This window comes from Fistularia commersonii, chromosome 15 (assembly GCF_037954325.1).
Source record: "Fistularia commersonii isolate RoL2024-O1a breed Wild chromosome 15, RoL_Fcom_v1.0, whole genome shotgun sequence".
NCBI lineage: Eukaryota > Metazoa > Chordata > Actinopteri > Syngnathiformes > Fistulariidae > Fistularia > Fistularia commersonii.
Window position 1 is genome coordinate 4,666,191 of NC_141298.1, and position 144,179 is coordinate 4,810,369.

General features: G+C 38.4%; 4 protein-coding genes across 6 annotated transcripts; 1 reads left to right on the plus strand and 3 right to left on the minus strand.

Moving 5' to 3' along the window:
- Window positions 1–3,502: 3,502 nt before the first annotated feature.
- vrk1 (VRK serine/threonine kinase 1) lies at window positions 3,503–17,718 on the minus strand. Of its 2 annotated transcripts, XR_015107182.1 has the most exons (14): window positions 17,610–17,718; window positions 16,955–17,111; window positions 16,726–16,781; window positions 16,345–16,414; window positions 15,575–15,662; window positions 14,584–14,692; window positions 14,074–14,166; window positions 12,776–12,908; window positions 12,398–12,518; window positions 12,241–12,299; window positions 9,345–9,511; window positions 7,274–7,350; window positions 4,627–4,723; window positions 4,047–4,085 (listed from the first exon to the last, which is right to left on the minus strand). XR_015107182.1 is itself a non-coding variant. In XM_086160305.1 (13 exons), the coding sequence occupies exons 2-13, from the start codon at window positions 17,109–17,111 to the stop codon at window positions 3,922–3,924; spliced, it is 1,314 nt and encodes a 437-aa protein (XP_086016431.1). In that variant the 5' UTR covers window positions 17,610–17,718; the 3' UTR covers window positions 3,503–3,921. The 2 variants fall into 2 exon arrangements, 1 of the variants encoding a protein (XP_086016431.1); XM_086160305.1 differs by lacking the exon at window positions 7,274–7,350 and having other exon boundaries at window positions 3,503–4,085.
- A 1,672-nt stretch (window positions 17,719–19,390) lies between these two features.
- On the plus strand, window positions 19,391–71,264 carry LOC147226268 (protein phosphatase 1 regulatory subunit 37). Its single transcript, XM_086161098.1, has 13 exons — window positions 19,391–19,553; window positions 21,583–21,683; window positions 24,586–24,690; window positions 25,131–25,223; window positions 34,154–34,199; window positions 37,665–37,765; window positions 37,945–38,064; window positions 39,105–39,252; window positions 42,216–42,371; window positions 43,240–43,352; window positions 47,921–48,062; window positions 48,207–48,373; window positions 70,804–71,264. The coding sequence occupies exons 1-13, from the start codon at window positions 19,391–19,393 to the stop codon at window positions 70,948–70,950; spliced, it is 1,602 nt and encodes a 533-aa protein (XP_086017224.1). The 3' UTR covers window positions 70,951–71,264.
- A 9,327-nt stretch (window positions 71,265–80,591) lies between these two features.
- On the minus strand, window positions 80,592–92,581 carry ak7b (adenylate kinase 7b). Its single transcript, XM_086160304.1, has 17 exons — window positions 92,194–92,581; window positions 91,447–91,555; window positions 90,378–90,472; window positions 90,081–90,191; window positions 89,915–89,998; window positions 89,417–89,505; window positions 89,016–89,106; window positions 88,750–88,827; window positions 87,295–87,444; window positions 87,031–87,159; window positions 86,352–86,457; window positions 85,733–85,861; window positions 84,293–84,358; window positions 83,957–84,154; window positions 82,997–83,217; window positions 82,303–82,461; window positions 80,592–82,227 (listed from the first exon to the last, which is right to left on the minus strand). Exons 1-17 carry the CDS (start codon window positions 92,206–92,208, stop codon window positions 82,189–82,191), a joined length of 1,869 nt encoding a protein of 622 aa, XP_086016430.1. The 5' UTR covers window positions 92,209–92,581; the 3' UTR covers window positions 80,592–82,188.
- Window positions 92,582–95,164: 2,583 nt separating this feature from the next.
- On the minus strand, window positions 95,165–104,698 carry galcb (galactosylceramidase b). Of its 2 annotated transcripts, none has more exons than XM_086160302.1 (17): window positions 104,498–104,698; window positions 104,305–104,373; window positions 104,159–104,222; window positions 103,344–103,457; window positions 103,090–103,229; window positions 102,466–102,504; window positions 101,125–101,255; window positions 100,138–100,293; window positions 99,892–100,016; window positions 99,028–99,155; window positions 98,739–98,828; window positions 98,556–98,645; window positions 98,302–98,446; window positions 97,126–97,306; window positions 96,870–97,033; window positions 96,692–96,768; window positions 95,165–95,845 (listed from the first exon to the last, which is right to left on the minus strand). In XM_086160302.1, exons 1-17 carry the CDS (start codon window positions 104,636–104,638, stop codon window positions 95,699–95,701), a joined length of 2,001 nt encoding a protein of 666 aa, XP_086016428.1. In that variant the 5' UTR covers window positions 104,639–104,698; the 3' UTR covers window positions 95,165–95,698. The 2 variants fall into 2 exon arrangements, with proteins under 2 accessions (XP_086016428.1, XP_086016429.1); XM_086160303.1 differs by lacking the exon at window positions 101,125–101,255 and adding an exon at window positions 102,168–102,295 and having other exon boundaries at window positions 95,166–95,845.
- Window positions 104,699–144,179: the final 39,481 nt, after the last annotated feature.

The window sequence follows — 144,179 nt, forward strand, 5'->3', positions numbered from 1 at the left end:
TCATTAAAAAAATAAATAAATAAATAAATCCCTCAATTAATTTGAACTAGTATCGTGAATAAAAAAAACAAGTCATAAAATCCCTGGGATCACAGAAAATTTTGATTTTATTTAACAAAGAGAATATAACAAATATATATAGTAAAGATGAAAAGAAAAAATGAGAGATTCTGTGCTCTTTTTTTTTGTGAGACAAGTTTTTTTCACTAAATATATCTCAAGTCTGGTGTGTAATTTTCTAAATATAAAGTTAACTCAGTTAGGTTCTAGTAAGCAAAGTTTTAGTGTCCATACCATTTGACCCTGGTTTTGGCCAGTCAGAGTAGTCTGACTTATAAAGAGAAAATGCTGTATGAGATCATGTCTCCCTCATTACATTTAATCAGATATCAACTTAAGAATAGCCTTTCAAATAGAACATTTACATCTGTAGACTACAAGCCATAGGATAAAGTAAGATGTATTTAAAATAAAAAATTAAAATAACAGTTGGATCAAGTTATGTCTTTACAAGTTAAATAAACATATTATCACCTGTATATGTAGCAATCCTTGGGAAGACACACAATATTTAAGAGTGGTACGTGCTTCCCCCTCACATCAATAAGGTTCCTGGTTCGAGTTCGACAGTGGTCCTTTCTCTATGGAGTTTGCACGAAAGTCTTGTGTCTGCGTCGGTTTCCGCCAGGTTATCCCCCCCCACACACACACACACACACATCCTAAAACAGGCCGGAGGTTGATTTGAGACACTAAGGTAAATTGCCCAGAGGTGTGAATGAGAGTGAATGGTTTAATATCCACATGACTTGTAAATGACAGAGTGAATAGTTTTATGTCCATGCAACATATGAATGAAATGATTTTGTCTGTCTGTGTGGAGCACTGAGAACAAACAGCAAACGGACCAGAGTAAGCCCCACCTCCCATCCAATGACAGCTGGGAAATGAAAATACATGAACGCTGAACACGTTGCAACCTTGCAAGTGAACTTACAACTAAGGATACATCACATATTTTGATATTCACTATGCAAGCCGGACTTTATTTTGTTTGCACTATAGACCATTGGTTCTATGGAGTACGAATGTGTGTTTGTGTGTGTGTGTGTGTGTGTATCTATGACCATGCTTCAAGTTAGTTTTAGCCAATGTTTAAGAGACGGAAGGAAATGCTTTTGTTCTTGTTTCCAGTGCACCAGATGGCCCAAAATGTAGTGAAACACCAATATCAAAAGTAATCTGATCTCTTCATCAGGGCACGCAAACACGCACACATTAATGTTATGTTATGAAACAAAGACGTGTTTTCTGCAATAAATGTGAGACAACAGGTCAATTCAAAGAGCAAATTTGTAACGATTCGGGTTCAATGTGATTTGGGCATTTATAAATATATAAATGTTTAAATTCTATTCTGGTTTTCTCAAGACTATGCAGTATATGTGAGCATGCTGGAACAGTCAAAGCTAAATATAAATTCATTCATTCTTTTATTCACTGTCCAAACCCCTTATCCTATACTCTGGGTTCAAGCGAGACTGGAGTCTATCCCAGCTGTTATTGGGGAAGAGGCTGAACATCATGTCAGCTGCACGTCTGACACAAAACTACAGCACCATACACATTCAAAGCATGTGAAGTTGTCCTGTTTTAAGTGACTTTTGATCTTTCTTCCTACTTTTTTCTGTTCAACAGAAAAAATGCACAAATAGGATCAACTTTTTATAGTGTATTTATTTAGTGAAGTTAAAGCTGTTGACTTTGCCTTTGTCCATGGAGTTAATACTTGCATTTCATAAATAGCAAACTTAACACCAGTAATTCACATGTTGAATGCATTATTATTCAAAATACTTACCATTATAGGTTTACCTTGTAAATGTTTTAGGGCACCCTTACAACCTTGACCTGCAGATATAGGTTATTTACAAAACTGAAAATTTCCACATTTTTGAGAGTTTCAAGTCTAAATGTATAAAGTGAACAAGAACCTACACCTTGCTTTATCTTTTATTGGAGTTTGTGTGCTTTAGATGCCCCACCCCATTGCACTCATTCCACAAAATACTGAAAATTGTCACAAACACAGGAGATCTACTGGCCACGGAGACTGTTATTGAGTTATTGGCGCTTGGGCCTGGGGAGGCTTGGCATCCGTATCATGAGAGCGGTGTTTAGGCCACTGCTGCGAAGCGTTCATGCTCCAGCAGCTTGCCGACCAGAGACTGAATGCAGCAAACACGCAGGCAACAACCGCCTGGCAGGACAGCCAGTGGATAACACGTCCACACACGGCTCTGCAAGCAGAGAGCATGGAGGTGTTGTGTTTAAGTGCTCTCCCATCCCATCGCCTCTGTCCCCCTGACCCTGCACCCCCACCCACCTACATCCATTTGCTATCATTATGTACTACTGCCCCCTACTGTGAGACCCAGACTGAGTTGCCCCTAATGTCATGGGCAGGGAAGGAGGGGAGAAGAGGAAAGCTGGGCAGGGGGGCTCTTTACTTCTGAAGAGGCTGCAACAATCGATGGCAAGATACCAGCCGCCACAGGGCCCCCCGAGGGTACTCCCAAATTCAAATTAGTGGAGATGTCTTCCTCTGTGGGGTAGAAGGGAAGGGGGAGGAACCCGTTGGGAGTTTATGAGGCTGGGGTGGGGTGGGGGTGGGGGGGTGGGGGGGTCTATGATGGAGGACAGGGCAGGGTTGGATGGCACAGAAAAGGCAGTAGCTTTTTTATAGGTTGCATGTTGTCATCAAAGATGTTGGAAACGAATGGAAAGTTCAATAAAAATTTCTATCTTCCCTTTCGGGGTGGTGTGGGCGCCTGAGGTGGAGCGACCGTCCTTGGAACTGAACATTGCTGGTTCAATTCTCGCCTTCTCCAAGTGTGTTCAAAGTGTTGTTGACCAAGACATTGAACCCCTAACTGCTCCCCTGGTGCTGATGGATGGCAGCCAACTGCTCATGGTTCGTCCATGATGGGTAAAATGCAGAGAAGGAATTCCCCCACGAGGGATCAAGTATAAATTATCTTGTAAACATCTTTGTGTCGGCCAGAGCTGGACAAGAGGAAGAGTGTTGGGGACCACAGGGCACAATGCAACTTTCTTCCAAGTATAATATATTATTCCTTATAAACCAATTCCATTATCTCAGTCTTTCGAAACTTAACGTTGAAGTAGCTGATGCTGAACCTATGAACTGCTTGTATATGAATATGCCCGTGACCCGCAGACTAAGAAAAAAAAAAAAAAAAAGTCTACGTAAACACAGAAATAAAACTCAAAGATGTAGTTGTAGAGGGTTTCCAGAATAGCAGGTAACACCAGGCCAGCAGTTAGCGTTGACTGAATTACAATAATAGCTTTTTTTTTCTAGCTACTGCTTCAACGTAAATTAGCTCAATTACTTTTAAGTCATTATCCATTACATTTTACACTGGTATCATTTGATTAGGCACATTTCACAGTGAATAAAATCAGATTTAATTAATAATTGTTATTTGAAAGTCCATACAGCCATAAAAGCAGTGCTCACTCTTAGAACGATGCCACTTAGGTAGTCCTTGACAAAGACAGAATAACGCGATTTTATTAAGGAAAAGGGTGGAGGAAATCCCCAAACTAACATTAAAGCCATCTACATGGTAGCTATCGGGCAGTGGCGTGTAGTGCACCTTTAAGAAGCAGGTATAAATTTTAAAGTTTTCCTAATTTTGTTTTCCTAATTTCAACATATGTTGTAAACATATTTCCAATATATTTCATAAGCAGCAATGCAAAAAAACATGGGAAATATGGATAGATGTTTTGTTTTGTTTAGTTTTGTTTATTAAATTTTATATACAATCCATCCAGCTTCAAAAGAAGAAGAAAAAATGGACAGTTGGATATTATGAAAGAATGAGGGTTCGTTTAGGGGCTTCTTTTTTTTGGTCTGCCTCTTGTTTTGCGGGCCGTGCCTGATGAATTCTTGGCAGCTCTGCCTACCCCTCTGGATTTAGGTGTATTCCGCTTCCTTGCAATGGAAACCTTTGACCGTTCAGGCGTCTTTTTAGCACTCTTCCCCCCACCGTTTACTATTTGGGAAGGAAGAAAAAAACAAGTAGAAGTAAAGAAAAATTCTCTGAAGAAGTTAAACTAAGACAACTGCAGCATTCTTTTAGCTTGTTCTCTAACCAATATAACTCATGGCAATAATTAAAAAAAGAATAGTAGATGTTAAATCAGCCAGTTAAATGTATTGCTGACAGCTATGAAGTCTCAATGACGAGAACCTCTGCATTCCATTACAAAGCCAATACTGAAAATGCCAGTCACAACAAAACACCACCATGTAGGGATCATGCTGCTATGAGGAGACCCGAGGAGGATGGATTTCAGACCCTCTGGTCTGAAATTCTAAACAATACCTAAAGATGCTGCTAAAAAACAATGTTGACATCCAAGAGTTTTGAAAAAATAATTGAAGTTATAAGCTTTTGTCTAACAATTTGTTATGATAAATGTCATTCTTGTTGTGGTCGCATCATAACAATAATGATTTTACTTGTGAATAAACTAAATTTGATTTTTTTTAGCAAGACTGAGAAGGGTCTGGTAAAGGAAGTGTAAATTTACCTCTGTCCGTGCTGGTCTTCTTTTTCTTGGCTGGACTTTCATCAGTGTCTTCAGTGTCTGCTGGCTTCTCTGCCACTCTCTTTCTCTTTGTCATCACCTGGACATAGAAGGAAATATGAGCTTTTTCTCTTCCATAGACTGGCCTTACAATCTTTAGTTGTAACATTTAGTTTCAATGTCTTTCTATCAAACTCCTGCAGATAAACAGGAAATATATGGATGGATGGACATCCGTCTTCTCTCAAAACATAATAAAACTGCCGCAAAGAGCAAAAAAGGTAAAATGCAGAGCAAGATATAATATTTTGAATTCTAAGGAGATTTTTTTTAATTCAAATGGAGATAAAGAGAGTCTGAAGAGGCTTTGTAGGCCTGGAGCATTTGAGGGCGAGCAGAATGAAAACACATCTGTCGAGGCGAGGCCTTGACTTGGCGATGACATGACCCGACTTCTCTGAGCCCCCGGCCTTGTGTATGTGAAGTGTGAGTAAATGCAATTATCTCTCTGCCATCTCACCAGCCACTGACTGCTCACACACATAAATACATTATAAATGTCACACTCATATTTTGACTATACAGCAACAAATTGAAAAACCTTTAACTTCCTTTACGCTTACCTTAATTTCTGGACTATAAGCCACTCCTTTTTTCACACGCTTTAAGCACTGCAACTTAATCAATGATGCAGCTAATTTATGGATTTTTGGGGGCTAACGAGCTTCATGCTGCCAAAACATTTAGCCTCGTCACATCGGACCAATGAAATTACCATGAAATTCTGAGGCTGATCAATTCCGACACTGAAGAAGACCATTTTAATGGTTTAAGTGTGCAGGAGAAAGTGATCGGCAGGAGTGGGACGAAGCGGGGATAGAAAATGGATAGATAGATGGACTTTTCCTTGTGTTATTCATTATTACTTTTTCATCAGCCGTGTTACAGCCACTGTTCAGAAGAAAGCGTTACTAGCACATATTTACGGATGTTACCAGTATGTATTTAATTGAAAGTAAAAAAAAGGCTTCGGTGCAAATAGCTCACGTTACAAAATGGACAACTGCGGCTTATAGACCAGTGCGGCCAATATATGTACACATACATTCATTTGTTTATTTTTAGCTGGTCCGACTTATATTTGGGTGTGCACAATGGTCTGGAAAATACAGTATTCATAAGGAATGTCAAAATGGAGGGTCTGCCCACCTTCAGCAACAGAATAGGAGCACAGACTGATGAAGAATGAATGAAAGAAAGTGTGGTCTTTCAACAAGGGGACTTCTCAATTCACCATTCTCCAACCTGGTTCTCTGCATTAACGTTAAACTCACAACCTCCACTGAAGCTCCACCCTCATTCCTATTTTTGCCTCTACTTCAACGATTGCTACCTCGCAATCATCATGCAGCGCCTGCTGAGGTGAACAGATTGTCAGGATAATTACATAAAATAACCAGCGCCAGGGCACGGTAACCCCTCGGCTGGCAATGCCAGGTCCCCAGTGGCATCATCCATATGCACAGAGAGCAAGAGAGCAGGAGCTGGAGCATGGGAGTGATAGACTGAAGAAAAAAAAGTGTTATTCACTATGCGGTGACGATCTTGTCTTAAATGTTGCCACTTCACCAGAACTACATTTCAACCAAGTCTGGTCCAACACACCTGGTTATTGTCTTTGTAATCCTGATAAGCACTTAAGAAGAACAGACTACCAGTCAGAATCAGAATCTGAGAAAAATTTTATTAGTCCCTGAGGGCCAATTGGGGGGCACATGGGGTAGCAGCATCAAATTATGAACAAGAATAGGAAGTTAAGAAAATTACTGTCACATTTAATTATACATAGCAAAATTTGACCACTGCATTTAACCCTTCATGGATGAACCATGAGCAAAAGGCAGCTACTTAATGCAACGGGAGCAGTTAGGGGTTCAGTGTCTTGCCCAACAACACTTCAACAGGCTAGAAGGAGCTAGGAATCAAACCAGGGAAGGTTCGGTTCCAAGGACGACCACACTCACCCTCTGCCCCTTGAACCATGCTCAACTCCTCTATAAAGTGTTAATATATAGGTCGATATATATACACAATCACTAGGACAAAACATCACTGATTATATTTTTCAATTACTACAAAGCAGACCTCTAATAGTGGCAACATCAGCAATGCCAAATCAGGATTGATGTACACTGTGTGCACAATTATTAGCCAAGCGATTATGTTGACCATGGCATAATTTTATCCATAATTTCCAACTCCAAGCTGTATATACTTGAATGCTTATTGGATTTAACGGTGATGTGTATTTGTGTAACAAGGGACAGTGTGGCCCAAGGAGGTGTGCCTAATTATTAGGCAGATTCTTCTCCTCAGGAAAAATGGGCCAAAAAAAGAGATTTAACTGACTGTGAAAAGTTAAAAATTGTAAAAAGTCTTTCAGAAAAATACAGCACTCTTAAAATATCCAAGATATTGGAGTGTGAATACAGAACCATCAAACGTTTTGTTGCAAATAGTCAACAGGGTTGCAAGAAAAGTGTCAAGTAGAAAAGACACAAATTAACTGCCAAAGATTTAAGAATCAAACATGAAGCTACCAGGAACCCATTATCCTCCAGTGCTGCCTTATTCAACAACTGCAACCTACCTGGAGTGTTAAGAAGAACGAAGTGTTCAGTTCTCAGAGGCACGGCCAAGGTAAGAAAGGTTGAAACCCGACCACCTCTGAACAAGACACATAAGTTGAAACATCAAGAATGTGCCAAGAAATATCTGAAGACAGAGGTTCTGTGGGTTAATGAGGTGAGAGTGACTATTGACGGACCGGATTGCTGGGCCCATGGTTGGATCAGTAACAGACCCAGAGCTCCACTTTGACTCCAGCAAGGTGGAGGTGGGGTACTGGTATGGGCAAGCATTCTTAGAGATGAACTAGTTGGAAAATGTACTCAAAATCAACTCTCAGACCTACTGCCAATTTTTAGAAGACACTATCTTCAGCAAAGGTATAGCAAAAAAGTCTGCGTCTTTCAAAAGGACTTTTTCATGCAAGACAACATTTCATCACATGCATCAAAGTACTCCACTGCGTGGCTGTCCAGTAATGTCCTTCAGGATGAAAAACTCATGACATGGCCCCCTTCTTCACCTGACTTAAACCCTATTGAGAACTTTTGGGCCCTCCTCCGGCAGGAAATTTACAGTGAAGGTAAACCGTACACCTACTTGAACAGTGTCAAGGAGGCTGTGGTTGCAGCTGCACAAAACATTGATTCTGACCAGATCAAGAAATTGACTGACTCCATGAATGGAAGGCTTGTGACTGTTATCCAAAAGAAGGCTGGCTAGATTCACTGAGGTTTTTTTTTCTTCTTTTTTTTTGGGGGGGGGGGGGTCCAGAAATTTTTATTTGTAAATTTTGAGTTTGTTATTCATCTCTTTAAAAGATGAAAATAAACAAGTGAGATGGTAAAATCTCTGTTTTTGATTTAGTGGCATAATAATTCTGCACACTAATTATTGCCCAATAATGGTGTTCCAGTACATATAAATATTAAGAAAGCCAATTGAGGGTTGGTTAACATTTTGGACTGTCCAAAAACACTGTACTTGTACAATCACAAAATTAATCCACAAAAATACAACTTGCTTAATAATTGTGCATTCAGTGTCTAACGCCCTTGAAATCTCATTTGTATACACTGAAAATGCCAATGTTGAATTGCTTCATTCCAGTACAGTCAAACAGTTTATTTTATAGTTCAAATACAAAATTAATAGTACAGTATCAAAGAAAATAAGCTGACATACCCAGCTGGCTGTTTATGTGAAGAACAATAAATCATCATTATTAAATTGTAGCGCAATCGAAAATATTGTCAAGATTTTGGAGAAAGACGTCTACAATATATCTTACAATGAAAATTTCACCAACATGGCCAAATCATCTGAGTAAAAATCTTAATCATTACAGGGCCAGATAATCAATAAAAATGAGTTCTATGAGAGAACAAAGCTACAGTAACAGTGAATTGATGTCTGTGCGCTGGTTGATGTCAGTCCAAACATAAACAAAAACTGTTTTTGGCTTTCTACTTTTACCTCTCTACAAAGACTGTTTGATGTGAGAATGTCAGTGAGCTAGTGTGCTAGAAAAAGCAACACATTACAGGTACGTTGTCGATTCAACCAAACAGTCTGTATCAAAACCAAAATTACGACTTGAAAACTGCTAAAACACTCTGTAGAGCTGCGTAGTCACACAAGTCAGTTTAAACATCTGATAGGTGAATTCAACTCTAAAATTCGAAACAAAGAAATGCATGATGCTAAAATGCAATTCATTGTCGCATCTAGGGGTCTTCCCATTTAATATAAATTCATAAATAAATATAAAAACAACACTGAATGATATTGAAGAATGTATTTTGTGCATGATAATACTGGATCTTACATTTAACATGGCATAAATCAAACATCAGGGCACCAGACTGTGCTTTTGAGAAAAAAAATGGTGAGATTGTAACCAGTGTAACTGCACCTGTAAATTGGCCCTGACCTCATCAACCTTCTTTGCTGCACACACGGAGGAATTGTTTAACCTACCAGCTAATACACAAACAAATAAACAACTAATGGCTTATTGCTGTTTGCAATATATGCACTAAATTGATTAGATACTAATCTATATTACCTTTTCACTCTAGTTGGACACTAACCTGAGAAGATGGTCCTGCTTCATTAACAGCAAAAAAGTCCAGCTTCCCATCATCTTTCAAGCTGGCACTATTGAGTCCAGCCTGCAGAATTTCGCGAAGCTTTGGGTATGGTGGATCGTCTTGGTAGTCCAGAGCTTTCACTTCCTCCATGAACTTCTGGATTTCATCTGCGACACAGACCAACACAAGAACAAGAACAATTTCACACCCTCTGCAGGCATCTTGTATCGGTGATCTTATTTACAAAGTTCACAAAAACAGGCCAGGAAACATAACCCAGAAAAGCTGTGAATCTGAAGAATAATAAATATTAATAATAACAACTTTAACAGCACAATGTGTATATAAAGATTTTGGTAACAGTGGAAACTGTCACGTATGTCACATTAACTGCAAATCTACAATAGCTTAGGCATCAAAATAACCAAAGGTGCAAGTAAAATTTCCTTTGCAACAGTTCTCTTTGAATTGAAGGAAACAAAAATTGTGGGCAATTATGTCTGATCATTAGTTCATCAGCATTTTTTCACTGTTGACACAACCTCAACATTCTGCAGTCATCTGACACTGCTTTGGCACTTAAGGTCTGGAAGGTCAGTAACATCGCTCATCCAATCCAACTAGCTATCAAATACAATCAAAAATGTCCATGCTCACCGATTAAAATCACAAGAAGAAATGATGCCCAGGTGACATTCATTGTTCCGGTCACATTTTCAAAGGGATAGACCCACAGTTTGATTGTTCTTACACCATAGATAGCACAATGTATAACCCTCCGTGACAAATTAATTTTTTTGTCGTACCCCCCCATTGTTGCCAGGCATGGCAGATAATTATTGATCTGTGGACAGCGTTGATACATCAACAGTCTTAAGTGCTCGCGATTGATCATCTATGGAAGAATGCAGGCACAATGATGGTGATATATGAGCTTGATATACAGTTCCTGTTGGAGTGCCATTTTAAAGGGAAAATGGCTTGCAGGTGACTATACGCATTATTTCATAGAATTTTGGTTGGTGTGTCATGCTCTGGCTTAATGCTGACAAACACATCTATAATGCATGCAACATTTTATGCTGATGACCTAAAATATAAACGATACTTTAAAGTATTCACATTTGTTTTGTTTTTTTTATGAATATAAATAATACAGTAGCCAGACCTGTCCTTGTGAAGAGTTCAGACTATCTCTATTTCAACCGTCAATGGCACAATATTGAACTTATCCTGATTCAGTCTGTTTGCTGTGACTCATTTCAGACATGACACACACACACACACACACACACACACACACACACACACACACACACACACACACACACACACACACACACACACGTTTGATTGTGCTCAGCAGGGCAGAAGAAAGAGGATGTGATGCTTCCTGTTCATCCTCTGCCTAAGCTGATACACTGCCTGCAGGTCAGTGTGCAGACATTAAAAGACAAAGTTAACATAAGTAACCATTTTCAGCCGGCACTTTGAATGTTTACTGCATGTCTTCTCACGTCATTCCAAACAAGAACCAAATGTATAGGGATAGACCATTTCATTCACAGAAGGAACTGCGCTCGACAGTTTTGTGGTTTTGGACTTCATGGCATCTAAAATGTCCAAACATCAACATATTGCAACAATATGCATAATCATTTTTTTAATTTAATCTATACAAATTATGAAGTGATTCGGTTTATATTTACATTTATATTTCTTTATTTGGTTTATATTTCTTTATATTTAGAGAGCATGCTAGCCTATATGTTTACGTATCATCAACAGGTTGGAAGACTTCAGACATTGTTAAGCACTTCAGTGTTTCACAGTTTGATTCTCTTTAATTCATTCTTATTCTCTTAAAACGACTGTTCAACCTAAATCCTGTTTGGATTGGAATTTCAACTGGAGAAAGTTTGAGCACGTTTTTATTTGGAGATGAAAAATATATTTCTTGGCTGTCAACAAATATATTTGTTATTATGCTACCTGATAAACAGTTTTTGCCCCTTTAATTTTCCTTTTTACCTGTACAACAATGTCCATCAGTAAAAGTTTGAAATAACTGAAATCAGCCTCTTAGATGTTTTAGGTAAGAAGAAATACATTAATTTAAAAAATCCCTAGGAAAGCTACAGACGCCCATAGTTACACTGCTGTGCCTAGGATGTAAACGTACACAACTCTAATGTTGAGACACACAAATGATTTGTGCTGTGGAGGGGGGCCAATAGGTATTTAATAAATCCACAAATGCATTGAATACATAATAGGAGATGAGCAGACAATCTACATGAGCAACAGGAATGTAGCACTGCCACATGGGGTGCAGCAGCTGTGATGTACACAATAATTATCTTTACAATTTTTTTTTTCTGTGATTATTTTACTTGTTTGCCACAAGGAGAACATCTGATGATGGTGTTGGGCACATTTAGTATGTACATCTAAACTTGAAAAATAAAAAAAAATAAAAAAATTAAATGACTTTAGACCAGGTTATATGGTCATAAGTAAATTTTAATTGCTTGAATGTAGGACATTCACATAAACCCATACAAATAGAATTAAAATTAGAACAACCACAATAATGCTAATATATTACATGTATGCAGAAAGGATCAAATTTGACAATTTAAAGGTCCAAACTTTGGGAAAGATTGAAAGAAGTGTCATTACGATCAAAAGGGGTTGTAAGATTTTCACTGTGTTTAGGTTTTGACGAATCTGTTTAGTGTTTTGTTAAAGAACATAACAAGAGACTGCTTTCCCACACACTTTGTTGTCTTTCCATTACCCATACATGACAAAAAACAATAGTTCTAAATGTCCCACAATAGATCTGGGTTTTTATGCCAAAATATATTAATTTGGATGCATAGCTCTATCTTACCTGGCCTGTCTTGAGAGGAAAAACACGTCTTCATAAACTCTGAGATGTTTTCTCGACACCTAAATGTGAGATTGAAAAAGGACATGTAGCAGACTTGGTGTTTGGTGACAGTACTCATAAATTGTATGTGTGATAACTGCAAGTGTAGTTCTCTCACCTAATTTTTGAGTCTCTAACATAGCTGGGATCATGTAACTTATCCTCCCAGGGTAGACGACCGCAAAGCCACTGGACCATGCAGTAGCTCAGGATCTCCAGGTCACCCCGCCTACAAGCAGCTGGAGCCAAATTATCAAATTTTTAACTTCAAGCAATGACGCCAAGCAAGCATAAGTTGTGAATAAACATCTCAAATATTTTAAGACTCTTGTTAAGTGTTAAGTAAAATGATGGACTGCAACCATGAACCCATAGAACTCATATAGAAATTAATTCATTGAATATAAAAGTAAATCTGTTCTGTTACAATAACAAATTTCAATAATGTTAAGGTACAGAGAACATGAGGTCACATGGCTGAACTTGTTATACCTACCTGCTCCCATGTGAGCATCAATGCTTGTGAATTCAATAGTGCCATCATGACATCTCTTGGGGTCTTCCTTGTAAATTTTCGGGGTACCATCAGGTGCATACCTATATGCCAGCCCATAATCTACCAAGTAGACCTATATTTCACAAAGACAGCAATTCAGGTATGCTTACACATGTGAACAGATGTTCATGTTAAATGGCTTTTAGAGCACAGTGAATATCGCATCACATCCAGCCACAACCAAAAGTATTAAAATAGATCTTTTAATAAATATTGTAATCCTGAAGCTAACTATCATGCATGCACTCGCTCGTGTGTACACACATGTTCACACAAGCGCATACACGAACGCAACTAAACTTGAATGAAATAACAGATCAGTTCTGTTGCATTAGTAATAGGTCAATCCATGTGTCAAAAGAAGAATAAATACCTTTATTATCACATTCAGTCATAAATAGAGCGAATTTAGACCACTGCATTTAACCCATCATGGCTGAACCATGAGCAGAAGGCAGCGAAGGAGCAGCGCTAGGGTAGCAGTTAGGAGAGGGGTGGGCAAACTACGGCCCGCGGGCCACATCTGGCCCGGCCCGTTGGTCTTTTTAATCCGGCCTGCCACAGAGTAGTACAGAATTCATACTTGATGTGAATTATTGGATCAATGAATGAGGGCGCTCCAACGGGAGATATTTCATTTTTGGAACTACTTGAGAACACTAGAGAATTGTCTAGAGCTGAATGACACAGATTGGCTACGTGATTTAGTCTTTATTGTGGACATACTGACACACATGAATGAGCTGGGCGTGAAGCTACAAGCGAAAAACTGGTTTGTGCATGAAATGCTTTCAACACCAAGCTGGTTTTATTTTCGAAGCAAATGTCAGACAATGTTCATACGAATGTCAGACGAGTCTGATATGTACTGTTAAAAATGTGTTTTTTTTTTTTTTTTGTTATATGTATCGAATCTTGTGCTGACCTGCCCTGTCTGTCAAATTTTAAAAGTCAATGCAGCCCCTGAGCCAAAAAGTTTGCCCACCCCTGAGTTAGGGGTTCAGCGTCTTGCTCAACAACACTTCGACTGGCTAAGAGGATCGCGGGAGTTCAACCAGGAGTCTTCAATTCCAAGGACGACCACTCTAATCCCCCTGAGTCACACTGCTCTGTTATTCAGCATGGGTCACAACATCTACTACTTGAGGTTTCCCTCACATCAAAAATGGAAAATTAAAACAAAAATTATAGCTTAATTTTTAGATTTAGAATGTGAGGACTGTAAATAAGACACTAACCTGGTTAGGATCACTGTGGCTCAACATGATGTTTGATGCTTTTATGTCAGCATGTACATACTCATGATGGTGGATGTATTCAAGGGTATCAAGCTTCACAAGAAGAAACAATGTTAGATCTACTGTAAAATAGCGATTGATGCATTTAAATAATAAACATTCCAGAAAATAAAATCCTTTTGATCATCAGCTCGTCAATTACAGCAGAAACCTGATTGATGTTGCAATTTCAATATTATTTGCAATATGAGTAAGGATATGTAAGTTTTCGGGGATCTGCACAAGACAAATATATATTAAAAATATATTTTTCAGCTTCTTACAATCTCAAAATTGCAGTACAGCACACTGCATTTTAGCAACTCTAAAAACCTGTGACTCATAGATGAGTATGAAGTCAAAGTTACAAGTGTGTCTCACCACATTTCAGTCCACAGTCTCTTTGCCAAAAGGCATAACAGAAAACTAGAAAGGTGGACAAGTGGGTGAGTAAAACATGAAATAACTTACCAATCGAAGACCAAGTTGGAGTACAAGTTTTCTGGAGAACCTTCTGCCGCAACTTTCAAACTTCTTCTGCAGGTCTGTGCCAAGCCTGTCCATGACCATGAACCGATAACTATGAGAAGTACATGTTAATGTTACACAACACACTGTTAAATTTACTAAATTATTGAATTTCTGCATAATCAGAAAAAAAACGAATGAAATTCATAAAATATTACATTAACAACACAGCTTAAGCAGTATGAATGGCTTATAACAGGTCTTGTGTTACTCCCATTTGAATCAAAAGCAATGCTATTCTGATTCAGTTTAATGTAATGTTTCATTACGACAGATTCACTCCACACCTGCTTTTCTCACTGCTCTTTATCAAAACCTTCGTATTTGGGGACAGATATGACAGAGGAAGCAAGACCTGCATGTGTTACTGAGAGATTAAAAATCCATTCATTCTTGTTTGTCACTTGGCTGCAATCATTTTATTCTCGTATTATTTTGTGTTGGGCTGCTGGACGTGAACTTGTACAAGTCATTTTTTCCTCAATTACTATTTCCTTTTGTTTTTTTTTTGTGTTTATCAAATTCATTCAGAACTCTACTATTCCTATGAAATGGAATCAAACAGGCTGTGTAACTGAAGAGATTTTACGACGCAAAGTAAAACTGAGTTTGCGATTTAAGGAAATAATGCTATGCAATCTAAATTTCTCAATGCTATTTTTCTACCTCAGATTTTTCCTCTTTTTGTGAAAAGATTAAATTGGGAAATACTCCACTAGTCATACATACCATTACATGAAAATGTATAAAAAGTTCAAACAACGGTTTCAGAATCACAATCATCAAGATCATGCTGACACAATTCGATCCCTACAATATTATTTTTCACAGAAAATCTCTATCAGACACCATGAGTAGAAGCCTGATATGTACTGCTGTTTCTCCTTTAGTTGTGAGTGAGGTCCCTGCCAAAACCAATGAATGAAAAGTGTACCTTTTACCCCCTCTCTCATGAACACCTGAGCCCCAGTACCTGGGAACACCCAGACTTTTCAGTTGATGTGACTTCACCCAGCTCTGGACTGCAGGACAAAACAATGTACATTAGTAAATTTTCAATACATCTTGCATTTTTAAAATGTGTATATATTAATGAAATAAACTATTTGGTATCTCGAAACTTCTAGTAAACACACTGCTAACTGGTACAGGTAAGAGTAATTGCTGTGATGTTCATAGTAATAAGAGTGTAATTCCATTGGGAGGGGGCAACACAAGGTGGCCACAAGCTAATCTGCTGCTGGGACAAATATTTACCAACAACGTGAGATCCCACCATGAATAAAATATGAGCCCCTGGTTCCTTAGTAATATAACAGTTAATTGTCAGGGGAGATTGACATTTGGATTGTTATTATATAAAATGCAAAGCTGTGGCCTGGGGGCCAACGGAGCTGCCACCAAAAGCCCCCCTTCCTCTGCAGGGGCCCCTTTTGCGCCTGTGCTACAAGATTGTCTTTTTTTAATTAAGAAAGTTGCTTTTTCTCTAACTTGTTTTTACTTCACAAAGTTGTATGTATTATGATCATAAGGCTAATATTTCCATTGTGACCTACATTGAGGTGCCTACATTGAAGTTTGTGTGTGTGTTGTGTTGTGTTGTGTTGTGTTGTGTTGTGTTGTGTTGTGTTGTGTTGTGTTGTGTTGTGCGCTTGTGCCCGCGCACTTATACTCATTAAAATAATCAGGTAATACCAGACTAACTTAGTTCCGGTTTAGCAGCTCTCATGTAGAACTTCTGCTCAGAGAACAGGGGTCCATTGTCTCTTGGTTCCTACAGAGAAATCCACAAGTAACAATTTATGTAGATTTTTTTCCTGTTTTTGCTCCAATGCATGACCTTAAATTTTAAAACTCCTTAAAACTCTTTCAACCAGTCTTTTATACAATATGACGTAGGCATCATAAGTTATTGTGGATATGAAGACCATGGTCATTAAAGTAAAGCCCAAAGAAGAAAAGATGAAAAGATACCAACCTTATAACATATAATTAAGCAAAACAACATACTATCTATGAATGATGTATTTTTGGAAATGTATTAGAATTGTAAAAAATCAGTATTAGAGTACTTGAAAATCTTACCACTTTGATGACAAAAGGAGCGTTGGCACCAACACATTTAGTTGAATTCTCATCAGCTGGTAAGGTAAAAAAAAAAAAAAAATTGTGAAGCACATTAGAAATCCTGGAGACCAGGCTTCATGACACGATTAAATTAAAACACATGCAGATAGAATGATTCCCTACAGCAGCAATTTGAATTGCATCTTACATCACATGAACAATTTTTAAACCACTCTCCTCCTCTTACCCAAATAAATGAGGCCGAAGCCTCCCCGTCCGACTGGATCCCCCAGCTTCCATGCTTTCTTCCCAGTGTCTGTGAGCACTTCCCCCGGCGGAAACTCCTCTGCCAACTTTCTCTTCGCTGGAGCTCTGCCTTTCCCTGCCTTTGCTTTAGGAGGCATCTGAAACGCGTAGATCGAAACAGCTGACGTTATAATGCGATCTAGCTACAATTAGCGGACAGTGACAAGCGTACAATGCCCCAATGCATGGCCTGAAATGTACTTATAGCGAACATTTGGAGCTGCTGCAATCGCTTATTTGATTCTATTCACAGAAAGAAGATAATAAAAACGTCAAAACAAACCATGACATACCCGTCTGGGAACTAACGTCGTATGTTAGGCTCAGAAGTATAGCGAACATAGATTCGACTCATGATAAACATCGGGTAATGAAAGCACGCTAGAGCTTCTAGGTGTTAAATGCGGGGGAGTTTTGGCAGCAATTTTGTCATTAGACACAAAAATGCTCGGTAGAGAGTCCAACATCTTCGAAATAATGTAGTTTCACTTAGCCTTCCATGCTAGCCAACTCATCAAAGAACTAGCCGAAACACGAACATCCGATAGGACGGGCTTACGGTGATTTATAATAATATCCAGATAAACAATACTTACACCTGGAATAACTGGAGTAACTTTACGCCTTGACTTTGTTATTGACGTTTACTGTACGCTAACAGAAAGGACCGAACTTCCTGCAAAACTCCGCGCCAGGAAGTGATAATACAAAATGCGGAACTGCGCCTCGCTATTGGCTGACTATACGGAATGCGGAATACGGACTATGCGGAAGTGAAACACGTCATTTAACCGAATCTTAAACTAAAAAGAACAACGTAATCGTAATTCTGGCCGCTATTACTCCCCGAGAGAAATTTTATATTCGCTACCTCTATGTTTTGGCTTTGACTGGATTTTCTTTATGACGAATGGACCAAAATAAATCAATGCAATGATCAGTGGTTATCAATATTAAAACAATTATTTAAAGAGGTTGTTATATTGCTTCCATGTGCAATTTGTGGTCAGTATATTCTATCATGGAAATAGGTAGATCGATACGATATAGATGATTGTGTGGTGCTGTGAGGATGGATGGTGGTGCCGTAGGCGAGTACAAACTATTTTCCAAACACCAGAAACAACTGACCGTTACCTTTCATGGCCCACAATCCCCCTCGACCTAAACCACGCCCCCGGACCCGGGACCTGTGGGATGAGAGGACACGCCCATCTGTGTCCACCACAATGGCTGATTTTCTACTTTTCGACTAAAGCTCTCACATCGAGACACACAGGCACACATATATAGTGAATATGTAATACATACATATACATAATAGATACATTATATCATTCTGCAGCATTGAAAACTTAGGCAATCCACATCTTTGTCTAATTATTCCAAGTGAAATATAATGACTCGTCTTTGAGGTCTAGTTTTCCCTTCCTTTCAGAGAACCCCTTATATTACATTATTATGTTGTCGACCATTTTGGAATGGGCATTGTGGAATTAAGTTTCACACTGGCAATGAAATAAAAAACAAACAGAGTCGGAGGTCATGTAAAAGGCCCTTGAAAGATTCTAACATTTTATGCAATGACTGAATATTCAGAAAACTGCATATATACACAATGTGAATTATGTGTTCTTACTACAAAGTGCTCTTCATCAAATTATTCATCTGCATACCCTTTTCAGAGTGCTTTGTTGTAGCTCTCATTAAGCTACAGAGGCATCCCAGCAGTGATTCCGTTGCATAATAGTGCACATGTCTAATATTTTAATGCTGGTGGTATGTAAATATAACAAAAATGTAAATAAAAATATATATATGACATCCATGGTGACCTGTACTTATCAAAACATGTATGTTAAGAGATACATTGATTTCCCTTCAGATTAGTGAGTTGGCAGTAGTAACAGAAGAAGCACCGACATTTTCAGAAAACTAGGATATCCACGAAAATCTTCATTTTAGTGTATATTATTTGAAATGTTGCTGTAAATGTTGAAATAGCTATGCAAATGTTCAGGGGCCTCCCTTACTTTCCATGTGTCATTTGATTCAAACATATTAGGTTTCAGTTGCTTCCCCACGCACAACTCATGAATAAGATATTGTTTCTCCAGTGTCTTGTCTTTCCAAGTGCCACAGAGTGGAAAGAACAGCACCCTTTCATGAAATAGAGTCATCCAAATGACTATTTGTATATAATGTTGTTGTGCACACATTTCTCCTCCCTCTTTAAACTAGCATTGCTTCTATAACAGTCACCATAACTCAATGGAAGACAGGTATATCATTGGCATTTTGAGTGTTTTCTGTTCGAGGTGAACTGGATTTTTTTAAATTCCGATGAAAACGCAAGTGATGGGCTCTTAAAACAGGAATGATCCACTGCAGTGAGATGCAGACAGGAAAAGAGATTGAAGACCAAGCAGGAAAGCTCAGAAAGAATCAGAAGAGAAGCCAAGGAATAAAGCATGTGTCTTTCCCTCCTGATGAGCAAATTGTATCTGGATTCGCTGAACACAGGGATTCAGGTAACAAGGGTAAGCTTGTTCAGTTGTGTATTACACTTCTGTGGTGATTTGATTTAATAAAAAAGAAAAAAATTATAATTACTGTCAAAATTTAACTTTTGACAGTAATTCAGAGCAGTATTGAGTTTATACAGAGAAGTTCAAATTCAAGCTCGCTATCTAACTTTCAAAACGATCTTAATTTTGTCGGTAAACAAGAGCTGTGACAGTTCAGGGTGAGCTCTGCCTTGTGCCAAATAAAACAGTGTAGAGAATGAATGAATGACTTGCAAACAAGCTACTTTTGGTTATGTTATGAGTGGCATCATTAAATATAACACTTTCTTAATAACTCACCACTGTCAGCAAGAGTGAAGATAAAGCTAGTAAGTTAATTATCTGTGGGGCATGTCTCGGGGAAAAGGTTAATGTATAGAATTATCTCACAAATGGGAAAGAAACCATTTGGCATGCCCGGCATCGAAAGTTGTATAATTTCACCGTTCAGTAGTGTTTGTTTATTTATGTATTTATTCATTTATTTATATCTTAACCTTTTGTTTTCCCATTCATTTATTTGCATTAACTTTATTTGTGTGATAATCTCCCCATCTGTTCAATGGTCTGTGGTTTCTAGAATAAAATTAGCTTATGTGTGGTCAACAGGACATATCTCTGCCAAGTAAAGTGGCTTGATATCTTTTGCAAGTACCAATACAAGAAACAACGATGGAACAACATAGTTTGGATAATTGCTTTTCAGCACCTTTCTTGAAAACCTGTAATATATGGTGTGTTTTCTGTTTATTCAACATTTATTTGGTCAGATTTCAGTGATTTGTTTTGAATATTATCTGATACATAAAACCAAATGGTTTACTCTGGTGACAGGGGTAACTTCAGAAGAGAACAGCCCTTAGCCCTCAAGATTGAAATCTTTGTGCAAAAGTGCCTGATTTAGGACAACTACAGAGTAGAGAAAACGATACAGAGAATAGGGTAAGTTGGAGGAGGTTTATGTGCTGTGCCAACCCCTGAAGGGAAAAGCCAAAAGGAAAAGAACAAGAAAGTAGAGAAAACAGGTTACTGCCCCTTTGGGTGCACCACAGCTAAAAATATCTATACAAGTGTGGCCTTTTCTGGTTGGCAAACTTCATAAAATGATGTTTGAGATGCTCTTCCGGTGAACGAATTGCAATAAAGTACCATCAATTGTAATATTGAGAACTATGGGGGCGGCGTGGCCCGGCGCAGGAGGCAGAGGAATCCTCTTTGAAACCGAACATTCCTGGTTTGATTCCCAGCTCCTCCTTGTGTGTCAAAGTGTTATTGAGCAAGACCCACAATGGGTTAATTTCAGAGAACAAATTACCCCATAAGAGTTAATAAAGGATAAATTATTATGTCCAAAAACTAACATCATAATACTTTTGTTTTAAAATCAGAGGAAATTCCCAATATTCACCCAAAAATAGTAACAGGGCCAAATCATTGGTCATAGCATGTCTGGCCCTGAGACATTAATCTAGATATCCCTCAGCATATGCCAATGGAGTATAAACAGAATGAACTACCATACTGTGCTTTTTTATGATTTCTTTTTTTATTAAGGACAAAAATAATTTGAATACCTATCACTGAAAGTCTGATTTGATCTTTGATTTGATTGTATCTCATATAATGTTTGAAAAATGAGACAATCCAGCTTTTGAAAGATAAATGTGTATATAAACATGTACCATTACATCAAGAATTCAGTCAATCAGGCTGTGTTTGACCAATCAACATGGTTAAACATCTGTTTTATTTCTCAGACAGACATTCATGTCCTTCTTAGTTCTCAATGACTGCACTCTTCTCTGAGGATCATTTTTCCATAGACACATGCATACACACAGAAACAAGGCGAGCGACAGAGAGAGAGAGAAAATGACAGACAGAGAAAACAAAGATTACCGTATGGCATTTGTCACACCCTTAACACTTTGAATGGTTTCTAGTGGTTCACTGGAATACAGAGACATTAAAGCAGTAAATCAGTCATTTTTTTCTGTTTTAGCTGACAGCTGCCTGAACATGACAGAGGTAAGAACGGCTTACCAGCAGAGCTGCAGCAAACACCAAGTTCAGCCCAGACCTCACATCCTGCACCAGCTCCAGGTATGATGTCTCACATTTCAATTCAGCTCCTCCTGTATGGCTGTCAAACAAAGAAGGAATGAGTGCTTTTGTATTTACTGTCCAATTCTGGTACTCTGCGCACCCAATGTGTGTGTGTGTGCCTGTGTGTGTGAATGTGTGTATCTAATCAGTTTTTGAGCCGGTGAGCAGAACAGTATTTGGTTCCACTTCACTATTTCAGATAGGTAGATATGTATAGCTACATTTTTCACACAGCCACATTATCAGTTTTTTTAACTGAGCTTTTAGTAGGCAGGAGTGTCTCAAGAAGTAGCAAAACATGAAATGCAAACAGGCTTTCAGCATCTTCCTCAATGATACCTCGACATGATCTCTGGAGGAGTCAAAAAATGTTAGTTTTCCATCTGGAAGATTGCAACTACACCACCTAAATCATGGCCTTTAAATCCAGTTATAAAATTTTTGAAGACTTTTTTCATCCACACAAGGATGTAATTTGTAAAGCTAAAGGTATATTCTTGACAGCAAGATAGATTTACTGAGGACTTTAAATCAATTTAAATGATTTTCTCATGTCAAATTTCAATCAATTGCTCTTTATAATGAAGTCTGAATCAAGGGCAGTGACAATTCTAGAAAATCTAAGGAAGTTTTCCAAACTATTGGTTCAAAATTAAATTTGAATGGCTTCAAAGTGATTTTAGTAAAATACCAACAACATCAAATTTAACAGTGCATGTGATACCCAACTATATAGAATTAATACCTGTATAAATAAACACACACATTCTCGCTCTCGCTCCCGCTATCTCTCTCTCTCTCTCTCCTTCGCTCTCTCTCTCTCACACACACACACACACACACACACACACATGCACGCATAAATGCTTTTCCTTTTAGCTTTGGCTTTTTTTAAACTTACCCATACTCTCGCTCTACTCCTTTCCTCCAATAAATAATCCATTTATAATTCATTTTATGTACACACTTACTTTACTTGCACCATCCGTGTTAAAGCACATTGCTCTCTACGCCCCCATGCATAAATTTTACTTGAGATCAAGGGGAATTATTTGTGGAAAATTAGAGACTTAGAAGTGCTTACATTAAGCGTACAGCCGCTGTATTATCTCTGAGGTGCTAATGAACCCAGTTGCATTCAAAACGAATGTAGGTGGTCCTCCTGAAAGAGTAAAATATGTATGGTTAAGCATTAGTTAAGAGGGGCAATATTTAGACCAAAAGGGTTTCATGCGAATGAATCCATAATAAGACGATTCAAAACCAAAAGACGAATGCCTAAAGAGCAAATTTATTAAATTAGGTCTTTTCAGGCGAGTGGCGATTCCCCTGAGGATAGGCAATGAAGACTATTTAAAGCTATTTTCATTGCACCCTTGGGCCCCTTTGCACTCCTTTGAAATGTTGTAAGTGGATAAAACACCATTGCTGTTGGTGACATCTTCATAGGAGTGGTAAACAATAATAGGCTGGAGCCAGCGGGTTCATGGCCACCATGCTTAAACACTCTGATTTTAATGTGCAAACTGTGAAGCCTCTATGTTTCTGTTTGGCTCCACGATTAGAGAACTAATTCAGATGATCAAGCTCTGTCTCTACATGAATGCTTTGGCACAAGGGAAGAGCTATACTGCAGTGATTTCTGTTCAGATAGATAAAATAGCTGAAAGACACTGGTTGCTAAAGCAGGTGGTCCTGTTTGGTCCATGTCTCAGTTCAGCTTTCCTTGGGGAGTAAAGGTTTGTTTGTACGAATCAGGGCATATTCACATTTACTGTGTTTAGGTGACACTCATGTTGTTTTAAGATAGGCTCTTAAACATTGCTTACAGGACACACCCAAAAGCAATAGGCAACCAAATAACTGCTGGAGAACAACAGGCCTCGAACAACCTAAAGAATCCAGGAGATTGTTTGGAATTCAAAGTATTTCTAGATAATAACAATGACATTTCTGTTTTTCTATGATTCACAGGGAAAAACATTTACGTATAATATAAGACAGAAAAAGCTCTGTGTAATTAAAACCTGAACAAAAATGCAAACACATTGTAATCATGAGTAAGTAGGTTGAACGCACCAACACAATGACACACAAACAAATCTATATGCTTTCATACATATGCCTATATGACTAAATGCCCACACAAATTTCTACCATAAATGAGTCTCAAATTGGTCATGTCAGGGGGTCACTGGAAGTAACATGATGAAAGATGATGTTCTTGAGTACCAACATGAATTATTGGGTAAATGACCAGCAGGGGCAACAAGTATTTGATACACTGCTGATTTTTCAGCTTTTCCATCTCGCAAAGAATGTAGAGGTCTGTAATTTTTATCAGAAATACTCTTCAACAGTGAGTGACTGAATCTAAAACAAAAAATCAGAAAATCACATTGTATGATTTTTGAATAATTAATTTGCTTTTAATGCATGACATAAGTATCTGATCACCTACCAACCAGTAAGAATAGCAGCTCTCACAGACCTATTAGGCCTTCTTTAAGAGCGCTCCTGCTCTACCTGTATTAACTGCACAAGTTTGCAACCGTTACCTGTATACAAGACACCTGTCGACACACTCAAACAACCTCCGACCCCTCCACAATGGCTAAGACCAGAGAGCTATGTAAGGACATCAGGGATAAAATTGTAGACTTGGAGAAAGCTGGGATGGGCTACAGGACAAGAGGCAACAATTGTTGGCACAATTATTAGAAAATGGACGAAGTTCAAGATGATGGTCAATCTCCCTCGGTCTGGGGCTCCATGCAAGATCTCACCTCGCGGGGCATCAAAGATCATGAGGAAGGTGAGGGATCAGTCCAGAACTACACGGCTGGACCACAGTTCAAAGAAAACCTTTAGTAACACACTACACTGTCATGGATTAAAGTCCCGCAGTGCACGCAAGATGCCCCTGCTCAAGCCAGCACATGCCCAGGCCTGTCAGAAGTTTGCCAGTGACCACCTGGATGATCCAGAGCAGGAATGGAAGAAGGTCATGTTGTCTGATGAGACAAAAATAGAGCTTTTTGGTCTAAACTCCACTCGCCATTTTTGGAGGAAGAAGAAGGACGATTAAAACCCCAAGAACACCATCCCAACTGTGAAGCGGTGGAAATCTCATTCTTTTGGGATGCTTTTCTGCAAAGGGGACAGAACGACTGCACCGTATTAAGGGGAGGATGGATGGGGTCATGGATCGCACGATCTTGGCCAACAGTCTCCTTCCCATAAGAGCCTTGAAGATGGGTCGTGGCTGGGTCTTCCAGCATGACAACGACCCGAAACACAGCCAGGGGAACTAAGGAGAGGCTCTATAACACGCATCTCAAGGTCCTGGAGTGGCCTAGCTAGTCTCCAGACATGAACCAAATAGAAAATCTTTGAAGGGAGCTGAAAGTTCAGATTGCCCTGTGACTGCCCCGAAACCTGAAGGATCTGGAGAAGATCTGTTTGGAGGAGAGTGACAAAATTCCTTATGAAGTGTGTCCAAACCTGATCAAGAACTGCAAGAAATGTCTGATCTCTGTAATTGCCTACAAAGTTCTCGTTACCAAATATTAAGTTCTGTTTTTCTGATGTATCGAATACTTATGCCATGCCTTAAAATCATACTGTGTGTTTTTCTGGAGTTTTGTTTTAGATTCTGTCACTCATAGTTGAAGAGTACCTATGATAAAAATGACAGACCTCTACATGCTTTGTAAGAGGGAAAAGCAGAAAAATCAGCAGTGTATCAAATACTTGTTCTCCTCACCATAAGTTAATAGGATGAAATGCGAGAAATTGAAAAATATTTTTTTCATATACAATCCTCAAAGCGGAATTCATACAGATGCTAAATCATAATTTTTGAAATTCTGTGTGGTTTATCTTCATACATAAATATTGTATTATCACAGCTTAGAGTATATTTGGCCATTTTAATTTAATATGCTTTTTATTGTATTAGATTTTATTTAGATTTATTTCCTTTCACCTCTTGTCACATATCCCTTAAAGGCAACCCTGGAAAAACTTAACCCTGATTCTCAGATGGTTGAACTAAGAAGTTTCTTGTTTTAATTTTTGTACATCAGTCTGCAAAACTTAATTTTTGACCATGAACAGTTCCTCTCAAAAAAGCTGTTCTCCCCTTTACAGGACTTTTTTTCTTTATAACCTGAAAGAAAAATACATTTTTTGCCTGGCTCTGGTACAACTTATCTTACTTATCACAATATGCTTCCCCTTCACAAACAAAGAGAAATTAATGATCTCACCACAATGCAGCTCGTTGTTGAATAGATAAACAGATTGGCTCACTCTTCCTTGTTCCCTAATGTGCTGTGGTTTAGTGATTGATTTATTTCCATTTCTGGAGGAAAAAAAAAATAATATATTGCTTCTCAACTCAGAGTGAAGTCTCTACCGGCCCTTCAAACACAAAAGAAATCTAAATGGAGAAAAAGCTTAAACTGTTGGGTTTGTATTCTTTCCATGACATTTGAAGCATAAGCTGGGAATGACTTGCATGTTGGCAGTTCTTCTAATGAACAGCTTAGCGCTTGTTTCCCTTGCAGATTTTTCAGTTGACTGGACTGAAGAGAAATCAATTACGGCAACTTAACTTTCATTATTTATCCTTCAGCTGTGGAAATGAAGAAAGAAAGGAAAAAAATACATCTCCCACTCTTCATAGGGTCAGATATAGATTCCCAGAGATGTTTTCCTGGGACGAATCCCTGGGAGGGAGGAGGAGGAGGGGGAAGGAGGGTGAGGCGGAGGAGGAGGAGGAGGAGGAGGAGGAGGAGGAGAGATGCTCGGGGTAGGAAAGACAGAATCCCACCAGAAATGAGAAGACAAGAGAGAATCTGTTTTCACAGACCACCGCTGCTTTCTCAGCTCTTTTGATTAGCATTAATGTTGCACTGCGGAGGAGCGGTTATAGCTCCTTGCACACACACACATACACACACACACACACATACACACACACACACACACACACACACACCCATACATATATACACGCATAGAGAGAGAAGGAGATCTGTCTGTGTAATTCTGAGGGGAGCATTTTTTTTTCGTCTCTCTTTTAAATTAAATGCATGCTGATTGTTATTGCAGCCCCCCTTCCCCTCCTCCCCCTTGTCTGTAGAGCTGTCGGCAGCAAGGTAAATTTCTCCAAGTACGGCACTACTTTCCTCGGTGGTTGTTGGCGGCTCTTGCATGCAAAATAAAAGGAAACACAGGAGAGGAGAGAGGGGGCGGCAGAGTGCTCCTGTGTGCATCTGAATACGGGGGCTTATCGGGGACCAGCAGGGGGACCGGACATATGTCGCTCCTCTCATTACAGGCCCAGACAGTGATAACGGGAGGTTTAGTGGCGCATTTGAAATGCTGTAAAGCAGCAATCACATGCAAAGAGAGAGAGAGAGAAAGAGAGAGGGAGAGAGAGTGTGTAAGGGTCGGGGTTAGGATCATTGAGGGGCCTGCAGCGAACACGTCCTGACCCCAATCACACACTCGACACTTGCCGCCCCATGCTTTATTTAAAACCATCCTGACTCCAGAGCTGCTCCATTGTAGTTTTACACAATTTTACCTTAATGCTGTTCGGGAAGCACAACGCATAACTGAAACAGGATAAAACAGCATCTTTGGTGTAAAAGACTCTATTTAACATTCTCAGACGCTAATTGAATTCAGGGCTGTTGCCGTTAAGCTGAATGGCACGTGTGATGCACTATTAGGGTGAATTGAATTTGCATGGTCGGGTAGTCCCACATGTAATATGAGTGCTTTGTAAGAGGGATAATATTACAGGTTCACACGGGGGAGACGAACTGTCACCAAAATGACCACATTTGGTGTAAAAAGGCCGTTTTAATCCCAGTGAACACATAAAGAATCGTTAAAGCTCTCACGCTCGTGTTTATGTAAATGATATGCTAATCACCCCGTTTCCTCCACATTACATTGTTTGCAGACACAAATTTACCCTCCTCACTTCAGATTTACCCCACGACTGCGTTGGAGGTACAATTCATTTAAGAGGTCGAACGACCCAAATATGATACAACATCCTGATATGCCAGGAATCACGATATGAGGAGTATCTCCCTGCATGCCATTATTCTGCACATTTTAATTTAATTTCAATTACGTCTTTTTAAGGATAACCATTGGCCTTTGAAGGGAAGTCACTCATTTAGTAGAAAACCAAGGGGCTACTGTGGGTGATAACATGACCCAAGAGAAAAAGATTCATTGAGCTTTACCTTTGAGAAAATTAAAATAAAACATCAAATATCATTGAATTTAATATTCAGGCGCGATCAGAGTTATTGGCGGAACCAGTCATTTATAAAAATGTTTAAGACATTCGTTTTTTTTCTTTCCCCACTGGTGTGGCTTGATACAATAACCCTGTTTTAAAACCTGACTATATCTGCTGTATTACCTCACGGCTGAATCCTATGAAGCACCGTGGCTGCCGGCTCTGCATGGTGGGGGGATTATGAGGCACAATTATAAATGGCATAACTACCTGACTTACAACTAATGGAGTAGCAGACGGCATTCACAACACATCATTGGAGATTCACTTTCAATATATGATAAAACACACCAAAGGGGACATTTGTATGACCACAAAATTAATTTTCCATATGTTGGTCGGTTATTGATTTCAGTTGTGAATGGCATACATTTGGCTTCTATACATGAAAATAATTGAATAGGGAATTATTAAAAGATAAAATACTTAGAGCTTGCAAAATATAATACATATTTCATCGTTTTAAATATAAATGAAATATCATTTAAGAAAATAATCTAAACAGATTTACTAATTTACGTGAAATTGCTTCTCTGAATGTCTCCCTGAAATAATCAAAGGAACAGTGAATTACCAGTTTGAGGGCATATCTAAACATTTTACACATGGGAAGCATTTGTTATTTGTACGATAAGACTGATAAAATTTATAAGTTAAAAAGTAAACTGATATTTCTTGTTTATTGGCATGAAGCACTGTGGCATCATTGAAAAGTGACTACTATGAAATCCCATTTAAGTGTTTGACTGACTAATTACTATATCAATAGTATTAGTCCCTATGGATGAACCTTTAATTGAGGAATGTCATGGCTTTACAGTTGTTCAGCAGAAAGGTAATTTAAATTGATGTTTCCCTCGTGACCCGTATTATTTTTTTGTATTATGTAATTTTCACTATGGATGATTATATGTATACATAACGGATTAATATGTGGCCTTTGTTTTGTCTCTGTATAAAATTCCTTTTAATATGCACTATTTGTCCAACTAATAGATTTCTTTTACATAAAGAATTTGATTTAAAAACATGGTCATTACTCTTCACCTTTATAACCCTCCTATATATTTTTTATATAAAAATAATTATTTACAATTAGTTTATTAAAAATGCAAGAGATCCATGTGCAAAAACTTCAGTGATACAGCAATTTGAGAATCCCTTAGCACAGGCTACCCTTTGAGTGCCTAACAAATCCAAATGAGAAATTGTTTAGATGGCATTGTTTTGGAAAAGATGGAAATAATTTTTGCTGCCCTTCGCTAATGATGGTTGTCGAGAAGTTTGTAACAAATTCAGAAATAGTTCTGAGGTCCCTTGCCACTTTGATTCGTACTTCTTGACACACACACACACACACACACACACACACACACACACACACACACACACATCATTACATGTGACTCAAGATACTAAAAGTATGTTTGTGTATGTGTATGTTTTATACAAAGTTGCACTCTCTACATACATGTCTGAAGATTGTCACTGGTCCAAGTCACAGTACTTGTTGATAAATGTTATGGCAACTGGACTTCATTTCTGGAAGAGGTCTCATCTCTCCGGCTTCTTCAGTTTCGTCAGAGCATGCTGTGTATTCCAAACTTAGTGCGGCAAAATTAAAGGGATGTTGGAAATACTTTGAAAGTCAATTAGAAATTTGTGTACATTTTTGGGATTTTCTCCTTTTTATTGAGAAATGAAGTTACTCATTTTGCCCGCGCTCTCTCCAGACATTGCAGCTTTAATTGCTAATTGTTAACAGCGAATGAATACATTTGCATATTAATGAGTTCCCAATTAACATTTTTAATTTGCCGCCTTCAAAGAGTATGAGATAAAAGGTCGTGTTATTTTAAATAATTTATCCTTTATTGCAGAAAAGATGCTGAGAAAGAGCTCAGAGAAATGCACATTTAAAATACATACAAGTATATGTGTGTTTTCTATCTGTTAATTAAATGGGCTAAAAGGAAAAAAAATGGCGCACTCAAACACTTTTTAATACAAAGCCACCGCAGAGACAGATCAGCGGATGGCTGAGTGAAGAATGCACCAGAGATGACTTCTGTGGAGTTTGGAAACCAGATCTCCCCCTCTCCATCTCTTCCTGCTGAGTGTGTGTGTGTGTTGATGTGTGTGTTGGGTAGGGAAAGCTTTTCGTTTTATCACTCCATTTTGTCCCCTCTCCCTCTTGACACATCAATTGCTTTGGCAGCCGGTGCCTTCAGTTTCCGTCTTTCACCATGAGGCAGCAGCGAGTGGCGAGGAAAGGAACAAGTTTAGAAATTCATTAAGATGAAAAACAGCCGCCACTGTATTTCTTCTGTTGGTGGAGGAAGTGCCGTGTGCTGGTGTGTGTGTGTATATGTGTGTGTGTGTGTGTGTGTGGGTGTGTCACATTTCCTGTCTTTCTCTTTATGTGTATATTTAAGAGTGTGATGTAGGCATTCACTTCTTGCAAATCCTTACTGAGCATCATTTATTGGTTCAGCGCCACAAACATAACTGTTTCACAAGGAGCTGCCAGCCATCAGTGAAACAATAAAAACTAGACCCCGAGATTTTTGTTCCCGAGCAACAAATTTATATTGAAAAAAGTGGTACAAAGCACTTTAATCATATCAAGTATTAGTCTTTTATACGTGTAGTTTGTGAGACTTTTACAACCACAGTTAGACTGTCATTGTGGACAATGTGTTACAATTTTAATGTTAAGGCCAATTGGATTTCCCAATTATTAGAATTTTGTTCATTGAAGAATATCATAGTTTAGAATGGCAGTCAGCAAAGATGAAGTCTGACATATTTTTTCGATTGACAATCCATTAGAAAAAAAAGGCTCACTCACCTTTTACTGTCCACTAAATTAACCCTGAATGGCCCACTGGACTGGATTTGTAGGATACCTTTAAACAAACATAATGACAGCGATAGCAGAGGCTAGCATTTATTTTTTGCACATTTAATGTATTTAGCATGAGAAAAAAAAAACTGATGCCCATACATAAGGATACATCCTGCTACACCATTTCCATAGGTGCAGTGGAAATTGCCATGCATAGAAATGTTAGACTAAAAAGCAATAACAAGCAGAAAATTATGTCCATTGACCAATTTCTATTCTGTCATTATCTATGTTAGAAAATGTAAAAAAAATCTTAAAAGAATGTATGAATGTGAAGATTGTAGGACACCTATCATATCCACCCAGAATGGTGACGGACAGCACTAATTGTCAAACTGAAAGATACTGGTAAACAAACTTCTTCAAATTCACTGTATGTAGTACATGTTTTGTGGTATAAATTAAAAGTAAATCAAGAAATAAAACACAAATATCATGTTACAAGTTATGTGCATGTACTGCAGCGTGTGGATTCCCCTGTTGTCACACTGTGTGAGAATGTCTACACACAAGAGTGTTGCAGTTAAGATGATTACGGGGGGGAAATTCAACCACCTCTACCAAGTACACACCAGCCTCTTGTATACATAAACAGTGCAATTTATGTCCTATTGATCCATCTAATTCCTTCAACGGGAGCACATTATGGCCGTCGTCCTTTTTGTCTCTCCTCTCAGCAGCACAAGAGCTGAGCAAGGAGAGCTTTCCAATGCCTTTTGTACTCTCTGTGTCCCTTTGAACATGAATCATATTTAGCAACCAGAGAGGAAACAAGAAGCCATTTGCAAATAAGAAGGCACCGATCCAGCCAGCCAGCCAGCAACGATGAGTCGGAGTACTGAAAGCAGCCTCAACACGGTGCTTTGACTGATGTGAGGTGGTGAAGAAGATGCAAGACTTTTCTGCCCACAGCCTAGTAGTCATATATTTATACATCATTTTTGTTTTTGTTAAAGATGGAAGAAAAATGTTACACTAAACAAATATTTGGCACACAAAAAAGTTCTAAAGGGAGTACATTAAAATTGATGGAACACACAATATAAGAAATATTTCACCACTATGTATGTATGCATGTATTATTTATTGATTTATTTATATCTCTATTTACTTACTATTAATTTCAAATGGATTCTCTACCAGTAAATAGCTCTACAGAAAACTGACGTTAAATAAAATTGAAATTATGAACATATGAGGAAAATGATCCTCAGTCTTACAATGAAAATCCACCTCATTTGGACTGTGTGATGGTACGTGGCAAAATCAGATATGCTAAATCCTGTTTGGGCCGTGGAAATGTTAGATAAGGTTTCTCAAACAGCACCGCTTTAAATGAACGAAAACAAGAAGATGTTGAGTTAAAAAAAGTGAAAAATGCACGTCCATGTCAGACTGACTTGCAGGGAAAAAGACGCTGAGTGAAAACTAGGTTTCTGAGGCCTGGAAGGCAAAGATGAACAGAACGTTTGACTACAAAGTGACAAACCAATATAATGAAATAGGGAGAAAGGGCACAAAGTTATGTTGTTAATTATTTATACGGGGAAACTTTTTTGTTTTGTTTCCCTCCATCATTTTCAAAATATTAAATATGAAAATTAGAATAATAAATATCTGAACATGTTTCCTAAATAACTGATGGATATGGTTCTCTTTGAATGAGGAACTATGCCACATCCAAGTAGGGGGTTAGTGGTGTAAAATTTTAGGTTAAACACACATAAAGATATAGCATGAATAGGATATCATCATTATACTGTATCATTTCCCTTAATCTAGTATCTTACTCAATGAAAATTACATTCAAATTCGCAAGATGTCTGGAGTTTACGTTTATAAATGGAAATTATTGGGGAAATAAGCTTATTAATTTATTATAAAAATCAAGATGAAGTTTAGATTCTGATTGGATATTCATCAATCGAGGAAATTAACTACAATGATGATAATATATATCTGTTTACATATTAGACACTCCAATAAATACAGTGCCATCTAAACACCTCACAGTTCTGAACACCTAAAAACAATTAAAGGTTCAACATGATGGAATGAGCTGTGATTTTACTGCATATAAGAGCCCACCTATAAATCTTATCTTTCATCACAATTCTAGTAATGTTCTTATAGGACTCAAATAATGCATTTTCTACAGTTTGGAAAAAAATAAGATACTAATATAAATTTATAACACAATTTTTGTCAATTAGAATTAGGTTCAACATATATTTGTTGACCAGTGTGATAAAAGAAAAAAAACAAAGGGAGAAGAACACTGGCCAGTCTTTTACAACAATGTTCCTCTTTTCAAAGTTTGCACTTTAAAGCGTATTAATGTATAAAATTATCTACCACAGTGGAGATCATTCAGATACAGCTCAAAAATATTGTAAAACCTAAAAAAGAAGCCCCCGTCCTGCCTTTCAAAACAGACTCAGAAGCAAAGTGAAGCTTCACATCTTTTATTTACTCACTTTGGGGCCCCCTAGTGGCTCCTGATGCACATCCTGCTTGAAGCGCCATGATATTTTACTTTTATTTAATTCAATTTGCTATTAAACAGGCCGTGCCGAACCTTGGTTGATCATATCAAAGCCGATGAACCACATTCTTTACTTTTAAAACATTTTGTCATTTCATAAGAGTACCTGGTTTAACATGCTCCTATTCCGTCGAACCCTCTCCTGATACCTCCCCTCTTGTCTAATCAAATCTCATTTTACATCATCCAGAAAAGGAAGCTTAAGAAATAATAACCTTGTTCCCCTTCTTGTTTTGCTTGTCAATAGGCAAATAAATAAATAAATAAATATAAGTGCTCCACCAACCGCACAAGTTTGCCACCTCCGGTGATTGATGCAGTCAAATTAGATGTATGTGGAACACTGGCTCTGGCAAATGAACACATCAACTGATGACCAGCTGTTTCTAATTATTATACACTGGTTAATTAGGACGCCGTGTCACCATCAACGGCGGCAGTAAACTGTGTGAAATTTATAATTCATGCGCTGGCTCCCAATAAGCCTCCCTGATCAAACTGCTACAGTGCAGTGTGGATGGAGAGGCCGTGCGGAAAGAGACAGGGGAGGGTGGTTGGTGCACTCTCACTGCCAAATATCTGTGTGCGTGCGTGCATGTGTGTGTGTGTGTGTGTGTGTGCGTTTCTCGCATTTCCTTCACACCTCCTGCTTTTGCCCCTCTCTCTTCTTGTCTCTCTCCCAGCAGGGTATGTGTGTAGGTGGCGGTGTGAAATGTCTGGATCTCAAAGGTAAGCTCAACACCTCACTCCATTATTATTAAATATGACTGAGGCTGTTATGTGATGTTCATGATACATATAATTTTCTACATGTAAAACATTGGTAATGTTTTATATATTTGATAAAAGTTTAATCGTGAGATTTATCTAACGAGAGACCAATAAATTTTGCTATATCTGTGTTGTGCGTGTGTGTGATATTTTTGATACTGCACCTTAATATGCCCAAATCAATTTGGATCCAATCCAAACACTAAATGCTAATCATGGTCTCAATCCTGCTGAGACATAAAGCAAACCCTTGAATTTATTTGTAATCATTACAATAAATTAAAGTGGATATCACTTCAAATACTGATCTCAAACCAAAATCCTAAACTAAACTCGACAACAGTTCTTCTAACAAAATTTCACATTAGCAAGGTTTAAATCTTTGCTTGTTAAATCCTTCAATTAAATACAATTGCAAGCCTTTCACAAAATAAACATAGTCTTGATCCAAATTGCAACACATTTTTCTTTTGAATAGTTTATTTCTACAAACTTTAAATTCCTCCAAAAATATCCATGCACAATTCGAAGAAATCGAAACATACGGACTGAAAATAGATTTCCTTGGAAAAAGGAGGAAAAATCATATACTGAATTAGATACCGTCATTATGCACACATTACTCAGAAAAGAATACAGATCTTCAAATCTCTTAAAAATCACAATGTGAATCAATTTGCTTAAATAAAGTAAGTTAGAAGAGAGACTTTGTCACGTGCAGTTTTAAGAACATTTGATTTTGTATTTAAAAAATCAGCAATAAGTATTGCTGGAAAAAAATAGCAGCTTTGGAAAATGCTGTGATTTTGTGCTGGCTTTTAATTTGCACAAGGGTCATCATTTAAGAGATTGGTGTTTATGAGGGCAATCATGTAACTGGATGAAGAGAGGGGACACTACTATGTTGTTAGTTTGAATGCAAAACCATCAAAAAATTGTCCCAGGGACTATAATGTAAAGCAAATTTGTTAATTGACTCATGAGTGTAAACATAGCCAAAAACGAACCTTGGATTTTAATCCCAAAGTAAATTTGATGTAACACTTGGATTAATTTAAACTTAATCCTCTTGTCCTAATCCAAACTCCTATTGCAGGACAAACTGTCTCCACCGGTTCTCACAAGAACAGAAACACAGCAAAAGACATGTGTATCACTGTGGCAGAGTAAAGTTATGTGAGATGCTATGATGGGCGTCACTGTCGTCACGCACTGATGACATCTGACTGCGGGTGTCGCTGCTTTATTATCTTGCCGATGCAGGGCGGATTAGAAAAATGGGATTTCAGATGGCTCTCCCTTCCACCCCACACGCCCTCTGCCATCGCTCAGTTAGGTGATTATTGTTAAAACAGAGGGGGAAAAAATCATTTTGGAAATAATTATGATAGTAATTATCATTTCCCCCTTCTTGGACCTGGGAGATAAGAATGAACCCAGAAGAGAGAGGGAGAGAGAGAGGGAGGCTTAGAAGTGTCTAATCGGTCATAATTTGATCCAGAGTGTGACTCCTGATCAGAGCTGGAGAGCAGCAGTAATCAGATTACCAAGTAGTAACTGTAATTATGTATATTCACAAACAAAGACACATCAAACAACATTGGCGATGGGAAGAGGGAGATCTTTGTAGGGTATCAGGAAACGGCTAAGAGTAATCTGATTACAAAAAAAGTAACTGTGATCCCTGATAACCACTTCTGAAACATCTACAAACAATAGGATTAACGATGGCTCTATAAAATGAAATTTTATAGAGAAGAGAATGTTAAGAAACAAAAAGGCTTTGAACAAGAAATTTGTATGTATCTTTACTTTATGGCTGTATATCGCACTTTGAATAATGAATTGAATTATGAATATTTAAATATTCTGGTGACTGGGGGAGAATTGATTAATCTTGAAAAAAGATGACAAGTCAAAATTTCGATTATTTTAAGCATGGTTGGAGCAGTAGCAGGCTGATCTCACAGCAACATATAATGAAATAAAACAAAAAGCTAAATTGAATCTGTTTTGATGGTGTTGGACATTTCAGGTTTTGATCGAGGCACACCTTGATTTTTTGCCTGCAAGCACAAGATAGATTTGACCAAATTCTTTGTTTAGCGCCAATATCGTAGTTCCGCCTCACGGCTAACAGATAATTAGCTTACTCCATAAAAACTAAACACCCAAACTGTTTGAAAAGCACCACTTCAAGTTTCCCGTACTGATGTCGATAATAATATATGACTGGTGATCACGCTACAGCTGGGATACCATGAAGATGCGGGTGGAGTCCACTTGCTGACATTTGAACACACAAGCTGCTCATACTACCATCAAATTAATGGCTCCTTTGGTATTGTTTAGTAGTCATTGCCGTGCGCGTCGACTAAGTTCCACTTAAGAAACAGATTTTCAAAGTTTGACAAAACAAACATAAGGCAGCCCCGATAAATGTCTGTGCACCATGGTGTGCTTTAATGTTGTGACTTTGGACTAATTTGTTAAACAATAGAAAACACAAGGCAGCAGGGACTTTTAAATTGAGCAGAGCAGAGATCGGCTAAGAAATAGTTTGATTGCTGGATATGACTGGAAAGATTTGGGTTGTCGCTGTGCTATATTTATAATAAAGATATTCACAGCTACAGATAAATGATTTAAATAGGCATGTTCTATCCATTGCATTAAATCTTTCACCATATTCCCTATATTATCTTATTTGGAAAACAACAATATAGAATTGCTAAATAAATTGAAATGCCCTGAATGAAACTCATACTGGAGTGGCTGTGGCTCAGTTGGTGAAGCAGGCAAGCCTCCAATAGGAAGGATGGTGGTTCAATTCCTGGCTCCTCTTGTCTACAGGTCAAAATGTCCTTGGGCAAGACACTGAACCCCCCCAGTTGCTTCCAAATGCCTTGCATGGCAGGACTGATGCCATCGGCAGCACAAATCAAAGCCCCCAAAATCATCACCAAATTTCAATCATCCCCTCTCAGAAAAATCATTTGGAACAATCTGAGGAAAATTCACATGAATAAATCCATGATTTTAACCAAACCAGACACTGCTGACTGGTATACTGCTTAATTTGTCACAATGTGTTACAAACTGGTAAGATGTTTTGCAGGTAGTACATAATCTATGATGATTTCAGTGTTCATATCGATCCAAAAACCTGTGACCTGTTTATCCAGACATGAGATGTCCTTGTTATTTCTTTATTTTTTGCCCTGATTAAGCCTCAAAACTTTATCAAAAGAAAAAACAGCGCGGAAACTTTTTTTATATTGCAAGTTGTTTTGTTGTAGATTTTGCTGAAATGTTCATTTCTGAACAAAAAAAAAAAAGAAAGACAATTTACAGCTGTGTAATTTTGCCTGTTAGAAAACAGCCCCCCACTTATCTTGTGTTTGATTGCCTGCTTCTATCAAGGTGAGCGATTAGACCACCGCTCCTGTGAAGCTCTGGAAGTCGTCTTCAAATCGTTGCACTTTGATTTCATCAATCTGCAGGCAGCCCAACTGGAAGAAAATGTGAGTTTATGAACCAAACTTATTTTGCTCATCTTCGTCTTCCAATCCCAATGCAGTTTCACATTGCTCTGAATCAGATTAGAGGCTATTTTTTTCCGTTCAAAAGAACTTTGACATTCTTGTCAAATTTGTGCCTTGCCTTCTTCATTTTTACCTCCACGCTATTTCCTCTCTTCCAGGGAGCCTCATCCTTGCTGGATATGATTTTGTACTATGAATCTGCGGCCCATCTTGACATTTCTGACAACAGCAGCATGGGAACATGGGGTTGGAGAGCCCTTGCCCATTTGATAAAGCAGGTCGGTTGGCTGATACACGGGAATCGCAATCTTTTCTTTTAGTTTTGCTAAAGTTGATAGTAAACATACAGGGGAAGTCAGTGTTGTGCATTACAGGGACTGAAAATACAGGACAAAGTTGTTGTACACACATGCTACTGCATGATCGCATATAGAATTTTAGGTCATAGAATTGATTAGCTTTGTGGTGACAAAAGAGCAGGCCTTTATGAATGCTTTCACTCGCTGACTTTGTGGAATTACAACAGATCAGGATGAGGGATACAAAATTGGATTTTGGTTGTGGTACATTTTTTCAGAACACTTTTAAGAAACACATGAGATATAACAACACATAGCTGTTTTTGTCATGTCAAGAACCTTGTTTGTATCATTCATATTTACCTCAAAATATAGTACAGTGGTATTTTTTGCACTGGAATCATTTGCATTTGTTGTCAGATATTCATGTGTGTGGTGTCAACCAGTCCTGGCTTATTGTTAGCTGACATCAAGAAGAGGCTTTGGTCTCCTGGGAGGAAAATGAGACGTTTATAACAGTCTGAAAAGAAATAGTGATTTCTTTCTAACTGATATCTTTGGATAAGAAAGACAACGGTGACGACTTATAAATATGTACATATACAAACATTCATTACAAGAAGGACTGTGTATCCATTAGACATATCACCAATGTTTCTTGATCTTATTCAGCATGTTCTCCGTGTCCTTTCAGGGACACCATTGCCCCCCATGGTGGAAATTTCACCTCAGCCATGTGTTAGCATTAGCAGCCCTTCTCTTCATATTTCCTCCATGTCATTTCGGGATGAGCTACCGTCAGTCTGAAAATAGAAAAGAAGAGATTGAGACTCTGTGGTCGGGATGATTGAAAACGTTTGCTTGCCTTCCACTTAATTGTATTAGAAAGGTCTTGACTGCATGGTGTGAAACCATATGCCCGATTATGTGCCAATAACACAAAATATCATTTTGTTCCAACATTGTCTTTGACCTTTTAATTTGTGGCAATGTTTTTATTCTATGTCTGTGCTTTTCAGAGTATCCGCCTGTCAAGACTGGATTTGTCTAACATGGCATTAGTTGACTACCCAGCTCAGTTGCTGTGTAAAGCTCTGCTGACCAGCCAGCTCAAAGTGCTGCACCTTCACAATGCCAAGCTTAGTGGCCTGCCATTGTACACACTGGGTATGACACACTCACACACAAGCACATGCACACACACTTGCCCTCAGTGTGTCCATATTTCTGTTTAACAGGTATGCATAGAATCCCAATGTGTGCTCTGTGTGTGTGTGGCTTTGTTTGTGTGTCCTGCGGCCAGCAGGACCAGATTTTGACCTGTGACCCTCTCTGCGGGCCTGGACCTGGATTAGGGGCATAATCTCTTACCTGTCACTTTCCACTCTAATGCACACATCCATGAGGACTTGCCGCCAGAAAAGACTTGTACACAGATATGCACATTTTTTGACATCGTAAACAATGTCTTAAGCTGAAACATGCATATTTTATCCATGATCTGCACAAATGTTCAGTCAAACATAAATTCTGTCACACTATCATTGATTTCCAAAACACTTACCATGATTGTAACCCGATCCACAAATCATCTTTTGGCCAATTGGGAATAAAGGCTTCTCCAATTGCAAAGGCTATCTACAACCAGCAAGCCCCTTTAAGGTCCCAGGCATGCGCACAATCATAACTAACCCCCCCCCGCCCACACACACACACACACACGCGCACACATACACAAACACCCCCCCTACACACACATACATACATGCATATACAGTCACAGAGATGCATTGGGAAGCATCCTGAAATTAGTAAAAACAATGTGGTACAAACAAAGATTTATTGAATAAACACGGAAGAGTATGCCATTATGAAATGGGCTGTCTTTTATTTTTGATTTCCATTTAGTGAACAAGTATAAATCAAATAATCTGTAGCAATCTCTGCTCTCACAAACATACTATATATTGATTAATAACTGTTGTTTCTCTGCAGCACAGATGACCTACACATGAGTAGTGTGGGCAGGGACACATACACACAACCAATTACTATAGTAACTGAGTGCATACACTTTTACACTTACCACCACCCAAAGCAGTACTCAGAGGGGGGTAGAGTGGTGCACATGGATTGACTGTCACACACATAAACACACAGAGCATCATGGAGAAACAGAAGAGTGACATTCAAAGTGCTGAAGCTGTATACTGTAAAACCTTCAATCCTACAAGGTATTTTAATCACCTACATAATCACCTTTTCATTGGGTCTTTAACAGAGCCCAGTTTAAGTTTAAAATGTTCAGCAGACTTTTTGAAAGTATCAAATATTCTTTCTTAGCTAAACCATAATTCTCCGGCCGGACTCTCATGAAATGCATGAAATAAATGCTGTGTAAAAGCTACTCCTTGTCTGTGCATAACAATTATTTGATTCAAGACACGCACAGGCTAAACACTTCTGATCTATGGTTTGTTGCGATATTACTTTTTTATCAAAAAAAGACAGAGTTCCTTCCCCGTACGAAGAAAAATCATCATCTCTTATAAACATTATACTGTATGGGGTAACAAAACTGAGCTAAAGAAAAGGTAATGCATATCAAAAGAGATGTAAAACTCGCAAAGAAATTGGTTCAGTTAAAGAAATTAGTTTATTAACTCGCTGTGTCTTTGATTTTGTTTTTTATTTTTTTCAGAACTGACAAGTATCCCTGATAATACTTTAGGATTTAGCTGCACAATAACAATTTGACATTTGCAATTTCTTTTGTTGTAGAAAAAGCCCAAAAGTTAGCCTCCAATGTCCTCTCAGCTGGGAGTGGAGGAAGGCCCAAATGAACACAGTATGCTGCCCACTCCGTCTCACAGCAACTTGTTCCTCCAATGTTTTCAGTCACTTCCAGGAACTCTTTGATGTTTTAGGATTTCAAAACTCCCTCTTCCTGTGCTCATCCCTCGACCCCACCCTGTGTTGTCTGCTTTACCGAGCCCACCTACTCGCACATCCCAGCAGGGGGTCCCAGCTGAGGATCATTGCTTTCGATTGGAGGAGGCTCTGATTACAGGGCCGATGCTCGTGGTGGAGTCGGCAAGATCAATCATACCGATTCTCCCATTTTGTTCCCACTGTGCCTGATGACAATGTTGGCATTCCACATGCAGCCCAACAGGCTTGATCAAATCTGCAGTATCGATCTGGACGCAAGGGCAACGAGGATCCAGAAACATGGATACATTGTAAAGCACACAAATACACAGAATAGCACACACATTACTGTTGTAGAAACTGATCAGACAGACAGACGTTTGGAATAAAATGACAAGTTCCTAACAAAAGGCAATGCACTGATTTTTTTTTTTTTTTTTCTTTTTAAGAGGCCCTTGAAGTTCAGGTGTTTTGTAAGGTCACTTGTGTTTGGGAGTCAAAACCGTGTCTTCAATAACAGCTTGTTCATGCTAAAAAGGAAAAGAAGTACCACTTGATCTTTACTAGCGTAATTGCAGGAGGTGGGGATTCCTGCTGCGTTCCCATTTTTCTTGCTCAAGTAACCATCAATCAGTCTATCGTAGTTACAACCTGACGACACTATTCAAGTTCCTTGGTTTATTTCTCAGATATGATTTACAACCATCCAAATATCTCAACTTTTGATGAAGATTTACAGTTAGAATGAAAGTACTCAATGTCTGATTTGGGCACTTTAGAGAATGGGGTAAAAATAGAAAAAAATAATGTTTTGAAGGTTTTCCAAAGAAATAAAGTTTTGTTTTTTAAAATTGTTATCATCATTATTACTGTCTTCTTCTTCTCCTTTTGGCTTTTCCCTACAGGAGTTGCGACAGGGGGACACTGGCCCGTGCCGTCCTGAGGCTTCATTATCATAATTATTACTATAGTGATGATAATAACAATTATTATTATTGTTGTATACAGTAATATTATGATAATAATTATTAGTATCAACCTCTAAGTTTTGGGTTTGACATTGTGATGTAATAATACATAGAAGAGGCCCCAAGATGCTCACAAATCTGCCACCAAACAATTTTGAAGCGTGAGGAGAATAATTTTGCAAATTACATTTGTCTCCATTTTTTTTCCTCCTCTTCTATTATTGCTTGTAGTAGGTGTGTTAAAGTCAAACATGGTGCTGCAAGAGCTCCACCTCACCAACAATCTCCTGAACAGTTACCAGGACACCCTTCACCTGAGAGACTTGCTATATAACAACAGCACTTTACAGTTGTTGGAGCTGAGCAACAACGCTGTAGCTGATGATGGTAAGATTCACCACAATGCACAAATACATACAACTTTAAATGTCTATCTAAATGTACTTCTGTAGATGTTTTAATTATCACTATGAAAATTCATTGCTTAATCATTCAGTACATAATTTTTCATGGCGTCATAGTCAGGTAAGATTAGAAAAAAGGAAGAAACCCTCAGTGAAACCTTGTCAAGTAACGGTTGACTGGAAGAGTTTACATTCCAAAGTTGTCTATAGCTTCACTTGGAGCAGCTGTCACATTTAACATAACACAAAGAACATGTTAATTTTCATGGGGAATTTTCATTTTTAAAGGCACGTTTTAAGACTCCCTTTCATTTTTTTCATTTAAGGCATATAATAGATATTGTGTGTGTTTGTATGTGTCTGCAAATGTGTGAATAAAAATCCTTTTCATACAAAATAGCAATATTGTATGCATGATAATGATGATAATAATAATAATACATTTAAAACTTGCATGTTAGATACTGTATATATATGTATACACAATTAGACACCCAGCAGGATTTATTTAATTCATATTTTTCAGCTTTAATTTTTTAATTTTTCCTTTGTAATAATATGGCTTCAATGACCCTTAGAGTTTTGTATAGCATTTGTTGGCACATCATTGAGGTCAAAAGCAAAAACTACTCATGATACAAATAAATAGATAGCTCAACAAACAAACAAAAGCACTCTTAATATGTAGTTGATATACATACCTGAAAAGGTAAATTGGCATATTACAGCCATGTTGAACTCAAACTCTAAATTGTGACTGCAGCAACACTCCCACTAAACATCTGTAGGTATAATTGTATTTATTTATTTATTTATTTTTATGTTTGTTTATTTTGAAAATTACTTTCCAGGTTTGAAGGACTTGTGTGATGGTCTACAGTGGCAGACTGCAGGTCTCCAAGTACTATTGCTGAGGAACAACCAGATTACTGCGAAAGGCATGGTCCATCTGGCCAAGGCTCTGGTGAGAAAAGTTTTGACCAGATTTTCTGTACTTTTCACATAGAGTAAATCAACAGTCAGTGCAGGGCCATGTTGCTATGATAAAGAATTAAGCTCACTCTTAGGAAGAACATACAAAATAAAAGCGTACTATGGATGATAGCAGATTGCAGGATCAACTCACCAGAAAGATTACCAGTCAATATGCTGGCACATTCTGTTTTATGAGACATCTCTTCATACCAGCAGGGGGCAGTAGTATTTATTTTTTTTCTATTTAAAGGGCAAAGTGGATGACCTTGACCTGCCAATATAAACAACGTAGTGCGTGCTGCTGACCTTTTCTCACAGCACTTTAATGGGATCAATGCAGAACAGTTCATGTTGCATGCAATCATGAAGACTTGGTACTCCATCTTTGCACTGTTAAACAGACAAGGGGTCACATTGTATTAAAATGAACCAACACAAAGCAAACAAAACCTTAAAGACAATATCAATCAGTAATGTGTAGGAATACCATCCTCTCTCTTTCTCTCTCTCTCACACACACAGACCTCTTGCAGTTGCAGACCAACCTGGCAAAGAATCAGTAACTTATTGATGCCTCATCTGTTCATTATTAACTTTGTTTTCTTCTCATACTCAAACAAACTAAGAGGTTGTATCAACAGTAGCTTTAGACTCTATATGTCACTCTATATGACACTAATGATAAACAACTGAAACACTTTGAGACCCCTCATGAAGGGGGACTTGAACTCAGTTCACTGACCTGTGGCTGGTTGCCAGTAGTGAAATAACCAAATAACTACTGACCCCACAAAAGGAGTTATGGAAAGGTTAAATGCATTCTAAAGATATTTTAGGCAACAAAAACTGCCTAGTTTGGCATGGCGTGCTGACTGGTGACAAGGATCATTTTGAATCTGTGGTCAATTACTCTTCATCAGTGACTCACATGTGTAGATGCATGCATGAGTATATTTAGGATTAAATATGATAGTTTGAACTATATAAACTATGCAGTTGAGATACAGTTTGAGTCATGTATCAATTGTTCTCTATTCATAATGAAATTTGGTTATAATGATTAGATCATTTTAAATTGAATTTCAGTTGAGTGCCAAACAACCATGCATCCCAGGCCTATATGTACACATGAAAAGGACCTAAAAGTAAATTTGTTTTATTTGTTGTAGTTTCCCTTTTTATCATAAACTTTATCACTTACATTGGTCCGGTGAGTATATGCTCCTGTTCTCCTCACCTTGGAAGGAAATAAGGATCAGTGGGCATCATTCCCTAAAGAGGAACCTCTTAAACTATTCTGCCTCCACACGTTTTTCTCTGTTTTCCTAATATGCTTTTTTTTTGCCTGAATGGCAGTATAAACCGTACCCTCCTGTGGATGGGGACTGTTAAAGTCAAAAGATGAGAAAATAAAGGCCTGCCTGGCATTGTCACACAAATGCATGCATTTCTCCTGTCTTATCCAGTGATACCAAAACAACAGTTTGAATAATAAATGCGTGTTAAAAGAGGGCACTCATGGTGTTGAAGAATGGTGTTTATGTGGCCTGCCAGTCAGGGGAATAAGTAGATGTCCTTGCAGGCCATAATAATGATAATTAGACCCATAGCCGGTTCTGTCAGATATGATGATAAGAAGAGCTGTTATTAACATTTCTTCTCCTGCATTTGTTTTTCCTTTCAGTCCCCTTGGTTAGTCGCCTTCTTTTTTTAATGTTGTAAAATAGGGGTGGAGGCACATGCTTTTCCTGCTCTACAACCTGGTTGATGTTGTTTCATTGTTTATATTTTTTGAAAATGATTACCCCCTAGGTGAATATGTTACCCATGCTTTATTCCACTTTGCGTCTTTGGATGTATTTTTCTTTCTTTTTTTTTTGTTTTAAGCCAGTATGTCATGTGTGAAAACATACTGTGTTTTTGGTGTGTTCACACTCCAACCCTCCTCAAACTTCTCACTCCAACTCTCCCGTGGTTTACGTTTGACAGGCTTCAACCATGCTTGACTCTCACACACTCTCAGCTACGCAGTCGCCTCTTTAATTGTCTGGTATTATCCCTCGTGCATAACCATTCGTGATGCTCTTCCTCCCTCTCCTCCTCCCTGCTTCACTGGAGAAGCTTCTCGCCGAGCATTGGATGTTGTGGTGCCTCTGTGTGCAGAGACTCAACTAGGAAAAGGGTGTCGGTAGCGGTGGAGGGTGTGTGGGGATGGTGGGTTGGGGGTGGGGGTCTCGAGTGTGTATGTTGTCACCATGGTGCAAATTAACTCAGAAAAAGACACTTTCCAGGTCCGTTGGTTGCTTCCTGGTTTACTTTCCACCCCCGTGCATCCTCTCTTCAGAGCAGTGACCAGAGGAGTTTAACAAGGGTGGCGAGGGGGCAACCAATGGGTGGGTGGCGTGTTTCTTTTCAAGCTGTTGGGCAACATGGGGCCCCTGGTGCCAGACGCCCCCAGTTTCACACACCAGCTAATCAACCTTCAATGGTAGAGTGGCTCTGGAGGGTAGAAACAAAGGTTTTACTTTGAGGAGAAACATTTTAAGAATGATTAATAATTATCATAAGTACAGCTTCATGTAATCTATCGTGTACAATGACAACAATTCTGTACATTTATTAAACCCCTCCCCCCATATCGGTAGAGATACAGTTAGGCTCAGAAATCCTCATGATTTCGGCTCTGCATGACATTAATTGGATATGAAATAAAACAACTACAACAGAACTGAAGTGCAGACTTTAGCGTTTAATTCAATGGGTTGAAAAAAAAATATGAATAAACATGCAGGAATTGTAGCTCTTTTTATACAAATGCTCCTCATTTCAGGGTCTCAAAAGTAATTGGAAAAATAAACATAACCCTAAATAAATGTTACCTTTCAATATTTTGTTGAGAGTCCTTTGCAGGCAATGACTGCCTGAAGTCTGGAACCCATGGACGTCACCAAATGGGGGGTTTCCTCCTTTATGATGCTTTGCCAGGCCCTTACTGTGGCTGTCTTCTGTTGTTATGTGTTTTTGGGTATTTCTGCTTTAAGCTTTGTCAAAACTTGAGCAAAGAAATGCATGCTCGATTGGGTTGAGATCCGGTGATTGACTCGGCCATTGCAGAATATTCCATTTTTTTTGCTTTAAAAAACTTCTGGATTGCTTTTGCAGTATGTTTTGAATCATTGTCCATCCGTACTGTGACGTGCCGTCCAATCAACTTTGCTGTATTTGGCTAAATCTGAAGAAAGAGTATATCCTTATCCGTTTCAGAATTCATCCGGCTGCATCTGTCTTTTGTCACATCATCAATAAACGATAAAAGTGATCAAGTGTCATTGGAAGCCATGCATGCCCTCGCCATCACACTGCCTCCACCATGTTTAAAGAAGATGTGGTTTGGATCATGAGCTGTTCCAATTTTTCTCCAAACTTTCTTCTTCCCATCATTTTGGTACAGGTTGATCTTAGTCTCATCTGTCCAAAGAGTGGTGTTCCAGAACTGGGTCGGCTTCTTCAAGTGTTTTTTGCAAAGTCAATTCTGGCCTTTCTATTTTTTAGGCTGTTATATGGTTTGCACCGTGTGGTGAATCCTTTGCATTTACTCTCATTAAATCTTCTCTTTATGGTAGACTTGGATACAGATACACCTACTTCCTAGATATATTTCTTTCTTTACTTGAGTGGATGTTGTGAAGGGGTTTTTCTTCACCATGGAAACGATTCTAAGATCATCCACTGCTGTTGTCTTCCGTGGACGTCCAGGCCTTTTTGAGTTCCCAAGCTCACAAGTGCCCTCATTTTTTTCTCAGAATGTATCACACTGTTGATTTTGGCGACTCCAAACTGCTATCTCTCTGATGGATTTCTTCTTTTTTTTCAGCCTCAGGACGGTCTGTTTCACCTCCATTGAGACCTCTTTTGACCGCATGTTGTGTGTTCACAGTAACAGCTTCCAAATGCAAATGCCAAACCTGGAATCAACTCCAGAACTTCTAACTTCTTAATTGATGACAAGTTACCGAGGGAAGAGCACATGCGGCCTTCCTATTTTTTTGCAGCCTTCTGAGTCAACTGTCCAATTACTTTTGGTCCCTTGAAAAAGAGGGGACTATGTATCTAAGAGCTGTAATTCCTAAACCCTTGCTCCAATTTGGATGTGAATACTCTCAAATTACAGCTGAGGGTCTGCACTTTAAGACCATTGATTATATAATTGTATCCTGAATATGTCTTCGTAGATGGCTAAAATAACAAAACTTGTGTCACTGTCCAAATATTTCTGGGTCTAACTGTATCTACATCTGGGTTTAGGCAAGAGCTCAGGCTGCTTGAGAGCAGAAATCCACATGAAATTGTATTAAAACTGGCAATGTTAATTATTGCATTAATAAAATTTAATTTTGATAATATTAAGTTGCTTTTGCAACATCTAATTTTCAGAATGCTGATAAGAGTTTTCAGAAGCAGTAGGTTTTCTCATTTTAATCATTCAATATCCCATACATCCTCTAGCAGAGTAAAGGTATGACTGTAAGTGATTTCAAATGAACCATATTTTTGCAGCCTGAATTGAAAGTTCTGCAAGTTCTGGATTTGGGAGAGAACATTTTGGGAAACAAGGGGATCCAGGTGATCAAGGAACCTCTTATGATGAATTGTTCACTGCTGCAGCTAGGACTGGCCCAGGCCAGCATCACATGTGAAGGTATACAACTGTATAGATTTTATTTTTAATTTTTACAAGAAACATAGTCATTAATGGTGACAATATATATATATATGCATATATATATATGTATATACCTTCAGCTTCTGGACATTAACATGTTTAATGTTGTCATTGCTATAGGGGCGGTTGCATTAGCAGAGTTTGTGGCAGAAAGCCATCAAGTTCAGAAGCTGGATGTTCGTCTGAACCAGGTGAAAATTGGAGGACTCATGGCACTATGTCTGGCCCTGAGGATTAACCGTTCTCTCTGTACCCTGTATTTTGACTGCATCGCCCCACAGCAGCAGGTAGGTTCACAAGAGGCTCTTGAGTCTCCTGTTCTTGCCAATTATGGCAGTAGAAACTGCAATTGTCATGGATATTTATAAACTCATCCTCCTTCCGCAGTGATGGAAACACTTCCTAGCATTGGGCTATTAAGCACAAGAGCTATTTTTATACAGCCAACAACCATATACTGTGCAGGGTATCTGAGTGACAAAGGCATAGCAAAATGTTAAATATACAAATTTAAGATCTATATTCTACTTATTTTTCTACTTACTGACAATTAACAGGCGCACTGAGCAACATCTCACTGGCAATGTTAATTCTCCTTAACTATTCCATTGTGTTTTTGACTTAAAATTTTTCCCAAAAAGCATGTAGATCTACTGCTGTTTTGCACATAGGTGTATAGTTAAATTCATTTATTGTTGTTCTAATATTAGTGATCTGTAGGCTACTATTACAAACTGCCTGGTCACATTTTTGTCACTTAGAGAATGACGTAAGTCGTTTGTATCTCAGTTCTTTTTCTTTTTTGTTTATCCTCAGTACCTTCCATAGTTGCAAAGGCCTGAGGAAAAGGATGCCATAACTTTAATATATGCCCCTGCTGGATTCACAAAATAATTACCCACACTTGCCATCTGTTTGTCATGATTTTATCTCTGCTAACTTATTTGCATATTAAAGCATTAATTAAAATCTCCAAGGAACGGAATGCTTACTTTAAAATTAACTCTGAAGGCGATCTGTGCACAGCTTCCAAAGTTGTTTTATTTTTGTTTGCAGTGGTTTTGTGTTTGTCTGCGTGTTGTTTACACGATTAAGTCTGATTTTTATGAAACGTCTCCTCTGGCTAGAGTCAAGCAGCAAGATGTGCCAGATTTTGGAGAAGCAGCTTTAAAGAGCCATGACGTCTCTGTGAATGTGTGTCATTAAAGCTTCTTTCTCCTCACTTTGCACATGCACCAAAACCTCCATATTGGCGGCTCTGTTTTCATGCTCCTCTAAGCCGGAGAGAGACTTGATTAGCATTTCCACCATTGTTGAGAGTTAGTGTGGCTGGATATTTTAAGGGAATGGTAATAAGGGAATTTTTAAGCTCTGTCAGGTTTTGGAGTCACACAGCTGGGATTAGACTTGGCATGGCATATCCAGGTGGGAGGAGTGACGATTGTATTAAAAAGCAAATCTTTCCATCAGAAAACAGCGGGTGGCCAGATCAAGTGTTCTCACTCAGTCATATTTCCCGGGTCGCCAAGGAATATGTGAAAATTTCATTCTTCTAAGGAAGGGAGGTGAAAGTTAGTGAGTGACAGAGGGGATTATAGGAGCACTTTGTGTGTGCGCGACAGAGATGCTGATATGATATTTGTGTGTTTATAAAATTTGCCCTTTGTGTGGTTGTGGTCTGTGATGATGCGAGAGGGGGGGGGGGGGGCTTGAAGACGCACATATTTCAAAGGCAAAGAAGGTGGCAAGAGGGAAGGAATCTGGATCTCGTCTTTGTTTATAAAAGGCAGATTTTTCATGTCTGTTTCCATGCTGCTCCATTTGATCACTGGCCTGTTTGCTGTTAATTATTAATTATTTACCCATCTGAAATATTCATGCACCATGGCCCTAGCGGAAAGCAGGCTTTCAGAGGGGCAAGTTCTCTCTGTAGCCAGTGCAAGGTGGAGCTGTTTATACATCCTTATCGGGGGACTCTGTCAACCCAGCTAATGAACTAAACTTTGCCTGCCCACAACTCTCCCAATCTGGGTTCAGATACAGGAGCATCACCAGAGTGTTTACCTAGTTGACACATTAAATATTTGGATTTGGCCAGTGTGAGTGTCCTCTTAGCTATCCAGCAGGGGAGTTCAGTGATGTGCAGGAAGGTTTACTATTCTGTTGTCTGACTGAGTGATAATTACATGTGTGTGGCATGTTTAAAAGGTAATCATACACATTGCTCTTAGAAGAGTTGTTCCAGAATCAGATGGCATTTCTCTCCAAGTATTGGTTCATTTGGTCCCATTCATGAGCACAGCAACTGAACTCACGTCCAGGAAAAAAAAAAACACAAATGCCAAAAAAAAAACGACTAGATTCCAATCAAAACTGAAAGGGTTCAATAGGAGATATAATCTACTCACATTGAAACAACATTTAAAACGCTCAGAAGTTCTGAGCATGCACTGACACATGATCCCAAGGTAGATCAATTAATTTCTTTATTTTAGATTTTATTTATTGATTGATTTACTTGAGTTTACTATTAGCATTAAAATTATTATTATCATTATTATTGCTGTTGTTATTAGAGCTTGTTTTTCTAGCCAGAACCAAGGTATTTTAAATCCAAAGCTCTGCTTACTATAGACAGTTCTATTATTTTCCTTTTTTAAAAGACTAGTCTTGAAACAAATGTTTGTAAACCATCTGGAAAATTATTGGCTTCCAATTTGCTCTGTATATTTGATGTCAAAAATGACTCACATTAAAAAAAAAAAAATCTTCTAATTATCTTTCCATGACCTGGGGCTGTCATTGATAAATGTCTTTCCATAAATAAAGCCTTAAAATTAACCAAGCAAATCCAAGCAGTATTTGTCTAGATATAAGGGCATCATCTGACCTTCTCCTTTGCTAATAATTGGGCGCAATACGTCTGCTTCTATCTGTTTAATGTAATACTGTACTTGAAGAAAGGTGCTCTTCATAACATTTCTGTTTCATACATGGAAAAGCAATTTTTTAATCGACACAAATGAAGATGGAAATAGGATATTTAAAGGAATATCTGTCAAAACATCAATTGAAAACTAAACTTCTTTTAGCTTGAAATGTCAACTGAGATTACAGGAACGTCATCATTTGAAATGTTTTAAGGAAGGAGGTTACACCATTTTGACATATGGGCTGGCATTAGTCAGTGTATAAATGGTGGGGAATGGCACAGCATGGGGGTACCACTGAAAGAATGGGGAGGATTTTAGAAAAAGCGTGGAACAGAGGTCTCTGGATATTATTTTGGGCACCCTCTGTCACGGTCAGTCCCAGTAGGGTGGATAGGTGACAAGACGGCTTGACCATGCATGTAGTCAGCACTCAGGTTTCAGCTCACATCATGATGACACCATTGCTCTGGGGAATAGAGAACGTAGGCAGACAACAGCAACCAGGCAGAACAAACCTTCCAGCAATGCCTCAGAGGGCAGTGGGGACTGGCTCCCGGCAGCTAGGGAGAGACCTGGGCCCACACTGCTACCAGATCAGCCAGTCACCGAGTGGAACCAGAGCTCATACAGTTCAGAGAGCACAAAGGAATGATTCCTTTTTAAACAACTATTTTATCAATTCTGCAACCGGAGAGCATTGCATTTATAAGGATGTGACATGAAGAAAGTCACCTTTTAGGGCTTTTAGGGGTTTTAAGGCAAACTGTTTCTTCCATTACCAAAGAGATTTCTAGTACTTTCTAAAATGTCATATGTTCATGAAAGTGGTTTTTATTTTTAATTTAATAGCTATTGATTTCTGAAATCTGAAATGCTTATGATACATGTTACCCCGAAAGGACCATGTCTGTGGAACTCCACTAGAAACTTTATCTCATATAATCTCACTAAATATTTTGGGGGGATATGCTGAGTAACTAGTTTGCTGAGCTGATGCTGAATCTCTAAAATATAACAAATGCATGTATTTCAGGTATACTAAACTTTCATCATTGAAACAATTATTACCACATGCTAACTGTATCTGTAAACATGGGTACTCAAACTCATCTAAGAGCCTCACTGAGTCTTCTGAAACTTCACATTTTTTTCATTATAAATGCATTTTCAATCTTGATAAGATGGTTTTTATCAGCCAAATTCTCATCGGGTTTTAAAAGAAAATACTGAATGCCACAAAGATTTTGTGATGTAAAGAGAATGTTTCTTTTTCAATTATTTGAGCAATAATTTGCATCTGTAATATGAGACAAATATGAAAAAGGGGAAAGCAAAGTAACCCCTTTCCACTCCTCATCTTACCTATTTGACAGTGTCAAAAACTAAACAAACAAACCAAAAAAAAAACATGTACAATTTTACCTTAAAAAGTTATAATTGTTTCAAGCTTCTAAATAGTTGCCTTGTCTCGAACTGAAATGTATCCTAACTTCTGTGGAATCAACTTTTCCCTCTTATACCTCTGAAAGGGACAAAGACAGTTGAGTTTCTCCAACAGACGGGGGTTGGGTGTGTGTGTGTGTGTGGGGGGGGGGGGGGGGGGTTGCAGGGTTTGCTGATGGGAGGGTGGTACAATCCCCTGTCTCTCTGCAAACATAACAACAACAACAGCAACACACTCCTCACTGCACTCCTGATGTATTTTCAGGCAAAAACAGGCATATTTGCCAGCTGTGTAATTTAGTGTGGCTTTCATTTGCATATTAAAGCCTTAATTAGCCCCTCTGAGCATGTGTGTGAGCATGTGTGTGTTTGTGCTTGAGTGAGGTATTAGAGGTGGTGTAGTGAAAGTCAGGGTAAGGGGAGATCAGCATTTTGGACCTGAATTAGGGCCGGAGGGGAGTGGGGCCACTGTGGACTGGATGGTTCAAAAACACGGCAACAGTAATACTGAGTAACACTCAACATGCTTCTTTGTCATTTTTCACATTCTGACAGTTTCCTAAGCCAATTAAAAACAGAAGTGTCTTCCCAATGTCTCAACAAGTGGAAATTATTAGAACTGATAGTGAAGAGTTGGTATCTCAATCTTTTACTCGAATTCTATTTCTGTCTATATCTCTTTCTATGTCTATGGAAATCTACATCTATATACATGCCCTGATTTCATAAATCATTATATTTTGGGTCACTTTACCAGTCGATGAGACACAGATGGACCTGGAGGTGTCACACTGGCTTAAAGCAGTGATTGAGACATTTTATGGCACATGGCATGACCTGGCATGACTAAGGTGTCAGAGACAGAGACACTTTACCCCATAACATGGTGGCCTCAAGAACATGGTGAGCATGCACACACAGAAGAAACACACATATTCACACACGCACATGCACAGACACACAAACACACACAAAATTATATTGACTCAAAACACTACATAGATACATGTATATTAACAAATCAATATTGGTGTTTGCTCTCTATATTTGACTGTGAAAGTTACACCCAGGACTTGTAAATATATATTAACTAGTAATACCGCACATATTGCAAGATTATTTTTTTATGATATGGATGTATAGCTATGTTTCTGAATGTCAACAAACACATGGAGACACATATTCTTCACTTTCTTTTATTTTCAGCCGCTCCCTTCGGGTGTCACCACATAGAATCAACTTCCTCAATTAAACAAAATTAAAAAAGAGATGAGATCAAATAAAATTGAAGCTGCTTGATTTTAACAAGAAAAAGGACCACATTTATGCCAGTGGAGTGAGCATAGGCCACACTGTACTGTCATTTTACAGTATGTTGAAACCAAGTTTTTTTCATTAAAACTTTACTCACTTAAGAGCTATGCTGACACATGCTATTCATTGACATTCAACATTTTTTTCTGTAAGAGCCCAAATTCCTTTTATGCAGAGGAAGCTCTTCACAGTGGTCATAGCTCAGTAAGTCCACATTCACCATTCACACATGCAAGATGCTCACTCAAACAACTTGGCATAATGACCAAAACACTGAAAGTTCTGCAATTGATATGGGCCTCCTCTGCATAAGAAGGGGCATATGTATATAAGCCCCGCATAAGTGGGGGTATCGGATCGCATCGCCTTTCAACGGGCATGTCCTGAGGCGCCACGCTCAAACAGTCACCCATCAGCAGCTGGCAGCCTCTCATCTGACTACCATGAAGCCCCATGCGTGTCTATCTTTCTCACTCCCTTCATCCACCAGCCACATCCCTTTCACTTTTGAATGGCGTGCTGACTGTAAAAATTGCCCCTGTCCACTATGCACATTGAATATTTAAGTATGAATACAAAATATCTTGGCAAGACTTCAACCACCCTCAAAACTGAGAGGCCTTCCATCTCTCTTGGCACTCACACATCCTCCTAGTAACCTCTCTGTTTTTGCACTCATGAATCGATCATCCCGTTCTTGTATGAAGGGACGTAAGGAGAAGAGGTGGTGAATGGTCCTCTCCAGTTGGGCACCAAAGTGGGTGACTGAAGATGGGGCCTTCATCGCTAAAGCTCTGTGAATGACAAGGTCTGGCTTGTCCATCACAGAGTGGCGTTTTGATCTGACGGAGTGAAAAACATCTTAAGCGGCAGACCTGCATCCTTAGCATTGCCCTTGGCCCCGGCTGTCAAGCAAATTAACTTAATCAACAAAATATCATATATCACCTGCCACTGTTTACAACACGGTAGTGCTGTTATAGAATAGCTTTTGACACATTTTGATATCACTGTAAAGGGCATGAATGAGAAGACAAAACATGTGCATGAATGTATGAATTGCTGACCCCTTTTGTGTACTTGATCAGTACTATACTGCAGTTATTTACGCCACAGACAGTCCTAATATTGTGACAAAATAACCGATGCATGTCAAAAGTTCTTATTTTCCATCCACTGAATGTTCGGTGACAGCCACAACAACTCTGCTCCACCGTTCAGGGGCCTAACTCAAAATCTTAATATAAGTCTGGACTTCTTGTCCCAGTATCTCTCATCATCTAGCCTAGCAGCAGCATCCAACAGCCAACCCTCTTAAAAGCTGGTCTGGGCACCATGGAGGGGAGGTAATTGGATTTGGTGTCACCTCCATTGGCTGGCAGGTCTGGCCTGTCTGCTCAGCTTAGTGATGAAGACGTCAGTGTGACAGGGACCCTGGGAGAGGATCAGCTGGTGTCTTGGATGGCGCTAATAAAGCTGTGGTCATGTCACGGCCATGGCGCCACGGCTGCAGCCAGCTGTTACCTCTATCACCTCTCTTCCAGTGCCCATACCCCAGTGTGGAGAGTCAGGGGAGAGTGGGATTCAGGAGTGGGCAGCTTTATTAAAGCAGATGCTAGTTCCCCCTTGCTCGGTTGGAAGGGTCAGAGAACCCCCCCTAAACACCCATCTATGGTTCTGGGCGATGCTGGCACAACACTCCAGTGTCCAGGCATTTCCCATGTTGCACTATGTCACTAGGCATCTTATTACGATAAAGCAGTAACAAGGAAGCCAGCCAAAGTCAAAGTCTGTAGTTTAAGCTTCACTGCAGTTGTCCCCTGGTTTACCCCATCAGGGATCAAGTGATTATGTCCTTAGTGTATATGCACCAACTTAAAACATGAGAGTAGATAATGCTTATACTAATACCAGACTTTCAAAGAGTTTTGTATCATATTAAATTATAGTCATACCTGTAAAAAATATTGTACCTTTCTGAGGATTTGTAAGCTAGGCAGTTATTCAGAACTGGTATTTCAGCATTTTTGCTTGGGTATATAGATCAAATAGGTTCAATCCAGATTGAATGAAAGAATATCATCCAATATTCTTTCATTCAATCTTAAAGTCTCAATGGAAATCTCACTGAGGTGATTAGTACTTCCAAACCACATGGTTTTTCTAAACAACTTGGAAACAACCTTGAAGATTATCATTGTTAATAATTAATAGTAAAGTAATAAAAGAATGCCAAAATCAATAGTCTCAAGATGTTGCAGCCATTTAACGTATTTCAATGGGAACAAGTTTGGTATAACATATTTTGATACAGCAGTACATACAGATTATTACTGGCCAGTAAAAAAAAAAAACACACACATACACACACACACACATATATATATATATATATATATATATATATATAAAATTACTATTAAAAATAATAATAATTAAAACTTTAATCTAAAGGTGTTCCATAACATAGTCTAATTATCACCGAATCTGACAAATAGAGCAAATACTTCAAACCAACACTGTGGTAAAAACCCTGCTTTTATAAATCACTGTTTTGGTGCAGATGGAGATGGAATTGGTACACTGGCTTCAAAATGTGTTTAGGATAGTCTCTGATGACCTGGCATAGGTAAGGTGTAAGTGACATGCATTTTTTCAGCACTCTTACCATGGTAACCTCAAGAGTGTGTTAAGGATGATTAGATGATTGACACCTAAATTGCGTCTGTACATTGTGCACACTCATCTCAGACTCTAATTTGCTGTATGTACATCTACATGTATAATTTTGTTTATGTGCACAGTACAGCCCTGGCCTTGTATTCACCACTTACTATCTTACACATGTGAGCCACAAATATCAAATCAATACATTCAATACAAAAATGCTGTGTGCTTATAGAGCAGCTGCTGTCAGTTGAAGTAACAAAATTCCCCGTCTTCTTCTGGCTCTGTTCCATAAAGAGGCAGTATCATTAATGACTATCTATAACATCCAGGTTTAGATTACACTAATACCAGCTGGTAATCAGTTTTGTGTGACATCTATAGTTTTTAAAACAGACTCTAATCAAGCTCTCCTCATAAAAAACAAGTAACTGAAACGTGTATCGAGTTACATAATCGAGTAAAACTCACCCTCAAACTGGACTTCAGGACTCAAGGAATGAAATCCCTAATCATATCTGCAAGCTATTATTTATATGTAACAACAAAAAAAAGCCAGATTCACAGCCATCTATAAAAGCAAGTCTAGTCTCAGAACACACATATTAGTATAGTCACTGGTTCTGAAAATATGAAATTGCTGGCATATGGAAACTTGATCTTATGAATTTTGGATTATCTTGAATGCAGGTAAAGCCAGAGTTGGGATGAGGGGACTCAATATAACAGTATTGATTAATAATAAATAATAATGATAAAACCAAAATTGATCTACTGGGTGAATGAGGGAGTGAATGGTTGTTTGTCTCTCTATATTGCCCTGCGATTGACTGGCGACCAGTCCAGGTTGTCTCCCGCCTCTCGGCCAGTGACAGCTAAGTTAGGCTCCAGCATCCCTGCGACTCAAAGTGTTGGATAAGTAGATAACGGATGGATGGATAGATGGATACCAAAACCAAATATATTCAAAAAATTCCAAAGAATGCATGCATGACAAGGACAATGCTGTTTCCACATTGAAAAAGACATGTTCTTGGACACTGGAATGGGAGATGAATTAATTTGCGATTCTGTGCACATTTCTCTGTCAAGATCATTAGAAGGAAACCAGTACTCTGAAAAGTTTAACAGCGCAGAGTGAAAACACCAAAAAAAAGGGCAAAGAGTTTAATCTCCTGTGACCAGAACAAATAACTCAAATTAAGTTTTACCTGCGTTGTTTTAGGGGGAAATAAGATGTAAAAGTGTGAAGATCAATTAGGGAGAAATTAAAGCAGCACTGGGTTTGGAGAGCAGGGCCGGGGATCTCTGTGGTGGTCTCTCCAGATAATCAGCAGCCCTGGGCCTTTCATAATCACATAGAGGAGTGTTAGCTTTCACACACTGCTGCTAAAGAGGGGGGATTAGAAACTCACACAGCCTGATAAATACATGGCAGGATAGGAAAACTGAGAGGGGAGCCTGTGTACAACACGGTGGGGCAGTGGAAGAGGTACCAAGTACCTGTAAAAATTTGGATGACACAAACTTTAGCATACCAAAGGAGAAATATATAAAACAACTAAACGTGTTTGAAATAAATAAATAAACAAACAAACAAATAAATAAACATATGTATTCTACTCATGACCCTTCTCATTTGCACAGCACTTTGACGGAATGTGCACCATATGCATTCATACTTACATAAAAGTTGGTCAGAGCTTTTACACAGATATTTGGTAAATGCGATGGAGAAAAGTGAAATTAATTAAAGTAATTATTGACTCTGACTTTAGTGTATGCGTCACTAGCACTTGATGAAACACCAGGATTACTTGGCCATCTGCATTATAACAGCGTTGTGATGACACTGTCTTGTAATTGATGTTGCAATAAGAATACAATTTTCTACTATGATATTTGTGGGCTGCTGCACTTTCATGACATCATCTATTTTTGACTTTGGTTCATGTGTTTCATTTACTATCAGAATCACTGGAAATTTTTTTATCCCTAATATCCTGGACATAGACCACACTTTCTTAAATTATTGAACCACAAAGTAGGCATCAATATGAAAAAAATGTAACTCTTTGAAGGTTTACTGTTATGAAAATCTCCAAGTTCTACAAAGCATTTATTTATTTGTTCATTTATTTATCATTCGTTCATTGTTTATTGATTAATTTATTAATTTTGGTATATGCATCGTTCTTCCTCGCACACAGTTTGAAAAGAGCATTAGTGTATGTTGATATTTCATGGAATATTTATTGATTCCCAATGATCAAAACTTGTCATAGTCATGACCAACGACCATTGTCAGTTTTATGTTAAATACTAATGGCTTCATAACTTCAATATTTTATTTCAAATTCTAGGTTTGATGTTGAAGTTGAACTAATTTTTGATAAACAACACATTAACGTTCATCTGATGAGATCATTAACAGACGAACTTTCTCTTTATTTACTTACAGTGTTAGCATCTAATTTTGCTTTACGGTGACTGTATATAGACAATCCTCCAATTAATAATTATTATTTTTTCAAGGCAAGACCCAAGTTAAATCCCTCTAACCTGCGGTGACTGGCCACGGTGGTTTTAAGAATCTTCCAGTAGTAGAGGCCCTTCAGTCTCCTTTCACAGCTGGTCATCCTCTACGTTTAACAAAACACTAGACAGAAGCCATAATCCTGTGCCAAGGTTATGCTTAAGCTTATTAAGATTTTTAACATGGTGACATAATCGGTGCTACAGTGCCAAAAAGCTGGACACATTGATAATCAATCAATCTATCTATCTATCTATCTATCTATCTATCTATCTATCTATCTATCTATCTATCTATCTATCTATCTATCTATCTATATATATATATATATTATTGCAATTTATATTCATACATATATATATGAATGTATCAGTTTTTTTGTATTATATTGCTTAAATATTTATTCTAGGAAAACCTTTAGCGCTTATGTGATGATAAAAAAGAAATATATGCAAGCTTAAATTAGTCCAGATTTAATATGTTTTGTATTGAAATACCAAAGCAAATTGACTTTCTCAAATGTGTGTACCAGTATTTTACAATGGGGTCAACATTAAATGAGAACCCTGTCAAATGATACCATTTTTCTAATGTACCGTATTCCTTTTGCAGACCCTGTTCCAAGATCTCACCAGAATATTGTCTCAGCTTAATCTGAAAACATTTACATTAACATGTTTATCTTATTGATTGCTTCATTCATTCTTAAGACTTGTGATTGCTGGAGATTCAATGAAATGGCTCAGGTGTCACAAGATATGTTAAGTCGACAGTTAAATTTGAGTCTATGGGTGACAAAAAAATAAATAAATAGATGGAAAAAAGAAAAAAAAAACTGCGGGAAACCTCATTGCGTTCAATCTGTGCTTAGTTATCATGTAAGTATATGTTTTTTTCTTTTGCTCAAGATTTGTAAAAGGAAATTTGTGTCTATCCCTGAAAGTCAGCCTATAACTTTAGATGTACAGTATGTTGCTATGTTACATCAAATTAAGGGAAAAAATACCGCATCAAGTTAAAATCAAACATTGCATGTTCCGTTTCGGCTCCTAAATAATACCTATTATACCCTTTGTATTATTGTATCATTGTTTCTATTCATTTTTGTGCTGCATGTGATTCCACATGACCAAACAAATGACACTAGGATTTTTTGACTACACAGTGGCAATAGAGAAGCAATTGTTCAACAGCACATGAATACAGTTGATCTGTATTTGTTCAACAATCAAATTTAGTCGTATTGAGTTTGGATGAATGTGTTTATCCCTTATATAAAGATCACTCAGCTGGATTAATTGTAATAGATGTGATTTTTTTCCTTTGTCTGTTGAACCCCCTGCCTTGTCAAAACTTTGCAGTCAAATGTTTTTAACACTGCAGCGCAGCTTTGTTTCTCACTGATAAACATGAAAACACATTATCTACTCACTCACTCACTCACTCACTCACTCACTCACTCACTCACTCACTCACTCACTCACTCACTCACTCACTCACTCACTCACTCACTCACTCACTCACTCACTCACTCACTCACATCTCTCTCTCTCTCAAAGACTTGCACACACAATGTAGGAGAGCACATATTCGGTATACAACAGTGACATCTTCAGTTGAGGTTATGGAAGGCTCTAGACAGCCATGGACAGATGAGGAGGGGATGGAACAAATGAAACGCTGCATTGTGTGTCTATCATCGGCAGATATGCTGGTAGTTATAGAAATAGGCACAAAGTGTATTCATTAATATTTATCCTGCATGACAAAAATAGAGTGAGTTCTTCGACAAAATGTGCTGTTAAGGTTTATTGACGCTGAAAAGGAGGCAGAGAAACTTGTTCTGTGGAAATGGGTGTAGGATTTCCATGAAAATATTTTACAGCAGTAATTTGAGGGGGTTTGAACGTTAAGAGTAAGTCGGCCATATATGGATCCTATGCTGTACGGCAACTTTTTAAATAGAGCTGTTTCATAAACAACTTTGATTCCTGTATCTCTTAGATTCTCGCTCCTCACTTTTCTTTCTTTGGTACATTGATCTTATTTACTTCATCATTCTTTATTTACACTGATGGAAAATGTGCAGTAATGTTTGATTTTTATAGGCAAGGAAGGCAATGCAAATATTGAAAAAAATATTGCTGTGTAAGTGATATTGGTCATTGAATGCATATCCCATTAAATTTAGCAAAATTTAAATCCTAGACAGTGTGTTAGAGTCATGGATTTGATATTGTGCACATATATTGTAACAAATGCATGTGTAATACATATTTTATTTTCTTTCACATGTTCTTCTCATGTTTGGACTAACATTTATCATCTTTAACTGTTTTGTGGGACATTTAAAAACAAAAAATCCCTATTGGCCTGGTCGACTTTTTAATTTCAACCAGCAGCAAGTCAATACCGAGATTACGTCTTCTCTGAGTCATTATACCCTAACATTAAGTTACTGTCCTCCTTGAAAACATTTAGTTACTTAATTTAATTGGAACCGATAGAAAATATATGCATGTGTATAAGAGGCATTCAAGTGTTATGGGAGATTCTTCCTTATTAAATGTTATCTAGTTATTTATTTTGCAGGGCTAAAAAAATTAGTGATATGTATAGCAGGTGCTTTTGTAGTAATTTTTCTCATACTTCAGCATAGTCACCATTTATAAAATTCACACATATTTAGTGGAATATAAATATCATCTTTCACCTGTCACAAAAATGTAAGACCAAGGCAATATCATTTTCAGCAGTTGCTCAAAATATGTGTTTAGTCTTTGCAAAACATTTGCACTTTTCTCAGCATATCAGATGCTATTTTCATTTCTGCATTGTTTTTTCTTTTACCTAAGAGAGTCTTTGAAGGGAATTGTGGAATTACAGGCAGGTAAATCGTTGAAAACATATTAAAAAATTTATTATGTGCATGTGTAAATTATTTGGACCTCTGCGGTGGTACAACAGAATTTGTAACTTAAACATCTCTAAATTTACAGCTCTCGTGTTGTTGATCAACTTCAACAATATAACTTGAGAAAAAAAAGACACAATGTGCTCCGCGCATAATACTTGAAACTGGCATTTGAGATGAAATTTACATATATTAGCATATAAAGTAATTGGCACAGATGCCAAGGAAACAGCCACAAACAGATTAATTGTCATCGAGCAGTCGTGGTGACATAGTTAAAAATGAGCTCCTTTTAAGACACCAATTATCAGAGAATTTCCAAAGTAACCTTTTTTCATCAGTGCTTCCCTTCCCCTCTCTGTGTTTTCTCTCTCTCTCTCTCTCTCTGAAACACACACACACACACACACACACACACACACACACACACACACACACAACCACACACACACACACACAAACATACACAAACACACATGTGGATGCACAGATGCGTGCACATGCATGTGCCCATGCACACACACACACATACATACACAAAGAGATTACAGGACAGACGTTGTATGCAGCCTCCAAAAAGTATAAATATTGTAAATAGCTGTCTGTCGTCTTTTTGAGTTCTGCCTTTGAAATCAGGCCGCACCACATCCCCTTCTCAAATCATGCACGTGTGCCTCTGTTTAGTCCGAGATGAGAACAAATGGAAAATTCACTCGCTCATACAGTCTGTATTTAAATATCTCATTGAATTTACTCCGATTTAATCAGGAATGAAAAACGTTTGTACAGTGATTTCCTTTTTCTTCTTGAACATATTTTGAGCCTGACAGAGGACAGGTATGGTCTTGCTTTCTGTGTGTGTGTGTGTGTGTGTTTGTTTGTATGCACTTCTCCCTCTGTCTGCGTGGGTGTAAAATGTTAAGATTGTTCCACCTTTTAACCTGCACATGTTACCGCGTTTGACAAAACATCATCTTCCTCCCTCTTGACTCGTCTCCGCGGTTCATGCAGCATGTTGGCAACACAGCTTCTGATGTGTCAGACGTGACCCAACTGACAGTTTGGATTGCGGATTAAAGCCCGTGGTCATTTGCTTGCTGCTCATAATAATAATAATAATCAGATAGTTGCTTTGCTTGTGAGGGTTCTTTTTTGGGGACCTAACAAATGAGCCGGTTTAAGCTGTCTGTACCTTGGAGAGCTTTAAGTGCCGCTTCCTGGCAGCTGCTGTGCAGCCATCTTAACTAATGTTGAGATGGCGGAAAAAGAGAGAGAGAGAGTGAGAAAGCGAGAGACACCGTGAGAGAGAAAGCAGGTATGTGAGTGAGTGAGTGAGTGAGTGAGAGAGAGGCAGAAAGTGAGGGAGATATGCCACTGCTATCCCAAATGCAAACATCTGGCTGTGAGGGGGAGTATTTGGGTTGAGTTATTAAACCTCCCAAATTCTCCTGTTCTTGAAATTGGGCTTCAATATCAGCTGGGGAAAAACTCCTTCAATTGCAGTCTCAAACAAACCCTGGGCCTCATTTTATAATAATGATAATAATTATTATTAATAAAAAAATAGTATACAATATGGTATAATATAATATGTAGGGATATATTGATAAGAAATTTACACAATAATAATAATAGTATATGGCATATGTATAATATATACAACATAATGTATTAATATAATGATAATAATAATGTTATTTTTATCATCATTATTATCATTATCATTGTTGTTGCTGCTGTTGTTGCTATTGTTATTGTTATTATTATTATTATTATTACTAATATTAATATTATATTTAGGCAATGATACAATAAAGTATTTCAGGGGTAGTTTGATAAAGAAATCTGACAAAACATCACTACTATACTAAAAAAGGTGGTTTAAATGTTGTCTAGTTTCTTTCAGTCAGACTGAAATGTCAACTTGTTGTTTGTTTCAAAACAAGTAATTAGAGACACTGAATGAATTAATGATTTTCCATTTCATTGTGTTCTACTCTTACTTATTCTCATTTGTACAGCACTTTGCTGAAAAATTTGAAATTCCAATAATTAATGTCTTGTGTCACAAAAAAGGCACTAGATCCAATTTCAGAAATGACAGTCTTCACCTCGACATTTACACGAGTAATTTCCAAACACATGACAACAAGTAAGAGATGGGGAATAGTGAGTTTTGTGTCTATGATTACACCGTGGCTTGCTCTTGCCAAGGGATCACCGGATGGATAAATAAGTAAATAAATCAAGAATCGGGATTTACAAACCAGTCAGTCAATCAGTTGCTCCAGCATGGTGATGAGAACCGTAATACAACCCCCCTAAAATATTGAGACCTTCTTCGAATTCCTATAATTTCATAATTCCATTTTTTTTTGTGATAATGCCAAGAAAATTATAGCAATCACCTCCCAAATCTAAGTTGGACAGTAATACCATTATGCATAGTTCTCAAATCCACCATAGGCCATCTTGGATCAGCCAGCAGGAGGTGTCTGCCTTTTCTTTTAATCTGAGATCTTTTTTTTTTTTATTTGATGTAATTGTCAGACAATGCCCACCATACTCAATACCAGTTCCTCTTCTTTCTTGTAAGTTCTGCAGGTCAAAGATCCATACAATAAAGTATTTGAGTGGCCAGGTTGAAAATCTCCTAAGGATTGCTTGTCTCATCTCATAAAGACAGGACCAACCCACACCACACTGTCTCTTTAGTGCCTATGTGTATATAAAACTAAGCTGTATTACATTGAGTCATTGCATATGGACATTAACTTATGCTCCGGATCAGTCACACCCTTTACCTGCCGAGACATCTCTCACAAATATTCCCAATGTTTTTTTTATATGAATCCTGTCAGACACCAAGGCCACTACCAGTATGATCATTCATTGTTGGAGCAGATTAAATCATCAGCAGTGTCTCCCCCTTTTCTTTCTTCTAAAATGTAACTCATCTCTATTGTTCCTTTTCTTTTTTACACCTCCTTCTATTAAGCACAACATGATGTGTCACAAATGTAAGACTCCAACTTGGGGGAAAAGTGGAGGCATCTTTTGATAACACTTGACTAACTGAAAGTTTAGTCTGCAACTTTTTGTGTGCGAGGCCCGATCCGAATATAAACAGTGACCATCCAAACAACAGAACATAGATCAACAAGGAACTGCTCGGGAGAAAAAATAAATAAAAAAGAAACCTTCCGAACCGGAGATGCACTTCGTGTTGTAATATCGGAAAATAAATGTGGCCTCAAACCGCAAAGCCCAAAACTTGCATATGAAAAATGCTCTAAATTCCATTACGTTACTTCTAATCTAAAGTTGGGTATGAAAGGCTTGAAAGTAATGATGAATCCACCTAAAGGTGATTATCTTTGTGAGGGACATTGTGCAGGGATATTGGACAGCATGGATCCGTCAAATTAGATATTCTTACCTTGTTCATGCAGACTCATGCATGTTGCGAGGGAGAGAGATGAATGACCATGACATGGGATGTCGTGAGGGAGACAATCGCCTGAAAATCAAGTAGGAAGAAGTGAGGAAATGTAACAAATGCAACTCGGGCGTAAGAGAAGAAGGAGCTGGATAGGGGAGGTGAAGAACGTAAAAGGCGATGGTGAGGTTTACCGAGGGCGGGGCGGGGTTAATATAAATGTATCAAATCAATTCCAGAAATGATCAGACAAAAAGTCTGAAATATGTGAAGGTGTTAGTAGTTGTAAACTTGCTAATTGGGTGAGACTGAGAAGTAGCAAGAGGAAGCCAAGAAATGTAGGGAAAATTGTAATTGTAACCTTGTTATTGTAGGGAAAAATCAAAGTGGGTAGGATTGTCAGGGGGATGTGAACACGACTTGGGTGGTTTCAAGAGAATTACCAAGTGACTTTCAAACCTGAGAACCTGATGGATAAATATGAAGTTTGAAGAGAAAGGCCAGGATGGAAAGGGTACTATAGAAAATGGAGACTACCAAGTGTAGTTTTAAGACAAAACATTCCAATGGTATTGAAATATTAGAATTTCAGGGACTTTGTTCAAAAACTTGTGATGCCATAAAATGGCTAGATGTGGTCGACAGTTTCACTACGAGGGAAATCCAACCAAAGGGTGACCCAAGTTTCTCACATGACTGAATAATAGCGCTGAATACTGGGGATTTGGGGCTGTTACTGCAGCTGTGGCTCCTGTTGCTGTGGTTTAATTCGATATGAAACGAGAGTAGCTGTCAACTGAATCCTAGTACATTTTTAGGGTAAAACAGATTCTCTCAAACTTCAGTTTTACAATTCTGAGATCTTAACTTTAGATAGTATTGCATTTCTATTCATTCAATTATTTTCTATATCTCTTATCCTGCACTCAAGTTGTCTGGAGCCTGAGCCAACTGTAGTCGCAAATCGATCCTAGGCCAACATATAGAGACATAAACCATTCCCTCTCTCATTCACACGCTATGTAGGGACATACTGCCACCCAGTCTTTTATTCACATGGAGGCAGTTTAGGGTTATCTAATTAACCTACTGCATGTTTTTGGACTTTGGGAGGAAAACTGAGAACCTGGAGGAAACCCACACTGACATGGGGAGAACAGGAAAACTCCACACAGGAAAGCCCCATGGGAACATGCAGATAATTTATCAAAAAATAAAAACTTGCAAGCCTCTTCAAGTTTCTCAACAGGAATAGCTTTGATAGTTTGAGATTTATCTTGTCTTTCAGTTCATCACGACAAAAATGTAATTCCGTGGTTGAAGAAGTTTAGAAACTGTCATGATAGACGCACATCTCACTCCTGGCTTTGCATCTGTTTCTCAGGCTGATGTTGGGAGCGGAGTCGTCGATCAGGTTCCAGACTAGTAGCACTTTGTGCACAACCCAAAAATGAGAAATCCCTGTCGAGAACTATTCTGTTTCCTGTTCTTTTTTTTCCTCATAAAGTTGAATAAAGAAAAGCAAATCATTACTGCAACTGCCACAATGTTATTTTGTTTTTCTATCCTGTGAGTCAGAGATCTCAGGAGCTGTTATTGTAACAGACACCAAACTTTCCTCTTGTAATGTAGTCTATATATAACTCTTTTATATGAATGCATTTGTTCAAACAAAATGATCTCACAAGACGGGTTATAAATTATCAACTGTTTAATATACAGTATACAAAGTGCAGTTAAACACCATTTCGTGTTTAGATGGTGTTTATAGCACATTGTTTTCTTTGGAGGGGAGACAAGAACTGACGCACAGACAGAAAAAGATGCACGCACACACACATACAGACACACAGAAAACAGTTCACCCGGTTACACGCTTTGATATGGCCTAAACTTATACTTTGAGCGAGAGTAGGTGGTGAAAAGTCTGTGACTCTGTTTTGTCACTGTTTAGATGAGGTTTAAAGTCTACAAAGGCCATTATTGAATATATTCACTGCATGCTCACCCGCATTGTGTGCTTGTGTGCAAGCGTGTGATCCCATGTGTGTTTATATTCCATAATGATTTCTAATTCAGGGCCAGCAGGAACCTGCCTTTATCTCTATTAGTTTAGTAGCCTGGCAAACAAAGAAAGTCTGTGGCCATGGCACTGAGCCAGATGGAGATTCAGCCGTAAAAGCACTTGTCCATCTGCGCCATCCCTTCTCTTTGGGTGTGAAATGTTCTCCTTCTCTGTCAGCAAAGGACAGACCACAAATCTTGATACCAGGCTCAGCGGTCCACTTACTCAATCTAAGTATATTGATTGCTCCACTCAAATGCAAAAAAAAAAAAAATAAATGTGAGGTTTAAATTTCTTCGCGTTTACGATCGTATAAAAACGATGGTACTTTGACAAAAGAACTGTGATGATCTGGTAAATACAACGTTCAAGAATGAACACCTCCGTGATGGTAGTGAATTAATAAATAGATAAATAAAATGCATGGAATATAAAGATGAAGAGAAATTGAAGGCTGGATTATCACATTGACTAGACTCTGTTATAATGTATAATGATCTGTTTCAACATTCTAGTTGGCAACACATTGCTGAACATGAATTGAGATGTGTATCAAATCTGTCTCAGTGGGTGAGAAGCCCACCTTGAGTTTCTGGATGATATTTGTCATCATGTTGCCTTTGTAATTTATATGATAAACATATATTTGCATAAAGCTGTGTGTTTGTTAACTGCCATGAAGATAAAGATGTGTGGCTCTGAAACAAAAAAAAAAAAAAATCAAAAATATTAGGGTTCATTTTTTCACAGATGAAACTATTTTGTTTGAGATTATTTTGTGCCATTTACCATTCAGTGAAGCAGCAGTTATTTCACACCCCTGTGACCGAAGTTTTTGTGTGTTTGTTTTTAAACCTTTAAACCTTGTTTGTAAATACTGTATATATATATTTTTTACCCTCTCACACACACAGAGATAGATAGATAGATAGATAGATAGATAGATAGATAGATAGATAGATAGATAGATAGATAGATAGATAGATAGATAGATAGATAGATAGATAGATAGATAGATAGATAGATAGATACTAGCTGCAAATGTTTCGATATTGGCACAGATGAAAGAAATACGTGTGTGTTGGAAAAACCAAGGGCTTCTTCTTTACCTTCTTTACTTGGCCTGTTCTCTTCAGGTGTTGCCACGGTGAATCATCTGCCTCATCAAACCTGATCCTCTGCATCCTCATCTCTAAATGGTCAATAGTCCCCACCCAGGAGTGAGATGGGGAGAAGGGCGGAGAAGAAAAAGGAAATACTTTAAAACTGCCCTTAAAAATTGCGTTTAAATGCAATTACTTTTTCATTATTTAATTCTTTAAGTACAATTACATACTATCCATATTAACCCTATCTATTTATTTATATGTTATTACGTGTACATATACAAAATGCAAAGATATATTAAATTCCCAATTGAAAGAAAGAAAGTCATAATACCTGAAATGTTCAGGTGCATTTCAACTTTTTTAACAACAGGCGAGATGACAAGTATTTTCAGAGCATTTCAGCATGCCAGGAATATCTCTGCAGGCAAAACAAATGAATAAATTGAAAAGAAATGAATAGACAAAACACAATGAGAAGTATCCTAAAATGGAATGACACTGATTTAATTAAACAGATTACAATAGTCTTAAATGTCATACAGACTCACACCCAGTGCTACCACACACTCTCTCTGCAGATGGAGGTGATTGCAATGTCAAGATATCTGGCAAGAGGAGAGTTGCTGCAGTGATAACTTGGCTTTATGAAAACAAACCATCAGCAACATGATCATTAGATAATTAAACAAATAAATAAAAATGAATAAGCTGCAAAGTCATACACCTTGTCACGAACGTCAGAATTAAATGCAATAGATTAAATGTGTTTGTTTTTGCACAATGATAAATTCACATTGATATTGCACAATCATAAATAAGGGGTACACACTCAGTGTCCCTAAAGAAAAATGACATGGAAATGAAGTCTAGAAATCTACTAGAAATTATTCAGATGAAAATTTGCTTTTAATGTTTGACACTTTTAGTTTAGAACAAGTTGTTTGGATTTTCAAAAGATGCCAAAAAAAGATTTTGATAAGGTCATGATCATTTCTCTGGCATAATGTTGACTGGGACTATTGTATTTGGCTATTCACTGACAGCATCATATCAAAATGCAGTGTCTGTTAACCCTCACCCCTACACACACACACACACACACACACACACACACACACACACACACACACACACACACACACACACACACACACACACACACACACACACACACACACACACACACACACACACACACACTACACATGCAGAGGAGCCTTTCCACCAGCAGAAGGTTGCTTCTCTGCTCTCCACATGTCCGCCTTTCACCCATCCAAGCCCCCCCACATGCTTCTTCTTCCTCCACCACATCACCCACCCCCCACTATTGGCAAAGGCATCTGTGTGTGTGTGTGTGTGCGTGTATGTGTGTGTGTGCATGTGTGTGTCAGGTGGGCTGCTGTGTGGTGAGTGTGCCCTCTGTCATTCACACAGAGCAGCCCTGTCCAACTGTCACTTCCTGACAGGCTGATAATCAATCTCTTTATTAACTGCTCTGCTGCAGACTGCTGCCACGAAAGGGAGGGAGGAAGAGAGAGGAGAGAGAGAGAAAAGAAAGAATGAGAATCACTGTGTTCCTTGTAAAGTCTGTCTTTTCTTAGGAGGATGTTCAAGTGTAACAATATCAATAGTGTGTGTTGTGTTGGTGAAAGATGGTCAATTTTATAGAAGTGCAGAAAATCATGACAAAGATTGTGTGTAGTGACAAAACGTGTTGGGACAGTAATTGTTGAAAGGATGTAGGTCACGAGTCAATATTACAGTATGTCTTCAGTGGAATCAATTCATGTGTGTGCGCACGTGCACACACACACACGAACACACACAACTTGCATCAAGTGAAACAGTGATTCACAATGTTTAAATAGAGACGGTGGCTGCTTAGATAAGGATTTGCATCATATTACTTAATAGTAGAGAGAATCGTCACCGTTGAATCAGAAAAAAATTGACCTGACTCTTTGCAAGCGGAGCCCTATTCATCTTGAACTGTAACAACAAAATATAACCTGTGGTTGTTGTGGTTATGGTTGTACCCTGACAATGTGATACAAATAAACAAGACTTAAATCGTCAATTATTATTAACTTTGACCAATCTATATTTTGCCTGCTGATGATGACACTAAAAGATTACTCTGTGTGAAAAATGAAATATTTTTATATATTCTATGTTTCTATCGTTGCCATTAAATTGTTTCAAACCCAACATGTGATTCCTTTTAACGCTATAGATAAAAATAGAAGATTATTTTTCCTCTGATAATTGCCAATCACCATACCTCTGTGTGTCAACAGGATGCATTTCTGATGGAAACCGATGCGAGGATTCGCTCAGAAATTACAGAGCATTGCCTCGCCAACGCCAGCCGTTCGGGTCTAAACCATGACAGCTCTGAGTCACGACCCACTCATGATACCTCAGCATCACCTGGAACCAAGTGAAATGCATTTACCACCTAGAACAGCTAACCTTGTACACAACAGCACAGAAACTAGTGATGGATTCTGGCCAGCAGACATCTTGTCCCAGTTGCCCTCAGCCTGAACAGCTGACACTCAGATAAATGTGAATAATAATTCGTCTGCAAATAATGATAACCATAAAACTCCTAACCTGAGTAATAAATGTGAAGAAGAGCTCCCTCATGAAACGGGGGGGCCTGCCCTGCTGCTTACTGTCTAACATTCGTAACAAGCAATTTTGTGAGCTTGCTTCAAACGTGAATCACCGAGAAATAAAGAGAACCGAAACCCCCACTCATTTGAGTCCTCTGCTCTCCCCTCCTTGCAATATTCGACCCGTACGTGTTGCAAATCCCTGTTTGCTTGTGTCCCATCATTGGTTAATGTTTGCGGTGATGTATTGCATATAATTCTCAGAGGTGTGTGTATGTGTGTGTAGAGGTTGTGCCGTAGCGTCATTACTCTGACGGAGGTAGCAGCCATGAACTCAGTCGGATCCCATCTGCATAAATCAGCAGAGGCTGACATTCAATGGCATTACAACCTGCAACAATACTGCAGAGAGCAGGCAGCTACAGTGCCAGTCTGGAAGCTCAATGCTTCTCAGGACAGGCATGGAACATGAATGAAGAGGACAGAATGAAACACACAGAACACCCACAGACATACAACATATATACGTCATGTACTTTTTTTCAGGTTTTTGATAATTTGTCTCCAGAGATATCTTTTGTGGCAATAATTGTATCCTGTACTTCATGAGCTACCAATAGACTGCCTTACCTCGAGTAATAGCATGAAACAAAATGCAACGGTGCGGTGCAAACCATTTGCACCATGTTGTAAAAAAATAAAATATTCATAAATAAAGGTAAGGTCTTAAGTTTTACCCACGCCTCATTAATCAATTTCAGCATTTTGCAAAGAGTTAGATAATATAATCAGTGGGGGATATGAAATACGCAGATCGACTGATTAAAAGTGGAAAATTGAAGGTTTTTCTCAATACAGATTCATAACAAAAATGGCAATTCAAACAGTGGACTGTTCAATTTTGATTATATTTTTAGCCACCCTAATGTGCAATATCTGACTCTTACTTGCACTGGTATTAGTTCGTGTATATCCTTTTTGGTGTGAACCACTAAATTTCCTTTTTTTCCAACTTTCATTATCATATTTCAATCCTATTCACTCCTTTTCTTTCAACCTATTTTTAAGGTACAGCTTTTGTTTTTTTTTTACTTTACTATGAGTTCAAGAAATAGTCACTTTAGTTCACGAATGTCTGCTGGCTGCGGTTCCATCTCCACCTTAAACATAAACCTCCCCTTTACCTTCAGACGATCCCATTTGGCCACGGCGAATGTGAAAGATCAGAACAGAGACTTAGTTCATCTTCTGAGTGATATGCTGCGTTAAATTTGGTATGGAGACATCAGATCCTCCATTGACAAGAGTGTTCTACTGAGATTAACACAGATCTTAACCTAGCAGGGCAGCTTCTGAGATGCACGGATAACGTCTCACTTAGATAACAGCTTCACATATTTCTATAAATACGAAGAGTCACAGCCTCAATGTTTTGCACAACGTGGTAATTTCTGAAGAAGAATAGAAAATGACAATAACCCCTCTAACTGGTACAACAGACATTTTATGATCATATGGAAATTGTGCATCAAAACACCTCCACCAGATAACTGAAGTGTAATAGGATGTGTGGATCTAGATAACTGCTGAGTATCCTCAGTCCGTGTTTACACACGATCATAGAATAAACACTTAGTTCGGTCTGCACCATAGGTATACATATAGATAAGAGGGTGTGCACAATTTGAATCAAATGTAAAGAACTTTATCTCAATATTCTATTATACTGTATTCGATGTTTGTTTTCATTTATCCAAATCAAATTTCTTTTAGTCAACATTTTCACCTGTATGAAACTATTCAATCCTATATGAACACATGGTTAACTTTTCAGGTCAAATTGACAGAGCCTCAATCTGAAAAAAAAAAACTAAAAAAAAGTTATTTGTTTATACCCGTGAACTCGGGACAGTGATTGGATACCTTTTGTGTACATCAGTAGGATGTAATTAAATTAATGACAAGTTTGAATGGCAAACCCTACAATATGAAGGGTGTAAGTCATCAATTTGACTCATGTAAGTGCTGTGATGAATGAGCAAAAACTGAATTAGTCTCATGACTAATATATCTTATCAAAGATCCAGTGGTAATTGACAGATGAGAATGACAAGCAATGGGTGTCAGAGTAGACTTTTAGCATGTTGCTGCTGCCAATGTGACTCCTCCCTTGTTCTTTGTCTGCATCGACCCCCCCCTCTTCCTCTTCAATCATCACCCATGTGGTCATGGCGACCAACCAATCTCTTCTGCCTCATCCAAAGGGGCCCCAAGAGAGGGGGTTCACACTCGAGCCACCCATCAAACTTCAGCTTTTTTTTTCCCATAGAAGTCTGGATATTCTAATGTGATGGAAGAGGCTGTGGATTAGTGAATTAGAAACACAAGTCCCTGGGTTTTTGGAACTAGTGGGTCACGATGATTGGAAGAAACTTTGCAGCTGGATATCTCAACTTGTGTTTCTTATTGTTGTCATGTGTCATTGCACTGAAGAAATTATGCCTAACATATTTTTTATTGCTGTAATGTGTCATTGCACTGAATAAAAATAAAAAAATTCTATCCCAACATCTGTTTTCAGTAACTCACACCAAATATATATATATATATATATATATATGTTTTTTTTTTTTTTTTAATTAATGCTGATAATAAAAATGACCTACTGTAAATCAATGGCGTCAACTGATCGGCATTAATGCATTCATGGTGGTAGTAATGACCACAGGGAAGTGTAACATGGGATGTTGAAAAAGTTTGGTTGAAAGGCTGGGAAGCTGGTTAGAACCACCAGGCAGGATGTCGAGAGAAAGACCAAAGAGGAGATTTATGGATGAAGTGAAAGAGGACATGAAGTTAGTTGTTGTGAGAGAAGGGGAGGCAGAGGAAAGGGTTAGATAGAGGAAGATGATTCGTGGTGGCGGCCATCGGAGGAAGCAGCCAAAAGGAATAGAAGATTAATCAGGAATGGTCTATGGTCTACATGTAGGAATTCTAACCGGACCATAGCACTATAATTTCAATCTGGGATAAGCCCAACAAATTTTAGGTGGGCCTTTTTATTTACAGAAGTTGATACCATGTGACACACACCTGAAATTTTGTCCTGCATATGACGTGACTCTATATTATCAAGAAATCATCTACCATTAATTAAGAAACTGGTAGGCAGCGCAGGGCGACATTTTTTCTCTCATTAAAAGTCAATTTAGAAATGGAGCTTTCTCTCTCTCTCTATTCAACTTTTACAAATAGCCGGGCAAGATTATCCGAACATAGCGATATTTTCCTTAACCGCAAAACTACAGTTGATGAGCAACCCAACTTCATCACTCAGTCTCTTTCTCTCGGTCCCTCTCTCCCTCACTAACACACACACTATGAATATCATAAGCATATCATTTGAATAAATGGAACCAAAATATTCAGACAAACAAATATCACTGAACATTTTTTTTTTTTTTTTGGAAAATTAAAGTTATGGCTGGCATCATAAACTGTGCTTCTCAGGCCTACAGTGAGAAACACAGCAGGTGCCAAATTCTGACTCTGAATTCCTGAAAACAAACCAGCAGAACCAAGCAAGCTTTTCATTCTCTTTGGAATCTGTATGCCTGTGATCCAAAGCTCATTTCTCCGAGCGGAGAATTAATTCTCGATTCTTGTTTGGGAGGAACTGGATGTAGACCCATGTTTCATTGATATACCGGATTTCTTGGTGCAGCAATTAAACACCTCTTATACAACATAATGCTTGGTGTTTATTTACTTTCATTTTTTTTTTTTGCTAATTTATTTGCTACACAAAGATGATTTGTGAAAAACTCACATTTGCAAAACAAGCAATGTTTAGAATTAAATATAACCTCCAAAATGTATTTTGAATTCTTGGGAAACTGACCAGTTGAATTATTTTAATAAGATTTAAATTAGATTTTTTTTTTTACTTGATTTCAGCTTAATTTCTCTTGTAGATTTGATCAAAAAATAAAAATCAAATAAAAAAGTCAAAATGGGCTTACCAGCAGATGAAATTTGGCTCATGGGACCTTTTGCTCTGGAAACTGTAACAGATATGACATTTCAAACATTTTGTCATATTTATATTTTGGCTATTTGTTTTTTGTTACTCCCAACATCCCGGCAAGTTTGACATCGTTGGTCAAATAGGGTAAATTTTCTGTCAACCTCCTTACCATGCATTAAGCAGAGCCACAAGTTCACTTTAGAAATAAACAAACATTGATCTGTTCACATTTTGTATATAGAGCGTGTGTTTTTTTTTTTTTAATCCATGAAACAGATCATGTTTAATGTCCTATCCATTGTGAATGTAGGGGATGACGGGGGCTTTCTGACGGAAGGAATAGGTCAGCGTTGGTTGTAATCATTCATCGTTGCCTGACATTATGGCTGAGCAATTAGGCAGGACAGTTGTGTGCTTTACTAATGAACAATGGTTGAATGGAGCATCCCTCCATCCCCTGCCATCCATCACTCAGAAAACAGTTTTCCAAGCTTGCATGTCACATATACACACACACACACTCACTCCGCTGGCTCCCCTAAACATGAGCATCCGCCCCATACACACATGCTCTGCTGCTGGGCGGCTGGAGGTGTTTCCACTGGTTTGATGAGTTTCTGGCTGCTGCTCTGAGCCTCCCCGCTGAATGTGTGGCTGCTTCGCCTCTTCATCTTTCCCCCTTGTCAACACAATCCCTTCATCCATCCGTCCTGAGGCCCATGCCCTGTGGGGGCCGATCTGCCCCTCACAGCGTCCTCTGGGTGCTCTCGGTTTCTCCTCCGGTGCCCCTCCTACCACACACACAGCACATTAGTCTTTGTGCCCCGGTGAGGAGCTTTTGATTTATTACATGAGCTGTTCAAAACTGCACTCGGATCCTAGAGTATTTAGTAACTTTACATTTACAGCTTACTTGCAATACAGAACAAATTCAAGGCAAACCTTGTCAAGCTAAAAATGATTTAAAAAGGTAGGAATAGTACGTCTGAGAAATCTTAACCAGGAAGTTACAGTGTGGTCTGTTAGAAAGAAGCATCATTTTGACCCACACTTGGATTTGAGAAAAATTCGGATCGGAGGCTGATAATTGGACTTCTCTGTGCCAGAAAACTTCTAATAGGGAAACTGAAAAATTTGTTGATGCCAAAGATGGCATATGTATGAATCAAAGGCCCCTTACACACACTAAAAAAAAAACTGGTCAATTCACAGAACAGCAAGCCTGAGCACACACAAGTGTTGCCCTTTTACATATGTAGGGCACAGCAAGAGATTTTATATGACAAGAGGTGGGAGGCATTTAGGTGGAGTGTGCAGGAGGAAAGTCAAGATAGATTTGGGATTTCTGAGTTTTATCATCTCTCACTACAGGATGTTAAGATGAAAACAAGCTGATATGGGATTTCATATTTGCTCATAGTGTACTTAACTAAACCTGACCCAGCCAGTGCTGTTGGAGCAGCTAAATGATATGCTGTACATGATTCACTGAGTACAAGTGGGCACTATAAAAGGATACAATAAAACTTTGAACCCTGTTACACCAAGCAATTCTATGTTCAGATTTATAGAATCTGTTTACATACCTTGTGGCACATGTTTTATCGCCTCTTAAATGCTGAAATAAGACAAAGATATAGCCTTCAACACTAGCAGTTAGTTTGGTAGGTGAAAAATTAACCACAATGAACTGCAATATAAGTAATGCCATTAGTGTTGCAGCGCCACCAAAATGGATACAACCTGAGATTCCAAAGATATATAAGGGATGAAGATGGTAAAAATTTCTCATTATTATTGATGGTTTGAGCATCCCCACTCCATCACTGTAGTCAACCTCTGTCAATTTTTTGTTGTGTGAAGAACACAAGAACTTTAAAGGGTACCAATCTTTTGACCATAGCAATTTCAAGCAAGCGGCTGCATTTTATTATCAGCCAGCTTGTTTTTGTTTGTTACACTCCTTTTTGACCCAATAACCATTCCCTGTCATCATCAGAGTATCACTGCATAGACATTTAAAATGTAGTGTTCTGTGGTTGTATCCCCATGGGTTTCTCTCTTAAAGACCCTGCGTTCAAAGGAGACATATTCTAAATTATTCTGTGATTATAAACATTTTTAGGTTTCATGATACAAAATAAATAACTAAGCTACTTCAAAAAAGTCAGGTTCAGATAAATGGAATTCGGTCTAAGTCAATGACTGAATCTGGAAAAACTGGTATAATTGGGCTCTAAAACAAATGTTACGTGCCAGATATCCATGCAAACATATTAATTTCCTTTGAATCAGTATGACCTTTTATTATTTTATTTCTTTCAAATTTCTTTGGTTTATCATTAAAATAGCCGACTGCACTGTCTTCAATCTAAATTATTATTTCATACTAGATATTGACCGAAAAAAATTTAACGTGGTCCAAGAAAGACCGATATAACGTTAAAAACATATTATGAAGCTTGCAATGATAGAAAATTAAGACTATTTTGAAAAGCATTTTTTGGTCCAGGATTAAATGTATAAAGTTTGACTAGAGTTCAGCTGATGTCAATCCAACGCATCTCATAGAGTCCGCTTTTAAATGTCTCACAATAATTTACACCCCGTTTTGTCTGAGTAGTTGTCATATGGAAATTTTGGCCTTCTCTTCTAATATGTTTGGGCATCACACTGGTGAGGAGTGTTTTTTAATTAGTTATTTAATATGGGGCATAAGGCTGGGATTAAATAAGTAAAAAAATGGTAGTTGTGGAGATATGGACATCTGTTAAGTGAATCATATATTGGAAAGTTCAACATTCAATAACTCAACCTCCAAGTTTTCATTCACTTATCAATATATGGAATATGCAGATTTTGGTTCCTGTTGATGAGATCTTTGCATCTGGGTAACACATCTCTGTGGAATATTGACCTGACAGCCGCTAAATGAAAACATTGTGGATTATACCAGTTATTTCTTGCAGTGACAAAGGATAAAAATAGCAAAAAGAAAAAAAAATCATCTTTATGATGACTGTAGACAAAACCAATCCTGCAAGATCTAAATCAATACCGTTTCAAGAATGAAGTCGTAGAAAGGCTGATGAAGGTAAATATCTTCTTTGACAATGGTGCAATTCTGAGACACAACTCAATATGAGAGATGGATAAAAATGTGACTTATTCCCCGTGCTAGTAAACTTCTCCTCAATAAAACCAAGCTGCCATACCCGGGAATGTGACAACTACTTCACAAACATTTTCAACTTTATGAATGTGATACCTGAGTTCAATGTTTTCTGACCTGGGGGATCTTTTCAGTTGCCTAATAATTAACTTTTAAATTAGCTTCTGACCAGTGCTGTGAACACAAAAATTTAACTGCTATGTGCAGCAACACTGAAAAGCCACAAAACTCACTGCAAGTCTTTTGCTCTCCTGTTGTCAGCCAAGGACGGGTCTGTTACTGCAACAGCTTTGGATTGTTTGGTCATCTCACTGTCTGTTTTGTTGAGTACACAATACATGTTTTTCTGTCACACATAAAATAACAGGTTTCTCTTTTTTCGCGTGTCAACATTGTCTGTGAAAATCACTATTTTCAGTCATTCAGGCTCCTGCCATTTCTCTCACATCTCTGAATAATGAAGAAACTTCAGCTAAAAACACACGAATTTTCTTTTTCTATTTTTTGTGTAAAAGTACAATAGTTACACCATGTAAAGGTTCTTACTTCAATGTGGGAAATACAGTTATACACCCTGTTCCCCCTGGGGTTTTCAAGATCAGGTCAGTCTCTTTTATGTCAATGAACAAGTGTGTCAGAGGGGGGAGAGAAATGTTTAGAGTGAAAATAGTTTAGAAACGGCTTTCAAGGATATCAAACCATTTAGGAATATGCTGCTCCAAGGAGGTCCAGGGGAAAAGAGAATCACTCCAGCCTACTTAAAAAAAAAAAATCAGCAAAACTCTCACATACAGCTCTGCACAGTTCTCCTGAGAAGCTGATCATATCCAGCCAGCTCTTTGATTCATTTTGTACTTTCACTTAACTTTTTTTCCCTTTTATTTGGCATCTTTTTTTTTTTCTCGCAGAAAATGGATCGCATTTACTTTCTTAGCATCTCCCACTCTCCCTCTTTGTTCTGTCAGCCCCCACATTTCTGCCTTTGTCGGCTGTTCCCTCAGCTCTCCGGCTCACAGGTGTCCTGATTCGTCACTCCCTCCCCCGCCATCTCATCCAAAGGGTTAATCAAGTATACTTCCTTTTTTCCTTACTGCCCCAACTTTGACTCCAATATCAAAATGAAGTGTATACATTCACAGCTCATTTTCCATCTATTTTTCTTTGATAAGTTAAGTTATGCTCATACACATGGTCAGATGATTTTCTTAGTCATTCAGTCAAATTCAGACAAATTTGACTGAATGACAAAAAAAGTTAAATAGAACCTCAAGATGTCTTTCTTGCACACTAGGTTAACCAGGTTTTAATGCAGAAAGTAAATACTCAAGAGAGTAAATACTCAAATCACATTTTTTATTGTGCTTCCATAACTCATTTATGGTGCAATATTACACCTCTAATATCCCAAACTTAAATGTGTATGTTTAATGATATTTCAAAATTTTCAGTATGACCACCTATCACAGTTTGGTATTGTTTTTTTTTATTTTAAAAACAGTCCATACATTTTATCCCAATAACCATCTCTTCCCCCATCCTCAAATGTCCACCAAAAGAAAATTCTGCTACTCCGAGCCTTGACACCTGCTATGGCACCTTTTGATAAATTTACATTCAAAGAGGTTAGGCGTCTGCTGGCGGCTCCCCTCCACCGCCTTTAATCAATGAAACATTTTGTGGGCCTCCAGAGAGCCAGTAGAGCCGAAGATAAATATTGGCAGAAAAGAAAAATGTGTTGTCCTTCCCAATCGAGGGGCATAATGATATTCAGAAGGAGACCCCCTGCTGAGACAAGAGGCAAACTGTTCCTAAGCAACAAAACACATTTTACCTCTTGGAGTTCTCTCAATAAAGACAGCAGTGGGCTTTCTCTTTTTTTCTTTTTTTTTTTTTTGCAAAGGTGTGTCTGTGATTGTGGTTGTGTGTGTGTGTGTGTGTGTGTGTGTGTGTGTGTGTGTGTGTTTGTGTGTGTGGGTCTTTAGAAAGAGGTCGTTAGAGATTTTACTTGCAACATTTCAATGAAGCAATTTAATACTGTTGACTAAAAACTGCACATCTGCAAATCCAAATGCTGCCACAGACTCGTACGCGCATACCTGTACACGTTTACCTCAAGTGATGCTTCATTGGTTATTTTGGACAAATGTGAGAGGTTATTGCTGCTGTGCAATTTTTGAGCTGTTCCGTTTGACTTTGTCCTTGAAATCACGTGTTTTGTTTATTAATACATTTAAAACCAACTTATTGGTTTTAGTAGCTTTAGTAACAGTTTAGTAGCTCTTACAGTTCTTATATTTGCTTGAAATAAACGATTCTGATGCATAGTCCAAAGGTTGCAAGACTAAATCATTTGCATTAATCCATCGAGACGAAAACTGTAACAAAAAGGAATATGAATATGTCTGAATAATATGAATAATCCCAAGAGTTTTATAAAGGAATTTCTTTATTTGTTAAATGTATGTATCGAAAGATCTTAATGGTGAACATATAAAAGATTTTTTTGTGAGTGCTCCTAAAACCCTCTGCAAAAGAAAAGCTGAATCTATAAGACAGAACCATCTCCTTAAATTCTCATTGTAATTAGATTACAAGCGGTTACAACCTCATTCATAATTTTTTTACCTAGTCCTAATGCACACCAGTTCAAGTGTTGCTCATCCACCTTTAGCATTTTATCAGCTGCTGTTATTTGGATGTCCTCTTTAGTTATGTTTAAACTGGGTCCGCTAATGTCCATTCTCAACACACAGACAGACTCGGGTTAAAATACAAGAAAAACACCATGAAAAGGAACAGAACAGACAGGTCCTCAAATCTCACATATGGTTTAGAGCATGGAATAAAAAGGTGACATTTAAAATCACCTTTGCGACAGACGCGACTTCCCCATGTAGGCCAAGACATGGTATATGTCTGCCATCTAGTGGCAAAAATATTTCAGGAAAAACAGAAATGTCAGGCTTGTTATTTCACTTTTTTTAAATATTTTCAGGTTCCAGGCCCCGGCACTGACTTAGGGTCATTTGATTTACATTTCTCATATGGAATCCTTAATACTTAAAACAAACTCTGAACCCATGTTTAGAGATGTTTTGATGAGACTTAATTCAGATCCATTGTTGATGATTTGTACTACAAAATCAAGCCACACATATTCACATACATGTAATTCCTCAAAAGTTTATGCTTCACCATAACAGTTAATCTGTAACATGGTGAAAATCTTTCTTTTCTGAAGAGACTGTCATGTTTGTATTTGGAGCTCAGAGGTAGTGTATCTCAATAATCTTACATGAGCTTGCATCATAATGTTTTTCTTTTTTTTTCCAAACTCAACTAATTTCCCCATGTGTTGATGAGGTGTGTGCAATGAAATTATTTGGTGTTCCATCACAACCAATTATGTATACTTTGGAGTGGTGAGTAGAGACATGAGAGAAATACAAATTAGATGCCATTTATTTTATTCATTTATTTTTTCATGACTTCCGGAGACAGGAAAGCCAAATCAAAGTAATCACAACCTGAGTGTTTGTACTTTGGAGTTTACCAAGTTATTTATGCAAATTAACTTACTAATTAGCTTTGGGCCTCAAATGCACTTTCTTTTTTTTTTTTGTGTTTGTTTTTGTTTTTTATTCATTTCGGGGGTGGCAATGTTAACTAATGACCGTGTGTATGTATATGTGTGTCTGTGTGTGTGTGTGTGTGTGTGTGTGTGTGTGTGTGTGTGTGATGTGATTGCGTATACTTCGGCATTACACACAGATCATCAATAAGCCACTTGGCCTCATCCAAATCATACCTCAAAGCTAAGAAAACACATTTCCATGTAGTTCAAAAGCACTACATATAACTGACTTTAATAGTGAAAGGGGTTGTTCTTGATCAGATACTCTGCCTGAAATGAAACAAAAGAAAAACAATTAGATACACTGAAAATGTCTTCTGGATGAGCCAAAGAAGTCTTTCCTACCAAGAAGTCCACCGGGTCCTGTGGTTGAGACGAGCAGCACTCGATCAAGCCCTGAGTCAAAGTGGGCATAACCTGCTCCATCAGGTACGTCTTCAGCGGAACTGACAAGTCCTCGAGCTGGTTCTCCTCCTGCGCCCTTGCTTCCTCCAACGCCATGGTCTAAAATCATAAATCAAAACCAATACAATGATTTTAAAGGCTGCTATTATTATTTTTTCATACTATATTATTCATATGATAAATGATTAGTAATATTAAACTAATTAAAATTTCATTTTATACCTTGAATTATGGCTCAAATCTGCAGTTTTATTTTACATTACATTACATTACATTGCATTTGGCAGACGCTTTTATCTACTGTAGCGACTTACAGTAGAGGACATAGGGACTGCAAATACACTTGCAAATACACGATGCACAGGAAATATACAGAACAGTAAGCTTGGGTTAGTGAGGGTTTTTTTTTTTTTTTTTTTAATGGACAGAGACACACAAACGTACACACACACACACAATTATTTTAATTTCTTTATGAATTGTGTCTTTATTTGGTGTGGTGGGTGAAAGACCCATATGATTAAAAATAAAGGGACACCCGAATATCTTCTATAATGTCTAGTTGACTTAACAGACTATTTTTCCATTATTAATACGCAGTGGCATTTCAGATCGATCTCCACACACAACCTACCCACTCCTCCCATCGAAGAGCCCTCTGCTGGGCTTCCTCCACGTTTCTCCTCTCCTCCTCCTCTCTCTCCAGTGTCTCCCTCCTCAACGCCTCCTCAGCCTTGATCCTCTCCTCTGCAAGCACCTCCTGGCTGCTGGGGCCATAGTTTCTTGGTGGACCCATCACCTCAGTGATCTTCTTCATCAGTGACAGGCAGTCGGCCTCGTTGCTGCTCGTGATCTCTGAAGATAATTAAGTAATATCAGGTAATAAATCTACTTTGTGTTTTTATTTATTTGTTTGTTTATACACAGATGTATGGGTATTTGGTATTTGGACTACGATGTGTTGAGTTTAGATAAAGATGATCACATTTCATCTAATTTCCTTGTTAAATACTTGAGAAAATGTGAAATGAAAAAATCAAATCAACAAGATTTTCAGCAATTAAGTTCTATAGTGAAGCTCTAGTAATTGTCAAATGTCTCAAAAGCTTTTTCAATTTGTTGTAAGAGTATTCATTTATATATCTTTGACAGATCATTCATTGAGACAAATATCTTGTTTCAAATCAACTTTCCAGATTTTCAGTGCTTTAATCCTTCACATTTTGTTATTATTTGCTTTTATTACGTAATATTTTAATGCGCATTCTCTAATAAACAGGAAACTGAAGTCTTTCCACTCCTTTCAAAAACCTCTAAACGCACCTGAGTTTGCCTTAATTTTAAATGGGTTTAGGAATTAACCACGAATAATAGAGATGCAGATTAATTGAATCCTATTTATTTATCCGTTTATTTGCTTATACAGACAAAAACAGAGATTTTTAGTTAATGTAACTGGCCCTAAACCCCACATAATCATATTACCTCATTTAAAAAGATAGAATGCCCCCAGACCCCAGCACAACCAGCAAATCAGTGTTCACTTTTCCAAAACATTCCCACAAAAAGAGAGTACCAGCGCTTGGTGCATTACCAAAGGAGAGACGCCTGATGTCCAGCTCATCGAAGTAGCTTAGCACCCTTTCGTCTTCCATATCCATCTCTCTGTGTCTGGCCAGCCGCAGAAGAAAATGTTCCAGCTCATAGTTGTGTTTCTGTACCAGCGCCTCGGACAGGTTTATCACACGATCCATCAGAAGTGCATCTGACGCATCGAGGCACAACAGAAATTCTGTAACATACAAAGCCACTCTTAAACACAATCTCAGACACAGGAATACAATACGAATATTATCATATATTCATTTTTCTACTGTGTCTCCCTCGTGAGGGACTCAATGTGACACGGCAGGGCAGTAGCTTGCAAAACCTGGAAGAATGTTCTTGTTGAATTCGGAAATTTGCCATGTGCCATCTTCTGATTCATGTTCCTCGGCTACAAAGAAAGGAAATAAATATATGATTTGGTTAAAATATCAGATTTTATTGTTTTTCACAGGACCATTGAGAATAATAGACTAGACTATGCGATACAATTTCAAAGGCTTTGCTGAACAAACCAAAAACTGCTGGGTCAGATCAACAATGTCACAATGTATGAATGGGCAGACAAAGAGAAGGAAGAAAAAAAAAGGATGATAAGAGAACTGAAGAAATATATCCTTGATATTAAAAGGATTTTTTGATACAAAAGGGTAATTCTTGTCGAAATCTTCTTGTCTTGGCAACTAGACTTGAATTTCTTCAATTGTGTCTTCTGCCTTTCACTTGTAAAGCGTCTTTGAGTACCATGAAAAGCGCTATACAAATCTTATGTATTATTATTATTATTATTTATTGAAGATGTTTCACCCCTCATCCGAGTGGCATCTTTAGCTCTAATGACCAATGGGGAGTTTCCAAATATAACTGCCAGGTTTTTGGGTGGATCTAGATTATGGTGGCTTGTTATGTAAGTCGAAGAGTTGATCTGCAGAAACTTCTGACTGAGGCCCCCTCCTCTGTTCAGAGATGTTTTGTCTGTTTTGACAAAGATGGCTTCTTTGACTCCTCTCTCAAACCATCTGTGTTCTCTGGCCAGAATACGGACATTGCTGTCTTCAAACGAGATGAATCCTCTCGGGTGAGGGGTGAAACATCTTCTAGTGAAGAAATTCAAGTTCAGTTGCCAAGACAAGAAGATTTCGACAAGAATTCACCATGACCCGGATGACTGAGGACCACCACAGATACAAAAGGGGAAGTATTTAAAACTTGATTTAATATGTTTTTTGTTATGGCTTTGCAGGAAGACTTCATTATATTAGGTATGTCATTATTTAATTCAAGATGTTTTCATTTTATTTCTTTTTTAATTACACTTTGGAACTTGATGGAGACTGGTATAAAAATAGATATATCTTTTATAATAATTACACTGAATAACCTTTAAGAATCTTAATTTGTATCTTTGGTAATAAAGAGAGAGACATTCATTTGTTCGTCTTTGTGTAAACTTCAGGTATCATTTAAGTATCTTGAATATGGAGCCAAGGGACCTCCCTTTTGGAAATCAAATTATGGTCACTTTACTCAAGATCCTATTTTCCCATAAAACCTATTTGTAGAAGAAGCATAATTTCCCATTCTATCTTCTGTGTTCTGCAAATTGTAAGTTTCAGCCATGTGTTGCTCGGTGTCCAGTCCTGCCATGCTTGCTCTTTTTTAAAGCTTACACCTATGTAACACTTTAAGCAGGATCTTTCCCGTTGGTACATCTGAGCTATGTCTATGTATTTAGGTACTTTCTGCAGAGCAGCCTGTATCTTACCACGGAAAAGCTCCTTAGCCTGTTCAAAGGTCTTGGGAAAGCCATCCAGGACAAAACCCTGGTTTTTACAGGGATTAGACATTAGCTTATCCCTTATCACCTTTACCAGCAGATGGTCATCCAAAAGCCCTTAGGGACAGAGGGAGAAGGGGGGTAGACATTTAATCATTTTAGGTGATTTATGAGGAAACCTAATGTCCTTGAAATTCTCAAGTTAAGACATTAGGGGCTTAGCACAGGCTTTTTTTAAATTTTTTTAACCAAATTCTGCATTACAGGAGCCTGCCCGAACAGCAGAAATATATTCATTTGATCTTAACTCAGTTTAGGAAATCTTATACACTCAATCAAATATCATTTGACATCTTTCATGAGAACCCTTGAAATGAAGTCACTGCTTCACGCAACAATTAAAATCCAAGTCTGGTTTGGTTATTTCATCTGTATTGAACATTTCTTCTGTCCAGAATGGATGAAGTTTGGATAGAAATCACTGCAAGTCCTCGAGTATTGTTTCTATAATAGGTACGTTTACTTAACAGTTGTATTGGCTTTAGCCATAACTCTCATTACCAGTGGTTCCTTCTTAAAAGTGTACCGGGTTTGTGACGTACTGTACCTTGGTTCTGCTCCATCGTCTCCTTCAGGCTTGTCAGCAGCTCCTGGGCTTCTGCTAGACTACCCTCACCTTCCCCATTTTGCCAGGGATATTTGACAAGATCCTCCTAAAGATAGGGTTACAAAATAGACAAGCACTGTTTTAAAAACAATCAGTGAATTCAACCTTAAACGGTCAAGCATCCAAAGTGGAATCCACAAGCTTTGCAAGCTTGTAATGCTTCACATATTGCATTTACATTTGATCCCTTTACTCCCACTTGGACAAAAGTGACCCAGATGCGACACTTTTGATTTAGTTGACAAAGATCCTGTTTATAATTTTTTTTTATGCCAATTGAAATGGCAACAAATGCATATATATATATATATATATATATATGTATGTATGTATAGCTTAGAGCATTTTTACATTTTTGCCTGAATTTTTGCATGATGTTAAAATATTTTAAAAAAAGCAAAATTAACCCTTTTCTTGTCTAAATAGGAATAAAAAACGTTAATGCCTTTAATATACAATATACTATGTTTACAAAGAACTGCACCCTTTTTGATTGTTGAACAATCATTTAATTGTGTAAAATTAAATAAAAGGGTCAATAAATAGATCAATAGTGAAAATGGAGGCAAGTAAATTATTATTATCATACTATATATAGTGAAAGTGCACAAAGACTCACCAGACAAGAGATGGTTTCAGAAATGGTCCCCTTCACTTTGACATGATGGAGCTTGTAGTGTTTACACAACTGTTTGGACAATGTACTCTTCCCAACAGCAGGAGGACCCAGAACACAGACTCGGATGGGCTGCAGAATAGACACTGTATTTGTTATCTTGGTGACTCACTTTAAAGTCAGTTGCAGTCATTTTAGTAGCTACTGTTATGCCAAGAACAATTAGATGTCAAATGGCCGTGTTTCAACTTCCTGTTCATTACCTACCAACAGCCCCCGGCTCTGTTTATACTCCTCCACCACCTGCTCTATGTTCTCCGCTAGACCAAACTCATACGCCCACTGGATGGAAAAGAGTTTCCTGAGATAGACAGCCTCCATATTAAGGTTGATTTGCATGGAATCAATTTCCAGAACCTACAATGAGACAAAAATCCAGATCTGAGAAATATGTTTTATGTTTTGAATTAATTTTGAGATAAGTAGTAGAAATGTAAGCCATGCCTGAAGGTATTATTTTTGAGCAGAAAAAAGGGGAGAAAACAATAAGTGAAAAGAAAGACTAACAACAATTATAATAATGTTTTTTTTTTTTTATAAAACAAAATATAAAAAAAAAATAAAAAAAAATTGAAAAATCCTGTTGTGTAATCTAACAGCCATAGCAACACAGCCCTGTGCAAATAATACCTCTGACAACAAAAACTAAACAATTAAACATGAATAATAAATCTTACAACTGTTAAACCTCTGTCCTTTCAGTGGTTTATTGTGTTAGCTAAGTTTTGTTTTTCTATTTACAGTTTCATCAAATAATAACAGAGGAATGTCGGCGGAGGTTCTCAGCCAGCCAGGTCATTGTGAATACTTGTCAAAATCTTCTTGTCGGGACAAATTGACTTGATTTTCATTTCAAACCCCACAACACCCTGGGGCAGATTGGGGCACCCGAAGGACAAAACACCCAGGCATACGATTGAAACTGCGGTGTATGCTGTCACCTGCACTGAGGATTGTGATGATGTCTATACTGGAGAGACTAAACAATCTATATACAAACATATGACCTAACACAGTAGAGCCACCACTTCGGGACAGGACTTGACTGTTCCCCTACACCTGAAGGGTAAGGGTCAAGTTACCAATATTTGCATTATGGCCAGAGAAGACAGATGGTTGTAGAAAGGAGTCAAAGAAGCCATGTTAGTCAAAACTGAAAAAACATCTGTGAATAGAGAATACAGGGCCATACTGGGATCAATACCAAGATGGATAAGCATGCACTGACAAGGGTATACCCTTCAAACAACCCAGAAGGATCCATCACCAGAACCAGTTCCTTCTGCCTTCCATCTGAGTCCCAGTCCATGTCGTCCAACAGGTTCCACTCCTTTTTCGGAGAAGTCCTTTTCAGATTCAAATCCCGGCAAATCCCCAAAAGTCATATCTTTGTTGCCGTCTCATGACAGCCCGTTAGAAAAACTACCCCCTTTGACGTAGTTTCTGCTGATCAACTCTACCATTTGCATAACAAGCCGTCGTAACCTGGACCCCCAACCCTAGCAATTATATTTGGAAACTCCCCACAGGCCATTTGAACCGTAGAAGGCTCTTGGATGAGTGGTGAAGTGCCCTCAATTGAAGAAAATCAAGTTCAATTGCCACAACAAGAAATATTCCATTTTGACAAGAATAGTGGAGGAATGTTTCTCAAAAACATACACTCATGTCCTGTAGAAGGAAGGCTTCTTCAGCTGGTCTCTTCTGGATCTTCCCAGTTCCGAGGGCAGAGGCAACTGCCTGGTGGAAATTCATTCACAAACACCATAGTGACTCTATTATTAAATCATATTCATACATATTTGTAAAAACAATAAACCAAAGATATTCCTTGATTCCTTAAAAGAAGTTGCATATTTAGTCAGTCAACTGGGAACTTTGATGTGGGGTTAATTCTAATGAGATAAGTATGAATTGCCAGGAACAACCTTCACAATGTCCTCCATGGTATTTTTGGAAGCGTCCACAGCCAGCAGGTACTGCGGCTTAGGATGATGTTTGATAATGTTCTGAACCAAACTGAAAAAAAAAAACAATTGGTGGACTGAATACTGATATTTTCTACCATAAAAAAATGTTGAAACAATGTCAGATTTCATTCAACCGTTCGCAAATATTACAAGCACACTTCAGTCACAGGTGTCAGGAGGAACCAGAAAAGAATTGCCAGGCCGGATATACATTTTTATGAGCAGCTTGCTCTACCTGCTGAGTGTCATTCACTCATAAATCATTCTTGGCATTATTCTATGGTCATTATAATTTTTGGTTTTCATTGACACAGTGGTGATCTGTAAAAAAACTGCGCCATTTATTTGTATGTCCTCACCTTGCAAGGTCATTGACGTGAATGGTCGGGACCATGTTAGTGCCCTCTCCAAAAACGGGTATTTCTTTTTCTTGCCCAAGCCATGACATCTGATAATTGGGAATGACGTTAATTAGCACACAAATAAAAAAAATCCATTCTAAAAGTAAATAGACACTTCTTGAAGATCATGTTTTGGTTGGTCACGGTTGTCTCTAACCAGACATATTTTGATAAATACAGATTTTGAACAGCTTTAAAGATATTTTTGTATGTTTTGGCATAAATGTATCAAATGTACAGAACAATGTACAGAAGAATAAAATTAGCATTATTTGGGTTAAAAGTAGTGAAATTCACTTTCAATGTTTTTAAATGCGAAAAGTACGTATTATTCTATTAATAACAAATTTACTTGACAAAAAAAGAGCTCATTACTTAACACACTAGGAAATCCCTAACTGTTGGGGCTTTTATACGTTTGAGATGCAATAGTGCGCAGTACTTGTGGGCTCTAACCTTGAAGATGGGATGGAAAACCTGCTCCTCCATTCCATACTGTAGTCCTGAGGCCACAACATATGTGGAGAACAATTTTCTGTTCTGTAGGCAACAGCTATAGTCAGGTTGTAAGAACATCAAGACCACGTGACGTAGCAACTTTTTAAATGTACTGGAAACTTACCAGTCTGCCTAGTTTGGCCACCCTCTTCTCTAGGTCAGAATGTTGTTGGAAGTTTGGATGAGCTTTTCTTGTCCGAAAATCCTCATCAATGAAGGGTAGTTCAAGGTCCTCCTATGGCAGTATGTAATTCATCATCTGCAAGACTCTTAATAAATTTACTGATAATTGACCTCAAAATTGAACATCTACTACCTGTCTCGAATACGCCAGCCAAGATTCAATAATCATGATGCAGATAGAAATTACACGTTTAAATAACAATTGTAGGTGCAATTAAGTGGATTTATCCACACTTACATGAGTCTGTGGCTTGGTGCATGCCCAGGTCATGACTGTAGAGATGAGAATGAACATCTTTGGCCCAGAAAAATTGTCCATTTTGCTGTAAAGGGCTACAAGTAGGACACAGGAAAGGTCACCACATTATTGAGTCTTTCATACTTTTATCATTCTGATAAGACTGAATAGTTGTCGTATTTTAACTTTTTCTAAGATTTTCTGAATAAAAAGATACACTAGCAGCGCTGCAAACATAATATTAGCAATTATTTCCAACACAAGATCAGCAAACTATACAGGGCAATTCAATTTTGTGCTCTTGGAATTATTTCATATACTCAACCAAATTTGGGTCAAAATTTCATTGATTTTCTTCCTCGTGGAAAAAAACAATGCTGATTATATTTACCTGAAAAGCTAAGGGTTCTGGACAATGTGGGATTGTTTTTACTGTCTTATTTTCCCAATAGCATGTGGAATATGAGGACAGAGACTGACATTTTAATAGTTTATGGGCACATATCTAAATGGGGCCTTGGTCTCCATTTTCAGTGTCAGTGCCATGGAACCCCCTTCTTCAGCTCTTCACCCTCAAAGCTAAACCAAAAAGCAATGCTGTTTTCCAGCTCTCACCAATGGTAATGAGATGCAGCTTGTAACATAACAGGGTGACTTCCCTGACGTTAAAGATAAATGTAAGGATTGCAAGGTGAAGCTTGGAATGGTGCAACTAGTTCCCTAGTCAAAATGCTTAGGGAATTGGTAAGGATACCTTCTTGATATCTCAAAGAGACATCTCTTACTACAGATGTTTCCAGCACATCCAATCAGTTGGAGGACCTCTGGTCCACCCAGAACATGCCAGTGACATTATATATATAACTGGAAAGTTCAGAGAGGCCTGAATTTACTGGAAAAGTTGATTTGACCCAACACTACGGTCAACACAGTCAACACGTACGAGATAAAAAAAATGGAACCATAAAAATTCATAAGTATACTGCTTGAATTGAATTTTTCCTGTTTTATAAAGCAGTTCCCCAAGGTAGGAAGATATAATAACCTTCCATAAGGTTATCATTCTTACCTAAAATAGCCCAAGACGCCTCTTCTATTTGATCCAGATGCTGGGTAATGTTGTAGATTATAACATCGCAGTCCATCAGTTTTGATAGAAGCTCATCCCTGCCCAGTTGCTTGTGAATTAATAAAGAGAAAAGGAAAAAATGAATAGAAATAAGAAAAAAATATTTAGTTTTCTCAATGTATTACATTGTTCTCCTATATCTCCCGAACAAAAATGTTAAATAACGTCCTCTCACTTATTCTTAAATAACTTTAAAACTACAAAAATTAATCAGTCTTTGCTACTACTTTCATTCTGTTTCATAATTTTAGTTACGCTTTTTAAGAAAATAAATGTGTTTTTTGTATTTCTTTAACATAAATATTTCTGATATCTACAGTCATTTGTGACACTACGCTAACACTATTAGAGCGTGGTCATATATACTTTCAATTTGTAGACTGTATTGATACAGACCATTTTTTAAGTTCTTTTTCAATCTCATTGTTTGATCCCAAAGAAACATAACATTTGAGTCAATTTAGCCTACATGACTGTTTGATATAACTTCAATCTTGTGAGTTTTCAAGCACTGATTTATATATGACTATCGGAAAGTGGGAGAAACAAAGAAAACTTTCCAAATACTGATCTTCTTCTTCTCCTAATAATCATTATAATTATTATTATTATTATTTGTTGATGTATTCATTAATTTCAATTTTTTTAACTCTAAACTGGCCCCTACTATCTCCATTAAGCACTTACAAAGTATTTTTCCATCACATGGGCATCATCTTTCTCCGACCCAATAGAACAAGTGCCAACAACATAAAAAAGGGGAATGGCGCAGTGGTTTGATTTTTCTTCATTGTTTCCATTGTCCCTCTCGCCATCAGAAGCCTCGGGTCCTTCAAACACACACTCCGACAAAAACTGGAAAAATAAATGTCAGTTAACAGGAGCTGCTGACAGATGCATCCAAAGTGTACATTTTAAATGCTTGTTAAGATGGCGTGGAATGAGATATAACACAATACAATAAAACAGTAGCAACGGCAGGCAGGGACTGAAAATCAGAATACTGACATCTCAATGTTTGTAACTTGCTGTAATCTACAATTAAGGTAATCACTCATTGCAATACATTAGGAGTTGAAATAATTGGGTGAGCATTACTCTAATATAAGCACAAATGGGGGCTTATACTTTTTGCAAACCAGGGTGCAAATTCTGCAAGGTGGATATAAGTGGGAGTATTATATGAGTATTTCCATTATTATTGTGACTATGATTCAAGATGTTAGCAATCATGTTTACTCTTTCACACATAGGGCTCAATGTCCTACCTTCCGCTCTAGGGACAGGAAATGTCACCTCTCTGACGGGAAAGGGGCCTAATCTGGTGTGCAAGGCTGAGAGATTCCAACTAAATAGAGTCAGACTCTTTTTTATTCTTTTTTTCCCAGGTGAGCGGTGCCGGGCACGTGTGGGCATATGTTTTGCTCCCCGACTCAGCGCCTGCATGGTCAACTCAGTGGACGAGAGCATGGTCAGGCAGAAAGGTGTCCATATGTGCACTTGGCGCAAATACACCTTAGGCCGCAGCTTTTTGATGGACCTTGTGGTCATGCTGTTGGACTTGTGTATCCTGGACTCTCAGGTGAAGAGAGGGGCAAAGCTGTCAACTGATCATCACCTGGTATGCCGTCAAACTGAAGGAGTCTTGTCAGGTCTTTCTGGTCTGTGGGGGTTTGAAGGAATGCTGACAAGTACCAGCAGGCCAAGCGACATGGGGCTTTGGTGGTCGCCCAGGCAAAAACTCAAGTTCAGGGAGATCACGGACAACAACTTCCAGTGGGCTTCAAGGAGATTCTGGTCCACCATTTGGTGGCTCAGGAGGGTGGGGCTGTGCTCTGTCAACACTGTGTACACTAGGAGCAAGGTGATGCTGACCTCAACTTGAGACATTGTAGATTGGGGCTTCCAATGAGGAAGCAGAGCCAGGGGTCACACCTATTTCCTAAGCTCTTCAGTAGCAGGGCTTTGGGAGATGGATAAGGTCCGCCCTGAGGCTCTGGATGTTGTAGGGCTGTCCTGGATGACACACTTCTGAAGCACTGTGCGGACGTCGGGGACCGTGCCACTGGACTGGCAGCGGCACTTAAAAAGGGGGATTGGAGGTTGTGCTCCAACTACAGGGGGATCAACCCTCTCAGCCTCCCTGGTAAGGTCTATTTACCCGAGCTGGAGAGGAAGGTCCACTGGGTCGTTGAACCTCGAGACCATCATCTTGAACTTCTTCCATTTTCTAATAATTGTGCCAACAATTGTTGCCTTCTCACCAAACTGCTTGCCTCTTGTCCTTTAGCCCATCCCAGCCTTGTACAGGTCTACAAGTTTATCCCTGATGTCCTTATCCAGCTGTCTGGTCTTGGCCATTGTGGAGAGGTTGGGGTTTGTTTGGTGAGTGTGTGGACAGGTGTCTTTTATACAGGTTAAGAGTTCAAACTGGTGCAGTTAATACAGGTAATGAGTGGAGAACAGGAGGGCTTCCTAAAGAAAAAGTAAATGGTCTGCGAGAGCTGCAATTCTAACTGGTTGGTAGGTGATCAAATACTTATGTCATGCAATAAAAAGCAAATCGTACAATGTGATTTTCTGGATTTTTGTTTTAGGTTGTCACTCACAGTTGAAGATTGCTTATGATAAAAATTACAGACCTCTACATGTTTCACAAGTGGGAAACACTGAAAAACCAGCAGTGTATCAAATACTTGCTCTCCCAATTGTATATGTGTGTATATTTATATTGCAGTGTGGGCGTCCCTCTAACCAGGAGGTTGGAAGTTTGATTACCGGATCCTCCAGATTACATACAGCAGAAACCTTGAGCAACGTAGTTGTGTATATATACACGATCTATACATACACACGGTTGTGTATCTACACCCTCTAAAATGTTTTGAACTAATGAGGCTGAGGGGTATCTTGTGTATACTCTATTAGTGTTCAAAGCAAAATTTCCACGCCCAAATAAATTGAGCCTTCACAGGTTCACCAAATTGTTAAGATTATGCAGGTGGTGTAAATGACGCTTACCTTTGCGATGTATTTGGAGGCGTACGAATCGACGTTGTTGACGAAGACCCTCTTTGCTGGAGGATTTTCACTCTCCGGCAGCCGCTCGGCCATCTCGACCTGATGCAGAATCCTGGGCCAGTGTGTGTGTGTGTGTGTGTGTGTGTGTGTGTGCGTGGTGTCTCGTTGCTATGGCGAAGGGCTTGTTTACATATAGCGGAGAAGTTGTGTTGTTTGTGATCTTTCTGTTCAAGGGAAATTTGGGGAAAACAAACCAACTACACAAACAAACAAAGTTTCGATCCTGCAGTTGAAAGATATTTGTCAGGATTTAAAATGACCACAAAGCACCATGGCGATGACGTCACTCTCAAAAGAACTCTGCATGGGGTCGAGGTTGGGGAGTGTCATAACTACTGCAGCTGAATAATCATGTTATTTTATTCCTCATCTTTATTTGATTAATATCTAATTCATTGTAGAGAATTATCATTAGCTGTTGCTGCTAGTGTCTTTATTCTCAATAGTTCTATTGTAAGATATTGTAAGATATTACTTAAAATAGTAACATATCCTGATTGCGAGAGACATTATTTTGATATTACTGCAAAGTGAACATAAACATATCATTACCTATGCACTCATTCAAACAAATATAGATCAAATGTTGCTGGGGATTGACAACACACACAACGCTTGGACACAGGTAAAGATTTGTATTCTTATTTCTGTGTATGTCATGACAGAAGTGACCTTAACCTTACTTTCTAAAATTCCATCACACATTTAAATTATAAACTCAGTCAATGCTTATACCCGTCCCTCACAATTGTTTTAAAAGCCATGAATTTTGAGGTCATCTCATAATATTTACAGAATAAACAGCATAACCCTCTGTGATATGAAAGCCGTCTTGGTCAGGCACATGCAATTTAATACAATTACATAGACATTTTTTCCTAAACATATGAAGTAATTAGATATTTTTTTGTATTCTTATAAACAACAATGCAATAGGCTATTTACAATGATTTAAGGCAGCAAATTACAGTGGTGCAGAGCACCAAATTTGTCATTTGTTAAACCATTTTCCCTTGTGAAATGTTCCAAGCCAGAGATAGCTTTCAGAACTGTTAAAATGGCGATCTGGTCAGTGAGTAAACAATACCATTCAGTGCATTTAAAAAAATCATTAATTCTCTGCCACCACGGCAAAGTTGTCAAACTGTGCTGGATAAAAAGTTTGTGTTCCTATGGCAGCCCAGCCATTCTTTGGTGTCAGCACCACTGCATTTTCCCACAATGGATATCCGTTCAGCTGGCCTGACGCAAGCTGACCCTGCAGGGGACATGATTGCAGCGACAAGATGAATAGTCACATCCTGCACCGAGCATTCAGCTGACAAAGTGATTAGAAAATCATTTCATCAGCAACAGAAAACAGAATAAAATAAAAAATGCATCAGCGAGGTTGGTGTACCTGTCATTGAGAAGAAATGAACTTTTTCCAAAGCTGCGGAATAGTCAGTGCCAAATGACAAATAGTAACTGTGTCTACATACTGTACAAATTATTTTTCTTTTTTGGTGATTTTGACTTGTCAAGGCCAGTAAGAAGATTTCTTAACAAACAACATCCAACAAAAATGGCTGTGTAAGAAAAGAACAAATAAATAAAAACAGGCACTCCAAAAGTCTAATTCAAATGCAGCAAGTGAAACATTGCAACGCTTGTGTTTTTCCTGGCACTATTCAGACATTGGATATTGAAAAGTTAAGTGTCAAACTTCAAATTAATGTTGTTTTTAGTTATTTTTCCATCAATCCAATTTTAAAACATTAAGAAACCCCATCTACAACTGCAAGTCTAGTTTACTATTTAATCCATATGTCCATCACATGATATAGAGGCTGCCGTGTTGGTTATTTAGTTTTGTTTATTTCTAACAATAGTCTGAAGTTGATTAGATGGAACTGAAAAATGGCCATGAGCTTTTTGGTTGAAGATCATGAAATTAAACTAGAATTAATACCCCTTTCAATAAAAATGACAACTTAATCTTTTTATGGTAATGACTTCAAGTTATTTAGGCCTATTTATTGATTTGTAGACCAGACTGGAACAGTAAAACCAGAAAGTACCAAAAAAGTGTAAGACAATTTTCTAAATAAATGAAGACACTTACTTCCACAGTGAGTGATAAGGTGTGCCATCTATATGCTTGTGTGCCAGATGGTCCCTCAGCTAGTACTGTCTGTCCAGCTGTGGACCACACATAACCAAATCATTCGGGTTAATCTGTGCATGCTTTTTCATTGAGATGGGGTTTTTCTAATGACCTCAGGAAATATGAAATTACTAACCAAGATCATTTGTAACTTTGTATGTGCCATCTGTAAATACCCAGAAAAAGACTCCCTTGGCACTGCGGACGGCCTGCCCGCCTTTATCCACCCTGGCAGCAATAAAAACGCCGCCAGTCTTTACACTCTCCATGAACACATCACATGTGACAGTGAAATTTTGCCTGAGGAAAAAAAAGGAAAATAACCATGTAGATATCACATCCAACTAGCTAAGCTGTATATTCTGGAAGGAATCAAAATCCAAGGTAATCACCACTGATAGTCTCCAATGACGCTGATGGTCTGGTCGGCATCCGCTACCCATGTAATGGGTCTCTCAGTCAGAACCTGGCGGAAGGTGAAGATGTGGGGCCCAGGGTCGCTAAAATTGTGGAAGTACTCAAAAACCCCTGTTTGGTCAGCAAAGTTTGGGGCTTCTGTGAAATTTGGGTTTCCTGCAGTGGATTATGGATGACAGAACAAAAGTGTGATTTGGTCATTCTCTTTCATTTTGCAAGCATCACAACATTCAGTGACTAGAGCATATCCGACACATTTCTTAATAATTTTAAAGCTACGTCTCTTCTTTAATTAATTTGTGACTCTGAGACAATTCTTCACAGCAATATAAAGGGCTCATCATCTAAATAAAGAAAAATTATAACCACAAGTAGGGACAACTTTGAAACTGTTTCTTTTGCTGACTGCCCTTGTATCCCCATGGACTTAAAAGGACAATACTATTGATATAGTGATATTTTGGTTATTATGCATTCTTAAAGCACAACACCGACTCCACATATTTAAGAAAAAGATGAGACAATTGTGCTTTCACAGATTCTAACTATGGTAACTATATATCTCGCAATTTTCTTTACACAGAATGCTGTCAGTGTGATATTACTTCTTATGAGCGATAACAGTTCTGACAAACAAAACAAACAACAAAAAAAAAAAACATTTCAGTAAATTACCACTTATAGAAAGATTTATTTATCTCATGAATTCCCTGACCACTCATATTATATGCCTGGCATTTGTCTGTATGCAACCATACAGCATGTTTCACAGAAGCACAGTCCATAAGCGGTTTACAGAATGGGACCAATAACAGCTGCTAGTATTAGAATCAGTTCTTTCGATCTCTTAACTATTATGTTAACGTCAATCTCATACAGTTTGTCAAACACAATTCTACGGAACATTCGAGGGGTTGGATTTAAACGCAACCGTCCTGTACAGCTAATTTACATCACAGAGTTTTTGTACTGCTAACGCTCTCCAGAGTTATTTTATCATGCAACCAATGTGAAATGGCTTCCTAACATGTGGTCTAAAGCCAAATACATTCTAATGAATTCTTTTCAAACTGGCCACTACCTCTGAGAATCTCTTGAAATATGAACATCATCTACATTTTATTGATGAGTGGACCTTGTGTGCAACTTACGAACATTGAAGTTGTCCTTATAGATCTTTGGGAAACGAGAGGACGCAGGAGGGTCCGGATAACTACCTTTCTGTCCGACTGTTAATGTTGTTATTGTATATACCTCATCTTCAGAGAGATATAAAGTGAATGATCCATCTGAAAGCTGTAATCATCAAATATGATGAAAAAATTCTTTGTTTGGCTCAAAGTAAAAATTCTTAGTTTGGTTCGAAGGTTTCATCATAAGAACATTTTCAGAACTGTTCCTCTACCTTGAGTGGTCCTAGACGCTCAAAGAAGGAGGGCTTCATTGTCTTAAAGTTAAACTGTGACCTCCAAACTTGGAGCTCCTGGATAGAGGCCTTGAAGAAAAAAAAAAAAAATCAAGAAAAACAGAAGTTTAATTAGATCAAAGTATAATCCACCATCTTCAGTTTACTGACTCAAAAACTTACAAAAGATCCATTCAGCTGAAATGTTGCATTCTGGGATGTCACATTAAAGGGACGGAGTGGAGGTCGTATGCAAACTGAATGATCATGTGTCTGTTAAGAAATTACAACAATAAGAGGAAAATGGAAAATGTCATGCTTAATTTGAGACTTCCACCCCAGTGCAGTAGTTATATTCTTTGGATCCCCTGGATATCCAAATCCTAAGAAACTTGAAGAGATGTGTTGTGTATGAATACGTTAATGATCACAATATCTTTAAGTTGTCCAAATGTTAAAATACACAACTTGCCATGGTTTCTATGATAACCGTAAGGTTCCCCTTTCCATCTGTAAGGGCAACGTAACTTCCACCTTGTGCCAAATGTCCAACTGTTTGCAGATAGGTCCATCCTGGTTGGGTGAACTGGGTGGTATGGGCTACATGGGTGGCAAAACAACACAAGTATTTCATTAGTTTTTATCATTGAAGTTAAAAAAATCATATTACAGGCAGATTTCAAAGCATGTACAATGATAATGGCTTCAAATGTCTATTGAAATCAAGCAATATCTCTTAAAATCATGTTTATCATGAGCCTGGTTAAATCTACCAACACCAGGGAACTTCTCTACTGTTCTATTTTAATTCTGCGCAAAACATTATTAGAGACATGCAAGTAGGTGATGAGAGCACTCCACCACCGTTTCTTTCTTATATCAAAGATTAATTTTCGGTTACCCTGGGATTGGCACTTTATCATCCATGATAGATGAGTGATTTGTCCTGCAGTTGTATTTGTTCATCCAATAGATTTCAATGTGATTGGTTAAAAAAAGGGGATTCGAAGACCTGGAGCATAATCTTTTTCCACAACAGTTTTGAGAGGTTTTCAAAATATTAAGGACTCTAAGCTGTCTGTTTTCAACATAAATCTAGGCAACATTATCTGTATAGATACAGTAAGTATAATCTATTCAGATAGATTCTTGTGGCTGAGAGCCATGTTTGTGCAGTGTTTGCAGTGTTAGCAATGTAACTGTAGACAAAATAGTTCTTTCTCTGTCGAGCCTAGGATGTAAAGTGGTCCAGTAAACCACTGTGCAGTAACAGCAGTTGCACTTGTAGGGTTCTGTAGCCTAGCCACAGTTTCTAGAGGAATGTTGTAACGCCAACCTGTGATCCAGATGGGAGATTCCACCACATAGTTGCCGCTCCAGGGCTCGTCAGCAGTCATCAAACCATCCCGGCCAAAGGGCAGTGCCTCATAATAGCTGGCCACCAGGTTCCAGGAAATAGTTCTGAGCGCAGATAGATAATATCAAAAGCATGTTGAAGTTCTGCTTTGGTGGATAGTGTTTTCAATATCTTCACTTTAATATGTTAATCCTTATCAGTATATGCATTTGTGTGTTGGATTACGCAGTCATGAATCCATTAACGTAGTTCTGGTTGAGAATGCGGGCCCAGCAGCCGCCTCCTACATCATCATTAAAGGTGCTGTAGTCCTCTGAAGACCACAGCCGTTTTTGTGTCTTCAAGGCATCTTCTACTGTGGTGGTGCCTGGATAGTGGGCCCTGAGGTATCATTCAAAGGACATTAAGAATCATGTAATGGACATTTTTAATACATTTTGCCACAAAAGTCTATCGGAATGTGCTAAAAAACATTAATGCAGAGTTTATTTACTCAATAATACTCAATTGAAAAAAAAACCATTGTGTACCATGTACAATAAAATAATATGGGGGTGGGGGTGAGCAAGGTAAGAGTAATGTTAAGGCAAAAGCCAAAGACAGAAAGATGCTGGGATAGTTACTTTCTTTACCTGTACAGTAAAAAGTCTGCTGTATACTATAATGAATGGCTGTAAAAGACTGCTGTCTCCTACTGGAATGAATCTTAAATTCTTTCTAAAACAATTTTAAAAAAGAAATGCATTCGCTAATTGACTTTTATATTAAGTATGTGCAATGTCTTTAAATACAGTTTTGAATTCAAAGTAGTGATGCAATTCTAAGCTTTCCTTGTGGCCTATTCTTTTATTCAAATCTGGTGTGTCTTAATCTTAAGGACAACTGTGTTTTGTAGTTCACCAAAAAGGCGGGTAGTCCTCTCATATCCTTTTGACTAGGACAAAAATACATCCATTTAAAATGCATCAATGGGCACCACCTAGTGTATCGAATAAACATTATGACTAAGGTTACAATTTATATTCTACTTGTATAGATTACATTCCAAAAACCTTGGACATGACAATGGGTTATAACGTGCGTGCATAATCTGTGAAAAAAATAATTATTCAAGCACTTGCGTGAAGTTAGAGACAACAGGCTTTTGTTAAGAGTGGCAAAACAGGAAATAAGAGGCTGTGCATGCAAGCTTCTTCAGTAAAACTATCCTACCCTATAACGTCTACAGCTCTGCTCAGCTCGGGGTCAAGCCGAAGAGATAGGGCAATGGGCTCCCACAAGTTGTCACTGGCTATGATCCTGACTCTTTCCAGGCCATATTTATCCATAGTATATCGGAGAAGCTGGTACAGCATTGACACACACATACACAGACAAACACACATACATACGTGCGAGCGCGCACGCACACGCACACACACACACACACAGCAGAGAGTGTGACATTGGGGGTTCATTACACAATTATGTCCTTTAGTTAACAAATTGGACAAACTTAAAATTCTGATAAGCTGTTCATGTGCCCTTTTTACGTCTACTACAACTCCCAGGTCTATAACCTTAATATCTTTTCTATATTTAATGCGTTTGTGTTTCGGCTTAGTTCGAGATGAGCCAGTACAGTAGCATGCATGTTGTTAGAGTAGAAATACCCTATGTATGAGTGAAGGTGTTAAGTGAATGGAGGTGTTTTCTAGCTTCAACAATAACTTGTGATAAAGCAACCATGGCACCTTCTACAAGAGTAAATCAGGCACTGGTCACCACTGTGAACACGATAGCAAACAAGCAAAGTTTTAAAATACAAAATCATTATCAAGAAATTTCAAATGACTTTTTATGAAAGCTAGAAAGGGTTCTTCTGTATCTGTGAAATCACATTGACGGTAATACAGATATATAGACCAGGGCAGTTCATGTTCATTAGGAGGCGCTCTCTCAAGCAAATAGCCGTATACATGCTGAGCTGAACAAGCTGGTTAAACTTTCACCTCTGATCCATGCGATATAAAAACAGCCACAAACATTAAGCTGTGATCCCAACTTTATTGAACTTTGCAGTGAAAAAAATGTAATAAACATTTTTTATTGCTAATTATGGCATATATACAAGCCTGATGCCAGTTGTTTTGGACTATGACACAGCCAGATTCAACATCTGATAGTCACATGTTGAGGTTATCAGTTGTCATTTTGCAGTCCTTTAGTGAGACTTTAGTGCTTCTTTCATGCCATTTGCAGCTGACTGTACTTACCCAATCACCTCAAGAGCAGCATTAAGATACGGGTCAGCCACCATAGATTTAGCTATGCTCCAATCACCGTCTGCTGCGATGATTCCAACACCAGTTAGACCAACTTTGTCCAGCATGCTGCGGAGCCCCTTTGCAATAAAGATATGCTCTTAGATGAATTTTGCCATAATTGGGTTTCTCAAAGCAGATCAAACTCAATGTTGGTGGCTGTTTTTCTCCATTCAGGTAAACAGAGGTATTTACATAATTTGCTAACACTGGGCATTCACACTGGTAAGGAATACAATGATAGATTTACCTTGATGTACTTGCTGTTGAAGTCTCGCTCATTCCAGATCTAAATATATGAGTTATACATAATCAGTTTTTATGTTGAAATTAGTCAACATGAATGTTTAAAATCAAACTTAAAAATGTACTGTTTTGTAGCTTCTGAATATGTTGTTGGATATTTAATTACCATTTACTATACTTTAACATCATTACTTAGTCTACAGTTGTATTCATGCAAAGTATGAGGCAAATTCTATGCTTGGATGTTTTACTGCCTGTTTAACATTGTTGATTACTGTAAGGAACATGTTTCATTATATATGTTATTTTTTCTTCCTTTGCTCTCTTTGATATTAATTATCTGCTTGGTAAGTACCAGACAGTAAATATATAAGTGGTCAGCAACAGTCAGCTCTCAGCCTTCATCATTACTGAAAATGTATAGCTGTATAATTTGGGAAATGGGCTATGCCTCATGGTCACGGTGCATCAGAGTGCCTGCTGTAGCACAGGGTTTAACATACACATGTTATTGCAGCTAATGGGTTAGAAGAAAGGTAAGAGAATTTACGTAGTTTCAATTTTGGATGCATCATCATTTCGGATTTTCTATATGTATAAAGATGATTTCAATGAAAGTGGAACCCACCCCAACATAATCAATGTCCAGATTGTGGAACTGCTTAGCTCCAATGATCCATTTCATCACATATTCTGCAGTAATGTCTGGATAGTCATAGGGCCAGTTCTTGCCTTGGCCAATCCAGCCAGGAAATGCCCATGGCAAACCTGCAGGGAGATGTGGTACAAATAAATATATTGAACAATAATAACCTTCTTTTAAGATTAACATGTGTCCCATTTCTTTTCATGGTCTGCGCTAGAGGCTGTGTGCTTTATCACCTATAAGTGTGATGTCTGGGTTCCTCTTCTTTGCCTCCTTCATGAGCCACCATTCATAGCCCCGGAAGTAGTTCTCATCATTCTCATAGTGCATATGAGATGGCTCTGTTCCATCTTTCAAAAGACAGAGGTAAAATATAACAGAATTCAATATTTTACAAATGATCTGTAACTCAGATGCTAAGAATACTAGTATTCAAAGTACATCCACATCTACTGTTGTGTGCACAGCTGATCTAAGCTATACTGAAAACAGTTTCATTACAAATTTTGATTCTGTATTGTATGTGAATTGAAACTTGGGTTTTAACAGATGCTTCATGTGTGGTTATTTAAGTAAATGGTACTGTGTAAAGTGACACTGCAATACTAGTACAAATACAAATACCTCTTCACCAAGCACTATCCCACTAATCACACCTGACCCCCAACCCCCCTGAAAAAAAACAACAAAAAAAACAAAGAAAAGAATGTATGCACGTCTATGGTTTTGAGATGGCTATTTGGTAGAGTGGTCACTTCTGACTTCCGATGACTGGTTCTTTGGATCTTTGGTGACTTAATTGCACTTTTTGCAAGTCGCTTTGGATAAAAGCATCTGTTAAATGACTGTAATGTAATTTAATGTAATGTAAAAAATATGGCAAGACCAAGTTTTGCACATTAGAGCATTATGTATATACATACATTCAAACGAATGAATGAGAAGTGATTAACAGTTAGGTTGTACACTATACATACATTGATACTTACAATCATTATTCAGCTATTACAACTGATAGTCATTCGTTGAAGTGCAACTAGATAAAACTCACCTGTGGTTTGGGCATCTCCTCCAATTTCCACCTTCAGTATGTGCAAACTCGCTCCAAAGTTTGGCTGAAAAGGGGAGAACCGTCACGTTTCCCAAGAACATGATTTTAAACTGTATCAACAACTTAAAACTGGCTTGTGTTTATACCTTGAAGAGGTAGTCAAGTATCTGGCTCCGATAGGGTTCCGCGTAATTCACAAGTAGACGAGACGTGGCCTGAAGAAAATGTTACATGAAAGTTTTACTATTTGGTAGAAAACATGAATCATAAAAAGCAAGAAGAAGTTAACCGGCGAGCCACTGGCAACATCGCACCAGGAAGTAATTGGACTCAACTCACCCCTCCACCGCTCAACCCTCCGATTCCATCGAATACTCTCCCCAGACCTTTTTTATCATCGAGACTGTAAGTTTGAGAAAAGCCGAAATCTACAGATAGACGCAGAATTAAGACAAAATACAGGGATATCCACCGCTTCATGGCTTGACGACCGCCTTGACTGTAGCTCTGTACCACAGGTCACATGACCACGGCGTTCGGAAGTCACGTGACCAGTCTATCCTCGTAACGGGATTATCTATCTATCCATCTATCTATCTATCTATCTATCTATCTATCTATCTATCTATCTATCTATCTATCTATCTATCTATCTATCGTGTATGTAGTTTAGACTCAAGAGTTTTTATTGTCATTATGTAAGAATTACGAAAGTTTGTACACGTTCCACGCATTCCGCGTAGAATGCGTAACAAGAGGCGTTAAAATGTTAAACACAGTAGAAAAAAAAAGTTGATGGCAGCAAAACGGTATTGTGTATAAAGTACATGCACAGTACAAGTTCCAGCGTATAGGAAGTGAATGTTGTGTGATGGGTTAAAGGCATAACCGCATGGTGGCACTGTTGTCCAGCATAGACAGATATTGGCTGCAGCTGGCGATGATGTTAGATGAATCATCATGTCACGTCCCATTCCCGTGTTAAAAACAATATCAGTGACAAAAGATGATCAATAATTTTGCAGAGTCCGTTGTTCTAAAGCTTACATTCTTGAAGCATGAATATTAATGTTGACGTGTAAAGTATCATTGTTCAAAAATGTGTCTTCAAAAATGTCTCATCTGAGCATTACAACATTTTTTTTTTATTATATAAGAAAATGTGAGAGGATGCCCCACAAAGTTTTCATTGAAGCTAAAATAGCTGTGAAACTTCGGGAAAGTGACATGTGTCTGGTGGAGAAAACATCTTCTGCCCTTTATACGCTTCAAATTTCAAGCTCAAAGTGATGCTGAGTGCCTCCATTCTTACTGAAGAATACATAGCTTTTCCTTTTTTTGGAATGTGTTTCATTAACCTTGCCAATAAAAATCTTTCATTCTCAGTTGTGGCCGTAGCTCTCTCATCTTCTGTTATTCATATTCCTTCAGCCTTCTTGAAAGCCTCAGTTTTTCTTTCGTCGTGACAATTTTTGCTTTTAAAAACATCTTTGTAGTGTCTTGCTCACTGTCATTTTACAGAACCTATCTTTTTACTTTCTCGAGGAGCCTGATGGTCTGACCTTAATCTTGCACTCCACTGTTGAAGACACATCTTCTATAGCATGCCCAAAGAGCTCATCACTCCTTGAAATAAATTCTTCTTTTTTTTTTTCTCCAGTTTGTCACCTTGTGTGAGAAACACTAATGAGTATGTTCCCGCTTTTGTGATAAAAGTGTCTTGAATAATCCCCATGATATTTTGCTTCTCCTTGGTGAGCTTTCCAAGCTTGAACACCAGCAGATTTCGGTTGATATACATCAAAACAATATCACATTATCCCTTATGAACGTTGAGCACTTATATTAAAGCATTGTAGTTCTGGAGATATGTAGAAACTGCTTTCATTCTGGAACGAAACACAAAGCAGTTCATGCCAGAACTCAGTAGCTTGGGACTTCTAAAATCAAGGAGTGATTTTTTCTTTTTGGTCATGTACTTTTGTGTTGTATTGATAATATGTTGCTTCATTATTAATTCTTGAATAAATTAATCTAATATTTTGAGTATTTAATTTTTATTTTTTTTTTTTTGCAGATTTTGACGAGCTGTCAACAGACTTACATGGATTTATTTATTTTTTTCAGTTACTATTATTGGTGGTTGTCCTGCCGACTGACTCAGGTTTTCTGTCATGATGTTTGAAAAAAATCAGGTAACTAGTTTTGCTACATGTGCCCGGTTAATAAAGGAGAATTTCCTTGACAATTTCTTATTTAGACTGCTATCTTCTTCATATATAGCATAGAGTAGCTCAGATAGATAGATAGATAGATAGATAGATAGATAGATAGATAGATAGATAGATAGATAGATAGATAGATAGATAGATAGATAGATAGATAGATAGATAGATAGATAATACATCATAATGGTGCTTTCCTTGGATTCATCTAATATAAAACAAAGTCCAGAATGATTTAAGCATTGCCACCCATCCATTGTCTGCTACTGATCTTGGATGCTGGATCATGGTGGGATGCTGGAGCCTATCCCAGCAAGAGGGGGTGTACACCCTGAAGTGGTCGCCAGTCATTCACAGGGGCATAAATACAAACAACAGACAACCATTCACTCACTCATTCGGGGCATTTTTTCCCAATTTGTTCCAATTAAACAGCTGAATGTTTTTAGACCGTGGTAGGAGACAGACGCAGACACGAGGAGAACATGCAAACTCCACACAGAAAGGCCCCTTTGTCAAGATCAAACAAGGATCCTTCATGCTGTGAGGCCAAAAGCGCTAACCACTGAGCCATTGTGCCACCCAATGTAAGGACTTGTTTGAATTTTTCAATGCAGATCTGTCTGCTTATTATTATTAAAGAAAGCACATAACCAAAATAACGTTTTAGGTCATTTTATTGATCTTATCATACAATAATCATTATGACACAACATACAAACCAATTCTATACCTGGTCTTTGGCTTCAAGCAAGTGTTGTAGATTTTAAACTCAAGACGCTATTTCGTTTAACACCATAAAAAAATTATGCAGTGGCAACATGATAGAAACAGGAGCTTCCTGGTTTGTTATGATTCATTAACTTCATTTTTAAAGACATGGTTTCAGTTATTGTTCCTTTTGCTCCTTATTTGATGTACTCTTACTTATTAAAAGACAATGTTTCAATTCAGTCTACAATATTGTCATAAAAAATGTAACCTATGCAATTACATAATAGAAATGCTGACATAATTTAATTAATTCAATTGAAATAAACAATGGCTGGGACTTTGCATATTTATTCTATGTGATTGCTTTCTTATGCAGTAATGCTATATGCTTAACTTTTGGTCCTGCTGGGCTGAAGCTTTTCTTGTTTGGATAGGGTAATAAAAAAAAATGCTTGAAAAATGCAGGACAAGTTTCATTGTGTAACATGATAGAAATACTAAATTAAACACACAGCCATGTCTTTCCTGCATTCCCATGCAGAGACCAAACCTTGGCCTATTCCACCCAAAAATAACAGGATCAACAGCATATTTTACAGTTCTTACTTACCAGTACACTTAGTGGTAGTATCGGGGTTTGCATCATGTGTGAGAACAAAGTGAAACCACTGCTGTCTTATTACGAAATATATTTCCTTTTTGACAACAGTTACAGCAACATTGCAACAACAGTAAAGATATTCAAATGATAACAATAATAAGGACAATAATGTAGCGACTCCAATGCAGCCTCAGGGCGGCACGGGCCAGTGTCACCCTGTGCCGGTCCCAAGCCTGTATAAATGCAGAGGGTAAAATGATGTTTGGCAAAACCAAACATGCAGATCAAACCTAATGATCTCATACCAGATCAGTCGAGGCCCAGGTAAACAACGATCGTACCCTGGTACCAATGACCTACAGGGTATGAGTGGAAATAGGGCTACTGTGGGTCAAAGAAGGGGAGGAGGAAAATCGTGACTATGACAGGAAAAGGAAGAGAGTTGGTCGACATGATGCAGAGAAGGAAGGTCGATATACTTTTTCTAGTTATCATGTCTTGTAGGCTGTGGTCTATGCTTTGTTCACCTCACGTAGTGGTCATTGTCGTGTTGGGGGGGGGGGGTGTTGGGCAGCTCGAGGATGAGGCACTTAGGTGGGTAGTGTAGCTACCCTGCCATAAATCTATAGGCTGTTTCCTGTCACTCGCTGGCCCTTCGCTGATCTCTGGATGGAAGCCTTGCCATATAGGATGCTGTCCGGTGATTGGGGGAGGGAGCTGGAGAAGGGATCAATGTGGGTGAGGAGCCAGAAGTTTGGAAAAAGTGAGCAGGGATAGTGTTGCGGAGCAGAGAGTCAAGTATGGGTGTACCAAGGAAGTGTGGAGAATAAAATGACAACATTTGGAAGGAATGTTTTGTTGCGGATGTCTTCATTGAAGCATTATAATAATCTTCGTGGAGAGTGGAAGTTCGAAAAGTGTTCGAAACTGTTTATTTGCTACCAATTTTTTTACATCATGGTGATCTAGCAACATTAAAATAAAATGCGTTTCTTGTCGCTCACAATACGCAACACAACTGCTGATTTGCGACACCCGCTGGCAACGCGATTTATTGAGTCAGTCCTGATGTACAGAAGCTGTGTGCTAATATTGATAAAATAAAGGTAAAATACCCATTTTAATTTAAAATAGTATATTTTTTACGATGTTTAGTGAGAAAGTCCTTTTTTTTTTATTTTGACATATGACATTTGGGTGTCAGGTGATGAAACATGGAACGCAACAAAGACATGACACAGAGGCTGACGGCGCTTTTGGTTTGCTGCAGGGGAATGATGCAAGTGCAGAACTCAAATGGACGGAGTATTTCATTCAAGCCTTCAACCTGAGTCTTTTTTTTCGCAGTTCAAAAAAATTCAGTTTGTTGTATGCAGAAATAGAACCATGGAGTCACCCCTGCCTGGTGAAGGGCAGTCTGATATCTTGTCTCTTATACAGAGACAGATGTGCGGACAATGGAGTCACATTTAGGTGGTTTATTATGGAGAGTCAGAGGAGTCATCCATACTACTGCAGCTACAATTGTGTTCTGACATTCTCTCTTCATAGGGTTCCTATCTCCAGGCCAATGCTGCCTTCTAGAGGAAAATTTCAACAAGGACACAAGTAGCATTCCCTACCTACTCCTTAAACTAGATTCTTCTCAAAATGAAGCAGTGGTAGCTCCTGACAAAATTATCATGGGGGGCAACTTTTGCAAATATGACTGAGGTGACCCATAACATAGGTAAATTGACAGATAACTAGACAATTGTCACAATTCACAATTGTCTTGTCAAAATTACACAGCAATTTAACAGGAGGCAAGAAAACAAAAAACTTTCCTCTAAATAGATAAGCTACAAGGTACATCTAAGATTGCTCTCAAATGATGTTATCTACAGTGACCATAGAGGAATGACGATTTATTGATAGAAGAATTGTCAGTTTACCTCTGAATATGAAGAGAGCCTGTTTGACCATTGCAATCAGTGTATTAACATTTATCTTTCTAAGTACAAGAACTTTGATTAGTAAAACCACATATATGGTTTAATAATAATAAAAAAATGAAATGATTCTATGTGTGTGTGTGTGTGTATGTGAGTGAGAGAGATTACACATGCATGTGTGTTACAACTTAAACTACATTAAATTATTGACATTTTGGTCATCTCATTTTCAAAGTATCACAGTGATCAATCACCTTCTCATTAAAATCAGGCAGGTTTTTTACAAGTTCCCTCTCCATGGAAAGCATGGTCAGAGCATTTAGACGTTCCTGGCCCATTGCATTTCACAGGAATGTCTTAATTCTCTCTCAGCATGAGAAACTGCTCATCTTATGACGTTGTCATGGGAGTGGTTATGAGGATGTTCAACAGAGTCATTGTCTCAGATGTGTCTTAGAAGAACCTGGTACAACTCCAGTGCACTAAAGCGTCCTCTGAATCCAGGATTCTGATATATAAGGCATAATTCCTTCTTCAGCTTTGCCTTACTAAGCATGGGGTATGCTTTCACAGTGGTGGTAAGAGCTTCAACAGGAAATGCTCTGTTGCTAAAGCTCTGAAGGGTACATTTGATGAAGACTGCATCAATATGAAGACTGTGTCTGAGTTTCCACGTCTGTGGTCTCATCTGCCTGGATAGCTACAAATTATCTGTGCTGAAATGGCTGTTAGAATGCAACTAGGAAGCTTGTTTTGGACAGCTTTGATGTTGCCTTAAAGATCGAGGCAGTTTTCAGATCTAAATTCCACCCATGTCCGACAACTTGGATAAATTTGGTCAAGTGTTGATCTTAACTTTTGGCAGGGCAGCATTTCAGCTGACGACCGCTCAGTGGTGGACTAATTGTGATACAATAATTAAACTTGACAGTTTAGTGTTCATGCTTCTCTTACCAGCCTTCTTCATCATTGCCTTGAATGTCTGAACTGCAACACAAGCTGAAGACAATTCACATGATCGTGTGTACACGATATAATAATAATTTATTAATTGCTCATGGGGATTTTTTTTTGGATGAACCATGGGCAGCTGGCTAAGGGAGAAGTAAGGGGTTTTGTGAATTAAATTTCCATACTTTAGCTGATGGGTATAATTTTTTCGTTAACAACTGTAACGTGTTTCTGGTGCCGAGCGATCGTAAAGCGGCAGCAAAGACACACTAAGTGAGGCACGCAGTGACGGGGCCTCACGGTAGGGGACACTGGTGGTCCCAGGGATCCTTTTTACTACTCGGCTAAAGAATAATAGAATTGCAATAGCAAGCTACTGTAAACAGTTAGCAAGTCAAGTGCAGCCATCCAGTCATTTTTTCCTCATGCTTGGCTTTATTTTCAAAATGGAGGATTACATAGCTAAACTGAAAGAATTTTCTAAACTGGACTTTCAGTGGAAGCAGGAGATCAAAAGTAAGGTAAGACCGATGCCGGCCTTAACGGACTTGCTTCAGACTAGGAGACGGAAGACTCGGTCTTTTCAAACTGAGTGGTACACACAAAAAGGCTGGCTGTGTGGATGTCCAGTAAGACAGCGCCCTTTCTGCTTTTCCTGCATTCTTTCCTCAACTTCTGACAATGTCTGGAGTCAAATGGGATATTCTGACCTGAAGAATCTGCAAAGAAGCCTAATCAAACATGAGTGGTCGGCCACTCACGTTCAAAGTCAAATCGCGCTAAAACATTTGGGATGTCAAGGATAGATTTGGCTTTGAATGAACAGCAAAGACTGAACATCAGCATCCACAATGCTAAGGTAAAGGAAATGGACTTCATTTACAGGTAAAGGTAAGAGATACTAATGTTTTTTTAATGTACTTTTCTATGCTACAGTTTGTATATGTAAAGAATGCTGATATGATATTTTAAACAAAACACGTTAACTGCTGTCAATAAAATGGTGAATAAGCTACTCCGTAGGGTTCATATGTTTGTAAATCTGACTGATGACGTCAGTGCCTCACCAGCCATGAACCTCACCGCACATCACTGATAGTATTTCCAAACAAGGACAGCTAAATTTATGAACAATCCTTGGTTGAGTCACATTTGACTACACCAACGCATTTTTTATCATGTTCCCATTTTTAAAACAAAGTTTTTTTCTATCTATATATATATATATATATATATATATATGTACATATTTCATCTTTTCTACCAGCTGCTCCTTTCCAGGGTCCCTACAGTGAATCAGCCTCTTCCACCTAACCCAGGGAATAGATGAATAGAGTGTTTGTGTGAAAGAAAAATTACATAGATAGAAGTACACGTAAAAGCCATAACATGAAATGATTTGGCATTTTAGCAAATCAAGAATGTAGAGGGATTATTGCGCAATTCTTTTCAGTTTCAGTGGAACAGTGTGGTTGATATCCCTTTTTTGCAAGTGCATCAATCCAGTGTTAGTTTTGTTGAGGCAATTCTCAGGATGGATTCGAAGGTGCTGTTCCATTATCTTGGATCGATGATGGGCTTTGAATCTTTTGGACTATCCTCAGGAGATTTTGAAGCATGGCTAATTGTTAATTGGATTCTAGCATAAAACTTGCCTTGGTTGTCATGGTTCTCAATGTTTTTCTGGTGGTTCCACCTCGTCAGCTGATTTGGTCCACATGGACCCTCTGTTCACCTCCATAAAGCCTTTGAACTCTTTCTCTGTTTGTGTGGAATCGTGAAGTTGCAATCGGGTCCATACCCCACCTGTTACAATGACTATGATCATACTGTATGACGACATAGGGTACCATGGTTCCTCTTTCCTCATCCTGTCTTCATTGGCACAATGCATCCTCCCTCTGATCTTCTCTACCAGCATTCTCAGAGCAAATATTGCATCTGTAGTAATCTTTCTTGGCATGAAACCATGCTGCTACCACTGGTCTGTCCAATATCTTAATTGTATGGCTCATCAAACTTATTGCTTTATAGTTACTGTGGTAACTATCACACCATCACACTTCTTTTCCACTCCCTGGGCATTTTCTCACTCTCTAAGATCTTGTTGAATAATCTAGTCAAGAACTCTAATGTTGCCTGTCCTAGACAGTTCCATACCTCCACAGGTACAGTATATTATCAGGACCGACTGCCTTTCCACTCTTCATCCTCTTCAAAGTCCTTCTTACTTCAGCTTCACTAATGTCTGCTACTTCTTGGTCAACCTCTTCCACCCTTTGCTGGAATTTTCATTTTCCTCATTAATCGCCTCTTCAAAGTACTCTTTCTATATTCCCATCGCTCGTTTAACACCTGTCAATACATTTCCCTCTCTATTCTTAATTATCTGAACCTGCTTTACATCCTTCCCATCTCTATCTCTGTTTTCCCAACCTGTACAAATCATTCTCTCTCCTTATTGTCCAATTCAGCGTACAAATCATCATGTGCCCTTTCTCTGTATATACTGCACTTCCTTATTCCATCACCAAGTCTCCTTTAATCATAAAACAGTCCTTCCTTTTCAGTTTCCACTACTTTGTCCTTTCTGCTAACTTTGTTCCCCTCATCTTCCCTTTCACTAGATTTATCTGACAAACAACTATCCCAGGCTGTCTCGCCACACTTTACTTACCGCTACTTTTTTAGACACTGATGTGCTTCAGGTTACATCATCTATAAAAGATGTAATCTACCTGTGTGCTCCTACTTCTGCTCTTATAAGTCACCTTATGTCCCTGTCTCTTCCTGGAAAAAGGATTCACCACAGCCTTTTTGCAAACTCTCCCACCATCTGTCCCTCTCGCTTCCTATCCTGTATACCAAACCTGCCCATAACTTCTTCATCTTTTGAAGTCTGCACCAATTACCACTATCTCATCTCTGGGAATAATCTGCATCAGTTCATCTTGCTCACTCCAGAATTTGTCCCCCTCATCTAACTCACATCCCACCTCCAGGGCATAGCCACTAACAACATTGAGCATCAGACCTTCCATTTCCAGCTTCTGACTCCTCAGTCTATCTGACACTCGTTCAAGCTCCAAAACATTCATAACAAATTCCTCCCTCAAGATAACTCCTCCTCCATTTCTCTTCACATCAATACTATGATATTACAACTTAAAACCTGCAACCAAGTTTCTAGCCTTGCTACCTTTCCTCCTGCACACACAGTATATCCACCTTCCTTCTCCGCATCATGTCAACCAACTCTCCAGCTTCTCCTGTCATTGTCTCAATATTGAATGCCCCCACTCTCAGGCCCAAACTCTTTCTTTTCCTCTTTTCTCTCTGCATCCAAATACACTTTCCTTCTTTCTTCTTTGACCCACATTAGCCTAATTTCCACTGGTACCCTGTAGGTTATTGGCACCAATGGCAGTCCTTGTTGACCAGGGGATCCACCGATCCAGTATCAGAGTGTTTGATCCAATTCACTTATTGACGCAACCCCATGCCCTTCTGAGACCACAAAATAATAATGGTAATAATGATATCTGGGCATTTAATCTATATCTTTACACATAAATAACTTATGCTGGTTTTACACAAAAGATTTTCATAGTCAGAGATTAAAAGCCAGCCTAAAATCCAGTAATAGTTCTAAAAGTATTAAAAAATAAATAAAATCTTTTTTTAGTATTACTGGATTTTAGTCATGGCACGCCTCCGTCATCTCGATTGTTATGTATAAGGTAATAATCTGAGCTGTTTTAGCTCAGACTTTTCCTAGTCTTGGACTTATGACAATATCAAACAGGTTTGATATTATTAGTCTTTCCGTCTTTGAGGTGGTGTTACACAATCCATAACTAATAGATCAGCTCTAATAAAACCGGAAACAGGATAGGTGGTTGACAAGAAATCACCAGAGCGGTATTTGTGGCAGGGATGGTATTTATTGGCGGTATGCATGAACGGGAACGGAGACATATGTCCCGAGCAATATGAAATTTGATGTCAATTCTCCATTGCATCACAACCAAGTGGAGAAGGAAAAGCAAAGACAGAGAATCTCACCCGCTAAAAACAGTGCATGGTGGGGAAAAAGTGGATAAGGATCTAGTGGTAATCTTGTAAATACTGACTGTCCTTGTAAAATCTCAGTCTGAGACAAGACTGGCTAAAATCTCCCAAAAAAATAGAAATTTAGGGAAAATCATGTTTCTACCCCTCATCATTAAAAGGCTGTTTGTGAATAACCAGCCTCAAAATACATGATAGAGTTTTTCTGAAAAGGGTGAAATAAGGTTATAATTAATTTTAATCAGGGCTCACAGTTAATTTATTTGAGGTCACATATAGGGTGACATTTGGAAGACTTGTATATCCCCAGAGGTCAGAAGCTTCCAGGCACTGACCCAACTAGCCCGGTGGTTAATCTCTGCTTGAATAGATAACATGCTGAAGTTAATTGGTGTTGTTAACCCACACAGTGATTCTTAATGAGCCATTTATCTGACTTCATTTGGCAGTTACCGCCACAATGTTAAAACCTTGAAATTAGCCACTTGGTGTCACTATTACCCAAGGATAGAGAACTGACTTCACCACTGAACTCTGTTACACACAAAGACACCCCCCACACACACAGAGGAATGTGCACTTGAGTACACTCTCTGTCTTTATTGTCTATCGCTCTCTCTCTCTCAAACACACGCACACACACACACACACACAGTCACACACAGACACACACACGAAACTAATTCAAGTGTCCAGTATTTACATTTCGTAATTGTGATTTTGTGAGTGTGACTGGCTGTCTCTGTTTCAACAAGTCATGCCTACTTGACTCCAAATTAATTCTCAGACCCGTTGATTGCTGAATTATTTACTCTATTAATGTGTATATATTGCATATATGAATGACAGCCTCTCAAAACCAATTTCACATGGGCAGCATTTGGGCCAATTAACAGACACTCATATTTATAGGAGGGGATTCTCTTTCTTAGGCCCTTCTCGTCCTAGCATACAGAAATCATTTGTTGCCATTATGTTAATGTCTCTCTCTCTCTCTCTCTCTCTCTCTCTCTCTGTATTTGTGTGGTGGGGGCCTGAGTGTGTTTAGAAAAAACAAGAGCAGCCAGATATGTAATAAAGCATTTGCATTAGGTGACATTTCTGAATATTTGGGGGTTGCAGCCTTCCTAGCAACATGTCAAGACACTCAGATCTGTGAGTATACTGCATTCATAATAATTCATATTCAGACGCTAGTCTATGTCTTCTATCAAAACATCACATCTCTGGTGATCATATCACACGGTTGCGAATGAGCCAATAAAAATAATAATAATGAGAGAAAAGTGTTGAAATGTGCACTGACACCTGCACAGGAAATATTTCTGGAGCTGAGGAGGTGGAGGGAGTGTGATGTACCACTTCTCCTATACATAGGTCTGCTTGGGCACTCACTCAAAGGCATATATAGTTAATCCTTTCAAGACGTAATTTCCTGAGCTTACTGTTGAACTCTTTGAGGTAAACGCCAACAAACCATTGACTTCCAAGGGCCAGTGCTCTTTGTGCTTCCTATCCCTAATTGTAAATAATGTTTTGCTTGATAAGAAGTGATTAGAAATAGTAATATAAATATCCCTTTCTCTAAGGCCCATTATCTTCTGGAATTATTTCTAAATGCTTGTTTTGAGTATTTTCTAACAATTTTTCAAAAACTGAATTGTAAATTAGAAAACAAAATAAGTACTTTTTTTTTTTTTTTTTTACCAGGTTTTCAAAAAACAAACACTGTTACCCAGGGTCCAGGGATGTCATGCATTTTTACATTTCCTGGGCTTTTAGTCTCATGAAAAATAACTAAAGATTGTCAGACAATAGAAGTTGTTAGGGAATCAGTTTCCCCCTAAAGTCCTCATGACAATCTCTTTGGTCAAAGAGAGATGAGCTTAATGGAATCATGTTTTGATCACCATTAAAAAAACAAAACAAAACACGAGGATGAGTTCTAAATTCAAAGAACTTCATCCCAACCCCAATCATTTTCTTTACAGCTGGAATTTCAACAGCTCTCTATTTGTTTTCAATGAATCTCCATCTGTGGTAAAGCAGTGTGGATACAAGCTCTGTTTCTTTCATTCTCTCTGTGTGTCTCCTCAACAAAGCAGACACTCTAAGCTTTTCTGAGAGGTATCTGGTTTGCGAGGAAGAAGCTGTCAGGCTTTTGAATAAATATTTTGGGGATCTACATACAGACTTCTTTAATTTCTACCCGAGTGACTAATCTGCCACCCTCCCACTTATTGTATGAGGTTAGGTCTGATGTATTTTTTCCCCTCGCAAAACAGTACCCAAAAATTTCAAGTCACCCAAGCCTCAGCATAATGCTCTGCAGTTTTACCTCTTACATTTTGTGACTGAGAAGCCAAGATTCAGTCCAACTCCCCAGTTCCTGCTTTGTACCTTCCCAGGGGGCGTGTGATCTCCCTGGTAGAAAGTAGCTGTGCAGAGGTCAGTGTAACCTTGCAGCCTGAGCTGCTATGATTTGCCATATTGGACATGTGTATCAGACACATGTTGAGCTCCCTATAATTCTGCAGCAAACAATGAATGTGCACGAGAAGAATGCCCACCAGTATGTGCCTCACGCCAGTGATAAATGAAATTCCTCTTTGTGACTGACACAGTTATGTGGGAATATGTCCCCTCAAATCCAAGATGAGTCCCATATTTGATGACTATGTTCTTGAAATAGCATAGGCTATAATAGGAGAGAGGGGTCCTGCAGAGGGGAATGACAGCTAAGCTGCTCTACTGTCCTTTGGAGGCTTGAAGGTATACAGTTCCCTGGAGAGGAGAAGGACATGGACTATTCTGTTTCTTCTGCAAAGTGACAAGTCTGTTTTGTGTGTGACATTCGCTGTTTTGCAAACAGGGACATATATACAAAAACAATTTGTTGCAAATGTCTACTTATCCATACATGTTTGGATGGGTTTGGCTAGAGAGCTTCCTCTCCTGAATTTCGAGTAAGGATAGTATCTGGTAAAATGTAAATGTTTTTTTTTTGTCTGCAATTGCTCCAATGTAGACCGAGGTGACAATTTCATGTGATTTTCAGAACAACTGTGATTTCAGAGTGATTTGGCATGTTTTGAACGTTTTTTTATTCATCTTTCACTCAGAAAACAAGTTTTCATTTAGGCCTTGATACATCCCAAGCATCAATTCTGGAAATGAAAATACATTTACCTTTCAAAAATGAACTCTCACTTTGATTCTTTTGTATTCCGGTGCATTTAATAGGTTCCTGGACATTTGGTTCGCCTATTAAGACAAAAAGTTTCTACATTAATAAATTGATATTGCTTAAATTATTTAGGCTTTCTCTTTGAGCGGGGTGTCGATAGACAGGTAAGTATAACTACTTCTCAAAACTTAGCCTTGATAAAACAAGGGAAAAAGTCTAATAGAACTTTTTGCAAGAGTATTTAAAACTTGATGTTGGAAAACAAAAATTACAGTTTAGGTCACTATGTGATGGAAGTCTAAATATTGGTCTTTAAGATGCAAATATTTAAATGTAGCCATTCCAGTATTTGCTTTTGCCACCTGCGATGAGAGGACAGACCTGTGTCATTGTTTAAAAAGTAAATATTCTGTAATTCTAAATTTGCCCATTTGTGCTTTGTAAGTTAATGTTTTTCATTCAAACCCATCTACACCTCATCCTTCATTTGAAATATTTTCCCACAGCCATGGTGGGCAATGTCCTACATATCGCACTGAGCACTCCTGCCAAAAGCATCATGGATGCTTGCGGGCATTGCGGTGGCTGTATGGCATGTTTGAGACCTCAGGCAGTCAGGAGGGGTCGGGTATTTGTAAGGTGCTCTTAACAAGTTTTATTGTGACAAGCTTGTAAGTTTGATCCATCTATAATTTTCTTTTTTTATATATTAATTTCAAACAGATCAACATGTACTCTGACTTTCTGAGGAGTTTAAATAAGAAATATTTGTTTCCTCTATGTAGCAATATTTTACATTATAATAAAGCATCAATGGAGATCTCTGCCATGAAATGAAAAAGCCTCACAGATAAGGGGTGAAACGTCTTCAAGTGAAGAAATTCAACAAGAAGATTTCAACAAGAATTCTCCACAGCCTGGGTGACCTCCATAGATCTCTACCAAAGTTTACACCTATTTATTCAATTATAAGTTTAGGGTCTAGACACAGTGAGGCATCTTCAACACCCGACTTGATTTACATAAAGTTAAAATCAATGTCAAAATGATGCTCAGATTGCTGTCACAGGACCAACCACTGCTAGTGCCGAGCCTGACACCACTTGTCACCAGCTTTCCTTGAAAATCAGAGCCCGTTTACTGAGGCTCATACTTATTTTGGTGTGAGTGCACCAGTGGGAGCAGGGAGATCATGGCTTTTCAAATATCAATGCTTTTGTCCTTTACACTCTCAAAATCCTCGTCAGCCATGCAATCCTGCCAGACTGAACAAAGTGTAAGGCATTTGTGGTTTCACTATTGCTTCACTTGTCAGGGAGTAGATTTTTTGGGCTCTTTCGCAACATTTTAACATAACTATACATAAACAAATGCCATTTATATGTCCACTGCTTTAAAGGGAGGAATGAGTGTACATTCAACTGACTCATCCTTTAAAACAAGATATTCCAAACATAAGCATTAATGAAACTGAGAATTAACGTGGATCCAAACTGATCCACTGGCCACTGACCAGTCAGAGGGACACAAACAGCCTATAAAGAGAACACAGGGACCAAGGCTGGCTTGGACTGAGATCCTTCAATGTTTAGTTTGTTGGTAATCAAAATGCACTCTAAATCATGGCAAGAAAACACATGTAAGATATAAAAGATGAAATAGCAAATTATGTAAAAGAATAACAAATTATTTGATCAAGAAAAAAATAGGCAAATAATAATAATTACTAAAGATTTCCTTGAGGATAAGCAAAAAGTTAGCTGAAAGCCTGCAAAAAATATCTTACTAAGTAGTACTCATTGATAAATTAATCAGGAACAGTACATTAAATCCTAAGGAATAGCATGTTTAAAATGATTAAAATAATTCATTTACAATTCCGTTCCATAATACTTTTTAGTATTTCTTGCGCTTTAATGGCAAAATCAAACACTACTATACTGTTATTTATGTGTATTAATTAAAAAAAAAAAAACACAATAAGGCTACAGTTAAAAAAAAATGATACTTTGATGGACTAGGGCATTGACCTATTCATCATTGTGGTTATATTCAAATTTATAAACAGGGATTTATAGCACACAAATATGAAACAAGAGTGGTATGTTTTACACTTTCCCGCCGCAGAGAAGGCAGGAGTGTGCATGTAACACTGGATAGATGGATGGTTGAGTCACAGCTGAAGGGCTTTCTAAATGAACTCGGTTGTTTTGAATCCATTTGCTGAGCCAGAGCTTTAGGCTGGCATCTTCCCTCTCTTTAAACTGTCAAGACTGCCTCAAAGGAGCTTTAATACTTGTTTGGCTCTGATGTTTCTTTTCCGTCTCTTCTTTGAATCTTAATGTGCACCAGGTTTGTTTTGTTTTATTCATGCCGTGAAATATCTGGCTGAAGGTACCTAGCAACAAACTTTAGCAGAGATCGAAGAAACACGAATAATGGGTGACTTTGACACTGAAGTGGGTGAGTGACGAAATGACATACGGTGGTGATGTACATCTTTTGTTTGACCTTCTATATTGACATTATAAAACACATGTTAGGTGTGGAACATTATCTAGCTGACCATTTTTTCTATTTGATAATGAGTAAAGAAAGCCACTACTGGTAGTCTGTTGTTAAATTCACTGTTTGCTAACAGGCCCCTAAATTTCACATAAGTAATTATTTCTGCCATTTCGATTATTTATTAAATTAATAAATAAGCAAATACTAAACTAAATAAATAGATAAATACATTCATAATCTTGAAAACAAGACACAAAAATGGTGATGTATTTGAAAACAACAAATAAAAAAATGTTTAAAAAAGTTGAATTGTCACTCTTAAATTGTTTTTTTCTCCTGTGAGTCAAATGAATAATTGGACATTACCAGAGATTTATTTGAAAAATCACACAATGATTTTGCCACCTGCCATTAATGGATGTTTGTAGGAATGAAAATGAATAGGCACAGAGTTCCAAAAGATAAATAAAAGATGATCTTGGCTGACAATTAGTTACCATGAGGTGTCAAAAGGATACATTGGTGCCCAAAAGGAGTAAATATTTTTTTTTCATCTTCAGTTTTGGTCATTATATCCAAGGGTTTCAGTGTCTCTTTCCTTGTGAAGTTTAATGCATGTTTTATGCATAAGTTTTTTTTTTTTTTTCAGTTTCTGTCATAGCAATTTCTGTCAGTTGGTTATCATTCCCTGTTGTGTATGTTGTGGCCCTCATCACATAATCAGCTCAGATCAACAATGACTGTTACATATCTGTCCATCCAATCCCCTTCCTGCCAGCGCTCATGGTGTACATGTACATTATGATAACTAATTTGCTTGGATTGTATATTAGATCGGTCTCTGTCAAATTATCTGTAATGTTTTCTGTCAATAAAGAGATGAGCCAAGACTGGATTCTGGAAAGTCTGGATCCTGTCCAAACAAGCTGAAATCAAAATTGGACTCAGAAAAATAACTTGCTTTGGCAAAAATCCACTGCATGAGTGCATAAAAATGCATTCTTGAACCCGAGGAGATCCTGGACTATGAACTGAGGATGCAACACTGTATAAATGATTTATTTTGTTACTGCTCCAATTTTATGCATTGTTTCCTGTTATTTTGGTTGGGAGTCATTTACTGAAATTTCCCATTATACTTGTATCTTCTCTTGCATGTTTCTTTTGTTGCCATGATAAATACTATATTCTTCCAGTGATGTAATTAGTTTGGATCCCCCCCTTTTTTTCACTGATAATAACAAAAATAACAAGAACAAGAAATACTACTACAACCACTACTATCACTACTACTACTAATGATACTGATAATGATAATGTACTTAGCAGTATAAATCAAAAAAATCATGAACATGACAGTAAATGTTACTAAATCTTATGATAACACTTGGACTTGCTTGATTTTTTTAGTATGTTTTGGCCTTCATTTCTATCATCCACTTTTCAGTCTGAACTACCTGTGAGAATTACTGGTATATACAACAGGGAAAAATGTGACTCTAGGACCCATCCAGTACATCCAGAGGGAAAACAGTTAACAGGAACCAAGTTGATCATCTGTGTTGGGCTGTGAATCGGTATTGAGACTGATTGAAAAACTTAATTGTAAGTGACTAGAAAGCCCTGGACATGACCTTCCATCTATACACAGTAGTGTCCAGTTTGGGGAAAAATAAAAATGAGCAAGATGTACTTTTTATATGGAGAAATTTGATTCGCTGTGGCGACCCCTGAAGGGAAAATGCAAAAGAAGAAGGAGTAGTAGAAAATGTATATAATATAATATAATATAATATAATATAATATAATATAATATAATATAATATAATATAATATAATATAATATCATAAAGAATATATGAATAGCACACAAAAAAACAACAAAAAACACTTCATATTTTTGAAGGTAAGGCAAAACATTTTTTACGATTGGTTAAACAAGACAATAATGAAAAAAAATATATATACATAAGATTCAACCTTTATAGAATAGTAAATAGATTAAAAAATAGAAACTGCTCATATCTCCATAAAAGTCACTCTCTGTCTTTTTGTTCCTATTTTGATCACTCACATGCCATAATAGGTTAGATATGACTAATTTTATGCAGATGGCATGTAAACATGTTCTTCAAGGAGACAGACTTCTTTTAAGGTGAGGCTATGCAGAATAGGTGTTATTCTTGTTGAGTTCCAATTTCTACAAGTTTGATTCCCCATCCATATCCCAGGGGTTGTTATTCTATAAGGTCAGCTTCTCATTTTGGTATACCTATGGACAACACTATCTTTATTAAGAGGGAAAATCATTAGTGGAGAGGATTTTTACCATAAAAAAAATGAAATCCAAATAAATAAATAAATAAATATAAATATATACAAATATATAAATATGTATAAATATATAATATATTTATATTATATAATATATAAATATAAATATACACACACACACACACACACACACACACACACACACACACACACACACACACACACACACACACACACATATATATATATGTTCCGTATTTTCACAACCATAAGGCGCAGTCTCAGTTATGTGTGCCATTACTGTACTGTACACACACATAAGGTGCACCTGATTATAGGGCACGGGTTTTATATACAATCCACGCCCACACTTCCCCCATTAACGGTCTCATGGTGTCCTCTACTACGTCCGTCTTACAACAACCACACACACACAAGAATTCAAGTGTGAGTATTTAAAAATAGAGCGGGAGCAAAACTGACTTTGATATTCACATTTTTTTACCAGTAATCATCATCAGTCAAACCCATCGAAGTCCTCATCCTCTGTTTCTGATCTGAAAAGCTGAGCTAAATCTTCATTAAACATGCCAGGTTCACTTTCTTCACTGTCAGTCACTTTTTGTGCCGCGCGGCTCCTCGGAAATGATGCCGGCTTTTGCGAAAGCTCGAACAACAGCGCCAGAGGACACGTTAGCCCAAGCATCTACAATCCATTTGCAAATTGTGGCGTAACTCGCCCGATGCTGCCTTCCGCTCTTAGTAAAACTGTGGTCTCCAAGAAGACTTTTCGTACCCCATTGTGCGTATCGCTACCATGGTGGTCCCCTTCATGTCCAAGGTGAGACTCACCGGGATGTCAAAAGTGAGCGGCACCTCGTTCATGTTGGTGATGTGGCAGGATGTGTTTGTCGGCGATGTTTTCAGGGTTGTTAAAACAACGATGTTCTGCATAATGCACATACCCGTTCACATATGGCAGAGATATTTTATTTGTACAAATGGCAAATCACCATACACTCAACCATGCACACGCCAGCCATAAATCCTTAAGTACATTTGTACATTTGAATCAGGTCTTTACTCACCCCTCTAATAGCTACCAATTTGAATTTTTCAGTTAATATATTTTTCAGATGTTCCTCTAGTGACATTTCAGATTATTGATAGTGTTAAAAAGATTAACATTCTATCATGCTCTGATGAATATAGATTAAAATAAATATTTGTAAGCTGTTATTATTAAATGTATTGCTAGATGTCATCTTGTCATGATTTCCTTTTCTAAATGACATTGAATTAAGAGTAAATATAGTATATTATTAACAGTTGTATGGCTCATAAATAAAGCAGTGCCAGATAAACATTAGACATACTCTACGTAACTGCTCAGGTCTCTTTTCGCCCTCCTCTTTTAGCATCTCAGTCTGTAGGCATAAGAGCTTATGGAGTTAGAGATTGGGTAATGTAAAGAGATGACAACTTTTCTTTCAAACTGAAAGGGGACCTGTTTAACTATTCATGAGCATTGAGGACACAAGAAACTAGGAAACAAAGACACAAAGAAACAGGCAGACAGACAGACAAACTGAGTGAAATGTAATTCAACTACTTAGAAAGTTAAGTCCTCATGATTGCATTATACTTAAAAGAAATATGATAATTTCCTTGACTCATTATCATAAATCTGATGTAAGAGTTTGTTAATGTTTAAACAGCAAAGTCATAGCCCTGTATCTCATTCCTGAAATACAGCCCTAACTTACAATTGAAAAAAGTGGTCTCAGCTCAGTTTCTGTGTTTAAAGTCAAAATGTGCCTTGTTAATTCCCTTAATTTTCCCAGGAAGAGAGTAGAATTAACATCAAAAGAAAATATGTGAAAAAATAGATATTCTTCCCTTTTTACTTCATTAGGCTGTAAGATGACAACATTTTTGGGCACTTTTGCCACTTCCTGGATTTTGGACATGTTGCATTATCCTAGCCTTGGGCTATCTTGTTATCTTGGCTATCTTGAATAATATACATTTCATTTACAGTCCTGAGTGGTTGTTGAGCTGAAACAAATTTTCACTGTCTGTCTTGCTCAAGTGACATATGAATAATACAGTATCACAAACAAATCAAGCAAAATAGTCTTCATTATCAATAAAATTCTGATTGGCCAAATATTTTTTACAAAAATAAACAAATATGGCCTTACATAGCTGCTCATTTTCTGAATCTTCAGTTGTGTTTGCCCATTGACTAATATTCATGGATAACAGAATAACTTCATGCATATACAGTAAATGTCAAAGTTGCATGTGCAAAATATTGTGATGTAAAGAGCTTGAGAGTGAGTGGAAGAATTTCTATTTTGGTCATACATTTTGAGGACAGGATATAGGTATTTCCTTGCAACTTAAAATGCGATTCCATCTGTAAGAATTCATCTGGCATCTGATTATTTTTGTAATCAATAATAGACTTAAAATCAACTGACGGTATTAAATTGTATAGCCTGTTTTCACCTTAGAAATAAAGCTGTATAATAGCTAAATAATAACACTAGTCTAGTAACAGCTGCAAGCTGTCGTCTCAAGAATGAAGATGGAAGAATTAATAAAGAACCATCACTACCACCACCGACATGTCTTCTGCTGATGGATAAAAATGTGATATATTATCCTTTATGCAAGCAGAATACATCCGAACATATATCACTTTGCAACTCATTTATGTAATATGAAAGGCTATTTGACAAATGAATAAAACATATCTTGAGTGCATGAGCTGGGCCTTCATTACTCGCTTAACAATGTGTAAATATAGTGTAGGTCCATATGCAATAAGTGCAATGGATTTTAATTCCAGTTTACTTTTTCACCTTAAACTGGAATTAAAATAATGATGTTTATGGATACAATATGTGATTTATTCAACATGAAGTGTAGCTGGATATTAATTAATGAAGGGAGAAGATTGGGAGGAGAGCGTATAAAAAAAAAAAATAAAATCATTACAAGTTTTCCTCAACTATTGGGAACACTGATTTGAGAATTTGATGCAGTATGGAGTGCAGGCATTCAGTGATGCCTGTAGCGCTGAATGACATAAAGAAATTAAAATAAAAAAAAATCCATTCAACAGGTTTCTTAATACAGCCCCCAGCTAGTGCATGTCAATGTTCTCCTTGTCCGGTCCCAAGCCCAGAAAAATGCAAAGGTTTGAGTCAGGAAGGGCATCTACATACGCATATCAAATCTATGACTTCCATACTGAATTGGTTGAGGCCTGGGGTAACAACAGCTGCAATTGGTCCTGATAACCTATGGAGTACCAGTGGAAATTAGACTGCTGCCAGTTGAAGAATGAAAGGAGGAAGATGTGTCTGCAAGCAAACAGCGAAGAGAATGGGGAAGACTCTAGGACTTAGACTAAGAACTTTGAATGTTGTGACTATGAGAGGAAAAACCAGAGAGTTGGATGACGTGATGAAAAGAGAAAGTTGATTTGTTGTGGCGACCCCTGAAGGTAATGGATGGAAGGAGAAGAAGAAGAAGCTACTAAGTCCGGTCTGAAGTAAGCCATCAGAACAGCAAAACTGCAGTACAGAGAGAAGCTAGATGGCTTCTAGCCCACAATGGGCAGATTTGGCAAGATCTGTGGCACATCACGGACAACAAGTTCGTCACCAACATTGACATCTTTCCAGACAGCCTGCTGGACGACCTTGACATCCTCTTTGCCCGTTTTGAGAACCTCGGCCACAACACAGAGGTGAGTCACACTCACAATGGGACCACTGACCCCCTTTCTCACTTGTCCTCCTAATTGTACCATCAGACCAGGTACACTGAGTGCTGATAAGGATCAACCCCAGCCATGCACCCGAACCAGACAACAGCCCGGGGGAGGATGGCCTCATCAGTCACTGCTCCTCCAAGGTCTTGAGGTTGAGAGGGTTAGCAGCTTCAAATCCCTAGGTGTCCACATGAGCGACGACCTCACCTGGTTCCTTAACACCACGCAGATGGTCAACAGGGCTCAACAGTGGCTCTACTTCCTGAGGAGGCTGAGGAGATTTGGCATGTTGCCTAAAATCCTCAGCGACTTCTACGATTGCATTGTTCAGACCGTATTGACCAGTTGCGTCACTGTGTGGTCTGGCAGCATCACTGCCCTGGACTGCAGATGCCTGCAGCGTACAGGGCATATACCACTTCAGAGTACACAGGAGAACTGCCTCTATCTCCATGGACCACCCCCATCCTTAACATGGACATGGAGAGTGGTTCATTGGGCCAATGAAATGCAGAACAATACGACTATAGAACTCTTTATACCTGATTGCCATCAGATTCTTAAACAGCTGACAGTTCTACTCTTTCTGCACTTTACATGCAGGATAGTCATTGCTAAGCCCACTGCATATGTAACTACTTCGCATTTGAAATTGCACCTTTCCGAGTTGCACACCAAGCTGCTCTCAAATGTCTCATTGCATTGTCAATACTGTTCATATTTATAACAATTTTTTACATTATTATTTCTTATCAATACATATCCAAATGCACTGCAGTCAGCAAAGGAGGAATTTCTTCACTGTGCATGTTACAATAAACACTTTGAACCTTGAATTAAGGATAGAGGAGGAAATGGGTTGACAGGTGCCAGAAATGTGAAGGAAGGATGTGAAGGATTGGAGCCCGCTGTGGAACATGAAATAGTAGAGATTTGTAAAGGTAAAATGAGGAGACCATTGAAAAAGATGAAGAGTCTGAGCCCTGATGACATATCTGTGCAGATATGGAAGTTTTTAGGAGAGGTGGCAGTAGATTTTCTGACTAAATTGTTCAACAGGATCTTACTAAGTGCCTCAGGAATGGAAGACAAGTATGCTGGTGCTGATTTTTAAGATCAAGGGAGACATGCAGAGTTGTGGTATCTACAGAGGAATAAAGTAGATGAGCCATACAATTAAGTTATTTAAAAGAGAGTGGATGCTCAACTTATGGCAGAGCTGAGCATTTGTGAACAGCAGTAAGATTCCATGCCAAGAAAAAGGACTGCAGGTGCAGTATTTGCTTTAAGAATGTTGATAGAGATGTACAGGTCGAGGGAGCTGCATTGTGCCTTTTAGATCAAGAAAAAATACAGGACAGAGTGCAAAGAGAGTAACTGGTATTGTTTGAAGAAGTCTGGAGTGGCAGAGAGGTGTGTTAGGGTAGCGCAAGACATGTATGAGAGCTCTGAGTCAGTGCTGAGGCTTTTTCGTGAATCCATGGTCAGAAGACTTCCTTTCAATGCTTCCTTTCAAACTATTCATCCTCGTCTCTAATCTGTACTCAAAATCTACTAAATATGGACTCAAGTTCATCTTATGAAACAAATGGCCTTAAGAATGCAAGTTGATTTTAAATCTATCCATCCCTCCCTCCATCCATCCACCACCTTCCATTTCTTGTCATGCGTGGTATAAACGTCACACGATTGGATGTTCCTATTTTAGTTGAATATTAAAATCGTCACACACTCATGTTGTGAATCTACAGGATAAGCAGTACTGTGTCACACATTCTGTTTCTAAGTAATACAAACCTACCTTTCTCAAGGGAGTAACAACAGTTTGTTAATGGAGAAGAAAATGTGGTACTACATTGGGTTTAAAGTTATGGTCCATTAACAATAAACCTATATGACTTCCAAAGAACCATTCATATGTGTGTACGGGTGGGGGAGGGAAATGACTTGAAAGTTGAGAAAACTAGTTTTACAGAATATATGCAATCTTATTTGATAATCCTAAAGCCGTCTTAAACTGTCACTTTGTAAAGTGACATTTCCACTAAATGTTTGCAAACCCAAGCTCTGCTCCTCTTTTCTGGACAAGAGTGGTTCATCGGACCAATGCTTACTTGTATTTATTTTATGATTGACACAGCTAACCTGCACTAAACCTGCAAATTTAAAAAGGCTGTACTTTTTTCAACTTTTTTTTCAAGAGAAAATTAATTGAAATTAAATAATTGTTTGCAGTTAAGGTGTTACTGTTTCTGAAGGAAAAGGAACACTGATAAAAGCCCTTGGGTAAACACCAATTCTAGCACAAAATCTAGATCACAAGAAATATTAACTACGGACCAAATTAGTTAATATGCTGTGTTATTTAGTGAGTTGCGAGGCTGATGTCAAGGTGAAACCACTCTGTCCTCAGATTGGTTGTGGCTTTTGTGTTATTTTGTACTTAGAGCTGTCAAAAGGAGCTGTACAACGATGAGGAAACGGTACCATCAACTATACTGGCTGCCAGGATGGAGTTTCTACCCACAATAACTGAAAGGTTTTCTTTGGTTTTTAATTTAAATTTAAATTTTAATTTTCTCCCCACCAAAATAGGTTCGAGGAAAGAAGGGAAACTTGTCTCTTTGCAAAGTTAAGGCGTGTGTGATAACCCATGTCATCCCACCAGCTCAAGCATTTAATCTTTGTTTAATCACCTTGTATGTGTTGTGCTGAGGTGTAAAGAATTTCCCAGTAAAAATCTACCACATCCCGGTCTTTGAAATGTGAAATGCAGTGAAAAAAAATGTAGCATTCCTACTGAAGATAATATGGCTGGATTTTATTCAGCAAAAATATAATATTTAACGCCTGTAGCAAAAAGCCTGCTAGTGTCTACAAGTTCTGTCTTGCTGAAAACGACAATAGGATAAGCTGCAGGAATCACTTGACACAGAGTGTCAGCAGGACAGTCTTTACTGCTATACGTGTAAGTAGAAATATAACATGGTATGATAACCATGTTATCCTTGCTCAGCTTGCTTTGCAGGAAAAGACCTCTGGCAGGGCTCTGAATTGAGGCTGAACACTTTGTGCCATAGTAGGAAAAAGCTGTTTAAAGAAAGCAATTTTTTTTTTTTTTCATTTATAGAACCACTCATTAGCTATCAGCTACATTTCAATTACAGAACCTACAACACAAACATGAAAAAAAAAAAACAGTTCAACTGTGCTTTGCACAAGTTTATGTTGATTTCAGAATCATCCGTTTCCAATTTTCTTTACAGCTTATGGAAGTGACACACTTAGATTTCACTCAATAAAGTGCAGAGCTCTGGAATTGTAATAGATTGAAAGAAGGTTTTAATTGCAACCCTGGGCTAATTTTCATTTTTAAAATGTTTCAGATTTACCAAGATACCACATTTTCACCTTCCATTCAGCTCGCATTAGGGCTGTACCACAAAATGGGTAGAGTAGACCCAGGAAGTAACACATCAGATTTTTTACATTAACTGGCTTTATCTTACCAATGTCTTACTCACAGAGAGCTACAAAGACAACGCCAGTGAATCGGCTTTGCTACAATTGAATGGACAATCAAAGTACATTATAAGCCATTGCTTAAGATTGTAGTCATTTTTTTTATCAAAATAAATTTTAATTGCGAACGTTTTTGTGTTCTCTGATATGACAATTTGGATATTAAAAACTAATACCTTAAAACAAAAATGTCAAGAATAATTTATGATCATAAATGCTGTCACGTTTATATTTTGTGCAGTTCAAGTTAGACATGTCTTTGGTTAAGGTTACAAAACACATTGGTTTGAATGCTAAAATACTACAAAATAGTATTTAAGATTTCAATATTCAAATTGAAATCTGGTCTGTGTTTGCACATATGTTAATACATGATATCAGTGCATTTTATGAGGCAAATGTCAAAATTTAACACAAACGCTCCAAACTACGAGATATCTACGAACACTGGATGCTTTTAACATCTAATTGGACTGTGCATTTTCATTGCCGCTTTATATCCCATTGGTAGCATTTCATTAACACAGCAATTTGTCTGCCCCGACTTGTTGATTTGAACATTTTTCCCCTTAGCATCCTTTCATTTTTGGCTTTGATCACAGACATTAATGTTGACAATGTACTCTCTGTTTGTCAGTGGTGAAAATAGTTGCACTCCACCTTGGGAACTCTGAGGATCAAAGCTCATACTGCGCATCAGGATTTTAAATTTACAAGCAGAGTGACAGTTATCATCTGCTAGCACGTTTGACCCCCAAAATGTAACTTTCATTGGAAACTGCAGTACCATAACATACAAACTTGAAGAGACTCAGAAATGATTATATTGGCATAGTCTGGTACTGTATAGTGTCTTAGGAATACTACCCCACATTGTTGTGGCATTCAAGGGCTTTAAGACCAATACATTTTAAATCGAAGTATATTACATATGCTAAATCCATTTTATTTTCAACATAAAACATATGGCAAATGTGTGCATGCTCTGAATTGTGGTATTTATAGCCCTGAGTCTTCAAATATTTCTAAGTACAATACCAGCAGAGTGACTTGGCATCCTGGTTCAAGCATGCTGAAGTGCTTTGTGACTTGCCTGGAATTATCACAGAGGATTCGAGACACTTTTTGGTCGTTGCAGCCCTGGACCGGCAGTCCTCACAGTGTTCCATGCAGCTCTTGCTCGACCCCCCGCAACATGTTAGATACAGCCCCCCTTAAATGACTCCTGCTCTGAAGGTAATCTGTCTACCGTAGAGAGTACAGAGAGACTCCTTTCCTAGACGGCCTTGGACCTTGTTGATCACATGCTATTGTGGTGAAGGTGGTGACTTTTTCCCCGCACGTTTTTCTGCGCCAGCTCCTGCCTTCGGTACGTGAGGCTTTGGCAAAGTCCTGGTGTTTGGCCGGCAGGGGCTTCCAAGATCTGGTGATTAGGAGGTCACTTGGGTCCTGCTGTATACCAGACAGTTTGCCGTCTGGAGTGTTGTGTTAAAGCCCCGCAGATGTGGATTTGGTTGTGTGGGTTGGATTGACCCCCCGGAGGTGATGCAAGACTGGCCTGTCCTCTATTTTTCCACCAGTGGTTTGGCGGCATGGCAAGACACTGGTGCAAAAATATAGTCCCTCCATGTCCCTCCATGCTTGTTTGAGCCGGACGAAAATTCCAAGCCCACCGCTCGAGTAGCGGCTGTGGATGCTGGTGGACACAGAGAGCACTTCGTCATGAAGATCTCAAGGTCAGGAAGATGGTTTTTGGTGAACTCCTGTTCACAAAAGAGCCTGGTGCTGAGATACAAGCTCAAGGCGGCGGCCCACAACTGGGCACAGCTGGCAGTTCATCCAATCGGCACAATGTTGGTGTCTGTTTGTTGTAAGACATTTCCAGTGGGACTTTGTCATTGCATCTATTTGTGTTCCAATTATCAGTGCAGATTTTATTACTATTGTCTGCTTGTTGATGTCATAAATCGCTGTTTTGATTTGATGATTTTGTTTTTGCCACCTTTTTGTGGGAGAAAGGGGGAGTCAGCCACAAACACATGCTGACATTTCAGCATCTGGAATGTTTGTCAATGTTTGCTGGTAGATTTTCCATCGCTGCACTTGCCTTTTCCACCATAGTTGCTTAACACAGAGTTTCAGTTTTTGTGTGGGTTCGTCTTCTTGACTTCTTGGGTCACTGCATTTCACCTTATTGTGCAGTCCCATTGCCTTCCAATGTGCAGCGTTGGTGGAATTTCCTAACCCAGCCTCTGTTAATGCATTGCGGGAGTTTTGGCGTTTTGAAGCATGGTGAATTGCCAAACTGTCACCCATGGCATCCATAGCTTTAATGACTGATGCGTCTGACATAGCCATAGGGGGTGGTGGTTGAACAGCATGAGGCGAATGCTTGGCAACCTCTCACGTTTTTTTCCACAAGCTGCGAGATAGCGAGCGCAAGTACAATGTTTTTGACCAGGAGTCACTGCAACCCGTCATTTCCAATTCCTGCTGGAAGGTCACTCTTTCACAGCTCATATGGACCACCGCTGACTTTCGCCATGTGCAAGGTGACAGAGCCATGGTCTGCTCATCAGCAGTGCCACCTAGTGGCCATCTCAGAATTCACCAGACATTCAGCCTGTGGCCCGGAAGTACAAGCCTGTTGCTGATTGTCTGTTGCGTGTGCTTGTGTGTCCTGTGCACCTCAGGATGGATTTCTCAGCTATGGCCACCAACCAGCCCAGCAACCCACATGTCATCGCCTCCAGATTGAGTTGCATCTGCTGCCAGCTAGAGGATGCAGTGTCGCAGGAAGGTAGTCCTGCCCTTCTCTAGCATGGCCTCCGCAAGTATGTCATGGGGTGGATGACTGCGTGTGTGGCATGCCAGTGTGCAAAAGTTCACAGCACACTAGGTTGCCACTTGAACCGTTTCCAATGCTAGCTGTTATGACCATGTGCATGCCAACCTGGTGAGCCTTTTACCTCCTTTGCAGGGTTTTACACACCTGCTCTCAATGGTGAAACAGACCACAGAGGCTTTTCTCAAACTCATACTTGGATGTGGCAAGGGGATTGTTTTCCTGTAGGGTCGCCTGCTTTGGGACCCTATCGGATATCACCTTGGACAGGGGTCCACAGATTGTGTCAGAGTTATGATCTGCACTTGCAAGATAGTTTGGTGTGAAGATTCACCATGCTACTGTAAATCACCCTCAAGGTAATGGCTTGGGAGAATAGTTCCACCTGCCACTCAAGATAGCACCGTGTTCGGCGCTCTCGGATGGCAACTGGATGAAATGTTTACCTTGGGTTATGCTTGGGTTGCGTTCGGCTCCCAAGGAGGACCTCGATGAATTGCTTGCCAGCCTAGTTCTCAAGCAGCCACGCTGTGTTCCAGGGGATTTCTTTGCCTGAGAGCGCTCATCCTCCAGCCATCTGGGTGTTTATAATTTTTTGCCCAACAGCATTCAAATTCCTGGCCCCATTCACAACTGTTTTCCGCAGTGTTTTTGGCCTTCAGAGCTCATATCGGCTCATTTTGTTTTTGTGGGACATGATGCTCACCACTCACCTCTCCAACCTCCATATGATGGCCCATTTCGGGTTCTTGAGACAGGCCCTAAAATTTTTGTGTTTTACTTGGGTGGGAAAAGGGAGGGGTCACACTGGATAGATTTAAACCGGCACACAGGGTGGCAGTTTGTGTTTCCAGCCCAGATTCTCTGTTAGGGTTGACGTCCTTCCAGGCCCCTGGCCGTGACTCCTCTGGTTCAATGTTCTGTTTCTTATGCTCTTTGGCTGGGGGACAACACAATCATTACGGCAAGCTCCTCAAAACTTCAGTGAGGGACTAATTTGCTTCCAGGAGTTGCTTTTGGGTGTTTGGCGGGGGCTGTATCGCAGACACTTTTGGCAGTGCCTCTAACTTTTCAGGACTGTTAGCTTGGCTGCGGCTTATACCGTGGGGGTATGGCTGGTGAGGCACTGACGTCGTCACAGTCAGATTTACAAACATATGAACCTTACAGAGTAACTTATTCACCATTTTATTGGCAGTAGTTGACGTGTTTTGTTTAGAATATCATATCAGCATTCTTTACTTATACAAACCGTAGCATAGAAAAAAGCACATGTGAAAATTTTTTTATTATCTCTTACCTTTACTTATAAATTAAGTCCATGCGCCGCTCCTTCTGAAGCATCGATGACTTGCTTGTAGAAGTCTTCCGTTTCTTTCTTCAGTTTTAAAAGTCTCTCTGTCTCAATGGAAATCACTGCCAGTGAAGACAGTCGTCCTTCATCGGTCCTGTTCTGACTGTGTGTTTTGAGTCTTTTCGGTGCTGAGAATGACCGCTCCGCTGATGCTGTTGTAGCCGGAACGGGGACCACTGGTCGGAGCAACTTTGTCGCCTCAGGAACAGTTTGAATGAGATCCTTCTGGGCCAAAAAGTTGAGGAGCTGGCCAGGAGATTTACATTCATCCCTCACCGTTTGTGAACTTTACAGCCCGATGAGATCATCAAAAAATAGCTGAATGGCTGCACTTGACTTGCTAACTGTTTACTGTAGCTTGCTATTGCTGATTCTATTATTAATGTCCTTTCGCAGTTGTTTAATGATTACGAGAAACATGAGAAACAGGTTATAGCTGTTCACGAAAAACATTCGACACATCAGCAAAATTATGGAAATTTAGTTCATATATTAAAAGTGTTTTTTTAATAGTGACATCCACAGAGACAGCGATACGGTCTCATTGCATAGCATGCCAGCACAGTTAGCAGAATCATTGCGCAGTCCATAGTGAGCTCAGCTGGTTGCCGCGTCACTGCACGTCGCCTCTTCGTATCTGATCGATAAATGTGAATTTTTTTTTAGCAATTTTGAAAAAAAATAACTAAAAATGGTGAAGCTATGTGGAAAATAACTTTATAGTACAAATCACTGAATAAATATAACCATTTAACTTATTTTTTCATTCAGCATTTTTTTCTTTCCATGATGACAGGTGAGGTCCGGCCTCCCCTGCCTCTACTGACTGCAAGTCACTTCTTGCTACCTACTGTTGTGGGTAAGCAAACACCTCATCAGTCACACTACCATCAATTCATCAAATCATAAATTACCTAGGAGTAGGTTAGAAGTAACATAACAACAGCATGTTATGATATTGTTATCTAATCATGTTTTCTGGTGCTCTTAGACAAAGTAAATGAGTGCATTTGAAATAGATAAATAAAGGCTCTGTCATAGATTATATTAAATTATTATTTGCCAATTTTATAGTTCAAACATTATAAAATGCACTTTTGCATGAATGTGTCTGGGCTCATGTGACTGACATGAACCCACAATGTGATAGAAAAACAAAAACAAAACAAAACCAAAATATGTAAAAACAAAAATGTTTGAAATATATTTTAGCATTCCTTGCAAAACATCTTTTATATATTATGAGATGTTAGAATGCTGTACTGCCACACCTGAAGTTCTTTTTCTTTCCCTGTTCAAGGTGGACTGTGAATGTTTGTATTGATGTTGAGGCAGCTGCGGTAATCCCACAGGGCTATAATGAATATTCTGACTGTACATCATCTTGGTGTATTTGTACAGTTGGACTGTTGTCCATAAATCCCTATTTGGCTTTTGCAAAACCAATGCAGCGCATTTCCATTCATCATATTGGTTAGCTGAAGAGACATGCAATCCAGAAACATCATTTTTATTTTTATGTGGCCCGTCTCATTCGCCCTGTTCTCGCTCAGCAGCTGGGATGTTGTGTCCTCAGTGCACTGGTCATATCGCCATATTTATTCCCACATCGAGCAGGCAAGCGAGACAGTGGGTGTAATGAGAAAAATCATCAGGATGATGTACGCTGGCCTTTTTCCCCAAGGCACTGCAAGCACCAGCTTTTTGACCTCCAAAGCAATTGCAATCTCCTGTGAGTCTCTCAGTTTTTACTTGTCTCATCCTCCTTATCAGTAGACTCATCCAGTCCCCTTGCCTCTGATTTTCCGCGTCATATCTCACCATTTATTGAAAATTACATCCTTAAGGATAACAGAAAAAAATACCTAACTACTTGAATTCTGAACTTCAGACAAGTTTTCTAACTGACAAAAGGTGAAGTTTTGTGCAGCTATAAATTCATTTTCAAACAGGTTTTCATTTTGTTACATCCTGAAAAAAGGGGGGGTTGGGGGTCTGGGGGCAAAAACAACAAAAAAAATCCTCCTGTTTAAAACTGTTCTGCTGCCTCTGCTTTCCCCTTATGCTTAAAATGGGCTCAAGACCTAAATCTGAGCCTTAAAAGGGGTGATGATGTTAGAAATGTCAGATAGCATCTGCTTCCTGCAGTCACACTAAGCAATGGGGCTTGGGTCTAATCAGCTGGAGGGGAGGGGGCTCAGCTCAGCAGATGCCTGAGGCTATAAACTATCTTTAGTCAACTGTTCCGCTGGAGCACCAGCACAAGCGGCACATAGAGTTTGGGAGATAAAACTCCTGATAAAAAACCTGCCCACAGTGCCCACTAAACCGCCTACAGTCTTCCAAGTTTATAGCATAATGCTCTTTTACTCTGGCCATGCAGAGTTATACCAATTTCTGTTTTACACACAAACATCAATCTGCTTTTTGTTGTTTTACTTGGTGATGGAGGTCACACAAAAGATGATCAGCATTGGCATTAGCATTGCAATATTGATTGAACATGTCGAGAACTGACACAAGCCTACACACGCACGGACACACACATGGACACACACACAGTAACCTTAGTTTTCCCTATTTGGAAAGAAAAAATATCTAACGTGATATAAAGTCATTCTGACATGGTTGAGGCCCAATGTTTGATTTTTCAAATGTCATATATTGGTCTATGGATGAGTTGGGGCCTGAAACAAAACTGTACCACATTGATTGATCAAATACCTCCTATCATCCAAAAGTTCCAGTTATTTTTTTAAATATTGAGACAGAATATTACCAGGATAAATGATGGCACAAGTTATTATATATACCATTTCACTGGTCCAAGATACTTAAGACTACAATGTTGAGGTTCTATTATTGACTGAGATGATCTGTGGCTCACAGAGATATAGCTGAACAGCAAACAGGATCTCCTGTGAATTCCTTGTATTTGTACAAGTGAGCCACGCAGGGCCAGGAATCAATCAGAGGCAGTTGTGTGTAAATCCAGGATCTCCTCTGTCATGCAATGCCTCACTAAACAAACAAAATCCTGAACTGGCAGTCATACGCTGCTATTTCTTCTTGGGGGTCACAATAGGGGTGAAAACAAACAGGGCTGGTACAGATAATGCTGTCACAGTACTGTCTAGACTTTTTGATTTTCAGTTTTTAGACAAAGTTGTGTGTCTGGACTTGTTTGTTTTTGACCACAAGTAATTTCTTTTTTTTAAATCTCTCTTAACTGGGTCCACCAGACTTAGGAGACATAGCGGTTTTAGATGTACCGAGGACCCCTAATAAATTTACATTTGGGAGTTAGTACTGATACTGTGACTTCAATACTGAAAATATTATGACATTTCACTCTACTTCATGTAAGCAGCATATTCAGTTTTGATATTTTGAATTAGGTCTTATTACCGATTTTCCAATTTCCTATGAAAACACCTGGGATCTGTAAGTGTAACTGATGGTTTATTGAAACGTTCTTGTGTGATAACTGCACAGTAAGAACATTCATCGCTTGGGTTTAACTGCAGTTGGTGACACTCCTCTTGCCTGCTTACATCTGGTGTTTGTGTTGTAAGTGTTGTAAAGTTGCACACATTTTAATTGTAGTTACCAAGGCTTAAGGGTACCTAATTTATTTATTTATTCTGTAGTCGATGGGATGTAATGATTTGTTTTCAGTCTTTAGTATTCTGTTGAATCCCTTTTATTAGCTCATGTATTATGGAAGCCATCCTTTTCAAAAAATAAAAACAAAAAAAATAAAAAACAAACATAAATGTCCATCTTGAATCACCAATGGATTTGATTAAACCTTAGTAAATTTCAAGGCACTCTTCATCACAGCAGTCTCTTTGGACCAATCTCTGTTACCAGTGACTTGTATGCTTTATGAAAATCATAGGAGTCTGTGGTTGAAATAACAGCCTCTACAACGGTCTGTTGTAGAGGCTATGTGAATTGGCTTGTTTTCATGCATAGCTGTGAAAACAATACTTATGAACTCACAGTTTTGCAAAAGATGACAACAATGGTCAACCACTGGAGCAAATGGAGTTGCACTTAGAAAAGAATATGAAATCACTCATTGCCTTTTATAGCTGCTGTAATATCAAGAGCCGCATGTAAATAAGATTATTGATGTATTACCCCTGCAAACATCATATTGAAAAATATTGTCTTTTGTGAGATGAGTAAAAAATATTTTTGTCATGTAGTCAATTTTTGAGACATTGATTTGTTTTAAGCTGAAATTAACTAGTGTCTGGTTTACAATAAAAATACATGGATGGAAAATATATGAATAAAAACTAGCTGTATATTTTGTCTGGTTTGCATTGTAACAACATAGAAAAACACATATTGTTAGTTAACAAAGGAAAAAAAAATCATTCACAGATAGTTTCAGTAGGAATGAGAGTATACAAACACATAATCAATCATTTGCAATATAAAAAATGGGTTGCACAAATAGTTACTGGAAATGACAAATTATGAAAGAGAAGATGATGAAAAAGAAGATGTCATTTCAAATGGGACCCACACATAATAAAGCCAAGGAATAAAGTCTCCCAATGACAAAAACTTAAAGATCTGAGTAAAACAAATTAAAAAGTGACCTCCATCTGTGCAACCAGAGTAAAAGAAAGAGGGGGAGGTGCAATTATGTATGGCAGCACATCAAATTCATGAGAAGAAAAATATAACCTTTATACATAGCATTAGATTTTTTTTTGCAAACTGCATCAGGGCACCGATAACATCTATTATGCACAGAACTACATCACCCAATTCCAGATCCATCATATATCCGTATCCGTGAGGATCATCCAACCTCTGCCACCAAATGAATTACTTGAATAAATAAATAATAATAACATATATATATTAAGACTAAATGTAAATGTATATATATTTACAATGACACAAATTTTAATAAAAACCATAGAATGTTGTTAAATTATTGCAAATACCTTTCATAGGAATAGGAACAATCGCTGACCCTCTTCCATTTTTCTGTAGAATGAAAAGGACACTCAGCCGTTCATCATAGCTGCCTGTGCCACATCATTTTAATTCTATTTCTGTAGTACCACTTCATTACGCGGGTAAATTAGAGATAGTTTGACCTTGGTGGCATCAATCTCCCCTCATTTGGCTCTAATTGATGTTCAATTTATCACTGTAAACAACTACTCTCCCAAATGCCATAGCCAAAGTCTATTTTTTTTTTCAAGTTCATAAACAGCCATTCCATGTTTTTCAAAATGACTAAAATCATAGACGAAAAAGTAAGAGAAATGCATTTTGAAGATGAAACACAGAAGGCCTGACCTGCGGTAGAAGGAGCTTAAAACCTAAGCAGTACCACTTGTCAAGCACCAGATGGTGATGGCTCATGAATGTTAATCAGATGAGCCCTTTTCCCTCTGCAAACACATCAATGTTAACTCAAGGAAATTACATGTTTTGAACAGAGGAAACAAAAGGATTGTGGAAATTGATGTTATTGACCAATGTATACTTGTAAATCTTTGCTGAGACAGGTTTGTTTTCAAGATGATGAATGCTTGTTATTGCTAGTTTGAAAATTTACAGATCGTACCCACTGAGTTTTAAATGTGCCCAATATACTGCTCCTTTTTTCATACATAAATGCAGGTGCGCTGTGAATAAATGTTTGCACAGTTTTGAGACTTTGAATGATGTCTTCCCTGTTTTCTTGACAAAGGAGTAAATGGAATAAATTGTTTACCTATTTGGCCTCAGTCAGGGAGAAAAAGGTAACTTTGTGCAGAGAGGACGCAATTTAACTGTGTATATTTTTCACATGTATTTATTAAAAAAAAAAAACAAGGTGTTTTAACACTTCCTGGCCAGGTGCACACAGGCAATACACCTCACCATGGGCAGTTAGTATCAGAAGATCACCTCACAGTACAACATAGGTAAGTAGGAAACATAGAGGAAACCTTTTGTAATGAACAAAATGTGGCTTTGTGCATATCTGTGGTAAATTCTGTTAAGACTGCAATCTAAGTGTTTTGCATAGAAGCTTGTGTGCAAATAGCAGCCCTGCTCACTAAGTGATATTCTTTTTTCTTCTGCAAAAAAGCTGTGCTACAGTTTGCTGCTGAGACTGAATCCCAATCTCCACAGAACAGCGAAGAGAAAAGTTAAGGGCTTGATTTGGTATGTATTATATGTAGCTTTTTTTGATGAAGATTGGAAGTAATGAGACAAACACAGATAAATAATTTCAGTAAAAACATCACAAAGCATAGCGCTGTTATAAGATGATGAATAAGCTTTAACCAGTGTCACCCACCTAAAAAACCACTAGGAGTACTACACAGATTGAATTATTCAATAGAATGAATGAAGTGAGGAAAGAAGCTTATGTGCATAAATAAGTCAGTTTTATTAAGTTATAATTTCGGTAAAATTGTAATGCAGCCTCAGGGCAGCACTGGCCACTGTCTCCCCGAGCAGGCCTTGGGGGGGGGCATGGCCCTCTGAGCCGGTCCCAAGCCTTGATAAAGGCAGAGGGTTGTTTCAGGAAAGGTAAAACTTTTGGCAAAACCAAACATGCGATTCAACCATAATAACCAGATCATACCGGATCGGTCGAGGCCCAGGTTAACGACCGCCATTGGTACCGATGATCGACAGGGAACCAATGGAAACTGGGCAACTGTAGGTCAAAAAAGGAGAGGAGGAAGGTGTGTTTGAAGCAGAGAGAGAAGAGGAAAGGCAAGAGTCTGAGACTGACAGTAGGGACTTTGAATATTGGGACTATGACAGGAAAAGGTAGAGCTGGTCGATATGATGCGGAGAAGGAAAGTGGATATACTGTGTGTCCAGGAGACAAGGTGGAAAGGTAGTGAGGCTAGAAGCTTAGGAGCAGGCTTTAAATTGTACTATCATGGTACTGACAAGAAGGGAAATTGAGTGGGAGTTATCTTGAAAGAGGAGTTTGAAAGAGAGTGAGGAGAATGTTCTGGAAGTGAAAAGAATGTCAAATAGACTTATGGGTCCAAAATTGCAAATTGAAGGTGTGATACTCGATGTTGTTAGTGGCTATGCCCTGCAGGTGGGATGTGAGTTTGAGGAGAAGGAGAAGTTCTGGAATGAGCGAGATAAAGTGATGCAGATTATCCCCAGAGATGAAAGAGTGGTAATTGGTGCATGTTGGTGCAGGCAATAGGGGGGATGAAGAAGTGATGGGCAGATATGGTATACAGGATAGGAATGCAGAGGGACAGATGGTGGTAGATTTTGCAAAAAGGATGGGAATGGCAATTTGCAATTGGTTCCCTGTAGACCATCGGTAACGATGGTGGTCGTTGTTAACCTGGGCCTCGACCGATCCGGTATGATCTTGTTATTATGGTTGAATCGTATGTTTGGTTTTGGCAAAAATTCATGGTGGATGTCCTTCTTGAACCAACCCTCTGCATTAGCAAGGCTTGGGGCCAGCTCAGGGAGACACCGACCTGTACCACCCTGAGGCTGCATTCATAATGTATACACATATAAAGAAATAGATAAATACCAAAATTGGAATCATATGTTCCCTTCATGTTTTTTCAGACAAATATGTTTTGACAAATATGTCAGTTGGCTGAATGAGTTTCCCTTGGCAAAAGAAATGAAATGGCTTTACAAGTTCAGTTTTCACTACTAGTCAGCAACATCTGTATCTGAATCACTGTATCTATCTCTGTCTCCACCTCTCTCTCTCTCAATCCGTATAGCTCTCATACATTATTAAACCCTCCATCCACAGTTGCTCAATATAATTATTAAATGTGATTTATTATGCAGCACATTTTTAGTTCTTGCTGTACATGGCACTACCCCATTTCTCTGCTCTTTATTTCACTTGTCTGTCCAAAACACATTTCAGGAGCTACTCTACATCTGTGATCACTTCATCCCAGGAGAATTTGTTCTGTCCTGTCAACTTTTTCAGTTTGCTGATTAGATATCCCATGATATATGCTGCAAGGATCCAACTAGATGCATAACAGCTTCAAATTATTTCCACTAACTAGGAAATCTGTTTTCAGTCATTTTAAAGATACAATTTGGCCCATAGTATTGGAGCACAATGAAGGATTAAAAACTGCTTAATGAGAAAAATACAAAACCACATTGTTTCAAGATAAAGGCATGGCCAACACAAGGATTTACGATAAAATGTAGCCTGAGCACAACACTAGGTGAGCTCAAGATAAGACGCAACTAGATTAGTCTAAGTCCCACTCCAGGTGTCTCCTCTACAAATAAAATCAAAATGAAATCAAATTAATTTATATATATATATAGAATAGACCAGGCAAGATACTTTTCATCAGTGATCTGCAAGGCCTTCTCTGCTGGCCTAAAAAAATATCTGAATCACAAACGTTAATTAGAATTTGTCCATGAATACTTATTAAGTAATTCCAAATGGTCTGTTCACTTCATTTTATAGCTTTTCTCCAAGTTGTGCCGCTTCCAGACATGCATTTTCATACTAAAGCATTTAATCACATTTCAGCCGTAATCTGTTGCCAGGCAGGGTGAAAGTCAAAGGAGTCTGCCTGAGGGGGGGCCCTGCACAATCGGCTCTGCAAGCCCTTCACGCAAAAAATAAGTGTTGAAGACGCTGCTCCTTCAGCAAATCAGATTTTGAGTTGGCGACATGAAAGCCCTCTAGCAGGCTTCAGCAACGTCAGCTATTCACAACCTAATGACATAATCACAGATTGGACAAGTGCATTAGCGAGGAGAAGCGGACTAGCGAGCTACGAATAGAAATATAGTTATTTTTGTTTAATATCGTTTTTTTCAACCCACAATGGCTGCAGGAGGAGAAGAAACGGATTTAGTTACAAACATATTGTTAAAGCGATTTTCTTTTTTAAGAGAAGCTGGACACAGTAAAGAAGGGTGTAACGGGTCGCGGGGGCGGACTCGGGCAGGGAACCACACCCTCAAGATTGAAGCGCTTTATTTGGATAGACAGGCAGGTAGGGTGTCGCTGGCAAGTCCCTGGCCCAGAGACAGAGTCGCACAAGGCTGGGTCTCACCAGGACGGGCCCCCGGGCAGGGTGAAGGCAGGATGGGCCCCCGGGCAGGGTCAAGGCAGGACGGGCCCCCAGACAGGGTCAAGGCTGGATCAAGGCTGGATCTCGGACAGGGTCAAGGTCCGAAGGGGGCTCTCGCAGGGTAGTGGTCCGGTCGCGACAGTGGTCAGGGACAATCTCCCGGTGCCAGGCAGAGCGTGCCGCTGCCCTTTATAGGGCTCTTGATTAGCGGCCGCTGCTGCAGCTGGCGCCGATTACGAATTGAACCTGTCCGGGTCTCCTCTCGGCTGCCGAGAGGAGACCCGGACAAAGGGTTGGGCAACTCCTAAGCTAGCGAACCTGTCACAACCAGGAAGAGGATTTGTCCGACATTTTCAAGCCACGAACTACGACGGGTAGCCCTGGCTCACAGGCTCCGAGGCAAATTTTATTGCTGGCATTGCTTGGACCCGAAGCACATGGATAATCTGTACGACAGAATAATTGAACTCTGTTTGAGAAAGAAAGGAGGATGGATGTTGTCTACAAATGATCAGAATTTTGGTGAGTAAAATGCTGCTATTTTCCTAAATAATACTGCAAGTTGATCAGATTATTATTGGTGCGTTTTATGCGTCGCAGCTGTTTGCTATTAAGGCATTTATTGTGGCTACTGTCCGTTGGTGTTGCTCCCGCCATGGGGACCGGAATTTTGTTGTCCCAGTGTGTTCAGGAACTGCTCAAGCAAGAATGGTTTATTCAAAGTCAGGAAATACACTTACGACATATCCCAGGCCAGATATATCCCGGGCTAAAATGAATGTCACCCTCTCTGCACGCCCGCTGAGATGCGTCCAGCGGATGTGCAGGTGAAGAGGTTCCGGCCCTGAGCCGAGAAGGCGTGGTCCTTTTTTACCATCGCCTCAACGGTCGGGTTTATTTCTTAACAAGGACTTGTTTTACACACTCTTGTAATTTGGGCACTTGGGGTGCCGGGT

Coding starts and splice junctions, on each gene's coding strand:
- ak7b (XM_086160304.1), bottom strand. Junction 83,218..83,956: donor CATCAGGCGTCTCTCCTTTG/GTAATGCACCAA, acceptor AATTATCTTCAG/AGATCACGAGCAGCAACGAG. Junction 82,228..82,302: donor AGGACCCGGTGGACTTCTTG/GTAGGAAAGACT, acceptor GTTTCATTTCAG/GCAGAGTATCTGATCAAGAA.
- galcb (XM_086160302.1), bottom strand. CDS start 104,638: ATGAAGCGGTGGATATCCCTGTATTTTGTCTTAATTCTGCGTCTATCT. Junction 103,230..103,343: donor CCCAGACATCACACTTATAG/GTGATAAAGCAC, acceptor ATCTCCCTGCAG/GTTTGCCATGGGCATTTCCT. Junction 97,034..97,125: donor GTCATTGGAGACTATCAGTG/GTGATTACCTTG, acceptor TTTTTTCCTCAG/GCAAAATTTCACTGTCACAT.
- vrk1 (XM_086160305.1), bottom strand. CDS start 17,111: ATGCCTCCTAAAGCAAAGGCAGGGAAAGGCAGAGCTCCAGCGAAGAGA. Junction 16,782..16,954: donor CTTCGGCCTCATTTATTTGG/GTAAGAGGAGGA, acceptor TTACCTTACCAG/CTGATGAGAATTCAACTAAA. Junction 16,415..16,725: donor CTCCTTTTGTCATCAAAGTG/GTAAGATTTTCA, acceptor ATTTCTCTGTAG/GAACCAAGAGACAATGGACC.
- LOC147226268 (XM_086161098.1), top strand. CDS start 19,391: ATGATCCACTGCAGTGAGATGCAGACAGGAAAAGAGATTGAAGACCAA. Junction 19,554..21,582: donor CAGGGATTCAGGTAACAAGG/GTAAGCTTGTTC, acceptor TTTCTGTTTTAG/CTGACAGCTGCCTGAACATG. Junction 48,374..70,803: donor GCATCGCCCCACAGCAGCAG/GTAGGTTCACAA, acceptor GTGTGTCAACAG/GATGCATTTCTGATGGAAAC.